The sequence below is a fragment of the Bubalus bubalis genome, chromosome 6, assembly GCF_019923935.1.
Source record: "Bubalus bubalis isolate 160015118507 breed Murrah chromosome 6, NDDB_SH_1, whole genome shotgun sequence".
Taxonomy (NCBI): Eukaryota; Metazoa; Chordata; class Mammalia; order Artiodactyla; family Bovidae; genus Bubalus; species Bubalus bubalis.
In genome coordinates this window covers 110,201,559-110,345,737 of record NC_059162.1, presented here as the reverse complement: position 1 = coordinate 110,345,737, position 144,179 = coordinate 110,201,559, and the positions used below count along the sequence as shown (strand labels likewise).

The following is a 144,179-nucleotide window of genomic DNA, read 5'->3' as shown; positions in this document are numbered from 1 at the left end:
CAGGGGCATTCTGTGCCAGCACCCTTAACTCCCCCAGCAAAGGAGCTACTATTCTAGGCCAGGGCCAGGGCTGACCTCAGCCAGCCTGGAAAGGAGAGGGCCCCGCTGAGGGGCTGAACTTTGGCATCAGAAAACACTTTATGCTCCAAAAAGGGCTGGATGGTGGTACACAGATGGACGAACTTTCTCACCAGATTACAACCCAGCCCCAGATTCCAGGAAGAGGAAGCTAGGCTTGGCCCCTCTTATCTAGTGCCAAGGCTTGGGAACTTCATGACTTCTCTTTCCTTCTGCCTGGCCTGGTTTCTCTTCAGGCTACTACGCAAGGGAGTATTTGGAGATGAGGAAGGGGATGGAAGGAGAGATTGTATTGTTCATTAAACAGATTCTACTGAATATCATATGCTGGGACCCAGATCTCACTGCAGCAGACAGGAGGTTGAGGGGTTCAGAGTGACTCAACTCTCTGACTCAAACTCTGTCCTGAGCCACATGACTTCACCTGGACCCTTAGGGTGGCTACTTTCTCCTGCTCCCCAACCTCAGTTCTACCTCCCCTACTCAGGGCTCTAAGGAAGAAACTCTAAGCCGTCAGGCTCTGAGGATGTTTCCCCAACCCACCCTAAGCCAGGCCAACCGGGGGCAGGGGCGGGGAGGTGGGGTGTACTTTGTCTAGAAAGTCTGGCTGGTTTAAGGGGCTCGGTGGATTGGTGGGCAGAAAGACATGTCAGCATTCCCGAGAGTGGAACTAGACAGGGAGCGGAAGGGCGACTTATATGCCTCCCTCTCGGCCCCGGGAAGGATTCCGGATTCTAAGTTCAGTTCAGCTGCTCAGTCGCCTCCGACTCTCTGCGACCCCACGGACGGCAGCACGCCAGGCTTCCCTAAGGTAGTTGAAGGTCTAAAGTTTGGGTCCTGCTTCCTGACTAGCTGTGTAGCCTTTAGCAGAAACACTCCACCTTCAGGGCAAGTTTCCTATTTTGTCAAGCGGGGATTAGTTAAACCTCTGCCTCGTGAACTTTCCGAGAACTCAAGCAAACGAAGCAAGGGAGCTCGGTCCTACTCCCTCCCGCAAAGGGTCCCCGAGCATTCCTCTTCCGGCTCTAGATTTGCCTGGAAGGGGATACCCGATGGGAAGGGAATGGCAGAGACTCGCAGGAACTCCCCAGGCCGGTGCCCACGTGTGCGCCGCGGGGCAGGCGCTCTCCCCCAGCGCTAGCGCCGTCTAGCCCTAAGGCAGGCGGGTCCGCGGGGCGCGGGCAGGCGGGGCGGGGGCCGGCCGGGCACCTGGGTAACGGCCGGGGTTGCAGCCCCCGCTGCCGAGCGGTCGATCCCCCCGCCCGAGCGCCCTCCGCCCACGCCGCGCCGCTCACCATCTGCTCCGACACCGGAGCCGAGATCTGCTCCGAGAGCTTGGCCGCCCCCGTGAGCGCGAAGAAGCTGCCCAGCAGCACGCGCAGAGCGGTGAGCGGGAGCGCCATGGCCGCGCAGGCATGCGGGCCGCGCCCGCCCCGGGGTGGGCGCCGCCGAAAACCCGCCCCCTGCCGCCCGGGCGTTGCCTCTCTCCCCGGGCGGCCGGAAGACCTCGCCTCCCAGCGGGGCTGCCTCCCTCCCTCGGCCCGGCAACGGCTGCGAGAAGAGACACCGCAGGGGCAGGGCATCCCCATCTCACAGCTGGGGACACTGACGCCCGCTTGCTCTTAACTGACACTAAACGGTCCCTTCTGAATTCAGGGAAAGTTTCCCAGCCAATATGGACAGAGCAGAAGATACACGGGTATCTGGACGTGGCTTGCAAAAGAGCTCCATTTGGGTGAAAAGACGGTGGGGCAGGGGGTCGCTCCTGCCCCTGCCACGCTAGCTTGGCGATCAGAGCTGTCACCTAACCTCAGCGGGCCCCAGTGGTGTCCTCATCTGAAATGCGGATAGCGCAGTATCGTCCTGAGATACAGCACAACGCCTGACACCAAGAATTATTTGTAAATTATTTGTGAAATTATTAGGAATATATCAATTGCTAGTGATTATAAAACAAGCTGTTTCTTATCTTTGCCTGAAATATATTTTCGCTCTAATATCTCTCAGTTGAAATTACAATGTGAAAGGTGTTTGAAAATTCAGCTATGTGCAGCGGTGGGTAGAGACGTTTGCACTGAACAAAACCTTGCAGTCCACTCCTGGCCCATTTTCTTTTACCGAAATCTATCTAAACCTGGATGAGAAAACGATGACAAATTCAGAAAGTGCTTTTTTTTTTTTTTTTCTAACTAACCCCCACCCCCAGCTAACAATGCTTGTTTACATTTTTTAATGATTTTTTTTAACTTAAGGTAGCTTTCATGACACTTGAAAATATATGAAATTCATATTACAGTGTTCATAAATAAGCAGTTTAACTGAACCACAGTTTGTGTATTGTCTACCACTCCATTTGTGATGCAACAAGAGAACTGAGTAGTTCCCACCATATTGCCTGCAAAACCTAAAATATTCACTACCTGGCCTCTTATGAGAGGCCTCTAGAGAGCCGAGAGGCCCCTAAACAGGGGTCTCAAATTCTCCTGCTGCTTCCATTTCCTGTTAGCCAAGCTGCTTGGATCTGGTTTTCTATCTACCCACAACCGGCTGGCTGAAGACTGAAATGTCTCGTGTTTCTAAAGGCCAAGCAGTTTCAACATCCAAGTGTGTTAGCTATTACATTATAAACTGGGCCTTTCGCTGAGTCCCTTTGCTGTCCACCTGAAACTATCACAACATTGACAACACTGTTAATTGCTATACCCCAACAAAAAATAAAAAGTTAAAACAAAACACCAACCAAAAAAAAAAACCAAACTGGGCCTTTCATTACCTACATCTTTGTCACTAATCCAAATGACTGATCCATCAATAAAATAGCTAAGTTCTCCACCTTGGACTATTAAAATTATATATAGTTATGTATAAACGTGTAATTATTAAATTCCTCAACAAAAAGAGAAGAATTATTAAAACATATTTAATCACCGAGAACATATATCCACATTATGAAATTATATTTTCAGATACTCATACAAAATTTAACACAAAATTATAGACTTTGATAATAAGGAATACGCAGATTACTATTCTTTCTCCTTTACCAATTTTTCTATCCTCGGAATTAAAGATGTGACAGCAAGTCGTAGTGCAGGGCCAGAAACCAACAGATTCCTTTGTTTTGACTCAGTCAAAGCTGAAAAGGTAGCATCACATAAATAAATAGTTGAAAAAGGTAATAAGAATCTCATCGCCTTTTCATGGAGTTCTGGGTAACTTGCCTTTGCGTTTATCCAAAACTGAGTTACAGACATTGATTTAAATACTGATTGTAACCTTAAATCTGATGATAATTGTGCTAATTTTTCTTCTTCAAAGTCCGTGAGATTACTATTTTGGTGATTTGTAAAAGGATTAATTATCCACAAATTTCCTGAACGCACGTCTTCTTCTGGTGGATAACAATCATTGAGCATTTGAGAAAGTCCTTCCAGGTGCTCTAATATAATGCTTGCCATACTGCTCATATTTAAGCCTGATGAGCTTGAGAATTCAGAAAATGAAGGGAACATGTCATAATCATTCTCTTGTGTGCGCTTCAACCACGTTTTTAACTTTTTCTTAAGCATATCGATTTTATTATACAAATTGAAGAGTGTAGTCATAGTTCCTTGGAGACTTAAATTTAATCCATTTATAAGTGAAAAAACATCTGATAAATAGGCCACCTTTGCAACCCATTCCTCATCAAAAAAATACTTGGCCAAATCTGAATGCTTCTGATTTAAAAATATTTCAATTTCATGTCGTAATTCAAATAATCTTGTTAAAATTCTTCCTCTTGATATCCAACGCACTTCAGCATGAAGTGGTAAATTCACATGCTCAGACCCCATCTCTTCACACAAAACTGTCAACATTCGTGAATTCAACGCATTGCTCTTTATAAAGCTTAAAATTTGTGCTGACTGCAAAAGAATTTCATGTAAGCATGGAGACAACTTTGCTGCTGCTAAATGTTCACGGTGAATAAAACAATGTGTAAATGCCACTGTATTCGTGGCAACTTCTTGAATTTTTGCCCTTAAACCAGAACACCTACCAGTCATGCTTGCCGCCCCATCTGTACAGAGACCAACACAATGCTTCCAATTCAGAGATTTACTGTCAATATATTTATTTATTAGTTCAAATATTTCAAAACCTGTCATTTGGGAAGGTATTTCAATGCAACATAATAATTCTTCTTTTATATCACTACAACCATAATCAATGAAACGAATATAGCACAAAAGAAGGGTGGTATTTGAGATTTCTGATGATTCATCTATCTGAAGGGCAAACCACTTTGACTCTCTGACTTTTTGTATCAACTGATCTTCAATGTCTGCAGATAGTTCATCAATCCTGTGTCCAATTGTATTATTAGAAAGAGGAATGGTTTTCATCTTGTCTCCAGCACTGGAACCCAAAACTTCTGAACACATTTCTACTAAATATGGTTTAATTAATTCTTCAGCAATGGAAAATGGCTTTTTGCTGGCAGCAATTTGGAAAGCAATTAAATAAGAAGCTTTAACAAGTGACTTTTCAACTAGTAAACACTTTTTTAAAGCACTGTTTTGACATTCCATTTCAAGAGATTTTTCTTCAAAAAAATCTACTGGTTTGTTTTCTAATTCTGAATGCTTTGTCTTCAAATGATGAGAAAGGTTTGCTGGCTTCATGTTTTCACTGGATAAAATTTCTCCACAGATGACACACTGTGGCCTCGGTGAACTTTCTTTTGATCCCGGACAGATAATAAAACCAACTTTTAAATATTCCGCATCGTAAGTCTGGAAAAAACCTATTCTTTTTTTCTTTGCAGGTGGAGAATCAAGTTCCACATCATTTTTCTCATTAGGCATAGATAAATCTGAATGAAATATTTGAATCAGTTATTTTCAAGAATAAGCAATTTATGTTTATCCCCCAAGCAGTTAAAATTTACATTTTGTTACTATTTATATTTGTCAAGAGCACATATTAATTAAGGTTTAAACACAAACCATAATACTTCCATGATGCCATTTTTAATTCAGCTTTTAGCTGAATCTCTGTTTGTTCAAAGCCTGGTCACTGACAGTAGTTAGTAATCAAGCTGAGGGCAGTCGTACATGTCCTAGCAACGCCATGCATTCAATACATGAGTGGGATTAGGGCTGATGTCTGCAGAACACACCAAGTTAAAAATAAACTATTTTCCTTTTTAAAAGATGTGGGGATGGGAGCAAGAGGAGAAAAAAAATGTTGAAAAAAATATTGAGTGAATCTAGATGAAGGGTATATTCATTGTGTATATTCATATATTCTTCCAAGGGTGTTCATTGTGCTGTATTTTCAATCTCCAAATTTTGAATTTTTCAAAATTAAAGTTGAGGGGAAAGGGGTTTCATACCCAGTGTCAAAGTGCAGAGAAATGGATGCTCTCAAACATTGCTGGCTGGAGCATAAATTGATATAACTTTTCAGGAGGGTAATTCTGCAGTAACACATCAAAATCTATGCCTTAACAATCTATGATAGCTTTTGAATCAGTAATCCCACTACTTAGGATTTATCCTAAGGATATAATTATACAAGTGGAGAAAGATGCTTATACACCCTTAACTCAATACTGTTTATAACACTAAAAAACCAGCAGCAATCTTAATGTTCAACCTTAGGAGGATGGATACACGCTATATATATATCCGTATGTTATATACATTGGGATCTATGCATCCATTAAGAATCTCAATATATATTTAAATTTATGTTGATATGAAATGTTTTCATGCAATGTCAAGTAAAAAAGTAGTTTACAACAGTATATGGGAAACATCCTAGTAGAATCTAGAAATTCAAAATATGTAATAAGCACACACATACCCACATATGTAGCCGTCCACAGATCCCTTACTACCTTCCATATGTGGATGTGTATTTAAAATAAAATACAGGTAAACAAAGAGTGTATCATTTTAACAGGAATATAAAACAAATTAGATTTACTGAGGAAGGAAAACAATTCTCCTTGACTCCTACCAAAAGAAAGACATCCTACATAAAAACTCATGGTTAGTTGTTGACAGAGTGAGCTTTTAAATATAGTATATTCTGTGAAGTAAAATTATCATTAAAAAAAAATAGCAAAAAAAGTTTTCAGCAGTATATTTATGACTGAGTACCTTTGCTGTCCACCTGAAATTATCACAGTATTGTTAATTGGTTATAAACTCCAATATAAAATAAAAAGTTAAAAAAATGTTTTAGGCAGAATAGGCTATAAAAATACCTGAAAATATAAAGGTAGTGGGATTAAAAGCAGTTAACATGGATTGGGGCAAGAGTATACAACATTTTCAAATAATTTTCCTGATCACCAATACCTCACACATATAGTTATACTTTTAGTAAATTAATTCAGTGTTTAAAAAAGAACCAAGGTTAATCCACTAAGGCTTTTAACTAAATTTGTATTTAGTAATTATAATAGCCTGTCAGTACATCTCAAGAGCAATGCACATGTACAGAAGATGCTTGTTCAGAAGATATTGTCCACATAACGCTTTGGTACATATGGATTCAATTTAGTAGTTATTAGTGTTAATGACAATAAATACAAAAGGAATAAATTAGACGTTCAAAGTAAGTGATCCAAGAACTAATGTTTTCACATTTAAGAAACTCTCCATGACTTTTCTTTCTTAAAAAATCAAAAACAAGCACACAAAACAGAGAACACACTTACTACGTGTGGAGAGCACAACACGTACCTGTCTGACACTCCTTGTGTTGTGTATGTGGTTTGCAAGAGGTAGCCTTGGTCTGTGTGACAGGTTTGCACAATAACGCTTTGTTCTTTAAAAGTTTTGAAGACTGGGAAGACAGAAGTTTCATGGCATCTGTCTGCACACTTCCCTAGTTAAAAACAAATTCAGAAACCAAAGAGAGATTTTGTTTTTTAGTATCTTCTCACTGACTATAATTGCTATCGATCGAAAGGTGATATATATAAAAAGAAATATAATTCTCTGAAAGAGTGGTACAATAAAATTGCTTTGGAAAATATATACTAATTACTAATTCTTCAATCAGTATCAGTACCATTTACTGATTTTTAAAAGTACTCTGCCTACAGTAAGTACAACGAAAACAATCTGCAGATTAGGACAACTGGATATTCAGAAAAACTGGATCAAACTTCAGACCACATGCAAAAAAATACTTCATATTGATTAAAGACCTCAACACACAAAAAAATAAAACTTTAAAATTAATGGAGAGCCTTTCCGGCGGTGACGACCTCCTCACGAGAACATGCCTCTCGCAAAGGATCTTCTTCATCGCTCTCCAGAAGAGGAGAAGAGGAAACACAAGAAGAAGCGCCTGGTGCAGAGCCCCAATTCCTATTTCATGGATGTAAAATGCTCAGGATGCTATAAAATCACCACCGTCTTTAGCCATGCACAAACAGTAGTCTTGTGTGTTGGCTGCTCTACTGTCCTCTGCCAGCCTACAGGAGGAAAAGCAAGGCTTACAGAAGGATGCTCTTTCAGACGGAAGCAGCACTAAAAGTACCCTGCGTCAAGATGAACAGGAAACCATCCCAATAAACACGTTTTGGATACAAAAAATAAATAAATAAATAAAATTAATGGAGAATTTTCAAATAACCAGAACTCAGAGAAAATACTATTCATCTAAGAAGGCCTTCTCATCTCTCCTTGCTATTCTCGGGAACTCTACATTCAGTATATCTTTCCCTTTCTCCCTTGCCTTCTTTCTCCTTTCCCTTTCTTCTGTGCCTGGTTCAAAATTGGGAAAGGAGTATGACAAGGCTGATTTAACTTAAAAGAACATAGGGCTTCCCAGGTGGCATTAGCAGTAAAGAACCCGCCTGCCAATGCAGGAGAAATAAGAGATCCAGGCTCAATCCCTGGGTCAGGAAGATCCCTGGAGGAGGGCATGGTAACCCACTCCATTATCCTTGCCTGGAGGGTCCCATGGACAGAGGAGCCTGGTGGGCTACAGTCCATAGGGTCCAAAAGAGTTGGACATGACTGAAGTGACGTAGCGTGCATGCACACAGAGTACATCATGCCAAATGCCAGGCTGGATCAATCACAAGCTGGAATCAAGACTGCCTGGAGAAATATCAACAACCTCAGAGATGCAGATGATACTAGATGGTAGAAAGTGAAGAGGAACCAAAGAGCCTCTTGATAAGGGTGAAAGAGCAAAGTGAAAAAGCTGGCATAAAATTCAATATTCAAAAAACTAAAGATCAGTGCATCTGTTTCCATCACTTCATGGGAAACAGAAGGGGAAAGAGTGGAAACAGTGGCAGATTTTATGTTCATGGGCTCCAAAGCCACTGCAGATGGTGACTGCAGCCACGAAATTAAAAGACACTTGCTCCTTGGAAGAAAAGCTAGGGCAAACCTAGACAGTACATTAAAAAGCAGAGATACCACTTTGCCAACAAAGGTCCGTATAGTCAAAGCTATGGTTTTTCCAGTAGTCATGTACAGACGTTAGAGTTGGACCATAAAGAATGCTGAGCGCCAAAGAATTGATGCTTTTGAATTATAATGCTGGAGAAGACTCTTGAGAGTCCCTTGGACAGCAAGGAGTTCAAACCAGTCAATCCTAAAGCACAGTCCTGAACATTCATTGGAAGGACTGATGCTAAAGCTGAAGCTCCAATACTTCGTCCATCTGATAAGAGAGGACTCACTGGAAAAGACCCTAATGCTGGGAAAGACTGAAGGCAAAAGGAGAAGAGAGCAGCAGAGGATGAGACGGTCAGCTAGCATCACCGACTCACTAAACGTGGATCTGAGCAAACTCCAGGAGATAGTGAAGGACAGGCGAGCCTGGTATGCTGCAGTCCAAGGGATCGCAGAGTCAGACACGACTTAGCGACTGAACAACAACAACAGAGAAAGTATTCTTAAATAAAACTTGAAAGACTACAAGCAGAAAAGGCTGATACAATTGACTACCTTGAAATTTTAAACTTTTGCAAACAATGGCCTTTCAAGTTAAAGGACAAACAACAGAATGGGCGAATGTATTTAAAACATGTTCTTTCATTCAGTAAACATTTACTGAATGTTTACTACAAGCCAGGCACTGTTCTTAGCCCTGGAAGGTCTTAATTTAAAAACAAAAGCCAGAAAATTAGGATTGTATTTTAAGAGTGATGGGAAACCACCAACGGTACACAGCAGTCCCTCCTCGTCTGCAGTTTTGCTTCCTTGGTTTCAGTTACCCATGGTCAACTGCAGTCTGAAAATACAGTATTAAATGGAAAACTCCAGAAATACACAATTCACAAGTTTACGTTATGGAACTGTGCACCATTCTGGGGAGCACGATAAAATCTCCTGCTGTCCCGTTCTGTCCTGAAGAGGAAGTGAACCATTCCTTTGTCCGGCATATCCTGCCCATTAGTCGTTTCGTAGCCCTGGTGGTTCAGACAGTAAAGAATCCACCTGCAATGCAGGAGACCTGGGTTTGAACCCTGGGCTGGGAAGAGTCCCTGGAGAAGGGAGTGGCTACGCACTCCAGTATTCTTGCCTGGACAATCCATGGACAGAGGAACCTGGCAGGCTACAGTCCATGGGATCTCATAGTCAGACATGACTGAAGCAATTAACACTTCCACTATTTTTTCCACTTTCAGCCATCAAGGATGTCAAATGATTGCCGTGGTATCACAGTGCTTGTGGTCAAGTGACTGTTACTGTATTTAGGTTCCCAGATAGCTCAGTGGGTAAAGAATCTGCCTACAATGCAGGAGACACAAGAGACTCAAGTTCAATCCCTGGGTCAGGAAGATCCTCTGGAGAAGGCCATGGCAACCCACTTCCAGTCTTGCCTGGAGAATCCTGTGGACAGAGGAGCCTGGTGGGCTACAGTCCATGGGGTCACAGAGTCAGACATGACTGAAGTGACTGAGCACAGCACAGCCTAACTCTTATTGTATTTGATAATGGCATCCCCAAACACAAGAGCAGCAATTCAGATACGCCAAAGAGAATTCAGATACGCCAAAGAGAAGTCCTAAAGTACATCCTTCAAGTGCAAAGGGAAAAGCGTAACACTTCATCACAATGCCTACGTACTTCACCTCAATCATCTCATATCACCACAACAATGGTGATACAGTACAATAAGGTATTTTGAGACAGAGACCACGTTCATATAACTTTCATGATAGTATACTGTTATAACTGTTCTGTTATTGCTATTATTGTTCATCTCTTACTCTGCCTAAGTTATAAATTAAACTTTATCATAGATGTGTATGTACAGGAAAAAAATTAGTGTATATATTGGGTTTGGTACTATCCATAGTTTCAGGCATCCACTGAGGGTTTTGCAACATATTCCCCACAGATAAGGGGAAGACTGTTATTTAAACTTACTTTTTAAATAGATATTGAAAGAAAATAAAGTGAAGTCGCTCAGTCATGTCCAACTCTTTGTGACCCCATGGACTGTAACCTACCAGGCTCCACTGTCCATGAGATTTTCCAGGCAAGAGTACTACAGTGGGTTGCCATTTCCTTCTCCAGGGGATCTTCCCAACCCAGGGATTGAACATGGGTCTCCGGCATTGCAGGCAGGAGCTTTACTGTCTGAGCCACCAGGGAAAGCCACAATAGATGTTAGATGCAATAATTTTGAAATGATGTAGTCATTCATAAAGTATATGCGTGAAAAGTAAGTTTTCTACAACTGTGTGCCATGTATCCAAACTCAGTCTTGAACACAGTGTTTTCAGTCTCTTATACATCCTTCTAGAGATGGGCTATATAATTAAGTTGCTTCTGATTACACATGATGTTGTTGTTCAGTTGCTCAGTCGTGTCCAACTCTTTGTGACGCCATGGACTGCAGCAAGCCAGGCTGGCCTATCCTTCACTATCTCCTGGAGTTTGCTCAAACTCATGACCATTGAGTTGATGATGCCATCCAACATCTCATCCTCTGCTGCCACCTTCTCCTGCCCTCAATTTTTCCCAGCATCAGGGTCTTTTCCAATAAGTAGGCTCTTCATATCAGGTGGCCAAAGTATTGAAGTTTCAGCTTCAACATCAGTCCTTCCAATGAATATTCAGGATTGATTTCCTTTAGGACTGACTTGCTGTCCAAGGGACTCTCAAGAGTCTTCTCCAGCACCACAGTTCAAAAGCATCAATTCTTCAGCACTCAGCCTTTACACATGGTAGCATATTATCAGCAAGGTCAGCACCTTGCTTTGCCACTTAGCTAACTATCTTGGAGGTATTTTCATATAACTTTAAACAAAGCTGCCTGTTAACACTTTTATACACTGAATGCACTATATGTAATTTGAAAAGTCCCTGCTGCTGAACATTAAATGTTACAAATCTTTTGCTACTATAAACAAATAAATATCCTTACATACAAATTGATTCTGCATGTGCTAGTATATCTATAGACTAAGGTCTTTTCTCTTTTCCTGCAAAACCTTTACTGTCTCCATTTGGTCCATGGCTTGGGAGAGGACTCCTGGGTCATTAAAAAGCTGCCTAGTGGCTTTAGGAAGATGTTCAGGCAGAAGTCCTGACACCTGGGGGATGCAAGTGGCAGCTGGGCCAGAGGCTCTGAGCCCTTCTGGAGTTGAGGTTGACCCCTCAAAGGGACACCTGCCGGCCCAACGGCAGCCAATCTGTCAGGTGGATGCCCAACTTCTTGCTGAGTTTCACCTCCTCATCTGTGAAGTGATTCTCCAGGACGTCACAGAGCCGGAGGTCTGCACAGGCAGAACCAGGGTATGAAGACCCAAAAGGGCTTGGTTTAGGTTCTTCTCCATGACCACAGCAGTGTCCACAGTGTCTAGGGTTCTACCTCACTCATCTTGGGACAGCTTCTGCACAGCCACTGCACCAGGTTTGTATCTTCAAGAGACCAACTCTCAGGAGAAGTGGCCCACATTCTCCAGAGCCACAGTGCTATGGTGGAAATGGATGTGCAGAGAGCAGTACGTGTGGGAGGCCTTCAGATGCAGGTTGACCATGTGTTTCATGCTGGCCTCCACCTTGGTGGAATAATTCTGATTAATCTGGGAGTTCTTGATTGACTGGTGGTAATAAAGACAATGCTGGCTGGTCCTGGAGACGGTGGATAGCTGAGAAGATGGTTCTGAAGGTTAGGACTGGAAAAGAGGTTGGAGGGTGGTCAGAGGCTGCAAGAAGAGGCTTCCCTGGGTCTATTCCAGCTAGACCCTATTGAAACAAGAGACAGATCCGCAGGACCGCCGGCGTGCTGACTAGAATAAGGTCGTGTAAGTGCTATTTGGTGGGTCAAAGTATATGAAAATCTGTATATTACAATGTAAAGGAGCCTGCCTGTTTCCCAATACTGTTAAACATCATCAAACTTTTTTGCTGTTTCTCAACAAGTGAGAAATTATGTAATAGTAGTATGGTTAGATATTTTTCATGTTTAAGCATTATTTATATTTCCTCTTCTGTGAACTGTCTATTCATATCCTTTTCCTGGTTTTCCTTTATCTTTTAATTCTATGCATGTTTTTTAATGGGCAGTATAATATGGGACAAATCCAAAAATTCAAATAGCAAATAATGAAAAAAATAATTCTCCCTGTTAAAATTCTCTCCCAGTCTTTCAGTTCTCCTCAGAGGTAATCACTGCTGTCTCGTTACTGGCTGCCTTTCAGAGGTATTCCATACAAACGTACAGGCACAAAACATATATAAGACTGCTTTGTGTCTGTACATAAAGACCACCACATTCTTTTTAACTGCATGATATTCCACTGCATGGGATATGGTATATTTAACTACAGTCTGAACAGAGCAGCTGTGTATGCGTGCAAGGGACTCCACTTGCCAGGCCATGTGACTAAGTGTGGGATTGGAGAGGATGCATTTCAGAGTCTCTATCTAGGGCTATTTTTTTTTTTTCTAATTTATACAATATCTCAGGATGAACTCACAACAGCCCTGATCACCGATGAAACAACCAGGATGTTTACAGGCTTTTCCTACTGCAAACAATACTGCAACTGTTATCCTTGTACATCATTTCATACATGTGCACAATATATCTGAAGGGTAAATTCTTAAAATTGGAGTTCCTGGGTAAAAGAGTACTTACATTTTAAATTTTAACAGGTTTTACTAAGCTGCCCTCTGTAGCAGTTTTACCAACTGCTATTGGCATTTTTATCTTTGCCATCTGATAAAACTATAGTTCTAAATAGCATTTCTCTAATCTTGAAGCTGAATTATGTTTGTGTATGTTTAAGAACTATTTTTATTTCCAAGTCTGTAAAATTATGGATCATACTCTTACCCATGTTCCTAATGGGTGCTGGGTCTTCTGACTGACTCACAGAAACTCTTTACATATGGGAAAAAATAGCCTTCTACAACATAAATTGCAACTTCTTCATTTTTCTCATGTGTCTTGACTTTGAAATGTAGTTGAATTTTCCTCACAAATCTTTTATGGCTTTTGGGTTCTGTGACATATTTAGAGAGACTTTCCCTACTTCTGCATTAAAATTCTTTCCTATACTTTTTCCTAATATTTTCATTATTTTTTAAACTTGAAACTTTTCTCCATCTGGGCATCATTTTGGTTTAACTTAGGAGGTAGAAATCCTATGGTATTTTCTTCCATATGTCCACTCAGTTGTCACAACACTGTTTATTGAATAATCTAGATTTCTCCTAATGATGTGAACGGCCACCTTTATTATTTCTAAAGTCGTGTGTATGTGTGTATATATATATACACATACATATATATTTACATATATATTATATATATAATTTTATATAATTATATATATAATATATATTTATGCATGCATGCATGCATGCTAAGTCGCTTCAGTCATGTCCGACTCTGCAACCCTAGGGACAGCAGCCCCCAGGCTCCTCTGTCCACAGGATTCTCTAGGCAAAAAAATTGGAGTGGGTTGCCATTTCCTTCTCCAGATTTATATATAATATATATAATATTTCTACAATATTTATAATTATATATAATTTTAAAATAAATTATTAAATAAAAAATTTATTAAATATATATATAGTATATATATTTATAAATATAAATATATATATTTATATATATTTAGGTCTATTTCTGGACTTCTTTTCTATTAACTGTCTATCCATGGCTTCCTGTTGTTTCAACTATGTAGCTCTATAAAATCTGTTGTATAAATGATTCACTTCACATCTAAAACTACCACAGCACTGTACATCAACAATATGCTAATAAAATTTTTTAAACTTTTTTTTTTTTTTTTTTTGGTAAACTTTTTTTTTTAATTTGTAGTTATAATTTGGGGAACTAGCTCTTCCCCTTCTTTATTCTTCTTTTTCAGAATTTCGTTGAAGGTTTTTAAAGCATCAGAGTGACAATCTGATTTGTGTTTTAAAATGATCATTCTGGTAACACTGTGGAGGAAAAAAACTGCAAATGGCAAGAATGGAAGGAGAAAGACAAGCAGGAGGTCAGCGCAGTAATACAGAAGAAAGATGGTGGTGGCTCAGACTAAGACGGCCCCAGGAGTGATAAGAAGTGAGGAACACTGCAGAGCAAGTGTGCAGGAAATAAAAGGACTCGGCTTTACCTGAGATGGCTATTCATCATCTAAGAGTAGATGTCACGCAGACAGTTGGATGGATACGTGAACCTCGAGCTCAGACGTCAAGGCAAGAGAAGTAAGTTTGGTAATCAGCTACCATCCAGGTGGTTTAAAATCAGAGGACTGTATGAGTCCCCTAAAAAGAAATGTGAAGATTGACAAAAAGGATAAGTATGATGACCTAGAAGTTGAAGGTATTTCAAGGAAGGAAAGAGAGATCAACTGTATCAAATGTTACTGAAAGCATGAGGAGAATGAGAACTGAAAATGGACTACTAGATTTGGCAAAATAAAGACTGATGGAGATCTTGACAAGAAATATTTCAGCAGAGTGGTACAGATAAAAGCCTGACTAGAGTGAGCTAAGGAAGGAAAACAAGATTAAAAAAATGATGCAACAAGCAGAGGCCACCCTTAAAGGATTTTTTTCCAAAATGGAAAGCAGAAAAATGGGATAGTAACTGAAAGGCCATGGTATTAAAGAAGGATTTTTTTCAGGTAGGAAATAATACCACATGTTTTTGTGTTGATAAAAATGATGAGTAGAAAGGAAGACAAATCCAGAATAAAGAAATCCATAAGAAAAAAGACAAATACAAAAACGGGGAATAATTAAAAACAGGAAATTCAAAGAAAAGTCAAATGTTCAGAAACAGAAATATAAGCAAACTCACTAGTAATCAGTGACATACAAAATAAAACAATAAGATATTATGGAAGACTGGCAAAAAAAAAGTTTAAATCTGAAAACATAAAATGATACTAAGGCTGTAGGAAATGAGTACAAACATAAACTGCCGGTGGAAATAAAAACTGGAACACCCACTCAACAGGGCAATTTGAAAACTAAAAATGCAAATACACTTTGTCCTCAAAATTCCACCCTTCCATGTCTACACTAGACAAACACACCTGTACACACGCACAAGAAGACATATACGAGAATGTTCATTCACTGCAGCAGAGATTTTTGATAGTGAAGCAACATATGTTTATCAACAGGGCAATAGATAAATAAAATGTGGTATCTACATGCAATGTAGGAGATCAAACCAGTCAATCCTAAAGGAAATCAACCCTGAATATTCACTGGAAGAAATTTTGCTGAAGCTGAAGCTCCAATACTTTCACCACCTGATGCGAAGAGCCGACTCACTGGAAAAGACACTGATGCTAAGAAAGATTGAAGGCAAAAGGAGAAGCGGGCAGCAGAGGTTAGACAGCATCACCGACTCAATGCACCTGCATTTGAGCAAACTCTGGGCAATAGCAGAGGAGAGAGGAGCCTGGCATGCTGCAGTTCATGGGGTGCAAAGAGTCAGACCACAACCCAGCAATTGAACAACAAAATATACAATATTATCAGCAGCAGCAGAAATGTACCGAATCTATTAACAATCAGATGGATATTTTAAAAAATAAATTATTTTCCATGGATGTGTATATATGAACGTGAAAGATTAAAAATGGTCTGAAAGGACACACACCGAATTCGCAACAGTAGCTGCCTCTAGGGATGTGAAAAAGGACTGGGGGCAGTGATTCATTTTTTAAACAGGGAGGGTAAGAAAAGAAAAAAGTGTGAGCAAATAAGCCAAATCTATCAATGGTTAATTATGGATGGAGGGAATACTGTAGAACACGGAGTTGGCAAAGCTTGGTTCATCGGCCCATCATTTGTGTTTTAAAGTTTTACTAGAACAGAGCCACTCACTCACTCAGGTATTGTCGATGGCTACTTCTGCACTACAGTGGCAGAAGTAAGGAGTTGCAACAGAGACTGCATGGCCTGCAAAGTCTAATTTACTCTCTAGACCTTTATAGAAGTTTGCTGACATTTGCAGGATGTTTTCTTCTTTGCACTTCCCAGTACCTCACCTTTCCCCCAAATTTAGGACCACTTAAATAACCTGAAGGAATCCAGGAAACAAAGAAAAAGATTCTAAAACAGTCTGGTTTTCTTTTTTTAAAATCATAAAAATACTACATTATTTATTATTATACTTTTTATAGACTAAACTGAAAATATTAATCAGAACTATTCTGTAAGACAGTTTAAATGACTGGTTGAATTACAGAAGTACTACATATAGGGAAAACATATGTAGGGCAGTCACATTTAATATGAGAGAGATGCTCCTGAATAATTCAAAACCAACATAATTTAAGACTAATTGTCCCATACATATAGAGGAAGGATGCATTATCACAGAATATAAACTTATAATATAGAATATTTTCATAATATATAACATAATACATAACAATACTTATTTCATAACAATACACATTAATTTAAGGCACAATACATTAATAATTCATTATATAATTAAGCAGTTCATAAAATTATTAATTCTATAACAGTGATTTATTAATCATGTAATTTTAAAATAATTTAAAGTACAATACATAATATACATATAAATATGAAATTAACTTAATGACAGTTCATTAACTAATGTGGTATACTGCCTAAAAATAATTAACTAGTGTTATCATTATCCTCTTCCAACAACCTTAATAAAAGGTTAGGGAGTTAAGAGATATCAAATTAAGTAGGATAAACTCTCTCTCCACATTATGGTGAAGGCTGGTCTGATTTCCTGGAAGACTTCTGCTAAAGAATGAAGCTAATGAATCTAACATGGTTTGGGTTGTCTCTCTTTTTTTCCCCACTGAGGATTTCTTCATATGCAAAGACACTTGTCCATCATTCACTTCACCACCATGGAAGTGCAATCCACATATGGATCATCTTCAAAACCAGCAACTGTTGCTGAAATATGGTCAAAAGTCTATGCCAGTCGCTTCATTGCTAGTTGATGCGCTGAAGACCCAGGCTAATTGCTGGGGCCCTCTTCCTATTACCTTTGTTTTTCTAATTCTAGCAAGTCCTCCTTTATTAATCCCTGGGAAAAAACCGAAGCAAAATCTCAACATCCCTTTCAACAACCTTGCACAAATTTACCTTCTTTGCCATTTTAAAAGCTTCTTTATTAGCAGATGTTATGTTGTCTTCCAAGTTAAAGACTCTTTAAATTCTGGTAAAGCTGAAATAAACAGTCCATCCTAAAGGAAATCAGTCCTGAATATTCATTGGAAGGACTGATGCTGAAGCTGAAACGCCAATAGTCTGGCCACCTGATGCAAAGAACTGACTCATTGGAAAAGACACTGATGCTGGGAAAGATTGAAGGCAAGAGGAGAAGGGGACGACAGAGGGTGAGATGGTTGGATGGCATCACCAACTCAATGGACATGAGTCTGAGTAAACTCTGGGAGTTGGTGATGGACAGGGAAGCCTGGCATGCTGCAGTCCATGGGGTCGCAGAGTCGGACACGACTGAGCGACTAAACTGACTGACTGACTGAAAGCTGAAATGTTTTGATAACTTCAGCGCTAGCAGATATAGCTTGCCTGCTCATTTTTATATTCTTAAAACCTTGGTGGGCTTTAAACTTGAGAAGCCAGCCGTGACTTGTAGTGAACCTTTTTGTCTCAGTGTCACCTCCTTTCAAACCATCAAACATACTTCATGTCTTAGCACAGATGAGGGCTCGGCCTTAGGGGCACATTATGGAAGCATTGATCTTACACCTGTGTTGCCAGGACTTTTTCAATTTATTCCATCATCCTTGCTTGGTTACAAGATAATTTCGTGAACTAAAGGGTGTATCTGCTCTAAAACCACTTTGGGGTTTTTTGAACATTATCTCTAAGACCCTGCAGGGTGCACTCTCCTAAATTAACAGCATGAGATATCATAGCAATGGTCTAGCCTTCTTCACAGAGTTTTATCACATCTAACTTCTCCAAATTTATTGAATTTGGGGCACACTTTTTAGTACAGCACTACCACTTAATGAACCTGAATCACACTGTTATCTGACATTTTTTAAGACTTTTAATTGTATCAAGAGCAAATATTAAGAAAGCAACACAGTAACGAAAACATTAACCCAAGATCTGACACATTAAGTTTTGTGTGATATTGATAAAGGATGATAGGAATTTTGTTTTCCTGCTAAAGTGATGCTGACGTAAGACAGTGACATAGTCCGCAACTCTCTCAGGTGCGCGATTTGAAATTACGCATTTCTTTAAATTTTTTTTTTAAATTTTGGGAAGTTTCACAATAAAGAATTTAAATATTATTTTACTTTGCACTATTTTCAGCTTCACATAATCCAAAGATGCATAAAACAATACAGTGAACTTTTCCAGAACCTTCTAGTCTTAAAGAAAAATACTTGAAAGTAGTAAGAGAAAAATAAGCAGCCAGATGGAATTAACAAGTATTTAAAGAAACTAAGGAACCAGAAGACAAACAGTAAAACAAGTCAGAAATGCATTCTTATTAACGATCTAACTTTAAAATTCAAAAACAAAAATTAGTACATAGTATATTACTCCACTTTTTAAAACAACTAAGTAGCAAATAGAAATATACTCAGACATACATTAGAAGCTATATATCAAAATGAAACTAAACCCAAGGAACATTAATCAGGAAGATAATTAATAAAACTTACATTTTCAATGATCTTTGTTGCCTCTTTAGTAACAACTGCACCTGTTATAAATTAAAACATACATTATTATCCCTAGAATATACACAAGTAAACACTGAAACCAAGAGGTTACTTTCCTCTCTCTAAGGTGGTCTAGAGTCTAGTCCAGAATTTCTCAAAAAATAGTACAGGGAAATTTGGCATCAATATCACCTGGGGTGCTTGGTAAAGGCAAGGGATTCCTGGGCCCCAATCCCAACATACTGTGTTAGAATCTCTGATGTTAAAGGCAGCTATATTAAATCATTGGGATTCCTTAAAAAATAAATTATACATACCACTTCCTTCTCTATGCACGCCACCCTGCTTGCTACCCACTTCCCTCACGGACAGAGGGGCATGTTTCTTCATATAAATGTACATGTGAGTATTACCAGTAAGTGCTATTTACACTAGGAAAAAACCTCTACAGTTTACCCAAATGCCTTTACTTCACGTCATACCTTTTAAAACACCACTCCCTGTGGACTGGGCAGGAGATATTTTTGCCAATGACACCACATTGGTTATAACTGGTGTTGTATTTGTCCTTGCAGCAGGGAGCGCCACTGAAGCAATGTGTGCCTTAGAAATATTTACTGATTAAAATAAACAAAAAGGTAAGACAAAAGGATCACATGCACACATTAAAAAAACTCTATTTAACAACTAAGTTTCAAGGCAATACAAATATATAACTGCATAACGTTGGGTTTCCCAAAGAAAGGCAATACCAAAGAATGCTCAAACTACCGCACAATTGCACTTATCTCACATGCTAGTAAAGTAATCCTCAAAATTCTCCAAGCCAGGCTTCAACAATACGTGAACCATGAACCTGCAGATGTTCAAGCTGGTTTTAGAAAAGGCAGAGGAGCCAGAGATCAAAATGCCAACATCCACTGGATCATCGAAAAAGCAAAAGAGTTCCAGAAAAATATGTATTTCTGCTTTATTGACTATGCCAAAGCCTTTGACTGTGTGGATCACCACAAACTGTGAAAAAACTCTTAAGAAATCTGTATGCAGGTCAGGAAGCAACAGTTAGAACTGGACATGGAACAACAGACTGGTTCCAAATAGGAAAAGGAGTACGTCAAGGCTGTATACTGTCACCCTGCTTATTTAACATATACGCAGAGTACATCATGTGAAAGGCTGGGCTGGATGAAGCACAAGCTGGAATCAAGACTGCCGGCAGAAACATTAATAACCTTAGATATGCAGATGACACCACCTTTATGGCAGAAAGCAAAGAAGAACTAAAGAGCCTGTTGATGAAAGTGAAAGAGGAAAGTAAAAAAGTTGGCTTAAAGCTCAACATTCAAAAAAGTAAGATCATGGCCTCAGGTCCCATCACTTCATGGCAAATAGATGGGGAGACAATGCAAACAGCAGCAGACTTTATTTTGGGGGGCTCCAAAATCACTGCGGATGGTGACCGCAGCCATGAAATTAAAAGACGCTTATTCCCTGGAGGAAAAGTTATGACCAACCTAGACAGCATATTAAAAAGCACAGACATTACTTTGTCAACAAAGGTCCGTCTAGTCAAGGCTATGGTTTTTCCAGTGGTCATATATGGATATGATAGTCGGACTATAAAGAAAGCTGAGCACCGAAGAATTGATGCTTTTGAACTGTGGTGTTGGAGAAGACTCTTGAGAGTCCCTTGGATGGGCAGGAGATCCAACCAGTCCATCCTAAAGGAAATCAGTCCTGAATATTCATTGAAAGAACTGATGTTGAAACTGAAACTCCAATACTGTGGCCACCTGATGCGAAGAACTGACTCATTTGAAAACACCTTGATGCTGGAAAAGATTGTAGGCGGGAGGAGAAGGGGAAGACAGGATGAGATGGTTGGATAGCATAACCGGCTCAATGGACATGAGTCTGAGTAAACTCTGGGTGTTGGTGATGGACAGGGAGGCCTGGTGTGCTGCAGTCCATGGGGTCGCAAAGAGTTGGACACGATTGAGCAACTGAACTGAACTGAACTGAACTGAATGTTGGGTTGGGTGATCCTGTTTAGTGTTCACTGGGACTTAAAGGGTGCCTAATTCTCTAAAATTAGAAACTTCAAATACTTAATGCATAAAAATACAGTTATCGGCTTCAGGATTGACTGGACTTTTCCATTAGTGAATGTTAAAATTTCTACACCGAAAGCTTGATTCAAATAAAAATTTAACCTGATAATTTTTATAAATAAGTTGGTGACGTAGCTCTTCATCCACATAAGAACACTGATTTTGTTAACCCACATTATAGAATGAAAATTCCACCATTACCCGGACTGGTCTTAGGGAATGGATGATAACACAAAAGATTAGCACAAGGCATATGTGGTCAAGGTGATGATTAATAAGATTGCAAAAGTAGACAAAGGCTAGACCATAAAGCCAGAGCATGTGAATCGTGTCAATTCAGGAGCACTCCAGGCTTTGATAAGAGAACATAACATCAAATGTTTTTAGCCTAACTCAGAGAAGTGCTACTTCAGAGAGCTACTTTCAGAACATGCCACATTTCTATTCATCTGGATATTTTGACCACATTAGCTGTCCTACTTGCAAAATTATTTTATTCTTAGCCAGGAAAAACTTTGCTACCCATGAAGAACTGGTCTACTTTATTTTTTCTGATATAATTAATGTGTTGTTCTTTTTCCCTTGGCTACAAGCGAGCTCTGAATCAAATCTCATACCAGTAACAGCCACTATATTAACATATCCTCTTCCTTTGTTTGCCCTGATTTCTATTTTTATTTCTGCTTTATTAACTGAATAGCAACATATCACTTAGTGTAAGTTATTTATATACAGATAAATTCAATCAAAAGCAAACAAATCTAATATTTCTAGAAAATTATTGCTTATGTATTTATTGATTCCTTGGTATGTTTGATTTTGAAAACAAAAAGCATCAAGATTAATTTGCCCACTAGGGCAATCTTTAAGGATTCTTAAAGGAAAATTTAAGTAAATTTAGGCTATCTGAATGCAGTGAAATTTTATTATATTATTTACAACTTTGAGTGCTGACAGTAACTTAGCACTGACAGAAAGATCCCATTAACCAAGTTTAATTTTACCTTTATTTTGTGAAAAAGGGTCATTCATAATTTGCTGACGATGACAAAACTCCAAGACACAAAATAGGTTACAGAAATGTTTGATGTTTCCTCGCCATTTTATGGACTCACTTAGCTTTCCCTGTCGTTTACAACCATCACACTTGGCCATCTGAGAAAGAAATGTGAAACAGGATAGGCTGAAAACTATAAAATAATGAAAACATAACACTAATCATAAAACTAGAAGGAACTATGAAAACAGAATGTATGAGTCAGTTGAGATCACAAAATGTAAGGTTCCTACCTCAAGATATTGTAGTCAAAAATATATACACTATTCATTTTATATAGATGCCCTCAACTGAGAGGATATAAAAATTGATCTCCTGTTTTCAAAATTACTGGTGAAGGAATCAAAAGATAGGCTTTTTTGGCTTTTTTTTTTTTAAGGTTAAGAGGCAGCCTGCTGCTGCTGCTAAGTCACGTCAGTCGTGTCTGACTCTGTGCGACCCCACAGACGGCAGCCCACCAGGCTCCCCTGTCCCTGGGATTCTCCAGGCAAGAACACTGGAGTGGGTTGCCATTGCCTTCTCCAATGGATGAAAGTGAAAAGTGAAAGTGAAGTCACTCAGTCATGCCGACGCTCAGCAACCCCATGGACTGCAGCCTACCAGGCTCCTCCGCCCATGGGATTTTGCAGGCAAGAGTACTGGAGTGGGGTGCCACTGCCTTCTCCAAGAGGCAGCCTACTGCAGTATAAAGAATATGGGCTATGGTCACTCTGCTGTGCACCTGGACTGATACATCATTGTTAATCAGCTATACTCCAATATAAAATAAGTTAAAAAAAAAAAGAAAGAATATGGGCTTTGTAGTCATAAAGACTTTGATTCATTCAAAAAATATCTAACTAGGTTTCCTTCGTCTTGAGCATTGAGATAGGTCCTAGTCATATAATTATGAAAACGACATACCTTCTCTCAAAGAAAACTATATTTTAGGTAGCTAGACAAGTAAACAGGTGATTTTACTGGAGTGTTACAGGTGCTGTTCCTCTCCTACCAGATTCTTGATGGGAACATTACATAACCTCCCTGGACCTAACTCTTTTTCCTTATTTATAAACAGGCAATACCAGAACAACCTAACAATAGCAATACTATACCTTATCTCTTAGGATTGTGAAAGTGTTAGTCACTTAGTCGTGTCCAACTCTTTGCAACCTGATGGGCTATAGCCCACCAGGCTCTTCTGTCCATGGGATTCTCCAGGCAAGAAAACTGGAGTGGGTAGCCATTTCCTTCTCCAGGGATCTTCCTGACCCAGGGATCAAACTTACATCTCCTACACTGTAGGCACATTCTTTTACCATCTGAGCCACCAAGGAATGTGGTGAAAATTAAATGAAATAATATTTATGAAGCACCAGACATGTATTAGTGGTTAAATTGCAGCTTTTGTTGTTAGGCTTTCAAAAAAGTAATTTTAAAAAAAGAAGGTAGATGAAGGGTAGGGAGGTCAGAGTCATTTAACTCATGAAGTGAGAGCAAAGGCTCACTTCAAGTTCCTCAGAACCACTTCTGAATGAGAGAGCCACTTAAGGCAACATAACTGTGTAAAATTTCAACTACAAAGAACTAAAAGTTATAAATAAGATCCGTGTGCCTTACAAGAAAGCAAAAAATAAAAGGAACAGTTCCCCAAACAACAATTAAATCTCCAAAAATCCTATCTTCTTGACCCCAAAGATTTCATGTTTGTAGTCAACTGAATTTTGTTTTAGGAGCCCACAGCCCATAATTTATTTATTTACCTAGTTCTGAACAACCAATTTCTCTTCACATAATCTGAATATATTTTAAATAGAAAATAACTGTAATCTGAATATATTTTAAATAGAAAATAACTGTACCAACTTCAGAAAGTCAAAGAGCTATATCATACTTACCTGATAAAACAGAACAGTAAATTTGGTCATGCAATCTTCACAACAGAACTCTTCCAACTTGCCCTCCAGTCGATTTTCTACCAAATTAGGGGATGTCTGTGAACAATAACTGCACATCTTACAGTAGCTTCCCCATCGTTCTCCAAAGTCACGGGCAGAGAGGAATTTGCAAACTGAGAACCAGAAGGATAAAAGGAAGATACATCAAGTTTACATTAACCAGAAGGCAGTGAAGTGAATTTCTACAGTCTTCAATAATACCAGCCTTAAGCTAACTTCTAAATCTGGACACAATTATTTGGCTCTAGGTTAAAAGATAGTCCTATCTGTATTCACAAAACAAACTCATATCACCTTTGAAACATACACTCTAAATATTAGGTTATCTATATTCAGAAGCATAAGAGGTATAAAAGTTCTTTAAGCCGAGAAGCAGTAATTGCCCAAGTACCCCATTTATGAAAGGGTACAAAAAAAGATCTCTGAAGTTAAACTTACAAAGAGATTTTCTATACTCCATACTAATACCATTGTTCTAATTATATTTGGAAAGGTTTTCTTTATTGAGATTATTATAACATTTAAAAGCATAGACTTAGAGGTGAGTTAAGTATGCTGCTGCTGCTGCTAAATCACTTCAGTCGTGTCCGACTCGATGCGACCCCATAGACGGCAGCGCACTAGGCTGCCCCGTCCCTGGGATTCTCCAGACAAGAACACTGGAGTGGGTTGCCATTTCCTTCTCCAATGCGTGAGAGTGAAAAGTGAAAGTGAAGTCGCTCAGTCGTGTCCAACTCTGGGCGCCCCCATGGACTGCAGCCTACCAGGCTCCTCTGTCCGTGGGATTTTCCAGGCAAGAGTATGGAGTGGGGTGCCATTGAGTTAAGTATAAACTCAATAAAAAAGCTTCAAATTATACCTCAAAAAAGAAATTTCTTGAAAATTAATTGTGGATTAATAAGGCACCCCACTCCAGGACTCTTGCCTGGAAAATCCCATGGACGGAGGAGCCTGGTAGGCTCCAGTCCATTGGGTCACTAAGAGTCGGGCATGACTGAGCAATTTCACTTTCACTTTTCACTTTCATGCACTGGAGAAGGAAATGGCAACCCACTCCAGTACTCTTGCCTGCAGAATCCCAGGGACAGAGGAGCCTAGTGGGCTGCCGTCTATGGGGTCGCACAGAGTCGGACACGAGTGAAGCGACTTAGCAGCAGCAGCAGCAGCAGCAGCCCAACTCATCACAAATTACTTCATAGCCACCACATGCTCTATGGCTACAACTGAGCTTTTTTCTTACCTTCACTACAGAATGGCTTATCTACTCCTGAGAATCGTACAGTCTCCTTTATAATTTTCTGTAGTTTACAGTAGTCACACATTGCCATAACTCTATTTTTCTTTTTGTATTCATCAGAGCAAAGCTTGCCACAAAACAGAAACATTCTCCCCTGCAGAAGAAGAACAGTCATTAATATCTAATTAAAGTGTTGCTTTATTTTTAAGAAATCTTTTTCTTTCTCACTTCCAAGAAAACTGAGTGAGTGATGTCAAACATGAAAAGACAAAAATGCTTCTATTGGATAAACTCATATATTCAATCCCTTTTATGATCTCCCTTTACCTTGTAAAAAAGAAGTTCTGGTTTTGTCGCAAACAGATGGTTACAGTGCTGACACCTGAGTCTGACAATCCTATGGGTTAAAGCAACTTGCTGGAACTGAGCAGGAGGCTGCAGACCGGCTGCAACAGAGCTGCTGACGGAGCGGGGGGAAAAGGCAGAGGTGTGACCTCTTCCGGCTGACACTGCCGATCCAGAGGGTGGGCTTACAATCATTTGGGTCTGAGATACAGGCACTGCCGAAGAGTTTGCTCCTTTTGGCTTGTTAAATACATTCTGAATAAATACAGATAAGGCAAAGATTGTATCAAGGAAGAAATAAGATAACTTGGTCATTTTCATTTTCTCATTTTAATAAATTAATTTCCCCCAATGTTTCTGCAAAATTTTCTTAAGGAGTTCACAGAAGAGTTGAAATGGCATATTCCCAGAATAGGACTGAGGAATGTAGCACTAAAAGGTTGCAAAACAAAACAAAACAAAACAAAAAACGCTGCAGACTAAAATTCAGGCTTTCCAGACAAAGATCTCTAGTACATAACTCTAATAAATAAGACCAGGCTTCTCCTTTCCCTCCACCTGCACACCTATTACCAACCAGAATCTCCTAGCTATTAAGAGCACAGTGGCCACTTTGCTTTCTCCCTGGGGCCAAGGATACCACATCAGGGATCTTCCCACCCAGGAGGATCACTAAATTCTACCCTTTCTCTGTGTATTAGAGAGTAAGGAGAGAGTGTGACAAGTGGAGGCTTCCAATTCTGTGCCAGGAGTCATGATGTATCTGGCCCAGGATGAGAGGAACGGACACAGGTGCCCATCACCATGCCACCTATCCAAACCACAGCCTACTTCCATTCTTTTGAAAGGGAGACAGCCAAGAGCGAAAGTGGAAGAGAAAGGCAGTTTAGGTGAGAACGCTGAATAAAGAAGGACTAAAGCTCAAATCTTGGGCTCAGACATTTTGCAGAAATGACCTCTTGGACTACAATTGAACAGAATCCCTTTTCTTCCTAACTGAAGCTTAATCTTTGATAAGGATGGTCCCTTCAGCAGTTAACATTTTGCCATAGACCACTGCCTAAGAGAACTGCAAGGGTACAGTACTACCTAAGGTCATACCTGGAAAGCCACCACACAACTGGAGTTGCAGAAGCTGTGTATCGTTCCATTGGACATGGCCAGGTGATACTGAGGGATTGCTGAAGTTTTACAACTATGGCACAAAACCTGGACACCTTGGTAACAAAAAACAAAAATCAATGACTAAGGTACACAGATGAACAAATAAACCAAAAATGTATTAGGGGAGTAAAAATATCAAATATTCAATAATATGCGAAACAAAAATGAAAGAACTTTATAGTAACATGTACAGCTAACTACAATTAAGTCCCACTTATACAAAAATTAACTTGGAATGTATATGTGTTTTTTGCTCTTTTCACATACGAAATTACAAAATAAATACTCTGATCAAGAAAATCACTGAAAAACTTTGCTGCTTAAAAATCAGCTCTTTGAGGGACTTCCCTGGTATCCAGTGGTTAAAATTTCACCTTCCAATGCACGGGGTGCGGGTTCGATCCCTGGTTGGGGAACTAAGATTCCACATGCCTTGCGGCCAAAAAAAAAAACATAATACAGAAACAATATTGTAATAAATTCAATGAAATTTTTTTTAAATGGTCACATCAAAAAAATCTTAAAAAAAAATCAGCTCTTTGAAACTAAAGCAACCTTGGGTCTTTATTTAAACCACACAGATTGCTTTAGTTTTGTAATAAAGTAGAAAAAAAAGCAGTTACATTCCTCTTCAATAGTTACAAAATCTATAAATGTATGGAATTAAACACTACCTGAAGAAGTAACTGTCTTAACTCTGTAAGCAGATAAGCAATTAATAGAGCAGAAAAGCTCTGTTTTTCCTGAGTCATTCGTAGTCTCAATCATCTCAGCTGAGGGCCTCAATGATTTCCCCAAGGCATACGGAGGAGTTTGGGCTGAATTCTATTAAAATAAAATAACATGTAAATACCAAGTACAAGCACACATATATACATATGCTGTAAGGAAAGAAAAAAGGAAAAGCTACCTACAACCAAAGCCTCTGGCTAAAGAATCTGAGCATGATATTTGACAATGATAGAAGCTACACCAAGTATAGATTTTCCTAAAACTGGGATGTGGGAAAAATAAGTTCTTTCATCTACTAATACAGGCGCACTTCATTTCATTGTGCTTCACTTTATTATGCTTTGCGGATACTGCATTTTTCACAAACTGAAGATTCTGTGGCAATCCTGCGTCAAGCAAGTCTATCAGTGCCATTTTCCCAACAGCCTTTGCTCACTGTGACACATTTTTGGTAAATCTCGCAATATTGCAAACTTTTTCATTATTTTGTTATGGTTGTCTGTAATCAGTGATCTTTAATGTTACCATTGTACCTACTTTGGGGCTGCCATGAGCCACAGCCATTTAAGACAAGCTTAACTGGTAAATGTTGTGTGTGCTCTGACTGCTCGTTTCCCGTCACTCTCCCTCTCCTCAAGCCTCCCTATTCCCTGAGACACAATAATACTGCAACTAGGCTAATTAATACCCTACAATGGTCTTCAGATAGTCAAGTGAAAGGAAGAGTCACGTATCTTTCACTTCAAATCAAAAGCAAGAAATGATTAAACTTAGAGAGGAAGACATAAAAAGCTGAGGCAGGCCTAAAGCAAGGCCTCTTGTGCCAGTTAGCCAAGTTCTGAATGCAAAGGAGAAGTTCTTGAAGGAAATTAAACATGCTGCTCCAGTGAACACACAGATGTTAAGAAAGCAAAAATGTCTCACTGCTGATATGGAGGAAGTTTTAGTGTCTAAAAAGATCAAAGCAACCACAATGTTCCCTTAAATCAAAGCCTAACCCAAAGCAAGGCCCTACCACTCTTCAATTCGATGAAGTCCGAGACAGGTGAGGAAACTTCAAAAGAAAAGTTTGATGTGGGCAGAGATTGGTTCATGAGTTTTAAGGAAAGACATCATCTTTATAACATCAAAGTACAATGGAAAGCACCACGTGCTGATGCAGAAACTACAAGCTATTCAGAAGATCCAGTTAAGACCATTAACAAAGATGGCTACATTAAACCACAGATTTTCAACAGAGATGAAACAGCCTTCCATTGGAAGAAGATTCCATCTAGGACTTTCATCCTACAAAGAAGCCAATGTGTGGTTTCAAAGCTTCAAGGAAAGGCTGACTCTCTTGTTAGGGGCTAATGCAGCTGGTAACTTGAAATGGAAGCCAATGTTCACTTATTATTCTAAAAATCCTAAGGCCCTTAAAAATAAGGCTAATTCTACTCTGCCTGTGCTCTGTAAATGGAACAACAAAGCCTAAATGACAGTGTATCTGTTGACAATGCGGTTTACTGAATATTCGAAGCCCACTGTTGAGACCAACTCCTCAGAAAAAAAGATTCCTTTCAAAATACTACTGTTCAATGACGATGCAACCAGTCACACAAGAGCTCAGACAGAGATGTACAATGAGATTGATGTTGTCTGAAAACATGCCTGCTAACAAATCATCCATTCTGCAGCCCATGGATCAAAGAGTAATTCTGACTTTCAAGTTTCATTATTTAAGAAATACATTTTATAAGGCTATTGCTGCCATAGATAGTGATTCTTCTCATAGATCTGGACAAAGTAAATGAAAAGCCTTCTGGAAAGGATTCACCATTCTAGATAGCGATTCATGGGAAAAGGTCAAAATATCTACATTAACAGGAGTCTAGAAGAAGTTGACTCCAACTTTCAAGGATGACTTTGAGAGATTTAAGACTTCCGTGAATAAAGTAACTGTGCATGTGAAGTCACTTCAGTCATGTCCGACTCTTTGCAACCCCATGGGCTGTAGCCCACCAGGCTCCACTGTGCATGGGATTCTCCAGGCAAGAATACTGGAGTGGGTTGCCATGCCCTCCTCCAGGGGATCTTCCCGACCCAGGGATCGAACCCGTGTCTCCTGAGGCTCCTGTACTGCAGGCAATTCTTTACTGCTGAGCCACCGCAGAAGCCCCTGCAGACTGGTAGAAATAGCAAGAGAACCAGAATTAGAAGTGGAGCCCAACGATGGGACTCAATTTCTGCTATCTCATCATAAAACTTTAATGCACACAAAAAAGTGATTCCTTGAGATGAAATCTACTCCTGTAAAGATGCTGCAAAGATCGTTGAAAAAAAAAAAAGATCGTTGAAATGTCAACAAAGGATTTAGAATATTAAGTAAGTTTAGTTAATAAAGCAGTGACAGAGTTTGACAGGATTGACCCCCATTTTGAAAGAAGTTCTACTGTGGGTCAAACGCTATCAAACAGCATTGTATGGCTAGAGAGAAACTGTTTATGAAAGGAGAGTCAATCCATGCAGCCGACTTCATTGCTGTCTTATTTTAAGAAACTGCCATAGCCACCCCAACCTTTAGTAATCACCATGCTGAGCAGTAAGTAGCCATTAACATCGAGGCAAGACCTTCTTCTAGCAAAGAGATTATGACTCTCTGAAGGCTCAAATGAATGGTTAGCATTTTTAAGCAGTAACGTATGTTTAAATTAAGGTATGCACATTATTTTTTAAGACATAATTCCACTGCACACGGCATAGTATTTACACAGTATAGTGTAAAACTTTTATATGCACTGGGAAATCAAAAATTCATGCGTCACTTTATTGCAATATTTGCTTTACTGTGGTGGTCTGGAACTGAACACGTATTATCTCTGAGGTATGCCTATAAACGCTCTCTTTCTAAAGGGGAGGAAAAGGCACATTCTGAATAAGTTAGTTATCTAGTAAGCTGCTTTCCTAGCTATAGAAACTGGATTAACTCAATTATACCTCTAAAACTCTTAACTGATGAAAACTCTATAAATACCATTTTGGAATTATTTAAGGATAAGTTGTTCACTTTTTGAAAGGACCCACTGAGACCTGAAACATACCTCTTTAAACCAAATATATATAAATGATATATATGTGTGTGTATATATATATACATTATATTTGTGTATATATGTATATAAGAATTGCTAATATAATCTTCCTTTATTGCAATGGTCTAGAACCAAACTCACAATATTCCTGAAGTATCTCTGTAAAATAAAAACTGAAAAAAATTAGTAACTATTCAAATATATTCGCAACAACAAAATACATTAAAAATAATGAATTAATTAGTCATAACATACTTTTCTCATCACAAATAATCAGAAACCAAGTAATCCACAAACCTAAGGACCACCCCCAGGAGAGACTTGGACATCAGTCTAAGAGAGAGTCAACCACCTTGAAGGTCACTTAACTAGTAAAACTCTTTAGCAGGAGACAAAAAAGATGTTTAATGTATATTAGGAGATTCTGCAGAACTACCTGTTTTTCAAGCTGAGTTTCACAATAAAATTTGCCTGTAAGTTTATTCACGTTTTAAGAAACACAATAATACTGGCCACCATTTATATAAATTAAAAATATTATTACTTACTGAGTGCTCATCATGAGCCAGGCCCCATACTAAGCAATTTTATGTACACTGTACCGTAAAACCCTTCCAATAACATAGTGAGATACTTTAAAAAATTATATTAACAAACTGTAACTTTAATTAACTTAACCAAAAAAACCCAAAAAACAGAAAAGTAGGAGATTGAACTTACTTCATCTGGATCCAAAGTCCAGGCGCCTAGCCACTACCCTATACAGTCACTGGCACACTGTAAAATCTTTCACCAATAAATTACACAGGGAAGTAAAAGGTAGGAAAACATAAATTGCAAGGTTTCTTTACATAATCTTCTGGGTAAAAGAGGAACACCACTTATACAGTGGACAGAATACAATACCAGTAACAAAATCAGGAATGGAACTGATCTGGGGACTATACACACACACACACACACACACATACACATATAACACGGATTCTATTCTCGCAAAAATAGTAAGCAGACTGCCGAAAGTGGCTAAGTTCCTAGAAAAAGGATACTTTATAAAGATGAATGTCCATTACCAACTGCTCAGAGGAATTAAACCAAACTCCCTAACTGAAAAAAAAATTTAATTATCATTTACATGTTTTTTGAAAATAATAACTTCTTTTTTTCAGGACTTCCCTGGCAGTCTAGTGAGTAAGACTGTGTGCTTCCAATGCAGGGGGCACAGGTTCAATCCTTGGTCAGGGAACTAAGATCCCACATGTCACATGGTACAGCCAAAAAATAAATAAATAAAAACAAATTTTCAGTTTATTTCTTAAATAAATAACTTTTAAAGACCCCATATTATTCAGCAATGATTAAATTGACACAAATTAATACATTTAGTAGCAAAACTAATAAATAAAAATTAGCTAAAGTTAAAAAAAAGGCACTTGGAAAACAGAAAAATGCAAAAAAAAAAAAACCTAAAGCATCCTAATAAAGCAATGTTGCCAAAATAATGACAATTAATTCCAAAACACACTTAAAATACATACTTTCTAAAATGAAAAAGATATGTTTTATATTTGCTGATTATATCATTTTTTAACTCTTGGTCATAGTTTATCCACAATAATATGGGGTTTTCTTCACTATCAATAGAGCACAAAATATTTCAGACTCATGAAATTATGTTGGTGAATTCGTGGCCATGAAGGAACCCTAAAGAATGATCTAGTTCATCTATCTTATCTTACTATCAAAATCAACCCTTAAAGTTTCACAATCTATCCCATTCTTCTGGAGGGGAAATCACACACAAGATCAACTGGCGGGAAGAGCTCCCTCTATTCTGCACTTTGTTCCTGTGCCGCCACCTGGAAAGGGGCGCGCCTGACAGGGCACCGGAGCCTGCCGTTCGTACCTGCTTATATGCCGTGATGCTTGTGGAACTAAAGACCTTCTGGGACCGGCAGGGACCAGAGCTACTGTAGCAGTAGCTCCCACAGTTCTCACAACAGTTCATGGTGAGGTTGTTGGCAGAATGAAATTTTGAAAAACAGGCATCGCTACAAAGACCATGTACCACATTTTGATATTTAACTTCAAATCGAATCTAGGAAAGAAAAACACACACAGATACAAAGTAAGCAGAGCCAGTAGAAAACCTCTGACTTGTGAACAGAATCTGAATAAAGACGAAATAGGACTTACATCAGCATTCTTCTGACACATACTGCACTTAGTTGAAATGCTATTGGTATATATGGTAACAACAGGTTTTCTCTTCAGCTCATAAGAAGAAAGGCATGATTGGCTGCAGAAATCTTTGCTAGGAGAGGAATTTTCAAATTGGGTTGTGATCACATCCTTTGGATTTAAAATGTCTCTAAAAATAAATAACAAAGGCAAAATGAAATGTGTTCTCCCTAATTGTAATCTCTTCCTCTTTGTGAGCTAAAATAACTACATTTACTAAGGGCAGCTATTGTATAAGCAGAAAATGGCTGGCCCTGGGACAGGCTTCTGGAAAACTGGGTTTGATGATTAGTTCTATTACTTCTCAGCTGAGGGACAATGAGTGAGGCAACAGGCAATTACTGGCTCAATTTCCTCATGTATAAAATGGAGTTCATAAAACTTAATTTATAGACGTGTTGAGGGAGAATTACATTTAAAAGATATCCAGCCAGATGCTCATGAAAAAAACATTGAGGCTTCCAGTTCCAACCAAGTTTCATCTACTGGAGCCAAAAAGAACAAGTGTCCATCCCACAACCAGACCACAAAACACTTGTCCTCCTATGAGCCAGCAGCTGCCAAGAGTAGAAACATAAATGAAACAACGAATGAAAACATTTTTTATTCAAATGTAAGATTTGAGAAACATAAATTATCAAAGATTTGCATTAAAAATTAGCATGATATAGAAAACTTCACTGTAACTGAAGAGATCCAAGAAACAAATGACAAACAAAAGGGTTATTAAGGCTTGGTATCAGAGGACAGATGGAAACAAGAATGAGACGAAAAGAAGAGAAATAACTGAGTTGCTCTATGAGACTCCTAGAGTTATTTTGTGAGAGCTCTCTGTTACGATAAGCACTGCCAGTAAAAACAGAGGCTAAGTTACTGCCATTCTTCTGACAAGTATAAAAACTGAAGGAAAGAGTCATTAATTAGAAACACTAGCGCAGGCCCCATAGTAAAGAATCATACTGGCAATAATATTATGTACTATAGTAACGTGCTGCGTAATTACTGTGTGCCAGATATTGTTCTCTTGACTCAAATTATCCAATCTAATGATCACAGAAAACTCTATAAGGCAAGTCTTATCGGGAGATCACATCAGAAAGGTTAAATAGCTTGTCAAAGTCCTTCAGCTGGATAAGCAGTGAAGCCAGAATGTAAATCAAGGCAGTCTGAGTCTACCATCTACGCAGTTCATCATTTCACTATTCTGCCTTCCATCCTGTACCTTCATCACACTTAACTATTCTATGGTCAACTACAAAAGAATTTCAAAGGTGACAGAACACTACTTTAATTTTCTATAACTCAGCCTTAATAAAAAAATAGTGAATCTTGAGGACCAAGTGGATATGCTTACATGCACATGAAATATTAATACTGAAAAGTAATTCTTCTACTAAAATCAAAGCAATTAAGAATTTCATTTAACACTGAAAGTCTACAAGTGCCATGTATACATACATATACCAATGAGAATGACTTTTTAATGAAAATCTATGCACATGAATATAAATGCATTCTAAACCTTACACATCCAAATGTATATGCTACACCGAAACATTCACCTTAGAAAAGCTATACCTCTTCCAACAACAACATGGCTCAAACACTTTTTCTAATTTCTCATTTAGTTTATAAGAACTCTAAGCACAACTTCTTAATTTTATAGTCAGATATCATGTTTAACAGCATAACTCAGTTTAATCATCTACAAGAGTCAGTTGGAGACATCAAGTAACTTCTGGCAACTTGCAAAAATCAAACCCTAGCTGAAAAGATAGATTTATCACCTAACTTAGCCTAAAGGAATGTTTCACAGTCTCTGAAAGCAATGCCAGATCAGGAGACAAAAAATTTTTCTCAACAACAGTACTGTGGTAAAAAGCCAATGACAAGGGTGACTATTTTTAAGAGAATAATATGTATTTGGATGTATAAGTCATCTTCTATTCTTTCAAATTTAATTAATTTGGGCTTCCTCGGTCCAGTGGTTACGACTCCACATTTCTACTGCAGGGGGCATGGGTTCAATCTTCGGGTGGAACTAAGACCCCATATACCATGTGACTTGGTCAAAAAATAAAATAAAGTAAAATTTAATTAATTTCCTCTTGATATTTGATATATTGAAGCTGAACACCTAAAATCAGAAAACTAAATTTGGTTTACCCCGTAGTTATGTATGGATGTGAGAGTTGGACCATAAAGAAGGCTGAGCACCAAAGAATTCTTGCTTTCAAACTATGGTGCAGGAGAAGACTCTTGAGAGTCCCTTGGACTGCAAGATCAAACCAGTCAATCCTAAAGGAAATCAACCCTGAATATTCATTGGAAGGATCACTGCTGAAGCTAAAGCTCCAATACTTTGGCCACCTGATACAAAGAACCAACTCACTGGAAAAGACCCTGATACTGGGAAAGACTGAGGCAGAAAGAAAAGGGGGTGGCAGAGAATGAAATGGTATGGGATGGTTAGATAGCATCACCAACTCAATGGACACAACCTTGAACAAACTGGGAGACAGAGGAGAATTTATTCTTCCAGATCAGTTTCATGAGAATGACATAAAAAATTTAAAGTAAGGTATTGGGCATTTTGTAACAAAAGTAAATCTGAATATTTAAGTAAAATATTTTAAAATTTCTCTTTCCTTTTAGTTGGGGATTTCCATTTTAATAGGATCTACTTTTAGATACCTAAGGTCAACACAACCAAGCAGATAAAGAAACTATCATTATGTCTCCAAAGACAAAATAGAGGTCACAAATTATATGTTAACTATACATAATATCAAATTTATTATTTAAAACAATAGGATCCCACTTATTAAGCATTTGCTATGTGCTAGGTCCTGTGCTAACACTTTCTCACTAAAACCTGAGGAAGTAGATACTATTTACTCATGAAGAAACTGAGGCTGAGAAAAGTTAAATATCTAGCCCAAGGTCATACAGCTAGTAAGTGACAGAGCTATTAATACAATCTAAAACCACGCTTGTTTCTTGCTCCACATTAGTGACTACTCCACAACTCACTATATTCCTAGAATTACAGTACCACACAAATAGGCAAAACATGCCAGATTCTTCAAACTTACTGAGATAAGTTTATGATTAATTATTATTAGCTTTATTATTTTTTATTTTTCTGCCCACACCATGCCCAGCACGCAGAATCTTACCTAGTTCCCCAACCAGGGACCAAACCCATGCCCCCCGCACTGGAAGTGCAGAGTCCTAACCACTGGACCACCAAGTAATTCCCAAGAAAGTTTATAGGACTCTGTTGCTACTTCTTCCTCTCTGCATCTATGCGTTATTACAAGGCAACAGTGACCTCCAACAAAAGCTCACAAGGACTTCTCAGGAATAAATGCATTACTTTTGTGGCCAATTACCTTCTAAAGAACTAAATAACTTTCAAATACCATTATAAGGGTGATATTATTTCATTCTATACTTCAGTAACTTTCAAGATAACAAATAATTTTGAATGGTTGTCTACAATTACAACAGACATACAATATATGAGTGATCCTGCAATCTCTCAAAGAATTTCTTTCTTTCTAGTAAAATTTCAATTGAAAGACATAGGAAAACTGGGTTAGGCAATCTTTTTTTACATCAAGTCACTTATTTAGCTTTATAAACTTTAGAATTGGCAAATTTCTCAATTAGCTAAAAAATATTTCCAAAGAAATGTGCTAAAGAAATTTAAAGTAGTGATAGTATGTTTGAACTAAATACACTAAAAAAATAAAAAGATATAATTAAGAAACTCATACTTTGAGCAGTTTGCACAGGTTTTCTTGGGAGGAGGTAGTAGGCAGACAGATGAAGAATGTCCGATGATGCACCTTGTGGAGCAAAAGAGCTGAGTAGATCCTGTCTTATGAAATGCAGTTTGACCTTTATAAAGCATTTTTTTACAACCAGAGCAAAAAACCTGAAGAGCTACAGCTGGAACTGAAGGAAGTGATACATTTGGGCCAGATGATGCAAGAGAAAGCTGAAAGCCTGGAGTCAACTGTTGGGCTATAAAAACAAAATAAGAAAAAGAAACAGAAAAAAAAAGTTTTCATATCAACATGAACATATATACATTCTCTATTTTTTAGGACAAATTCCCTCAGTCTGGAAATCCAATATTGAGACAATGAACCACTCCAGAACATGTGATTTCCAATTTATTTAACCGTGACACACAGAAAGAACCACATTTCACATTACAACCCAGGAGACACATACGGAGATTTGTATGTATGTGAATAGGCATACAAAATTAAATAGCTGAAACAACAGTTTTATGAAATAATATGTTTCCTTACTATATGCATCACACTCTGATATACAGTTGACCCATGAGCAATTCAGGGGCGGGGGTGCCAACCCCATGCAGTCAAAAATCCATGTCCTGCTATCTCTGCCTCAAAAACAAAAGAACAGACAAATGACTCATCCAAGGGCAGGCAGCTGAAACTTTGGATAGAATCAGGACTCAAACTCTAATTCTTTTGATTTCACATATTGCGATTTCCAACTGAACATAAAAATTTCCCCATACTTAATTTACAGATCTATAAAATGAAAATACTGGTACTGTATTTATTGAAAAAAATCACCCAAATAAGTTGACCTGCACCCATTCAAATCCATGTGTTCAAGGATCAACTGTAATCATATTCCACTTTTTAAAATTGTGGTCTTGACCAGCCAGCCAGTCTGAAAAGCACTGCTTTGTCTAAAGGAAGAAAACAGACTTACAGAAGGAGGTACTTTCCATCCATTCTCCCAGTCAGAACATAACAGATACGGATCGTAACTAACTTACAGTTCTGCTTCTTACCAAGAGGACTGTCACCAACTGAAAACACAGCACTGATTTTCAGTTCACTTTCCTGAGCTTTGGGCTTTGAAGCATGTATATAGTCCTTAAAGAAAAAGAAGAGACAGAGAAACAGTATAGTGTTAGTACCTGAGTAAACCAGAAATTCAAACAAAAAAAATAATGGTCGTATTTATCTCTTCTACCTTATAATCCTAGTCACCTTCACAAACACTTCAAAAATCAAAATTTACAAGTTATTAGGCTGATTTAATCTTTACAAAAAGGATCCTGTAACTGGAGAATCTTTTATGATACTTATATTTACTTACCACATGTAATCTTGAGAGGGAGGGGACATACGTATACCTGTGTTGCTATATGGCAGAAACCAACAGAATATTGTAAGGCAATTATCCTCCAATTTAAAAAAATTTTTTTAATTTAATCTTGCTATACACAGCTATTTCAATGCTGAGCACTACTTTTTTTTAGGCTGTGTTTATAAGGGAGCAATAAATGAAATTAAATCTGAGTGATTTCGAGTTTGGATCAAATTAGTAATTTTATCCAACAGATTTGCAAGCTGTCATATCTGTTAATGGCAGAAAAGGTATGTGTTTCAATGCAATCTGCTCATTATATACAAAATCATCACAGCCTAAATCAGATTTATCTTTAATATATTCTTCAAAATGCTTTAAAATAACATATAATCATGGAAAAAAATTTAAATACACAAATCTCCCTTAGAAAAGACTGCCCTTTATTCGGAGATATGAACTATCCTACATTTGGGGGGAGGGAACAGATGTTAAAATAGCCTTACATATTTCAAAATATAAAGCTTTTTTAAAAATAGTCTTACTTTTTTTGAAACAATGGTGATAATAAGCAGTAACTGTTTTAATCTCCCTGTACTTAGCAAAATAACTGATATATCAGTTCCCAAAGTTACTCGGGCATTTCTCTGGAATAGTAAATGCCAAAGATTAAAATCCACTGCATTAATTTACCACTTTCCATGGCACCAAACAAGCTACTGCCTGTAACGTAAGACCTACTGAACCTTCTCTATGGATGAGAAAAGTGAGCTTTAGAGACGTTCATCAACTTGCACAAGGTCACAAAAATAGCAAGTGCACAAATCGGAATCAAACCTAGGTCTGTTTCAAAACCCACGCTCTCTCCCTCATAAATGTACAAATACAATATAACATAATTACAATAATGAATTCAAACCCTGGCCCCCAAGTGAAGTTTCCCTGGTATAGGCTCTCCCATCTCCTTTCACTCACAGCACTTGTCATAATTCATCACTTCATATTTATTTGGGTGATAATCTGCTTAATGTCTAACATCCCTCTTCCTCCCACACTAGACTGAAAGGACCATGTTCACTACAGGCAGGGATCCTATCTGTTTTTCCACTTCTGTACATTCAACACCCAGCACAGTCAACATAACACAACGGAGAAGACTAAGGGCTCTGACAGACAGAAACAAGTGCAATCCTGGTTCTTTTTTTGCAGTGGGGTGGCCAGGCACCGACACAACTTGAAACTTTTTATCGTATAGGACAATGGTTACAGAACACAAAGATTCAGGAAAACCCTCTGCTTGGGCCCAACAAAAGACACTATTTGCCTTCTCAGTTCACAGTTCTCTGGGTTGCAAGGGGACAGGCTTTTTCCTACGTGGCTCTAGTAGAAGGTCCATGACAGTAATCAATACAAGAAGAGCCACATCTGAGTCTAGCTGTAGGCGGCTGGATGGTTAAGGTGGGCCAGCCTCATTTCAATTTCTTCCGGGTGACCCTGAAGACACAGATATGGATGGCTGAGTTGTTGCAGATCTGGAGCAGCGGCTCTCCTGTATCCGTCCTGGTTCCCGCTCATCCACAAGCTCCATGGTGGAGGTTCTGACAGCCGTGTGCAAAGACCTGAAGCTGCTAGCCTGCAGCTGTAGGGCAATGTGAATGACACGGGTGACAGGCAGGCCCAAGTGGTGGATGAAAATCTCAGTGCAGGCATTCTGAATCCCTGCCCTTCGGCCTAGCAGTTTCTGGCAGCAGGCCAGCTGGACCATAAGGCCAGTCTTCTTGTGGACATAAATGTCACTGGGCCTCCAGGGCAGGCGGTGGGGAAGCCGCTCCCACAGGGTATACTCCACTGGGTCAGGCTCAGCCTTGACAACCCCAACAGGCTCTCGATTTTCAGCCACGCTGTGTGTCTCTCTTCAGTCCACAGTGCCCTCCACATGCTCGTGGCCCACTCCCCTGCCAGGCCACTCAAGCAATTGGCTGGGATACAAGACGCTGTCCACAACCCCCAGCTCTAAGAAAGGAAGAGAAGGAAAGGGTGCGCTGTAGGAATGACAACGCTAGCAATCCCAGTATTTAGGAACAAGTTATTTAATCTTTTCCAGTTCCAATTTCCTTATCTAAAAAGACAGTATTACCTAACCCACTGGAGTGAATTTATGGAACATATGATTTAAAACAAATAAAGTACATAGCACGATGCCTTACAATTAGCCAAAAGTTAAATATGACTCATCAACAAAATGCTAGCTCTTATTATTATTTTCATAATTATAACACCGAATAAATATCTGTTGAATGAGTGAATCCAAATTCATTCAATTCAAAGTGTGTGTGTGTGCTCAGTCACTCAGTCGTGTCCAGCTCTTTGCAACCCCATAGGCTGTAGCCCACCAGGCTCCTCTGTCCACGGAATTTTCCAGGCAAGAATACTGGAGACTTTTACCACTGAACCACCTGGCAATTCAAAGTGGACATTCTTAAACAGTATACTTAGATAACAATATTCATTTACTGGCACTTGTAAAAAAGGAGAAGTTAAAAGTACATATATAGACTGCCTTCAACTTAACCAAAAAGAACACTTAAGACTCAATAAAAGATCGTCTATCATCAACTCAATCTCTTAATATTTTTCTAATATGCCTGCTACATTTCCCTAGTCAGTTTCTCTTACTTCACAAAGTAACTGTTCCACACCTCCATCACTCCTAAGTCCAAACCCCATGTATTTCTGACTCAGTAATGTTTCTATTTCACCAAGAAAACAGAAGCAGTTAAGTAAGAATTCCCTCAGCATCCTGACTGCCTCCTCCACCATGCCTACACACAGGTCGGCAAACTGTCCTTGAGCCTTACAGGAAAAGGCAACCTTCTCAGCCATGGCTGAAACAATGCCTGTTTTCGGAGTCCCTTTCCCTCCCCCTTCTTACAGCACTTCCTACTTTCTTTGTGTATCCTAAGCCTCTCTCCACCTTGTCAATGAAAGCAGCATGAACTGTAAAGAGGCAAAAAGGTAGTCTATATGGGTTCTTAGAACTGCAATTCAGGGATCACAGATTCTGGAGGAAGCCAGAATAGTGTCCCAGTGGAGGAGAATGCATAGGAGATTTTATGGGGCAAAGGAGGAAGTTCAAGCAGGCTTACACAAGCTGTTGACTAAGAATTTGGATTGGAGGATAAATCTGTTCTGTACATTTCATTGGGTTATCGAGCACACCTCATCTGTTACTAGAGAAAGGTATGGTTTCCTTAGTCTAGAAATAGTCCAGTTCTTAGCACTGTTCTTTCCTTTCGGCAACTCAGCAATTATTCAGCAATTTTACGTTACAGAGTTCAGCAAGAGTTAGGCATGGGTACCAAATATCATGACCCTCAAGGAGTCTCAGTCATTCCTGCCTTTGTTCCTTTTACAACTTCCATGTTGGCTTCTTCCCTTCAACTTGTAAGGAACCTATTCCATAGGGAACTACTGCCCTCTCTTCTCTCTCCCTTTACAACCAAACTTAACAGAAAAAGTATTCCATTCTTTCTCTACTTCTTCACTTTGATTCCCTCCTGAACACAATGCAATCAAGCTGTTGCTTCAACTGAAAGATAACCAATTATCTCAAATTGCATAATTCAATAAACAATTTTAGGTTTTATCTTTCTTGGTCTCTCAAAAACATCTGACATCACCAATAATTCTATTGGTTGCCTTCTGATTATGTTATTTCAATTCATCATTACTATTTCTTAGTATCCTTCATTAATCTTATACTCACCCCAAGTAAAAGGTGGGCTCCCCAGGTGGTTCAGTGGTAAAGAATCTGCCTGCCAATGCAGGAGACACAGGTTCAATCCCTAGGTCGGGAAGATCCTCTGGAGAAGGAAATGGCAACCCACTCCAGTATTCTTGCTTGGGAAATCCCATGGACAGAGAAGTTTGGTGGGCTACAGTCCATGGGGTCACAAAAGAGTTGGACACAACTTAGCAACTAAGCAACAACAAAGTCAATGGTCTCAAATTCAGTGGCATTGGAAACCCTTAAAATCTTGTTAAGACATAGATTTTTGGGTTTCAGCCTCAAAATTTCTTATTCAGCAGGTCTGGAGCATGAACCAAGAACATACATTTCTAATAGGTTCCCAGGTAATAACAAGGCTGCTGCTTGGGAGATTACTTGAAGCCATTCTGAAGCATTAAATTAATCCAGTTCCCAGCGCTCTATCCTGAGCTCTACTCTTTTTTCTGTTTTTGTTCCCTGAACAATCTCATCCACTTTCATGACTTCAACTATCACCTATATAGGGTGACCAAATAGAGTAAATAAAAATATAAAACAACCAGTTAATTTTAAATCTCAAATAAACAACAAATAATTTTTTAGTATAAGTCCCAAATACTGCATGCAACATGCATGCTAAGTCACTTCAGTCGTGTCCGACTCTTTGCAACCCTATGGACTATGGCCCACCAGGCTCCTTTGGCCATGGGGTCTTCCAGGCAAGAATACTGGAGTGGGCTGCCATGCCCTTCTCCAGGGGATCTTCCCAACCCAGGGACCAAACCTACATCTCTTACATCTACCTATATTGGCAAGCAGGTTCTTTACCACTAGCTCCACCAATACTTACATGAAAAAAATATTCATTGTTCATTTGATAGGCAAATGTAACTGAACACTGTTTTTAACTGGCAACACAATACCTACATACAGATAACTTTCTAATCTCTAAATACATGCAGGTGCGTCTGAGGGCAAAATTATCACTTGAATGCCCCCATGAGCCCCTTGAACACAACAGATCTCCAACTACACTTATTCTTTCCTCTTAAATCCTGTTCCTAGCCCCTCAGTAAATAGTATCATCACAAACTGAACTTACTGAAGCCAGAAACCTCTGAGTTTTCCTGGATCCTCCTTGACCCTCATACCTCATATACTATCTCTAAGTCAGATCACTTCTATCTAAATATCTAAAATTTATTCTCTTCTCCCACTTTACTGTTGAAATACCCAACCACTGAATATATCACATTCTCTCACCCCTCAATGATTTGGCACATGCTGTCTTCTCTGTCTGAAGGTTTTAATCAACTGCTGTAACTTAAGCACTACCCGCCCTGTGAAACCTTCCTCTTCTCCCTAGACAGACATAAGGTATCCTTTCCCTATGCTCCCCATGCACCTTACACAATATTTAAAATTATGGTAATTATATCATATTCTGATTCTGTAGCTGTACAGATTATCTGCACAGATTCTGTATCTGTACAGAGGGAGCACAAAGCAACAGAAAGAACACGTTTGAAGTCAGTCCAAGCTAAGTTCCTACTCTGATGCTTCCTTTGAGTTTGGTAAGTTACCTAACCTGTCCTTCCTTCAGTTTCCTCCTTTTTAAAACGGGGTAATGATACTCCCCTCCTGCGTTTGTCGAGTTTAAATGAGAATGGGCAAGACGCAGTCAGCATACCTTTGGCAGGGCAGTCACCACAAATAATACCTCTCCCATTTCCATACCTTTACTCCCCTCATGCCATCAATTCACTTGAGAGCAGCGGCCCTATCTTTTCATCTCTGTAGCGCCTCTGGAAACAAAATAACTCACACAGCTTAGCATCCTGGTTAAGGGTTTGGGCTCTTGAACCAGACCACTTGGGTTCAAATGCTAGCTCATCGATGTACTAGGTTGTGTTACGTTTTATCTGTGTGTCTGTTTCCTTGTGTGTGAAACGGGAATAATAACATACTTAACTCACAGGATTTGGGAGTGTCATGTATAAACTGCTTACAACAGTGTTCAACAAGTGCTCTAGGTCATATAAGCAGGAATAAAAGCTCACTGAATAACTGAGTGACAATTCATATAGCTTTAGTATCCAGAGCAGACCCCTGGTACATGAGGAAATAGCCAACTTTTTCAACTTCTTCTCTACTATTTTCCAGTATTCAAATATTTACAATATGCAAACACGAAAAAGAGCACACACTATTTGTTCAATTGGCTTTTCCATCATAGCTGACACTCAATCATGAAAAATCATAGCCCATTCACCTTCAAGCATTAATATAAACCAAAGAGAACTGAAGAAGCCCCCATCCACATAAATTTACATTGCAAGCTGTCAGTGGGATTTTCTTTACCACAATTTTTATATTCAGAAAGAATACTCAATTAATTCATAGTTCAATATTTCTTAAATTTTTTGACTACAGGCAAAGTACAATGAAAGAAATATTGGATCTAGAATCTTTAAAAACTGGTTTTGTATGCCAGCTTTGCCATGAGACCTTGATGAAGTCACTTACTCCTTCATGCTCAGTTTCCTCATCTGTGAAACACAGGCTCTTTTATTTTAATTATTGAGCATATGCAGTCATTGTGCAAGCAACTGAGGTCAAATAAGACCTGACTCTGAAAACAAAATTCACTGACCTGTAGATGCCATAATAAAAGTGAAAGCACTACACACAATTTAAAGAAAAAAGAGAGAGAGAGTGGCTAATTCTAAGTGACAAGACAGTTAAACCATTATCTTAAAAGAGGAGAAACTTTCTGCCAAGCTACCTAGTTTAGGATACAAAGGCAGAAGAAATGGCATGTGCAAACGCAAGGAAACAAAAATTAGCAGAATATACCTTTTTGTGAAATGCAAATAGTTTGCAGGATCATAGATTAGAAAAGGTGGGAAGGATGAGTGATGATAGTGAAGAGGGAAACAAAGGTCTAAATATGGATAGTTTGGATATAACACGAAAAAGTTTATGTTTTATCCCACATGAGGAGACAAGGTCTTTAAAGAGAACAATGTCATCAAATTTGTAAAGAGTATCTTAGAGCTCTTTCCCTGTCGCTGTGGAGTCACATGGGAGGCAGAGGTTTAGGTGCATTCAAGCTTTGGCTCCACCCACTGCCATGGCACCATGGCTATAACCCACCGCACCTTGGTGGAGGAAGGCATTTCTGCTGGAGGTGTAATGGACATTAATGCTGCTTTACAAGAGGTGCTAAAGACCACCCTTACCCAGGATGGCCTAGCATGGGGGATTTCAAAGCTACCAAAGCCTTAGACACGTGCCAAACCCATCTTTTTGTGTTTGCATCTAACTCTGATGAGCTTATCTCAAGTTGGTGAAGGCCCTTGTGATGAATGACAAATCAACCTAATTAAGGACAATGATAACAAAAAAACCAGAAGAAAGGGCAGGCCTCTGTAAAACTGACAAGAGAGGGGAAAAAACCCTGTAAAACAGATAGTTGCAGTTGTGTGGTGGTTATAGACTATAGCAGAGAGTCTCAAGCAAAGGATGTCATTGAGGGGTACTTCTAATACTAATAGAAGAAATGAATTAATTAAAAACTTGGCTCTTGTTACTCAAAAAAAAAAGAGAGAGAGAGTACCATGGTATCACTATACAAGATTTTCATGAATGTGACTGAAGAGATGATGTTTAATAGGAAACTCAATGTTATAAAAGTCCAGATGAGAAATCATGAAACAAGAGAGGAAAAGGAAGAGTGAAAAACTCTTAAAAGGTAGAATCCACAAAACTTGGCAAACAAATGGTTACTCTGGCAAAGGAAGAATTACTATCTAGAGGGAAAATAAGTGTCATAGATACCACCATCCCCCACCCCACATCCTGCCGACACTCCCTCAGAACCCTTCACAGCACAGCCCTTTAGGAAGGCATGGAGTTGATGAACAAATTATTTGACAACCCTGTCCTGGAATGATACTGCCTTTGAGATAATATGAGAAATAAAATATTATCATTATTATTTACATTTTTCAGTATTACTGGTTTGCTTCTGCAATAAAGCCGGTAACTGGAGTATACGGCAAAGGAATTGTCCAAGACGAAAAAAAAAATCATTTTTTGCCAAAACAACTAGCTGGTCTCTCCACGCTGATGTCCACAGATTTCTAATCTGGGTCCCTAAAGGGCAGCCATACGATCTTCCCAAACACGTTTATCTTATTCTACCAAGTAATACCCTACAATGGCTTCACAAAGCTCTCATGATAAGACCAACATAAGACCAAAATTTGTAACAAAGTCCTGCATAATCTGGCCTCAAATTACTTACAGTGCCTTATCCTAGAAGCAGGATAGCACAGGCTCTTAAGTCTGAAACCTGGATTTGAATTCAGTTTTTGCCATTTAGGAGCTATGATCTGTGGAACTGCTTGATCTCTGTGTACTTTGGTTTCCTCATCTCAAAAATGGGGCTAATGATAAGGTTGTAAGAGTGGTGCTCATCACAGTCTAAGCACATGTAAGTTTTAACAAGTTACGATTTATAATGTCAGGTTACTGTGACATACTCTACATACTGATGTATCAATACCGCTATTAGTACTGGCATGATGGTCACCATTCTCACAGTCATCACCATTTTCAGTTTTTATGTCCCAGGCCCACTGGTCTTGCAGTTCTTCAAAAGAACCATGCATCTTCCCAGATCAGAGCTTTCCTATATACAGATCACTCTGTCTGGAACACGATCCTCCATGCCTCTGCCTAATCAATTCATTCTGCAAAATTCAGCTTACAAATCCTCCTCCAGCCTGCACCTGCCAATCCTAACTAGGCCAGATCTCCCATTTTAGCCTTTTTTCCACAGCATTTGTCATAGTTTGTAATTATATATGTTTATACAATGTGATCAATTACTTGTGTAATGTCCATTTCCTCTACTAACCAGCAAGTTCTATGAGGGAAGAGATTAAACTGACCTTGCTCACTGCTGGATTTCCAAAGCCTGGCATAGAGTAGGCCACAAATACTTACAGAATAAAAGAAAACTACTATCAGATACACGAGAATTCTTTATAAAGGTACCAAATAATGGGAAAAGGGTAATACGCATTACTTTCCTCTCACAAAAAGAAAGAGTTATCAAGATCTTTTTTCATTCAAGGAACATAAGAGGTAATTTACCCGTCTAATGGGGGAAAAAAATCAATTTGGGTTACAAGTCAGAAACTTAACTAAAAATTTGAATTCAACAGATACAAGAAAAGAAATTTAAAAAAAAAATTTTTTTTAATTAAAGCTGAAATGCTTACTTGAGCATTGTCAGGTTCTTCTTTAATTTTGTCCAGAAGGGCTTGCTGTGGTGCCAGTGCTTTGCCACATTCACCATCCAAAGGTTCTTTCATCCTAATTTTTTACGTAAAGGGATTTCTCAGTCTAAATAGATTTCTTCTTGGTGGTAGATAGCTGGATTCCTAAAACACAACATAAAGGATTGGTACTCAAGCTTATTCTTGTTTTTTTCCTCCTCCATGTGTATCTGTATCAAAAGCTCTGTGTTGAGCACAAGGTTTTAGGGCTAAGCATTTGAAAAAACAACTCTTCTGAGGCCATGACTATACTCCTTCCTGCCTTCTCCTTCAGTAGCTGCCTTCACATTTAAAAAAAAAAAGTGTCTTAGAACAATAGTTCCCACTTCCCTGATGTCTTTAAAGACAAACATTCTCGATTTTTTGTACGATGCAAGTTACCATGGGATTGAGACTAGAAGACCAAGACGGGAGAGGAAGTTACCAAGCTCTTGGAAGAAAGGACCTAGAAATACAGTTTCTGAGACCATGAGAATTAGTACTTGAAGCACATCTCCAGCTTATATGTCTCAAAGTGGGGCACACCAAGCTCCCCACCCCCACCTCTAACTCAGCCTTCACTGGAGGTCTCCCTAGGAACCCCGTCTCTGGCCTTATGACAAGCTCTAAGCTCAAGATGCCACCAAATTAACTGGTATACCCTTAAAGTGGTCCACCTGCACTTTTCAGGGTCTCATCGGGTCCATGCCCAGGAAGGAGCCCCTCTGAGCTCCATTGCCCAATCTTCTCGTAAACAAGATTAGTCATTCAGCAGACTTCCCTTCTTCTAGGAGTCAACATACTAAATTGGACGTAGTACACCTGAAGCAAACGAAAACTCTGCAAAGTTGTCTTGATCCAGTCAAGCCAGGCATGGAAATGGTCAAAGCCAGGCTTAAAAGCCAGTGCGAGAGATGAGAACTTATGTGCCCACTTGCCACAGTTATAACAATCTATGAGCGCTCATATCTTATTCGCTCCCCAAATCTCGTCCCCCACCATTAACTCCCACGCCTGTCAGTGGGTACAAACACAGCAACGCTGCATCTGATGGAGGGAACGCGACCCGCATATGCCTGTCAGCCCATCTCTGCTGCGAAACCCCAACGTTTCAGCCACCCAGCCAGACTGCGCTTCTTCCGCCCTGCGCCCGCCTCATCACGTGGCGCGGCCGCCGCCCCGCCCCATACAGCCCCTCCCGCTGCAGTCGACCGCTCTCACCGTCTGCTGCCCTCGTCGCTCCTGGGCAGCCCTCGTCGCTCCGGGAAGCGGGGAAACAACCTGAGGGCCCCACGCCGGGACAATGATTACTTTCTCTTACTGGAATTCTTCTACACGATCCATCGCAACGCAACAACCATACAACTGCGCGTGCGCAGCCTCGGTTGCCGCCCCGCCCCCTTCGCCCTTTCCCATCATGCTTCAGATCTGAACTGAGCTGATTTCCCAGCATTCTCTCTCCTCATATATGGTTGACTTCTTAAAGAGACAGAGATCCAATAGTGAGAAGCTAGAGAAAGGGATTTAGGGGGAGAACCTAAGGGGCCTAAGATGATACTGTAAGTGCTCTGCACCATTCTTATTTCCGGAAAGGTGACCTACTAAGAGAAGTTGAATAAGTAATAGCTAATATTTATTAAGCCAAGTGTTTGGTAAAAACTTGGTATAAATCTTTCCACTTATTCCTGACCACAACTCCAATGGTACAAATGTTTCTCTGGGAGCTGTAAATGAAGAGATTAATGAACTTGTTCAAAGTCAAGATTTGGTACATTTGCATTCAACATTGTTTTGGAGATACAGCTATGATTTGTGAGGCTGTCATTTATTCATTTTGACTGCTGTATAATATTCCATTTTATGAATGTGATACAATTTATCTACTAGTGATGGACATTTGAGTTATTTCCAATTTTTGGCTATTAGAAATAATACTGCTGTGAACACTCTTTCCTCTTGTGACACATATGCTAGGTTTATACATAGTAGTGAAATTGCTTGTTTTGTTTATATGAAAGTTAAGCAAATAGTTTCAAATTTATTTTTTAAGATTTAACTAATTTATTTATTTGGTTGCCCTACGTCTTGGTGGACTACAGTATGTGGGGTCACAAAGAGTTGGACACACATATTAGTTGTACTACATGGGATCTTCCTTAAGATGTGCAAGATCTTCTAAATGGGGCATGAAGCATCTTAAGCTGTGACATTCAAGATCTACTTTCCATTGACCCTGGACACCCTGCATTGGGAGTCCTCAAACAACTTTAGAAAATGGTTGTTTCGATTTGTACTCCCACCAGCCATTTATAGGAATTCCAGTCGCCCCACATCCCTGCAGATAATTACTACTGTTGATCTTCAGTCACCAAGTCATCTCTGACTCTTTGCAACCCCACGGACTGCAGCATGCCAGACTTCCCTGTCCCTACTGTACACCTTTTAAATTTTAAACATTCTGGTGGGGTATAGTCGTATCTTACTGTGATTTTAATTTGGATTTCCCAGGTTTCTAATGAGACTGAACCCATTTTCCTGTTTTTTGATATCTGGATAGCCTCTTTTATGAGTTGCCTGTTCAAGTGTCTTACTCGTTTTTGTATTGGATTGTCTGCTATTTTCTTATGGATATGAGTTCCTTGTTGAATACATGTGTTGCACCTATCTTCTCTCACTCTGTTGCCAGCCTTTGCACTTTATTATTGGTGTCCTTTGATGAATATGGGCTTCCCTTGTGCCTCAGCTGATAAAGAATCCGCCTGCAATGTGGGAGACTTGGGTTCGATCCCTGGATTGGGAAGATCCCCTGGAGAAGGGAAAGGCTACCCACTCCAGTATTCTGGCCTGGAGAATTCCATGGACTGTATAGTCCATGGGGTCACAAAGAGTCAGACACAACTGAGCGACTTTCACTTCACTTTGATATATATAAAGGACATTTAAGTGTTTCTTGTGTCCTGTCAAAAAAAATTTTTCCTACCAAAGGTTCTGATTAATTTATAGAATTATCATTAATTTGCCTTCCTCATTAGATCTACAGTCCATCTTCAGTTGAGTTTTGTGTATGGGTATAAGGTAAGTCAGGTTTCATTTTTTGATGTGAATATTAAACTGATTAAGTGCTATTTTTTAAAGGTCTGTCCTTTCCCCCACTGTTCTTTATCATCACCTTTACATATATAAGTTATCCAATAATGTGTTAGCTTATTTGAAGACTATGTAATCTATTCTTTTTGTCTTTTTTGTAGAAATACAACTCTGTCTTAATTTCTATAATAACTATATAACAAATCTTGATGTATGTGCTCCGTTATGGCCAACTCTTTGCAGCCCCATGGACTATAGCTCACCAGGCTCCTCTGTCTGTGGAATTTTCTAGGCAAGAATACTGGACTAGGTGGCTATTTCCTACTCCAGGGCATCGTCCCAACCCAGGGATCGAACCCGACTCTCTTGCATCTCCTGCATTGGCAGGCGGATTCTTTACCACATGAGCCACCTGGGGAGATCCACTGAATGTTGATATCTAGCGGAAAAAGTCCTTCATCCCATTATGTTTTCAAGAATGTTTTGGCTCTTCTTGGTCCTTTGCATCCCATTATATTCTTCAAGACTGTCTTGACTCTTCTCGATCCTTTGCATATCTATATGCATTTTAAAATCAGTTAGGATTTTGTTTCAGTTCAGTTCAGTTCAGTTCAGTCGCTCAGTCGTGTCCGACTCTTTGCGACCCCATGAATCGCAGCACGCCAGGCCTCCCTGTCCATCACCAACTCCCGGAGTTCACGCAGACTCACGTCCATCAAGTCAGTGATGCCATCCAGCCATCTCATCCTCTGTCGTCCCCTTCCCCTCCTGCCCCCAATCCCTCCCAGCATCAGAGTCTTTTCCAATGAGTCAACTCTTTGCATGAGGTGGCCAAAGTACTGGAGTTTCAGCTTTAGCATCATTCCTTCCAAAGAAATCCCAGGGCTGATCTCCTTCAGAATGGACTGGTTGGATCTCCTTGCAGTCCAAGGGACTCTCAAGAGTCTTCTCCAACACCACAGTTTAGGATTACACTAAAGCTGTAGGCCTGTTTTGGAGAATTGGCATTTGTTATTCACTGTGTTGGATGTGTCCCCTAAAAAGATATGTTGAAGTCCTAACCCTCAGATTTGAGCTTATTTGGAAATAGGGTTATTGCAGATATAATTATTTAAGAAGGGGTCATATTGGAATAGAGTTGGCCCTTAATCCAATATAACTATTGTCCTTATATGAAAAGGAGATGTAGAGACAGACACATGGGGGAAGAACACCAGGTGACAACTGCGGCAGAGATTAAAGCGCTGTAGCTTCAAGCAGGAGGAAAATCAAGGATTGGTGATAAACACCGGAAGCTGTTAGAGGCAAGGTAAGATTCCCCCATACAGATTCCAGAGAGAGAATGGCTCCACTGATAACTTGATTTTGGATATTAATCTTCCAGAACTGTGAGACAATACATTTCTATTCTAGCACTTTATAACAGGAGGACCAGGAGACTAAGATAGCACTATATAGGGTTGACTCTTCCAGTCCATGAAAATGGTATATCTCTCCATTTATTTAAATGTGTATGATTTCAATTAATAATGTTTTATACTTTTTAAGTCTAGCGAACTCATATCTTTTTAAGATTTTTTTCAGGACTTCCCTGGTGGTCCCATGGTTAAGACTTCACCTTCCAATGCAAGGGGTGCAGGTTCAATCCCTGGTTGGGGAGCTAGGATCCCACATGCCTCATGGCCAAAAAAACAAAGCATAAAACAAAAGCAATATTGTAACAAATTCAATAAAGACTTTAAAAATGGTCCACATTAAAAAGTACTATATTTCTAAAATAAAAAAACATTTTTTTCTAGGTCTTTGGTATTTTATTTTAAATGGTAAAATTTCGTTTTCTAATAGTTTATTTCCTGTGTGTGTGTATATATATATATATATATATATATATATATATATATGTATATTTATAAAGAGAGGGAGAGAGATCTCTACAATTGACTTTTGTATGTTGGTCTTAAAGCCAGCACCATGCTAAATTTATTTATTTATTCTAATCGTTTATCTATATATTTAAACTTTTTTAATTCCAACTATGTAGAGAATAGTGAAAAGTTATCTCTTCCTTTTCAAGTATATGATATTTATTTATTTAATTTATTGCCTTATTCCACTGGCTAAAACTTCTACTAATGTGTTAAATAGAAATAGTGACATTGGGCATGTGTATCTTCTTCCTGCTGTGTTGCTTTCAACATAAAATCATTATGTACTATATTTGCTTTAGAGTTTTTGCAGTCACTTGTGGGAGATTAAATATGCTAAATTCTTTGCAACTCTTCCCATCAGGAAAAGGATCTGTCTCCCTACCCCTTGTTTTTGAGTTGGGCCTTGTGAATTATACTGAATTGATAGAATATTACAGAACTGATATTATGTGAATTTCCAAGTGTATACCTTATAGTCCTTTCAGCTTCTGTTTCACTTTCTTGAAACGTTTCCACAATATATCAAAGTTAGATAAGTTAAACTACTGAATGATAAAAAAAAAAAATTCATGCAGAGTGGCCCAAGAGTCAGCACCAATGCCCCAAACTTGTGTGTGGAACTATTTTAGATCCTCCACCTTGCTAGATGACTGCTCGGCCTCATAGGTGAGCCCAGACAGAAGAACTGCCCAACTAAACCAAAAATTGTAGAATCACAAATCAGTAAATGATCCTTTTTTTTTTAAGTGGGAGGTTGTTTTATTTTTTTATTCATTTATTTTAATTAGAGGCTAATTACTTTACAATATTGTATTGGTTTTGCCATACATCAACATGAATCCACCATGGGTGTACACGTGTTCCCAGTCCTGAACCCCTCTCCCACCTCCCTCCCCATACCATCCCTCTGGGTCATCCCAGTGCACCAGCCCCAAGCTTCCTGTATCCTGCATCGAACCTGGACTGGCGATTCGTTTCACATATGATATTATACATGTTTCAATGCCATTCTCCCAAATCATCCCCCCCTCCCTCTCCCACAGAGTCCAAAAGACTGTTCTATATATCTGTGTCTCTTTTGCTGTTTCCCATACAAGGTTATCTTATCATCTTTCTAAATTCCATATATATGTGTTAGTATACTGTATTGGTGTTTTGCTTTCTGGCTTACTTCACTCTGTATAATAGGCTCCAGTTTCATCCACCTCATTCAAATGTATTCTTTTTAATGGCTGAGTAATATTCCATTGTGTATATGTACCACAGCTTTCTTATCCATTCATCTGTTGATGGACATCTGGGTTGCTTCCATGTCCTGGCTATTATAAACAGTGCTGCTATGAACACTGGGGTACACGTGTCTCTTTCAATTCTGGTTTCCTCAGTGTATATGCCCAGCAGTGGGATTGCTGGGTCATATGGCAGTTCTATTTCCAGTTTTTTAAGGAATCTCCACACTGTTCTCCATAGTGGCTGTACTAGTTTGCATTCCCACCAACAGTGTAAGAGGGTTCCCTTTTCTCCACATCCTCTCCAGCATTTATTGCTTGTAGACTTTTGGATCGCAGCCATTCTGACTGGCGTGAAATGGTACCTCATTGTGGTTTTGATTTGCATTTCTCTGATAATGAGTGATGTTGAGCATCTTTTCATGTGTTTATTAGCCATCTGTATGTCTTCTTTGGAGAAATGTCTATTTAGTTCTTTGGCCCATTTTTTGATTGGTTCGTTTATTTTTCTGGAATTGAGCTGCAGGAGTTGCTTGTATATTTTTGAGATTAGTTGTTTATCAGTTGCTTCATTTGCTATTATTTTCTCCCGTTCTGAAGGCTGTCTTTTCACCTTGCTTATAGTTTCTTTTGTTGTGCAGAAGCTTTTAATTTTAATTAGATCCCATTTGTTTATTTTTGCTTTTATTTCCAATATTCTGGGAGGTGGGTCATAGAGGATCCTGCTGTGATTTATGTCGGAGAGTGTTTTGCCTATGTTCTCCTCTAAGAGTTTTATAGTTTCTGGTCTTATGTTTAGATCTTTAATCCAAGTAAATAATTCTTGTTTTAAATAAATAAGTTTTGGGGAGCTCTATTATCTAGCAATAGACAGCTGTTTCAAAATTAATATCTAAAAATGGAGTACTGCCAAAACTAAAACCTAGAGGCTAGAAAAAGATTAACCCATATCATGTAGTGGCAAAATTTTTGGCAGCACTTCCAGTTGTACTAACATAGAAGATAGAAAATGTGCTTAATGAATTTATGGATCTATCAGATTAGGAGATTTCCAGAAAGAATATTAAAGGTGCCTATTGATTTATTTCAACCATCTTTGATAAGGTATTGTAAAAGAGAAATAAGCTAAAAAAAGAGCAATTTTGTTTTCAAGCAGAAATTGCACAATATATAAAGGATCCAGGACAGTCTCTCCAGCTAGTAAAATATCATCAAAATAAGAAATTGTGGGGCTTCCCTGGTGGCTCAGTGGTACCGAATCCACCTGCCAGTGCAGGGGACATGGGTTCCATCCCTGATCTGGGAAGATCCCACATGACTTGGAGCAACTAAGCCCATGTGCCACAACTATTGAGCTTGTGCTCTAGAGCCCAGGAGCCACAACGACTGAAGTCCACATGTCTTAGAGCCCACACTCCACAAGAAGAGAAGCCACTGCCCTGAGAAGCCCACTCACTGCAACTAGAGTAGCCCCTGCTCTCTATAACTAGAGAAAAGCCTGCATAGCAGTGAAGACCCAGCACAGCCAAAAACAAATAATAAATAAATAGTTTTTTTAAAAAAGAAACAGCCTCAGAAGAAAGATTGCATAAGGACATCACAGGTAGAATGTGGCCTCAAGGTCAAGATCAATTCAAGAATGCAGCTGTAAGAACTCATAAAGGGTTAAATGTTATCTCATTGACCCTCTCATTCATTTGACAAAAGAGCTTCTAAGAAGTGTAAGGACGTTGTCTCACGGCAATCTGACACACTGTGGTCAAAGCGACTGTCACAGGCCAGCTTTATGAATATTCTGCCTCAGAAAGAAGTATGGGTGTAGGGTGGGGATGAGAGGCTCAGTGAACTCAAGCCTGGGGCCACATGGACACCCTGGCTCTGGGCCGATGGCAACAGCAGAGGCCAGAGGAGCTGTAGGTTCCAGGTGATACAGTCATGCCTTCAGTCCAGGGATGGGCAAGCCTGAGCTCCAAGAGAGGGCAGGTTCCTAAGGATGGTGGAAGAAACTGGGCCCAGCCTGGCCGGAGATGCATGGTGGGGGAGTCTGTAGGTGTGTTCACCTTTTTGCTGTGACATAAAAGATAGACCTGTCCTTAAATATTAGATCCATAAAACAAAGTTCATAAAAGCGGCAATTACGTTTCTAAGGAATGAGGGATGTAAATTAAAAGGTGCAAATTGATTTAAACTTTTCTTAGCATTCTACCCTGCTGAAAATTAATTTGTTTCCAGTTTCATATTGGAAATAGAAGTTGAATATACATTTTAAATTCTTTCCAAAAATAAGGTTCAGGAAGGGAACAGGTCCTGGATGTGGTTAAAATAGAGATTATTTGAGAACATCTTAGAGAAAAGTCCTAACCTCATTCACTGATCCAGATAAGAATCAACGTTTTTTTCTTTTCCCTCTTCAAGCTTTTCTTTCATGTTTGTATAAACCACGGATTTCAGAAGGAGAAACACAGTATTCACACCATTAATTCAAAGTAAAGGGAGGTTTTTAACGTTGCCAGAGTCAGAATCTCAGCCTCCTGTGTTGGGCAGAAAATTGTAAAATGTGCCTTAGCATCATGATACCATCATTACTAATTTGAACTTGTTCTAAAAAAACAAGTTAATAGGTTTGAAACCTCTGTAATTCTTGGGGTTTTTTTATATTAAATTTGAACCATTCATATTGCAATAAAATAGAATTGTGTTTAATATCCTCATAGAAGCCAGGAGTGTCTGTGTCTGTATATGTGTATCTGTGTGAGTATTTTCCGGATCGCCCCCTAAAGATCTTTAGAGAAACACAGCGCTGCTTTTGATAAGCAAAGTCATTAAATTACAGAATCTTCACTTGACACATTGCAGGTGACTGTTTTATAGTGAGAAGGGCTCATTTTGTTTTAAATCAAGTCCTAGAACTGTGTTACCACACATCGGAACCTCTCATTACCTGAAGTCATTAGACAAATATGAAGACAAAGACTGGTGGCAGATCCATCCATGAAGATGCGCATTTCTACTTTTGACCTCTATCTTCAGAAAAATTTCTGCACGTTATGTTACATTTTGTGGTGAACAATGGTGAAATCAAAGATCCAGCAACTTGAACATACTATATTTTGATTGATTCATGTAATTGCCAAACATGCCCTGGATTTCTAATAAATAATATGACCCCCCAAAAAAAAAGTATGGAAATGCTTTGGGGGGTGCATGGAATGAATCCAGCAAAACCTCATAAAACACCCATAGAGACTTCCCTGGTGGTCCAGTGGCTAAGACTCCATGTCCCAATGAGCCTGGGTTCAATCTCTGGTCAGGGAACTAGATCCCACATACTACAGTTAAAAGATTCGATGTGCACAGTGGAGATGGAAGATCCCTCGTGCCTTAGCTCCCTGTGCTAAGACCTAGCACAGCCAAATAAATAAACAAATATTAGACTATAAGGGGTAATGACAATGTGAAATGAAAAAGATCTCTGGGCTCCAACTTTCAATGGACAGAGAAGTTGAAAAGTCTACTAACCTGCCAAAATGGACCATTTCTTATGGAAAATGAAATTTTCTCAGGAGGCAAAGCCACAAACCCAGAGAGGAGGAGCAAACACATCTGAAAAATGGATTATGAAGCTATTCCCAGAAAACAGAATAATCAAAGAACATTTCCTTCCTCTAGAGTAGGAGAACCTAACAACAGATGCCCAGGTTGTGAATTATTATGAATCAATGACTGTTATGTGCTTTCTGTTCTTCTTTCTTTTGCACAGGAGTGTTGCTGGAGTCATTATGTCTCTGTAGCATCTGATGTATTGAGTGTGTAGGGCGAGAAATAGGGGAAACAGACAGCTGGTCATTTTAGTTCATAGGTCTCTAGGCTGAAAAAGTTGCATATGAGCAGCTGCACTGAATGAACCACACCAGAGGAGTTTGATCTTCATAGGCTTGATTTATGCAGAAGGTTGTTGGAGGGTGGAGGGAATGAAAAGTACCCCTCGAAGTGAGAAGGTATCGAGTTGTTTTCCTCAAAATAAAGATGATAAATTTTTTATTTTAAACATTTTTTATATTTTATTTATTTTTGGCTGTGCTGGGTCTTCATTGCTGCGCAGACTTTTCTCTAGTTGCGGCCAGCAGGGGTACTCTCTAGTTGTAGCGTGCAGACTTCCCCTTGCAGTGGCTTCTTTGTTGCAGGGCATGGCTTGCGGGTTTCAGTAGTTGCAGGGTTCAGTAGTTGGGGCTCCCAGGCTCTGGAGCACAGGCTCCGTCATTGCGGCACACAGGCTTGGTTGCTCCATGGCATGTGGGATCTTTCTAGATCAGGAATGGAGCCCATGTCTCCTGCACTGACAAGTGGGAGTCTTTACCTCTGAGCCACCAGGGAACCCCAATGATAAGTTTGTTGACTCTGTGTGTTAAAGACTAAATTTCTATAACAAAGAAACTCTAAAATGTAATTGGTCAAGTAAAACTGAAGTTTATCCTTCTCTCATGGCGCAGTTCAGTGCCATGTGTTCCGGGTCATTAGCAGTAGTGATTCCACACAATCATTTCTAGAAAGAGCATCCTCCCAAATTGTTTCTCCATCATTGAATCTGGGTATAGGCACATCTTCCTAAGAGTATGGAGTAGGCACATATGGGTCTTAAGTTGCTGGGCTCAGAAATGGCACATAACATCTGAGTACATTCTGTTAGAGACAGCTTTGTCCACATGGCTGTGTAAAGCTGAGGGTGGAGGGAGGGACTAGTGTCATGTTCCACACTACAGTTATAATCCCAAAGAAAAGAGGACTGAATTTCATTAGAAGGCTTGCTATCTCCACCATACCTTGTACAGTATTTCCGAAATGTCATCAGTTGGCCCTGATGAATCATGCCTTGACTGTGTCTAACACTCTTGGATTTTAGTTTCTGTCTTAGTAATGCTGATGAGAAGTTCAGTGCTGTGCTATGCTATGCTAAGTCGCTTCAGTCGTGTCCGACTCTGTGCAACCCCATAGACGGCAGCCCACCAGGCTCCGTCGTCCCTGGGATTCTCCAGGCAAGAATACTGGAGTGGGTTGCCATTTCCTTCTCCAGTGCATGAAAAGAGAAAAGTGAAAGTGAAGTCGCTCAGTCATGTCCGACTCTTAGCGACCCCATGGACTGCAGCCTACCAGTCTCCTCCGTCCATGGGATTTTCCAGGCAAGAGTACTGGAGTGGGGTGCCATTGCCTTCTCCAGTTCAATGCTAGTCTAATCTTTTTCTTTTGTAAGTAAATATTTTTTTCATGCCTGCAATTATTTTATTTAGATTTTTTCCCACTTACACCTCCTGCACTATGCTTATGAACTGGAGAGTTGCCTATCAGTTACAACTTTTTTTTAAACATACTTCTACTTCATTAACGCTGAAATGTAGTCAATAGTGTTGAAATTTACATATTTACTATTTATTATAAATTACTCATTTTTTTATTTTTATACCAGGAAGTCCATTTGAGATCTGGGTGACTTTTTTTGAGGTACAGTCTTATATAAGTTTCAGGTGTACAACATAGTGACTCAAAATTTTAATTTTTTTGGCTGCAGCCAGCGTCATGTGGAATCTTAGTTCCCCCAACCAGAGATCAGAACCTGCACTCCCTGCAGTGGAAGCTAAGAGTCTTAACCACCCAACTGCCAGGGAAATCCCCTCAATCTTTAAAGTCTATATTCCTTTCATAGTTATAATAAAATATTGACTATATTCCCCGTATTGTACAATATATCTTGTAGCATATTTATTTCGCCATTTTTTAAAATTTGGCAGCACCTCATAACCAAATACACTATTATTTTTTCAGTAAAAACTTCATGACTTCATACTAAATAGGATAAATAAAAACTAAAAGGAACTGGTGGCTCAGACAGTAAAGAATCTGCCTGCAATGCAGGAGATCCAGTTGCAATCCCTGGGTCAGGAAGATGCCCTGGAGAAGGGAATGGCAACCCACTCAAGTATTCTTGCCTGAAGAATTACGTGGACAGAAGAACCTGGTGGGGTCAGACATGACTGAGCCACTTTTACTTTCGTAACCAAGTACATTATTACTTTTTCAGTAAAAATTAAATGACTTCATACTAAATGGGATAAATAAAAACTAAAAAGAGCTTCACATTAGTTCTAGGCAGATTTTGTTGCTGAAAGAGTTCAGGTTAAGTAATTATGCCACTAACTGAATTGTGAAAAAAGTTTCAATTTTTGAAGCCTTTTGTATTTCAGAATTTTAAGTGAAGGATTGTGGACCTTTAGATTTAAACTTTTCCTACTTTCTTGTGAAGTTTTTGTTTATAATAGTAAGAATCAGGGGCAAGGGTTTTGTTAATACGCAGTCTATATCACCCCTTTTCTGGAAATTTGGGAACACTGACTTGAGTCTGAAAGTGAAAGTGTTAGTCACTCAGTTGTATCTGATTCTGTGTGACCCCATGGACTGTAGGCCACGAAGCTCCTCTGCCACGGGTTCTCCAGGCAAGAATACTGGAGTGGGTTACCATTTCCTTCTCCAGGGGTCTTCCCAACCCAAGGATCGAACACAGGTCTCCCACATTGTGGGCAGATTCTTTACCATCTGAGCCACCAGGGAAGGCTACAAGTGACTTAAACGAAATGTGAGTTTATTTCTCTCATGTAGACATTCATAGGATGTTGGCATGGCAGATTGACAGTAATCAGAAAAGTCCATGAATCATGAGTTCATTGTAATACATAGGTTATACAGATAATCATAAATTACTATAGAGAGAACATAGCTTGCAAACATCAACCAGATCTAGTTATAGGACTTTACTAGTCCCTCAGTACCACTACTTCTAGGGAAATAAACTTCAGAATCCCCTGTTCTGTGAGCGCTGCATTTTAAATTGGGAAGATAAATTGTCTTTTGGCAGCCAGATGAGGAAGTGGACTTGAGGGGAAAATTGAGGGGACAGTGGTGCCAACACAGAAGTCACATGGTTCATAGCAAGAGACCAGACTGACAGGAGCCCAACTTTGCATCATGACAAAACCATCTCTAGCTCCAACACCAAACTCTGGGTTTAAGACAGAAAAACAGGTCTTTACAAGGGCTGTATTCAGAGACATCTCAAGAAGAGTAATACAGTAAATGTGTCACACCCCAAAATACTTGCTACACCTGCTGGGTAGCCTCCCTCTGACCTGTGTTGGGCTCCTCTGACCTCCTGCAGGGTCAGCAATGTTCAATCACTGTCCTCACCTATGAACACTCCGGTCATGCACTAAGGCTTTGGAGCCAGAGCTGGTTCAGGGTTTAATCCAGAAACTTCAGGATCCTAGCAACAATAGAGATAGTCTCCCTCTCTCACTCTCTCAGGCTCAACCTTAGGTCTTCCACCGATGACCAGGTCTGTCTGGCCCAGGTCCCCAGCTGTGCACACACCAGCCTTGCAGCCTTTCTGTCTCTGCCTGCTCTTGCCAGGATCTTCACCCTCACCTCCGGCTGTGCCCCGACTTGGCTCCACAGGCATCAGAGTGAAGTCTCTTTCATTTCTCCCCCTTGACTTTAAGCCTCAAAGCACTTTCCTTGCAGGTACTTCTCTGCCCTTGGCATCTTCTTTTCTGGTCCCAGGAAGAAGAGGCAATTTTCCCTATGGGTCCTAGAGACCCTTTGTGGCATTAAGTTGAGCTTATCTGACGCAGAAGCCATTAGACTGCTTGTTATCTGACCTCTAGGAACACAACTTCTTTTCTGTAACTGGTGGCCAGAAGGGATGGCATAAGATTCCTTCTGGGATTTCCTTTTCTTCTGGGATTCTCTAGACCTTTTTCTCTCCTCTAGAGTGAGCATATCCTGTAAGTAGCTCTCACAGAAAACCTTTCTTTTTAAAATTCTTGGTAATTTTATTGAGATATAATTCACATACCATACAATATACCAATTTAAAGTGTACAATTCGATGGATTTTGTGTATACACAGAATTGTGCAACCGTTACAACATTATCAGAAGATTTTCACCACCCCAAAAAGAAACCCTCTATCTATTAGCCATCACTCCATACTTCCTCCCAACTCCTAAGCAACTACTTTATTTCTCTATAGATATGCACATTCTAAACATTTTTTTATAACTAGAATCATACAATAAGTGGTCCTCTGTGACTGGCTTCTTTCATTTAGCATGTTTTCAAGGTTCATCTGTATTATAACATGTAAGAGTATTTTATTACTGTCTTTTATTACAAATAATATGGTGGACAGATTACCACATTTTATTTATCCATTCATCACTTAAGGTATTTTTTATTATAACAAATAATGCTGCTATGGACAGTCAGATACAAGTTCTTTTGTGAATATAGGTTTTTATTTCTCTTAGGTATATCCCTAAGAGTTACATTGCTAAATTATATGAAAGGCCTATGGTTAACAACTTGAGAGTGTCTTCCAAAGTGGTGGTATCATTTTTATATTCCCTCCAGCAGTGTATGAAAGTTTTGTATTCTTCTCATCCTTTATACATTTATTATTATCTCTCTTTTTGATGATAGCTGTCTTAGTGAGTGTGGAGTTGTATCTCATTGTGGTTTTAATGTGCATTTTCCTGATGACTAATGATGTTGAGCATATTTTCATGTGCTTATTGGTTAATTGTTTATTTTCTTTGGCGAACTGTCCATTCCGATCAATTGTCCATTAACTGGCTTGTCTTTTTGTTATTGTGATGTAAAAATTATTTATATATTCTAGTTACAAGTACCCCATCAGATATATGATTTGTAATGGTTTTAATCCATTCTATGAATTGCATTTTTACATTCTTGATGGAATTTTTAACTTTGCTGATATCAGATTTCTTTTGTTGCTTATGCGTTTTATCTAAGAAACCATTCCCTAGTCCAATGTAATAAAGATTTATGGCTATGTCATCTTCAAGGATTTTATAGTTTTAGTTCTTACCTGTAGGTGCTTGATCTATTTTGAGTTAATTTTGTATGTAGAGTGAAGGCAGGGGGGTGCGGCGTCCAACTTCATTCTTTTATATGTGGATACCAGTTGTCACATCGCCATTTACTGAAAAGACTATTCTTTCTCCCCATTGAATTGTCTTGTCATCTTTGTCAAAATGAATGTACTGTAAACGTGAAGGTTTATTTCTGAACTTACAATTTGTTTTCGGTTGATCAATATGTCAATACTTATGCCAGTTCCATGTTCTATTGATTGCTACAGATTTGTGGTAAATTTTGCAATCAGATAGTATGAGTCCTCCAATTTCATTTTTACTTTTAATATGGTTTCAGCTGTTCTGAGTCACTTGCATTTCCATATGAATTTTAGGGTCAACTTTCCCATCTCTGCAAAGAGGCTTGCTAAAGTTTTGATTAGGATCTATTTCTTCTTAATATAGCCTTCCTCATTCCTCAGGGAGAAGGTTCAGCTGCTGTGATATAACTTTTTATTCTACTTTCATAGTTGTTTCCTCAACTTTCTTTTCTGTTGAATTTCTAATATTAGCTATTATGGGTTTTTTTTTTAATTTCTGAGTTCCTTCTTGTTCTCTTATTGTTCAATTTCTTCAAAGCATTGTGCTCTTGTTTTGTAAATGTAATAAATTTTCTTAACTCTCAGTTCAGTTCAGTTCAGTCATTCTGTCGTGTCTGCCTCTTTGTGACCCCATGGACGGCAGCACACCAGGTTTCCCTGTCCATCATCAACTCCCAGACCTTGCTCAAATGCATGTCCATCAAGTCGGTGATGCCATCCAGCCATCTCATCCTCTGTCGTCCCCTTCTCTTCCTACCCTCAATCTCACCCAGCATCAGGGTCTTTTTCCAATGAGTCAGTTCTTCGCATCAGGTGGCCAGAGTATTGGAGTTTCAGGTTCAGCATCAGTCCTTCCAATGAATATTCAGGACTGATTTCCTTTAGGATGAACTGGTTTGATCTCCTAGCAGCCCAAGGGACTCGCAAGAGTCTTCTCCAACACCACAGTTCAAAAGCATCAGTTCTTCTGTGCTCAGCTTTCTTTATAGTCCAACTCTCACATCCATACATGACTACTGGAAAAACCGTAGCTCTGACTAGATGGACCTTTGTCGGCAGAGTAATGTCTCTGCTTTTTAATATGCTAAGTTGGTCATAAATTTTCTTTCAAGGAGCAAGCATCTTTTAATTTCATGGCTGCAGTCACTATCTGCAGTGATTTTGGAGCCCAGAAAAATAAAGTCTCTCACTGTTTCCATTGTTACCCCTTCTATTTGTCATGAAGTGATGGGACCAGATGCCATGATCTTAGTTTTCTGAATGCTAAGTTTTAAGCCAACTTTTTCACTCTCCCTCTCTTTCATCAAGAGGCTCTTTAATTCTTCTTCACTTTCTGCCATAAGGGTGGTGTCATCTGCATTCTGAGGTTATTGATATTCTCCCAGCAATCTTGAATCCAGCCTGTGCTTCATCCAGTCCAGCATTTCTTATGATGTACTCTGCATATAAGTTAAATAAGCAGGGTGACAATATACAGCCTTGATGTACTCCTTTCCCAATTTGGAACCAGTCCATTGTTCCATATCCGGTTCTAACTGTTGCTTCTTGCCCTGCATACAGATTTCTCAGGAGTCAGGTAAAGAGGTCTGGTATTCCCATCTCTTGAAGAATTTTCCGGTTTGTTGTGATCCACACAGTCAAAGGCTTTGGCATAGTCAATAAAGCAGAAATAGATGTTTCTCTGGAACTCTCTTGATTTTTGATGATTCAACAGATGTTGGCAATTTGATCTCTGGTTCCTCTGCCTTTCCTAAATCCACCTTGAATATCTGGAAGTTCACAGTTCATGTATTGCTGAAGCCTGGCTTGGAGAATTTTAAGCATTACTTTACTAGCGTGTGAGATGAGTATAATTGTGCGGTAATTTGTGCATTCTTTGGCATTGCCTTTCTTTGGGATTGGAATGAAAACTGACCTTTTCCAGTCCTGTGGCCACTGCTGAGTTTTCCAGATTTTCTGGCATATTGAGTGCAGCACTTTCACAGCATCATCTTTCAGGATTTGAAATAGCTCAACTGGAATTCCATCACCTCCACTAGCTTTGTTCATAGTGATGCTTCCTAAGGCCCACTTCACTTCACGTTCCAGGATGTCTGGCTCTAAGTCAGTGATCACACCATTGTGGTTATCTGGGTCATGAAGATCTTTTTTGTATAGTTCTTCTGTGTATTCTTGCCACCTCTTCTTAATATCTTCTGCTTCTGTTAGGTCCATACCATTTCTGTCCTTTATTGTGGCCATCTTTGCATGAAATGTTCCCTTGGTATCTCTGATTTCCTTGAAGAGATCTCTAGTCTTTCTCATTCTATTGTTTTCTTCTATTTCTTTGCATTGATCACTGAGGAAGGCTTTCTTATCTCTCCTTGCTATTCTTTGGAACTCTGCATTTAAATGGGTATATCTTTCCTTTTCTCCTTTGCCTTTCATGTCTTTTTTTCCTCAGCTATTTGTAAGGCCTCCTTGGACAACCATTTTGCCTTTTTGCACTTCTTTTTCTTAGGGATGGTCTTGATCACTGCCTCCTGTACAATGTCATGAACCTCTGTCCATAGTTCTTCAAGCAGTCTGTTTACCAGATCTAATCCCTTGACTCTATTTGTCACTTCCACTGTCTAATCCTAAGGGATTTTATTTAGGTCATACCTGAATGGTATCATGGTTTTCTCTACTTTCTTCAATTTAAATTTGAATTTGGCAATAAGGAGTTCATGATCTGAGCCACAGTCAGCCCCAGGACATAACTCTTTGGGGATATTAATTAAAGTTGATGAATTTTTAAGTCATTTTCTTCTGTTTCCTATATTGTGTCTATTTATTCCAGGTTTCTTTTTCCTGCTTCTTAGTTTTTGGTTTCTCCTTTTTACATTAAAACTTTCCTCATGTGTCTGCTGACCCTTGGTGCTATATTAATTTTTTAGTGCAGCTCATGGAAAAGTAGATTTCACTGGATTTTTCACTGGGAGATCTCCAAATGGCTTATCTAAAGATTTCTCAAGGGTTCTGTTTCTCTGGGGAAGAATTCTTCAGTTCTTCAAGTTCTCACCTGATGATCAATGTGACCTGGGCACAACATGGGGGGAAAAGACTTCAAGTCTCATCCTTCTGTTTGCAGACTTTCATTATTTTCATACCCTATGTTAATCTCCACTCACCATCCCACCCTCCATTGTACCTGATGTCTCCAACCCTAAAGGCTCTCTGGTTCAATTTTTACAAAAAGGAGTTGGGAGTGGGTCATTGCCTGGCTGTAATAGATGCTGGCGAGAGTGCTGGGGGATCTAAATGTTTTAAGTTTAGAGTGTCTATCGATAAATTCCTACTTTTCCTCCTTATGCCAACTCTCACCATATGCAATGCCTGGTACTTCTGTGTGTACATGCTAAGTTGTTTCAGTCATGTCCAACCCTGTGCCACCCTAGGGAATGCAGCCCACCAGGCTCCTCTGTCCAAGGGATTCTCCAGGCAAGAATACTGCAGTGGATTGCCATGCCCTCCTCCAAGGGATCTTCCCAACCTAGAGATCAAACCCACTTCTCTTAAGTCTCCTGCCCTAGCAGGTGGGTTCTTTCCCACTAGCGCCACCTGGGAAGCCCCGGTGCTTCTGTATCCACAGAGCCTTTGTGGGCTTCTGTGGAGTGGATTGACTTCCTTCTAGAGATACCTCACCTCTGCAGCTATACAGGTTTGCTTGTGTAAGTTTTACCACTCTACCACAAGCTTTCAGTCTTCCAAATTGTGGTGAACTCTTCTGTTCTTTAGTATCTCCTTTCCCATATTTTTTGCCCTTTTAAAGTATGGATCTTTTCTGTATTCCTTTTAATGTCAGTTTAGTTGAATTGCAGGAAGAAGCATTTTTAACTAGAATTTAGTCCAGTCAATTCTACTCCCAAATATTTTTCACTGTTTTACTTTCTGAGGGAAGCAAAGAAACCTATGTAAAGGCTTGTCTCCTGCCATTCTATCCCATGCCAGGAAATGGGCCTGCCATGAGTGGGAAGTCATGGCAATGGCTTGAATAACTCAATGAAGTAATGAGCCATGCCATGCAAGGCCACCTACGATGGATGGATCATAGTGAAGAGTTCTGACAAAACACGGTCTGCGGGAGGAAGAAATGGCAAATACCTCCAGTATTCTTGCTGAGAGAACCCCATCAACAGTATGAAAAGGCAAAAAGATATGATACTGGAATATGAGCTCCCCAGGTTGGAAAGTGTCCAGTATGCTAGTGGGAAAAAGCAGACGGCAATTAATAATAGCTCCAGAAAGAGGGAAGCAAATGGGCCAAAGCAGAAATGACGCTCAGTTGTACATATGTCTCGTGGTGAAAGTAAAGTCTGATGCTGTGAGGAACAAAACTGCACAAGAACCTGGAATGTTAGTTCCAGGAATCAAGGTAAATTAGACATCGTCAAGCAGAAAATGGCAAGAATGAATATCAGCATCTTAGGAATCAGTCAACTAAAATGGACGGGAATGGGTGCATGTAATTCAGGTAACCATTATATCTACAGTTGTGAGCAAGAATCCCTCAGAAGAAAGGGAGTGGCCCTCATGGTCAACAAAGAGTCCAAATATAGTCCTGGCGTGTGTAAGGAATATGCTATGCACAGGCCTGTACTATAATTAACAGGGCTTCTTTCAAAAATAAGAATGACTTTCTCATCACCCCCCAGGTGAAGGGCTGGGAGCAGTAGAAAGTACATCGTGGAAAAACATGTTGAAAACAAGATGTTGAAGTACTGATGTGACTGATGGAAAACCATTAGAGACTGTTCTCATAACCAGAGCCTTGAGGGAGTTGCTGAGAAAGGTCATCACTAGCTGAAGGGCTAAACAGAGTCATGAAAGGCCTGAAGGCTTGACATTGAGGACTGTGCATTGTACATCTTTATCCCCGATCTGAGATTGTAAAAAACAGATATCTCTAGAGCGCGTACAAGGAAGTAGATGTTAGCAATAAAAAGCATGCAAGGATTAGGATCTGGGCTTTTGCCTGTGAGCGGCATCAGCCCCCTGATCCCCACCTTATTTCTGAGTCTTATTTTTCCTTGTTCTTCTGTGGCACCACTCCCTCAGGTCAGTTCATTGTTGGGCTGGTCCCAACAGGGTGCAATCTCAAAACAGCAGAATGACCTCAATTTGTTTCCAAGATAAACCATTCACTATCACAGTAACCCAAGTCTATGCCCCAGCCACTAATGCCAAAGAAGCCGAAGTTGACCAGTTCAATGAAGACCTACAAACAATCTAGAACTAACACACACACACACAAAGATGTCATTTTCATCATAGGGGACTGGAATGCAAAAGTAGGGCGTCAAAAGATACATGGAGTAACAGGCAAGTTTGGCTTCGGAATACAAAAGGAAGCAGGGCAAAGGTTAACAAAGTTTTGTGAAGAAAACACACTGGTCATAGTAAACACCTTCTTCCAACTACACAAGATGACTCTACACATGAATATCACCAGATGGTCAATACTGAAATCAGATTGATTATATTCTTTGCAGCTACAGATGGAGAAGCTCTATACAGTCAACAAAAATAAGACCTGGAGCTGACTGTGGCTCAGATCATGAGCTCCTTATTGAAAAATTCAGGCTTAAATTGAAGAAAGTAGGGAAAACCACTAGGCCATTCAGATATGAACTAAATCAAATCCTTTATGATTATTCAGTGGGGGTGATGAATAGATTTAAGGAATTAAATCTGGTAGGTAGAGTGCCTGAAGAACTATGGATGGAAGTTTGTAACATTGTACAGGAGGCAATGACCAAAACCATCCCAAAGAAGAAGAAATGGAAGAAGGCAAAGTGGTTGTCTGAGGAAGCTTTACAAATAGCTGAAAAAAGAAGAGAAGTGAAAAGCAAAGGAGAAAGGGTAAGATATACCCAACAGAATGCAGAATTCAAGAGAATAGCAAGGAAAGATAAAAAGACCTTCTTAAGTGAACAGTGCAAAGAAATAGAGGAAAACAACAGAATGAAAGAGACTAGCAATATCTTCAAGAAAATTGGAGATATCAAGGGAACATTTCGTGTAAGGATGGGCATGATAAAGAACAGAATGGTAAGGACCTAACAGAAGCAGAAGATATTAAGAAGAGGTGGCAAGAATGCAAGAACTATCCAAATAAGGTCATAATGACCTGGATAACCACAATGGTGTGGTCACTCAATTAGAGCCAGACATCCTGGAGCATGAAGTCAAGTGGGCCTTAGGAAGCATTACTATGAACAAAGCTAGTGGAGGTGATGAAATTCCAGTTGAGCTAGTTCAAATCCTAAAATATGATACTGTGAAAGTGCTGGACTCAATATGCCAGGAAATCTGGAAAACTCATCAGTGGCCACAGGACTGAAAAAGGTCAGCTTTCATTCCAGTCTCAAAGAAGGGCAATGCCAAAGAATGTTCAAACTACCATACAATTACACTCATTTCACATGCTAGCAAGGCAATGCTCAAAATCCTTCAAGCTAGGCTTCAGCAGTACATGAAACAAAAACTTCCAGATGTACAGTCTGGATTTAGAAAAGGCAGAGGAACCAGAGATCAAATTGCCAACATTTGTTGGATCATAGAGAAAGCAAGGGAATTCCAGAAAAACATCTACTTCTGCTTCATTGACTATGTTAAAGCCTTTGACAGTGTGGATTGCAACAAACTGTAGAAAATTCTTATAGAGATGAGAGTATCAGACCACCTTACCTGTCTCCTGAGAAAGCTGCATGTGGGTCAAGAAGCAACAGTTAGAACTGAACTTGGAACAAAGGACTGGTTCAAAATTGGGGAAGGAGTATGACAAAGATGTATATTGTTACCTTGCTGAACAGGGTAACTGTTTATGCAGAGTACATCAAATGCCAGGCTGGATGAATCCCAAACTGGACTCAAGCTTCCTGGGAGAAATATCAACAACCTCAGATATGCAGATGATACCAAATTAATGGCAGAAAGCAAAGAGGAACTAAAGAGCCTTTTGATAAGGGTGAAATAGAAGAGTGAAAAAGTTGGCTTAAAACTCAACATTCAGAAGACTAAGATCATGGCATCCAGTCCCATCACTTCATGACAAATCGAAGGGGAACAAGTGGAAGCAGTGACAGATTTTATTTTGCTGGGCTCCAAAATCACTGCAGATGGTGACTGCAGCCATGAAAGTAAAAGACACTTGCTCCTTGAAAGGAAAGCTATGACAAACCTAGATAGCATGTTAAAAAGCAGAGATCACTTTGCCGACAAAGGTCCATCTAGTCAAAGCTATGGTTTTTCTGGAAGTCATGTATGGATGTGAGAGTTGGACCATAAAAAAGGCTGAGTGCTGAGGAACTGATGCTTTCAATTTGTGGTGCTAGAGAAGACTCTTGAGAGTCCCCTGTCCAGCAAGGAGATCAAACCAGACAATCCTAAAGGAAATCAACCCCGACTGAAACTGAAGCTCCAATACATTGGCCACCTGATGTGAAGAGCTGACTCATTAGAAAAGACCCTGATGCTGGAAAAGATTGAAGGCAGGAAGAGAAGATGGTGACAGAGGATGAAATGATTAGATAGCAAACTCTGGAAAATAGTGAAGGACAGGGGAGCCTGGTGTACTGTAGTCCATGGGGTTGCTACTAGTTGGACGTGCTCTGTCCATGCTTCCCTTCACAAGCACGCCACCCCTGCTGCTGCTGCTGCTAAGTCACTTCAGTCGTGTCCAACTTTGTGTGACCCCATAGACGGCAGCCCACCAGGCTCCCCCGTCCCTGGGATTCTCCAGGCAAGAACACTGGAGTGGGGTGCCATTTCCTTCTCCAATGCATGAAAGTGAAAAGTGAAAGTGAAGTTGCTCAGTCGTGTCCGACTCCTAGAGACCCCAGGGACTGCAGCCTACCAGGCTCCTCCATCCATGGGATTTGCCAGGCAAGAGTACTGGAGTGGGTTGCCACTGCCTTCTCCAGTAAGTAAGAGAACCAGAATTTACACATAGGCCGTCTGACCCCAAAGATAGTATTGCTATAGAGTGACTCCTTGCCTACTATTATGTTAAGTACTAGGACATGAGCTGTAAGAGCAAAGATACCCAGTTTCAGAAACAGAGAAAGTACCTGTCAGGCAGAGATGCAGAGCAAGAGTAGTTACATAGTGAGTTTCATTTGAGTTTGTGTGATAACCAGCAAAGAAAATCCAATATATCTTTCGAACAGTTCTCTTTAGACACATAGTTAGGGTGCTTTTATTTTAATTATTTATTTATTTTTTGTTGTGCTGGGCTTCCGTTGTATGCACTGGCTTTATCTAGTTGCAGGGAGCAGGGGTGACTCTTGGTTGCAGCGCGCAGGCTTCTTATTGCACTCGCTTCTCCTGTCGTGGAGCACAAGCTCTAGACACACAGTCTTCAGTAGTTGTGACTCACAAACTTAATTGTTCTATGGCATGTGGGATCTTCCCAAAGCAGGGCTTGAACCCATGTCCCCTGCATTTGCAAGTGGACCCCTATCCACTGTACCACCAGTGAAGTACTAGGGGGCTTTAAAAATGCTCTTTTTTAGTATAAAGAACACTGAGGAGGGAGAAGGGCTCTTTAAGGAGACAAACAGAATTATGACTCATTCTTACTCTCCCTGGGACACATCGTTCCACTTATTGCCTGTTAGCTGGGTACCAACAAGCTGTTGAAATCTCACACTATTTGCATCCTTCTTTGACTCTTGATTTTTTTTTCCCCAACAAATTTATGAGACTTTCCCCCCATTATAAAAGTGATACAAGGTTATATTTGGAGTGGTAGGGAGGTAAGTCGGAGAAGGCAATGGTACCCCACTCCAGTACTCTTGCCTGGAAAATCCCATGGACGGAGGAGCCTGGGAGGCTGCAGTCCGTGGGGTCACTAAGAGTCGGACATGACTGAGCGACTTCACTCTCAGTTTTCACTTTCCTACATTGGAGAAGGAAATGGCAACCCACTCCAGTGTTCTTGCCTGGAGAATCCCAGGGACAGGGAGCCTGGTGGGCTGCCGTCTATGGGGTCACGCAGAGTCGGACACAACTGAAGTGACTTAGCAGCAGCAGCAGCAGGGAGGTAAATAAGTAAACAAATATTTTAAGCTGTAAGGCAAAAAGAAATCAACCCTCAGTCTCATTGTCTCAAAGGCAACTATTCTTTACATTTAGCATATTTTTCCATATCTTCTGTGAATCATTTTTTAAAATTTATTTGAAATCGTACTACTTATGCAGTCCTCCTCACTGTGTGGTAGCCAAGTGCTTTGAATGGGACTGATACTGCCTCCCTAGTCCAAGAGTGGTCCCTGATTGGTATAATTCAATAATAGTATCCCAGACTCCTCACCACACTAATTGGTTCAGAAACATCACAAGATCCCAGATAGGCCTGCTGATGTGAATGAGGAAGTAGATTCTGTGGTAATGACCTTGCTACCATGAAGGAGGCCACCTTGAAAATAAAGTCAATCAAAGAGGGCAGAGCTTCATTATGTCATACACCTGAAACTAGCATACTATTGTAAGTCAACTATATTTCAACTTTAAAAAAAAAAAAGAGGGTAGAACTGAGAGAATTATACCACCTAGTCCAGACAAGTATCAACTTATCCCCTTTCTATCAGAAGCAGAAGTGTGCATTCACTGCTCCAGTTCTCTTAAAGTTGTTACACAAAAGTTAAAGCTTGTCTCACGGATTCTGATATTTTTCACTTCTAAGAGTCATTCATTAGAAACAGGAGCCTACACATCTTATAGGCTCAACTGCTTTATTTTATCAAGTAAGACAAACTTTATTAACCTAGAAACTAAAACACATTTATTGTTAGGAATTGCTCATGAGTACATTTATGAAAAGATAAAGACTTTGGGCTGCAAGTGACAGAAAACCAGGGCAGTGTAAGTTAAGTACAAAAGAAAACCTAATGGCTCACATAATTTGAAAGTTCAAGAGCTGGATATCACAAATGGAGGTGACTGTGGAGGGAAGGTGTCAAACTTGTCATTTTATGACCTAGACTGGAATCTGAGTACTCCGTCTCCTGGGCATTGCGATTAGGTCAGTGATGGTCATTTGATGGAATCAGCACTTTGCCGGAATTTTTTTCCTAACTTATCAAGAAATACACTTCCATATCCAGTGAAAATATCCTTCAGGCATATGGGTATAAAATAAAGACATTATTAGAAAAGGAAAACCAAAAGAATTTGTTACCAACACACACACTAAAGGAAGTTCATCAGAAGGAAGCTGGAACATCCAAGAATGAAGAACAGAAATGGTAAATATTTGGGTAAACATAATAGACTATTCTTCTCCTTTTGAGTTCTTTAAAAATATTTGATATTTGACAAAGAAATTATAACACTATCTGATGGTTTATAATTCTAATACATGAAACAACTATAACATAAATAGTGGGAAGAGGACAAAGGGATTTATATGGTAATAATATTTCTACATTCCACTTGAAGTGGTAAAACATTGATTCTAAGTAGGCTATGAAAAGTTACTTATGTTTACTGTAAACACAAAGTGATCATTAAAGAGATACATAAAAAGAGATACATCATAAACGCAATTGATCAATTAAAATGCAATACTAAAAAATGTTCGAATTAGTCAAATAAGGCAGGAAAGGGGAACAAAGGCAACAGAGTAATAAAATGGTATACCTGATTACTGTGTAACTGGATTAGGAGGGCAAGAATAACTGTTGGAGAAACTTTAGTTACCAGTTTAGTATACTAGTGAGTTTAACTGTAGAGTATATATTTATGGACCAAAGCAGCAGAGGAGTCCCTTTTGACCTGGACATCACATTTGCAAAGGGCCTCATATTTAGCCGTTTGCTATCATCTCAGGAAGTATGTTCAAAGACAGGATTGCAGTAAATTCACCATGGAACTTTATAAATCTTTTATAATCCTATTATGACTTGAGGAATAGCACAAGTGTTTGATTCTGTACTATTTTAGTGTTGAAATTTAATTTTTTAAGTAGCATTTATTTTTTTTAATTTTATTTTATTTTTAAACTTTACATAATTGTATTAGTTTTGCCAAATATCAAAATGAATCTGCCACAGGTATACATGTGTTCCCCATATAAAATAGCCATGATTTTTGCCACACCGTTTTGAGATTATTTTAATGCTAACATAGTATTGGCTCCTCAAAACGGAAGAAACCTGAACACCTTCTCTTACTTCTGGGGCTAATTCCTTTTATCGGGAATTTACTCTGTACCTGGTATTTTTACTAAGTACCATTGCCTTGCTAATCTTCACAAGTTTACGATGCAAATACTAAAATTATCCCCGCTTCTAGTAAGAAAGTGAAAGTCGCGTCCGACTCCATGCAACCATGGAATTCTCCAGGCCAGAATACTGGAGTTGGTAGCCTTTCCCTTCTCCAGGGGATCTTCCCGACCCAAGAATCGAACCGGAGTCTCCTGCATTGCAAGCGGATGTCTAGGACGAAGACACTGGGATTTACACAAATTGCCTATAGAGCCATCACTCAAATTCACGAAACCTAAACGCCCCGCCTGCCGCTCCACGCCCACCGGCTTTCCAGTCCCAAGGTTGCCTTTTCAAGGGGGTGAGCCTGGCCGGATGCACTGCGCAAGCTCGGCCGCAGCGCACGACGGGAAAGGGGCGGGGCCTACGAGACCGTTTTGCGTCGAAAGTGCTTTTAGAAACCTCGCGTGGCGGGTGTTCCTGAAAGAAGTTGGGAAGCCTCCTTAAGAGGTTGTGGCGTCGATCTTTATTCATGTGCTTTACCAGAGGCGAGCGGAGAGTTTCACCAGTCAGAGGGAGGATGAAGTGTCCGGGAGAGCCGGGGTTCTAGGAACCCAGCCTTGCCTGTGGATGCCGCCCTGTTGGGGGTCGAGAATTCAGGGTCAGTCCCTCTGGCTAGTATTTGTCGTCTCATTTAACTTTGTCCTCAGAGTCGGGGCGTCTTTGCCAAGACTTTCCGCGTTTCTTGCCGCCTACTACCCCTGCGCCGTAACTGCTTTTCAGCCTTGGGTGTCTCTCGGCGGCCTCCGTTTCTGAAACCTTTCATTAGATCACACCTGTGGCTCTATCTACCTCGTTAAGGCAATTATTTTTTCAAACTTTAAAAATCTTGACACTCCTTTTGCAAATAGAATTGTACACGGGATGTTTGCTAAGAGAGAGTTTCAAATTATAAGAATTTCGTAATTAATTCGGATTTGAAATTGGAATTAGATGAAGGTGCAGTCTTCATCATCTTATTTCAGTATTTTGCTTTAGTGTACAAGATTGAAAGTAACTTGGTTTCATGGATGGTTACATTTTGAACTTTCTCAGGTTGCAGTCTGATACTTTTCAATTAAACTGAACCGAAAGCTCAAAAGTAGGTAAGTGGAGAGTTCTCTAAGGGTTGAATCATTAATAACATCTGACGATTGCTTGTATTTCTCATCACAAATATATGACAAGACGCCCCCAAAATATATAACACGAATTATATTAGTCCTGATGGAATCAGGACTCAGCACTTTGCCCAACTAAAATCTTAATCTTAAATCAAGAGTATTACTCAGAGGAGTAGACTGCTTTGCTAAATGTGAATTTACTTCTAGGATTTTCTGTGAGTGGATATATACAGTTCAGAACACAAAAAGGATAGGTCCAAAGCTGTAATCTTCCTTACTAGTGATACATCAACTGTATTCACCTGGATGGAAAAATTATTTTCTATAGGTCTCTGTAATTTAGCACAAATTAAAGCTTTGGAGGTCTCCAAAATACCTAACATTTGATGTGTGACACAGCTGAGTGTATCTTAGGATTTTATTAGGTTTATTTTATTAGGTTTTTTTTTTAAGTAAATTTTTACTTAAGAAAAGAACTATGAATGAAATGGTTGCTGAACCCCAAAAGCTTAAGTGCAAGGTTTTTATATTCAAGTACTTTGCTGATATGACTCACAGCTGCTCTTCTAACCTTATTTCCTTCCTCTAGCACTCTTGCATTTTATTTCCAACCGTATCTTCTTATAGCATAGTTGAGTTAAGGAGACCAGAATTTTCGGTTGCCTAAGTAGTTGAATGGGAAATAGATGGGGAAACAGTGGAAACAGTGTCAGACTTTATTTTTCTGGGCTCCAAAATCACTACAGATGGTGACTGCAGCCATGAAATTAAAAGACGCTTACTCCTTGGAAGGAAAGTTATGACCAACCTAGATAGCATATTCAAAAGCAGAGACATTACTTTGCCAACAAAGGTCCGGCTAGTCAACGTTACGGTTTTTCCTGTGGTCATGTATGGATGTGAGAGTTGGACTGTGAAGAAGGCTGGGCCCCGAAGAATTGATGCTTTTGAACTGTGGTGTTGGAGAAGACTCTTGAGAGTCCCTTGGACTGCAAGGAGATCCAACCAGTCCATTATGAAGGAGATCAGCCCTGGGATTTCTTTGGAAGGAATGATGCTAAGGCTGAAACTCCAGTATTTTGGCCACCTCATGCAGAGTTGACTCATTGTAAAAGACTCTGATGCTGGGAGGGATTGGGGGCAGGAGGAGAAGGGGACGACAGAGGATGAGGTGGCTGGATGGCATCACTGACTCGATGGACATGGAGTCTCAGTGAACTCCGGGAGTTGGTGATGGACAGGGAGGCCTGGCGTGCTGCGATTCATGGGGTCGCCAAGAGTCAGACACGACTGAGCGACTGATCTGATCTGATCTGATCTGAAGTAGTTGAAACCCAAGTGGTACAGTCTTGGAGGAAAGAACCTCTGAGGCATAAGCCCTCCAAATTTGCAGACAAATATTCCCCTCCTCCACTCTTTGGGCTTCCCTGGTAGCTCAGATGGTAAAGAATCTGCCTGCAATGCAGGAGATGTGGGTTCAGTCCCTGGGTCAGGAAGATCCCCTGGAGAAAGGAATGGCTACCCACTCCAGTACTCTTGCCTGGAGAATTCCATGGACAGAACATGGGGTCGCAAAGAGTTAGAAAGGACTGAGCGATTAACATTTTCACTTGCCACTTTTTAGCTAACTCGTGAACTACACATCTACAAAGCAAGACTCAAAAAAACCTAGCAGAAAACAGCAGTTGGGAGGATAAACACCTAAAAGTAGATTATAGTAGCTTTGCAAAGTTAGGAGCAGTTGAAATTTAAGTAGAGCGGACTTGGTAAACATGTGGACTTTCAGTTGACATTCCTGCAGGTGGGGTGGGGGGTGGGGAGGGGGGGGTGCCAAACCCTAGAAGTAAAGGTCACAGTTCCTAAGAGATAAGACTGCTTTATCCTGGAAAGTGTCCTCAGGGGTAGTCTTAATTTTATAATTATTGCCAGTGGCAGGGTTTTAGCATGCTAGAAGCTATTCTGATAGGCCTCAATTTATCTTGTCTAGGCATATCTTATTTTTAGTTCTCTCCAGTAATGGCAACCCACCCCAGTACTCTTGCCTGGCAAATCCCATCGACAGAGGAGCCTGCAGTCCATGGGGTTGCTAAGAATCGGACACGACAGAGCGACTTCACTTAAACTTTTCACTTTTATTCATTGGAGAAGGAAATGGCAACCCACTCCAGTGTTCTTGCCTGGAGAATCCCAGGGACGGGGGAGCCTGGTGGGTTGCCACCTATGGGGTCGCACAGAGTTGGACACAACTGAAGCGACTTAGCAGCAGCAGCAGAGCTGAGTTGGTTTAGAAGCTGAGTAGAATTTGAATAGGCAAAAATGACTTTGCAAGTAGGAGAAGAGTAAGAGCAGTATAGTGGGGAAGAATGAAAAGATTAAAGTGACTCAGTTTGAAGCATCAGGTTTGATGAAGTTTATATCGTAAGGAAAGAAAAAAATTTAAGCATAGAATTATCTTCTGTGTCCCTTTGGACCTCCTCTCTCCACCTTTAGTGTGTAGTGTTCATCTGCATTACACATTAACCAGACCTCCCCCAAAATGGGAATGCCTTCAGGCATTTATTATTATAATGCCAATATATATAATGGCCAATAATATTATAATGCCGATTATTTTTCCTTCCTCTAGCAATGGAATTTCCTATAGGATTAGTGTTCTTTCCAAGCTCAGTGAGGAGTCATGGTGACTTACTTCTCACTTTCTACATGCTTATCTAAACTTTGTATCTTTTGATGACCTTTATGTAAAGTGTCAGTGTGTTATTTTGACATATGATCCTTTGTCTTGAAAATGAATGTGATGGTGCCTTCATCTCCTAACAGATGAAACCCTCCTCAGCGCTTTCTGAAAGACTTTCCAGTTTATAATCCAGTTGGCTCAACTAAAATCCTCTCTCTTAGATTGACAGTTGTTTAATTTTTCATCAACAGGTTTTATATATGCAGTATTGTTATTTCCAGGAGGGAAGTGTATACATTTCCTCTGGAGGTCTGTTTATGTATCTGGAAGTAACTTCTAATAGCTTGCAAATTCTTTGCAGTCTCATGGGTTTTTCTTTGTTTCATTGAAGTTGACACAGTATTGTGTTAATTTCAGGTGTATACCAGAGTGATTCAGTTATATATTTATAATATATATATACACACACACACATATATATTTCCATAACATTATTTTCCATTATAGATTATTATAAGATATTGGCTGTATGAATGTTTACTGTGCTATATATAAAGTAAATCCTTGTTTTATGTATGAAAGAAAGTGTTAGTCACTCAGTTGTGTCCAACTCTTTGTGACCCCATGGACTGTAACCTTCCAGGCTCCTCTGTTCATGGGAATCTCCAGGCAAGAATACTGGAGTGGGTTGCCATTTCCTTCTCCAGGGGATCTTCCCAACCCATGGATCAAACCCAGGTCTCCTGCATTGCAGGCAGATTCTTTACTATTCTAGCCACCAGGGAAGCCTGTTTTATGTATAGAGGTTTGTATTTGTTAATCTCATCCTCCTAATTTATCCCTCCTTCCCCTCTTTCCCTTTTAGTAACCTGTTAAGCTTATTTTCTGTGCCTGTGAGTTTGTTTCGGTTTTGTGTATAGACTATTTGTATTATTTTTTAGATTCCACTTATAAGTGATATATTTGTCTTGTCTAACTAGATCACACCATCGTGATTATCTTGGTCATGAAGATCTTTTTTGTACAGTTCTTTTGTGTATTCTTGCCACCTCTTCTTAATATCTTCTGCTTCTGTTAGGTTCATACCATTTCTGTCCTTTATGGAGCCCATCTTTGCATGAAATGTTCCCTTGGTATCTCTTATTTTTGAAGAGATCTCTAGTCTTTCCCATTCTGTTGTTTCCTCTATTTCTTTGCATTGATCACAGAGGAAGGTTTTCTTATCTTTCCTTGCTATTCTTTGGAATTCTGCATTCAGATGCTTATATCTTTCCTTTTCTCCTTTGCTTTTCGCTTTTCATCTTTTCACAGCTATTCACAAGGCCTCCCCAGACAGCCATTTTCCATGGGGATGGTCTTGATCCCTGTCTGCTGTACAGTGTCATGAACCTCCGTCCATAGTTCATTAGGCACTCTTAACTATCAGATCTAGTCCCTTAAATCTATTTCTCACTTCTACTGTATAGTCATAAGGGATTTGATTTAGGTCATACCTGAATGGCCTAGTGGTTTTCCCCACTTTCTTCAATTTAAATCTGAATTTGGCAATAAGGAGTTCATGATCTTAGCCACAGTCAGCTCCCTGTCTTGTTTTTGCTGACTGTATAGAGCTTCTTCATCTTTGGCTGCAAAGAATATAATCAATCTAATTTCGGTGTTGACCATCTGGTGATGTCCATGTGTAGAGTCTTCTCTTGTGTTGTTGGAAGAGGGTATTTACTATGACCAGTGTGTTCTCTTGGCAAAACTCTATTAGCCTTTGCCCTGCTTCATTCTGTATTCCAAGGCCAAATTTGCCTGTTACCCCAGGTGTTTCTTGACTTCCTACTTTTGCATTCCAGTCCCCTATAATGAAAAGGACATCTTTTTTGGATGTTAATTCTAAAAGGTCTTGTAGGTCTTCATAGAGCTATTTTAAATCCTGAAAAGTGATGCTGCGAAAGTGCTGCATTCAATATGCCAGAAAATTTGGAAAACTCAGCAGTGGCCACAGGACTGGAAAAGGTCAGTTTTCATTCCAGTCCCAAAGAAAGGCAATGCCAAAGAATGCTCAAACTACCGTACAATTGCACTCATCTCACCCACTAGTAAATTAATGCTCAAAATTCTCCAAGCCAGACTTCAGCAGTATGTGAACCGTGAACTTCCAGATGTTCAAGCTGGTTTTAGAAAAGGCAGAGGAACCAGAGATCAAATTGCCAACATCTGCTGGATCATGGAAAAAGCAAGAGAGTTCCAGAAAAACATCTATTTCTGCTTTATTGACTAGGCCAAAGCCTTTGACTGTGTGGATCACAATAAACTGTGGAAAATTCTGAAAGAGATGGGAATACCAGACTACCTGACCTGCCTCTTGAGAAACCTGTATGCAGGTCAGGAAGCAACAGTTAGAACTGGACATGGAACAACAGACTGGTTCCAAATTGGAAAAGGAGTACATCAAGGCTGTGTATTGTCACCCTGCTTATTTAACTTATATGCAGAGTACATCATGAGAAATGCTGGACTGAAAGAAGCACAAGCTGGAATCAAGATTGCCGGGAGAAATATCAATAACCTCAGATATGCAGATGACACCACCCTTATGAAAGAAAGTGAAGAGGAACTAAAAAAAAAAAAAAAGCCTCTTGATGAAAGTGAATGAGGAGAGTGAAAAAGTTGGCTTAAAGCTCAGCATTCAGAAAATGAAGATCATGGCATCTGGTCCCATCACTTCATGGCAAATAGATGGGGATACGGTGGAAACAGTGTCAGACTTTATTTTTCTGGGCTCCAAACTCACTGTAGATGGTGACTGCAGCCATGAAATTAAAAGACGCTTACTCCTTGGAAGGAAGGTTATGACCAACCTAGATAGCATATTGAAAAGCAGAGACATTACTTTGCCAACAAAGGTCCGTCTAGTCAAGGCTGTGGTTTTTCAAGTGGTCATGTATGGATGTGAGAGTTGGACTGTGAAGAAAGCTGAGCGCCAAAGAATGGATGCTTTTGAACTGTGGTGTTGGAGAAGACTCTTGCGAGTCCCTTGGGCTGCTAGGAGATCCAACCAGTCCATTCTAAAGAGATGAGTCCTTTAGAAGGAATGATGCTAAAGCTGAAACTCCAGTACTTTGGCCACCTCATGCGAAGAGTTGACTCATTGGAAAAGACTCTGATGCTGGGAAAGATTGGGGGCAGGAGGAGAAGGGGACGACAGAGGATGAGATGGCTGGATGGCATCACCAACTTGATGGAAATGAGTTTGAGTGAACTCCGGGAGTTGGTGATGGACAGGGAGGCCTGGCATGCTGCAATTCACGGGGTCGCAAAGAGTCGGACTCAGCTGAGCGACTGACCTGACTTGATTGACCATCTGTGTGACTTCTTCAGAGAAATGGCTGTCTTCTGCCCATTTTTTAATTGGGTTATTTGGTGTTTTTTGATATTGAATTGTATGAGCTGTTTGTATATTTTGGAAATTAAGCCATCTGCAAATATTTGCTGTCATTCTGTATGTTGTCTTTTTGTTTTATTGATTATTCTCTTTGTTCAAAAGTTTTTTAGTTTGATTAGGTCCCATTTGTTTATTTTTGCTTTTTTCCGCCTTGGGAGACTGAGCTAAGAAAATACTGCTATGATTTATGTCCAAAATGTTTTGCTTGTGTTCCCTTCTAGGAGTTTTATGGCGTCTTATAATTAGGTCTTTAAACCATTTTGAGTTTACTTTTTTACATGGAGTGAGGGAGTGTTCTAATTTCACTTATTAACATATAGCCATCCAGCTTTCCTAACACCACTCGCTGAAAAGACTGTCTTTTCTCCACTGTGTTTTCTCACCTCATTTGTCATAGATTAATTGACCATGTGTGTGTGGGGTTATTCTCTTCCACTGAGCTGTGTGTATGTTTTTGTGCCAGTACCATGCTGTTTTGATCACTGTAGCTTTGTAATGTAGTCCAAAGTCTGGAAGTATTATGTTTCCAATGTTGTTCTTTTGTGTTTATGGTTCTGTATAAATTTTAAGATTATTTGTTCTAGTTCTGTGAAAAGTGTCATGGATATTTTCATAGGGATTACATGAAATTTATAGTTTGCTTTAGGTAGTATGGACCTTTTAACAGTATTCTTCAAATCTAAGGTCATGAGATATCCTTCCATTTCTTTGAATCATATTTAGTTTCTTTTATCAATGTTATGTAGTTTTCAGTGTATAGGTCTTTCACTTCCTTGATTAAATTTATTCCTTAGAATTTTGTGAAGGGGTTGACATCATATCAAATGGGATTTTTTTTACTCTTTTTTTTTTTTTTTTTTGTAATTTTATTTATTTATTTATTTTTAACTTTTGGCAGCCCTGGGTTTCGGCTGCTGCACCCAGAGCTTCTCTAGCTGAGGTAGGCAGGGTCTGCCCTTTTGCTGTGGTGCACAGCTTCTCTTGGCAGCAGCTTCTCTTTTTGTGGCACACAGGCACAGTAGTTGCAGCTCATGGGCCCCATTGCTCCTTGGCATGTGGAATCTTCTGGACCAGGGATTGAACCCATGTCCCCTGCATTGGCAGGCGGATTCTTACCTGTTACACCACCACGGAAGTCCTTTTTACTCTCTTTCTGATCCTCATGTTTTCTTTTAAAAATAATGTGAGTTTTCTGCTTCATAATCTGTCCCTCTTTGGTTTAAATTAAAATTTGTTTAATTAACTAGCAGGAAGATGTTCCACATTTATTCTGTGACTATTAATAGTCTCCAGTGTGTATGTGGTTTAGCTCCAGTTTGGGAAGATGGATGGGATTATGTTAAAAAGAGGTCTCTAGGACTTGTTACTCCTTTGTTCATCTTATTGAGAAAGGAAGTAATGAATTTGTTGTTCATATATGTCTTTTGCTCTTTTTGTTTTTTTAGTAGCTAAAGAAGTGTTATGTACCATTTTCTTCTGTCTCAAATATATTTTAGATTAGTTACATTTTCAAGGTACTTTCTATTCTTTGCCTGTGTGATGACTGACATGTTTGAAGGAATTCCTCGATATTCTATTTTTAATTGATCTTTAAAGTTAATATAGCGCATTTACTTTCAAGTGAAGGGGGATCTACAATCTAGTAGTTAATTTCCAGCGAGTTTTACTCTACTGATTGTATATAATGCTCAAATGGACTGAGCAGAGGCTGTATGAGTTTTTATTGCACCGTGAGGCCTTATTTAATTTTCTGCCTAGAGATAGGAGATTACAGTAAAAGCTTGAGTTTAAAGATCAGGGTGAGGTTGGTGGTTGAGTTCCAACCTCAAAAATAAAAGACAGTGACAGAACTTGGGGATTTTCAACATACTAACTCAGTATAAAACCATAGACCTGGAATTATTCCAGTAAGAGCTTTAACTTAACCTTATCTGTTTTACTTATCTCCTGCCCTCGTAATCATTACTTGTAAAGAAAAGAGTTTGCTTTTCTCATGGAGGTGGTATAAGAAAAAGAATCCAGGAGACTTGTCCTCTGCAGTGAAGATTAGGAAGGGAAAGAGTTCCACAGGATTTAGAATTGGAGGTGGCAGCTGCAAGAAAAATGGAAAATAGGCCAAGAACCGTCTGCCAACGCAGGAGATGCAGGTTCAAAAAGAGAGAGACACACAGGTTCGATGCCTGGGTCAGGAAGATCCCTTGGCAGAGGGCATGGCTACCCACTCCAGTATTCTTGCCTGGAGAATCCCATGGACAGGGGAGCCTGGCAGGCTACAGTCTATAGAGTGGTGAAGAGTTGGACATGACTGAAGCTGCTTAGCATGCAAGGAAAAAAGGAGAATGCAAGGAACCAGTCTGTCCTTGAAAATAGAGGCCTTGGGACTGAACAGTTGTTACCTGAAAACTGGGTTTACCTCTTGGTGGTTGTCAAGCCAATAGACACAACCATGCCAAATACTGGGACAAGGAAATATTTGTCATTATTTACTTCCCTGGTGGCTCAGTGGTAAAGAATCCACCTGCTAGTGCAGGAGATGGAAGTTTGATCCCTGGGTTGGGAAGATCCCCTTGAGAAGGAAATGGCAACCCACTCCAGCATTCTTGCCTGGGAAATCCCATGGACAGAAAAGCCCGGCGGGCTACAGTCCATGGGATAGCAAAGAATCAGACGAGACTGAGCACATATACACACAGCAAGTAAGGAGAACACTGGGGAGCTTACCCAAAGCATTGTCTCCCCAACAGCAAAACTGGGAAAGTTTTAAACTAAAGTGGAAGAAAGAAAGTGAAGTCACTCAGTCGTGACAGACTCTTTGTGACCCCACGGACTGTAGCCTACCAGCCTCCTCGGTCCATGGAATTTTCCAGGCAAGACTACTGGAGTGGGTTGCCATTTCCTCCTCCTTCTTCTAAACTAAGGGTACTTGCATATTCACAAAGGGGCTTGAACAGAGAAGAATTCAGCATAGAATTGGAACAAAGGTCAACAGAGCCCAGGGTTTAGTTGATTGAAGTCTGGAAGGTCAACATCATCTTCCCACCCTCCAGCTGGAAAGGAGCCTTAGTTCCTGTAGACCTCAAAGGTATTATTCCCTTGAGGAACCAGGGCCCTGCCTCCCATGGCAGCAGTGTTGTTTCTTGACTGCTCCTCCCTTGTTTCAGCATTCCCTCACGTGGCACTTGTGGTAAAGAACCCGCCTGCCAGTGCAGGAGACATGAGATGTGGGTTTGATCCTTGGGTTGGGAAGATCCCCTGGAGAAGGGCATGGCAACCCACTCCAGTATCCTTTCCTGGGAAATCCCATGGACAGAGAAGCCTGGCGGGATACAGTCAATAGGGTCACAGAGTAATACACAACTGAAGTGACTTAGCACGCGCGCACTAGTGTTAGATTATCTAGTTCAACTCATTAATTTTGGACTTCCCTGGTGGCTCAAACGGTAAAGAATCTGGGGACCTGGGTTCGATCCCTGGGTCGGGAAGCTACCCTGAAGGAGGCCAATGGGTACCACTCCAGTGTTCTTCCCTAGAGAATTCCAGAGACAGAGGAGCCTGGCAAGCTACAGTCCATGGAGTTGCAAAGAGTCAGACATGACTGAGCAGCTACCACCACCACGAGCAAGATCATTAATTACTAAGACCTGCTGAAGGGCAAGCATTGAAGCCAGGCTTAGATCACAAAATGGTTTAGGCCAAAATGGTTCTCTTACGTCAAGAAAGCCATATGTGATTCTATTTCTCCAGGGACTCTAATCTACTTTGCACAATCAAAAGGCTCCTGTAGTTAGTTCCTCAAAAGTTATAAAATGGGAGTTCTTTTTTAAGCTAAATGCACACAGTCTTTTATATTTTGATTTTGGATATTAGCTACTGTTAAAAAAAAATTCAACCCAGTAAATATGAAGATCTAATCAGTTTCATTCAGAAATCTGACAGTATGCCATCTAGTGAATAGCAGGATATTCAAGGAGCTGTACAAGATGGAAGGTTTTACAGGCAGAAAGAAGGTAGGATAAGGAAGCTAAAAGAGTAGTCTATTTCAGACAATGTTTTGGGCAGATTACCTCATTAGTGCTGACCAAGAAATTAACTGACTGGCTTAAAATTTCACTATTGGGAGAGTCTGAAACTACAGTTCAGTTAGGTATTAGTCTTGATGGGACTTAGTACAAATAAGTCCATCTTGGGCTTGTTGTTTCTTCTTAATACTATTTACCAAAAAGGAATTGATGGGAGGTGGAGGAGGCATTAAGTATAATGAGAAAATAGATTCAAGACAATCATTTGATCCAATTTGGTGATTAGATGTGAGACTTTGGGAGAAGAGGAATTTATGGCTATCCCTAGATTTTTGGCCTGGAAAATTGGGTATATACCATAAAGCCATTTCCCAAGAAAGACGACATGTATAAAGCAGGCTTATGGGAATAATGCGAGAATTAAGGTTTTTGTTTTCTTTGGCTGCGGTGGGTCTTCATTGCTTCATGCAGGCTTTCTCCAGTAGTGAAGAAGGGGCGCTGCTCTCTGTCGTGCGTGAAGGGCTTCTCATTCCATCCGGGGGCTGCTCCTGCCGCAGCATGCAGGCTTCCTAATTGCAGCTCGCGGGCTTAGCAGTTGTGGCGCACAGACTTAGTTGCTGCTCGGCGTGTGGAATCCTCCTGGACCAGGGGCCAGACTGGTGTCCCTGCATTACAAGGCGGATTTCTTAACCACTGATCCACCAGGGAAGCCCAGGAATATAGTTTTAAGTCTCTTGAACTTGAGGAATGCCTGGAACATTGAAGTGGAGATATTTAATAGGTAGGTAGTTACCTGGGCTAGAGCTCAGGCATATAGGTGGAAAAGAGCATATAGATGATACTTGAATCCCAGATTGTGCCCATGAGCAAGTGAAAAGAGTCCTGAGGAATTGTGCTTAGAGGAACACAGATATTTAGAAGCAGGTGAAGTAAATGAGAAAAAGACTGGCAAAGAGGTTGGAGGAGAAATAGGTCTTGGAGTTACAAGAGTCAAGCAAGGAGAGAATTTCAAAGACAAGAATTGGTCAGAGGGAAGGCAGTAGCTTTAGAAACTGGATTTTTTTTTTTTTTAATGTATTTAAATGCTTCTGTGAAAGGAACCGGGAGACACAGGTTTGATCCCTAGGTTGGGAAGATCCCCTGGAGGAGGAAATGGTAACCCACTCCAGTATTCTTGCCTGGGAAATCCTATGGACAGAGGAGCCTAGCGGGCTGCAGTCCATGGGGTCACAAAGAGTCGGACATGACTGAAATGACTGAGCATGAAAGGAACCAGTAATCGGGAAGGGGCCCCTGAGGGAATAGAAGTAGAGAAGACTAGTCTTTATGCCAGAAGAAGGCATAGAGTTTATTTACTGGAGAAGTGGAAAAAGCAAAGCTATATTGCAGAGTAATGGATGAAGGAAAGGTACTGTGAAAGAACATTTTGTGCGTCCAGAAAATTACTATATTTGAAGGAGCTTTTAAAAATCAGACTCTTCATCAGTTCCTAATTTATTTTAGGAAACTGTTTCCCAAGGAAAAAACCCATTAGTTTGGAACTAGAGGATTTCTTTGCATCAGATACGAAGATGAAAGAATCACCAACAAATGGTGACTGTGGCAAGGCAGCGGCGACACAAGTGCAGAGGCCAGATGCAATTAAGGCGGAGCCCGGCGGCGCCCAGGCAAGCATTCCACCTTAGTCGCTGTTTTCCAGGGTAGCATTCAATTATAAATTTTAGTTATGTGGATGCTAGTTTATTGGTTGAAAATCTTAATTCCTTCCCCAAAGCAGTTGACCAAGTAATGTAGAATGTGTGGTTAAGTGCCATAATAAGCATGTGCAAGAATGTGAGAGAAAGGTGGACTGTTTGGATGTGGGTATTGGGTTTAATAAAAAAAAAGATTGCTTAGGGTATTAATGCTCTGTCTGAGGTTAGCACATACTTGTTTTCATTTTTCTTAACTTGAAACAATACAAATAACTAGTTATACGCTTTTGTGCTACTATCTCTATTAAGTAATAGAATTATTTAGTACATTTTAAGTACTTTGAGTTTTTCTTTGTTTATCCAAATTAGATTCATTTTTATCCTTAAACTTTTTTAGACTTATCAAATGCTAAAGAACCTATAAAGGATAAATTAGATCAAGCTGTAAGCAGGGCTAAATTTCCTTAGATTGTCTGTATATGAACCTGTTGAAATTTACAATGAAAAGCAATTTCATTTTAAATTTACTTCTAGTATTCTGTTTAGAAATAACATAAAGTAAATTAGTACCAAGTAAAGGGTATGACTCCCATTGGATGACAATGGGCAATATTAATATTGTCCATCTAGGAAATACCTGTTACTTCTTCAGTTCTTGAACATTCAAAGACATAGAGCAAGTTTGGGTTGATTGCCTGATGCTCTGAAAAAAAATCCTACTTTGTAAGACTCATTCAGCCCAGTCTAAGAATTTTTGTTTTTAAGGTCCTTATGAAGACAATTAGCTGTTAGTGATCAGAACAAAAAGGGGAAATAAGGACCATTATTGAGTGTGTCTACCCTCTTTTTGTAGTAGCTGCTGAGGGACTATGTTAACAAAAACTTATAAAGTCATATCTAGGTACAGTAGAAAATACTGTAATAATTAGTGGGTGTTACCAGCCAGAAGTCACCAGAAGGGGAGTATTTACTTATATACCATGGTTCAATGCAATAATACAATTCACTGAACAGACTTGAGCATAATATATCATTTTCTATTGATTGATTGATGGTTTTCATTATTTTCAACTTTTTTTTTTTTTTTTAGGAGTACTGTCAAGCCCAACAGCCCAAAACTCAGGAGAATGACCTAAAAATAAACTCTGCATTTTCAGACAGTGGTAATAGAATTACTTAAGTTAATCATATTTATTCTGACGAATATGATGGCCAGTTTATTCTACTTTTTTAGAATCCCCTTGAATAGTGCATTGATTGTTTTGGGTTTCAAGTCCAGAAGAAGTAACCTCTAAAAGACAATGAAAGAATGCATACTTAATTTTATATAAATACTAATTTTTTTTCCTTCCTGTTTTGTATTTATAGCTCCTCAGATCACTACAGGCATTCAGCTTTCTCTGGCATCATCTGGCATGAATAAGATGCTTCCTTCAATTTCAACCACAGCTGTTCAGGTTTCCTGTTCTGGTTGTAAAAAAGTTTTTCAAAAGGGACAAACTGCTTATCAGAGGAAAGGTTCTACTGAGCTTTTCTGCTCCACACCATGCATCGCTGAATACATTTCATCTGGCAGTTCACCAGCTCTTCCGAAGAGAACTTGTTCAAACTGCTCTAAGTATATAATTCTAAATTATGCCCTCTTTTACTTCCCTACATAGATCTTGATCAGAATGGTTGGTTGTAATTTTCTTTGTTTTTTTCTGAAGTAATCACCTTGGTTTAGGGTAAAGAAGTTGCTTCTGCTTTTGGTTCCTGTACTAGATTGTTCAGAAGTAGTTTTTGTGTGTGTGTTTATTAAGAGAATTGCAGAAATTAAAATGATAGGAGTTGTGTTTCTCTTTACTTTTAAATAATGTGACTTCCAAAACTTATTTTCCTCTTCTTTACATTGGAAATTCTTTACAATTGGGGTAACTGTGTGCCCATTCTGTTTTATCATTTAACTGTATAGAAAGTAACTTACTAAAAACTTAATCATAATAAGTTATTTTTTGACCTTCCAAGGAGTAAAGTTTTATAATGCTTCTCTTGTAGTGGCAAGTGAAGTTGTTTCATAATTTTCCTTTGAAAAATTTAATGGCCTTCAGTAAACATAGATGTATGTATGTAGTCTTAAGGTTTCTGTGAACTATTATTGGGGTCTCTTTTGCTAACTTTTTTACTTATGTGAGACAGTTTAGGTAAGGAGAAAAGTAATAGTGATTTCATAACATTCAAAATTTTGAACTCTACACTGAGATATATAAAGGTTCAGTGCTTTGAGAGTCATATGGTATTACAAATCTAGTTTGTTATTTCTCATTAAATGCTAGTGTTAAACGTTTTAAATGTTCTCTGTTTCAGAACAAGAGAATACATGAGCCACAAGTTTTGCCACTAAATATGATTAAATGCCTTTCAAATAGTACCTTGTTTTGGAATCAAATTGCCATGATCTGAATCTTGCTTCCTTAGTTCACATTTTGATACTATATGTGATCCCTGAGTGGCTTTATCAACGTCATCTGGGAGCCTGTTACAAATGTAGAATCTCAGGTTTCCCCAGGCCTATTAATCAGAACTCCGTTTATCCCCAAGTGATTCATATACATGCCAAAGTTCAAACAACATTGAGAACTCCTTAGTATTCCCATCTGTCTTGTTAAATGTACATAAGAATTATGATCATTCAATAATATATTTAAGTGGTCAGAACAATACTGGCGTGTAATAAGAACCCAGGAAATGTTGACTATCGGTGGTATTCTCTGAACAAACTCACAAGCTCTTTACATTGGTTGCTTTAGCTCCTCATTTGGCTGCTGCTTCAGGAGTTAGCCCTGGCTTCATCTTCCTCCCCGGAATTCTACTTACCTTTTCTCTTGTGCTTTGTAAACCTTTTAACACTGTACTTTGTTCTTTTTCTTTTTTGCTGTGGGCTGTATGGCATTCTCTTTAGCATGCTTTCTTTCTCTGCAGAATCATAAAACTGGAAGGGACTTTAGAGATCATCCTGTTCAAACATTTTCTTTTGGTTTTGAGGAAACTGAGGCCCTGAGAAGTTAAGGTATCATGTTCCTGTGTTTGGAGTTTATCTGTTATGCATCTTCAGCAGAGCTCCCAGGCAGATTGAAAAGGCTGAAGCAGGAAAGATTTAGTGTGTAAGTTGTTCTTTAAGGCAAAGAAATCCAATATGAACAAAAAATCAAGTTTTAACTTTCTTTGGAATAAAAATGTTTTGATACAAAATACTTAATTGATGGAAAGGTGGTGATGCTTAGGCTAGGAGAGGCCATCCATTGTTCAGAATAATGTGTACTTTTTTCAGAACTTTTTATTCTGCATTCATCTGTGTTCATTGGCATCTTGTACTGATACATACTTCTCAGAATTTTTAGCTGATTACCAGTTACCAGTGAGGTTTTTTTAAATAACAGTGATTTAAAATCTGTTTTGAGTCAATATAGGGTTGTTGTTGTTGTTGTTGTTTTTTTTGAAGATCAGTTGATTTACAATGTTGTGTTAGAGTCAGTGTAGTTTTTATTCTGTTTCATGAGCCAATTGAAAGATAGCTTTGAAAATGACATTTTAAATCATGTTAGAAAGATAAGACCCTTTATTTATTTGGCCATACCTAAAGGAGATCAGTCCTGGGTGTTCATTGGAAGGATTGATGTTCAAGCTGAAACTCCAGTACTTTGGCCACCTGATGTGAAGAGCTGACTCATTTGAAAAGACCCTGATGCTGGGAAAGATTGAGGGCAGGAGGAGAAGGGGAGGGCAGGATGAAGTGGTTGGATGGCATCACCAACTCAATGGACAAAAGTTTGGGTAAACTCCGGGAGTTGGTGATGGGCAGGGAGGCCTGGCGTGCTGCAGTTCATGGGGTCGCAAAGAGTTGGACACGACTGAGCGACTGAACTAAACTGAACCACGTGTCTTGTAGGATGTTAAGTTTCCTGACCAAGGATTGAACTGTGTCACCCTTGGCAGTGAAATCACAGAGTCCTAACCACGACTGCCAGGAAATTCCCTGTGGTTTTTTTTTGTTTTTTTTTTTTTTTTAATAAGGCCTTAGTATATTAGAAGCCAGCAATCTAGTATGCTAGTAGCAGTAAAAGCCAGTAAGCATTTTAGACTTCCATGCTTCTGCCAGTGTAGTTTCTTCTGCCTTCCTTCCCCTCTGGCTAATTTCTTACTATCTGAAAGATCTGCCTCAGATATCTGTACCCTTTATCTGTTCCCATACCATTCCTTCCTCTCCTTTCCCCCACCTACCACCCAGATAATTGTTCCATGGTCTGGGTTTTCATAGTGTCCATAACTCCCAAAACATTTTTCATAAAATAAAGTTCTTAAAGAATTGATATTGTTCCAGTTAGACTATGAACCTCTGGACATTAGGGACTAGATTATATTCATCTTTGTATGCCCAAATCCTAAACACTGTTAGGAACACAGTGAATCCTAGAAAAAAATTTTGTCACAACTCAGATACTGCATTTAGAGCTACAGCTTAAACGAGTAAAATGACTGGTGTTAGGATAATGAAAACTGACGTATTATTTTGGTGCTGTTTAAGGAGGCAGAAAGCTTATAGTACAGATAGTCCCCAACTTCCAATGGTTCTCCATGATGACTTTTTGACTTTACAGTGGTGCTAAAGTAGTACACATTCAGCAGAAACTTACTTCACATTTTGAATTTTGATCTTTCCCTGGGCCAGTACAATAATATGCAGTATGATATTCTCACGATGGGAGGCAGCGGCCTTGAGCCCCAGCTCCCAGTCAGTCACGTGATCACAAGGATAAACAACTCATAAACTTAAAATTATTATGTACCCCTACAACCATTCTTTCACGTTTGGTACCATATTCATTAAGTTATATGATATATTCATCACTTTATAATAAGACTTTTTGTAGGATGATTTTACCCATCTGTAGGTTGTTAAGGTAAGTGTTCTAAACACATTTAAAGTAGACTAGACTAAGCTATGATGTTCTATAGGTTAGATGTACATTTTCACCTTATGATATTTTCAGTTTAAAATGGGTTTATCTGGACATAACCCTGTCATAAGTCAAGGAAGATTTGTACCTAAAAATTTGTTCATATTGGGGTATTAAAGTAGTGTTGATTTCAGGAGTATTTCATTTGGGAAACTATTATCTTGAAAGATTGATACTCTGAAGGATCTAGGTAGCCAGAGATTTTGTTTTTTCCTATAGTAGCAGTTCTCAGATTTTCTGGTTTCTGGATCCCTTTACATACAACAATTTTTGAAGACCATCTTTATTTTATGTAGATTACATCTAGCTATACATATATTGTGTTAGAAATTTAAACTGAAGAATTTTTAACTATTATTAACTCAATAAATAGTGCATATTGACATAAGTTTTTTTTTTTATGAAAACAGCTTTTTAAAAAAATTAGTGAGCATTGTTTTATTAGTATGGCAAACTGCTTTACTGTCTGGCTGGATTTTCATATCTGCTTCTGCATTCAGTTTGTTACAAAATGTTGTTTTGGTTGAAGTCTAAAGAAAATCTGACCTTACAAATAAATAATTGAAAAAGGGAGGAGTGTTTAGCTTTTGAGATAGTTGTAAATTTTTTTTGATACTACTTGAATGGTAGTTTCTTAAATGTTAGTTGTAGTGTGGAATCTGAAACCACATCAGTGAATTTTTTGTACTGTCACCTGAAAATTTAGTGGTCTGTTTGTACTTAGAATGGTTCTTTTACCCACAAATGATTTTTGCTGCATATTATCATCATTTGGAAAATACTGATTCCCTGAGGTATGCAGACTTCCAAATGTTGTCATTTCATTATGCAGTATTTTAAAATCACATTTGCTTTTGTTTTTTTGTAATTTCTTTAGTTCTTACTCCTTTTTTATTCTATTTTGACTTTTTTGGGGGGGGGGGGCGGCCTTGCCCTGTGGCATGTGGGATCTTACTAGTTCCCCAACCAGAGATCAAACCAAATTCAGATTTTCTTATTTCAAGGCTTATGTTTCTACTATTTCACAGTTCTTCAGGTATATGAAACAAGGAGAGAGAGTTATTTAAGGGTGTGGTTTAGGTTATGAAGAGAAAAAATAATTGCGGTAAATTTAATGGTGCCCTTGTTGTTTATTTTTTAGAGACATTTTAAATCTAAAGGATGTGATCAGTATTCAGCTGGAAGATACTACCACTAGCAAAACTTTTTGCAGTCAGTCTTGTCTTTCATCATATGAAGAAAAAAGAAAGCCAGTTGTTACCATCTGTACTCATAGTGTTTCAGCCAAGTGCAGCATGTGTCAGACGACCACTGCTGTAAGTTGCAATATTTCTTAACCTTTAGGGATTCTGAATATTCTGCTTAAATATCAGAGTTTTTACTGGATCTTTTTTTTTTAATCCTAGATTCAGTACGAAGTAAAATACCAGAGTGTGAAACATAGTCTTTGCTGTAATGCCTGTTTTTCAAAATTTCACTCCGCTAACAACCTCATCATGAACTGTTGTGAGAATTGTGGAGCTTACTGTTCCACTAGCTCTAGCATGTTTCATGTACTTCAGATGGAAGGACGGTCCCATTACTTTAATCGTTCAAAGAGTATTACAGCACACAAGCAGGTATGACTAAAGATCACTTCATTTTGCATTTGATTGCATAAGACTCAAGTGAGAAATGGGACAGTTGACTCCCATTAGTTGGCTTGTGAATGTTTTCACCTTAGGAAAATGTGGGGGTATAGATTTTAGTACCATTGTAATTATTTTTAGTTGGTAAGATAATGAAAGAGGTGAAAGAATAGTTCTTTTTTACACAACAATTCATTATAAAAGATGCATGGAGATTTTCCTGAAGAATCTCAGGATGATCACCTTACCTTGAAGAAAAGGCCAGCAGAAGGAAGCTTATTTATAAACTAGACAGCAACAATAACAATAGCCTGTTGGTCAGTAAGACTCAACCACAGAAATGTTTTTTATTATTAATTCCATATATTTAATTCTTACACCTCATAAGCAAGGCTGAAAGATGAATCAAGAATGTCGCCTGCTTTTCTGAATCAGGAATCCTAGTAGGCAGTAAACCAATGAGAAATAATCCTCTATTTCTGATAGGAGAGCCTTGGGTGTGTGGCTCTGAGAACAGAGAAGCTGACCCTGCTCTACTGGACTGAGATGACACAGTTAGTGTTCTGAGTCCCTTTCATGAGGTGGACTGTCACATGTCTTGCACATTCAGATACTGTTTTGAAATACAACTCTATCCCTGTAAATTCTTCCTTAAAAACAAGCAGTTGAAGATGGGAGTCTCAATAAGCCACAATTCACATAGGTCATTTAGGAGCCACAGCTTTTCTGTGGCAGAATTCCCACACCATGAGAGTATCCTACCTTGGGACCAGAAATGGGAGAACAAAGGGCATAGAACTCTTTGTCTGAAAGCAGTTAATGCCATTCCTTCTTTTCTTTCTTTACCCCTCACAGTCAGTAAATAGACCTCCCATTTTAAGAACCTGTATTTGAGTACTCAGTTATTCAGCATGTGTGATAGGGTACGACTGATTTGGCTAGATGAGTTAAAAGGCACATCTGACACAATGCCGTGCTACATTTAAGGTATTGTATGATTTTGATAATGGAGAAAACCCATACAGTTAGTGAACTATAGTCAGGAATTAGATTAAGTCTTGGCTTTCCCACATGAGTAATATGTTAATTATATCACTGTTGGTTAATATTAAATATTGGTGAGTTAGGGTTACATTTCTCAAAATATGAAAATTCATACTGATAAGGGACAAAAATAGTAATTTTCAAAATTATACTGTTTTTTGTTACATTGTTCCTTTACCAACATTCTTTCACAGAAAATCTATTATCTGTATTTGTCTTGGCATTTTGTACACCTAAAAGTGGTTTGATTTCATCACTGTTAAGTGTTAACTAACCGTTTCACCAGAAAGAGCAGGTGGTGAACCTCTCAGTTTCTATCCTTTTCCTTTGCACACTTAGCTGCTTACAGAATGCACTGTGTTCTGTACCTCTCACTGCTTGTATGTAGCTTTCTTAGAATATGCTTGCAATTTTTACCATGAAGTTAGGCTAGAAAACAGTGATCCCCACAGCATTTTGTAATGCGTGTTAGGCACTTTTTTCTGACTCCTCCTTAGCACCAGTTGGAAGGCTTTCCTTTAAAGGCTGATGCCCAAGTTGGCATTGGGGAAGGATCTGTAATTATAAGACCTGTGTTCGTTTATGAAGTTGGTTTTGATTTGTTGGAATGAAGAGCATCTTATGACCACTTCATTGCTTGCATATGTGTTGTTATTGCTATTAATATACCTAACAAATAATACAAATAATTATCTAATAGATTAATCAGTTTCCTTTCATTTTAGTCATTACAACCTATAAGGGCCTTTTTTTCTGGTTTTTAAGAAAGCGCAAAAATGTGACTTTGTTGTTTTTATAATATTTCAATTAAGCAGTGGTAGTGGGTATATGTCATAGAGCAAGAATCTGAACGTTATTTTACTCTCTTAACAGAAGCCAGCCAAATCACTACCACCTGTTCTTTGCAAATCATTGAAGCCCACAGATGAAATGATTGAGACTACTAGTGACTTGGGGAAGACAGAGCTTTTCTGCTCTATTAATTGTTTCTGTGCTTACAGTAAAGCTAAGATGGAGTCTTCTACAGGTATTATTTGCTTAGCAGTTATCAGAGATTTAGTAACTGTTGAACAATATTACTGCTTTGCCTTAATTTATAACTTTGATTCATTGCCAAATTAAGCTGACTTAAAACAGGTAGTGCCAGGAGTTGAGGCCTGGGAAGGTGGGGAGGAAGCAGGGGGGAAAAAAAAAATCTAAAACTTGTTTCAAAGAAAGATTTTCCATTGTTTTTGCATGAAAGGAATGCCACTTCATCACAAGATTTATTTATTTTTTTTTTTTCATCACAAGATTTAATATTTACTTGTAAAGATTGTTGTATTAGAATACAGAATCTTCTACTTAGCCCTGCTTTATAAAAACAAGGCTCTGAGTTACATTTTTCACATGAAGCAGAGCTAGTTGAAAATACTTTGATGTTCACTAATAGAAAGGGATAGATAATCCAGAGCCAATTATGTATTCCACCAAAGAGTCTCATATAGGACCAATAGTGTTAATTTCATAGACAGTGGAATGAATAATTCCCTTGGGGCTTATGCATCATGCAGATGGACTTATTATAGAAATCTCTGCAATACCTAAGACACCAACCTAGCTCCTTCATATTGAAGTTGATGAATCCTGGAATGGTTAGAAATGATACCTGTTAGGAGATCCTATAGGAATCTTTTTTGTGTTCTTCATGGGTAATTTCACAGTAAAGATTTGCTTGAAACTTCAAGCAAATAATACGAAAGGACTAAGAAACTGTGCAAACGTAAAAGATATGAAAAATGTAAATTATCAGTTTAATGTTGGTGTTAATGTTATCCTAAAGAACCTGGCTATCCGTAAGCCCTAATAAAAAGTACTCCAATACTCATCAGTACTTAAAGCTATTAGATACTTACGTTATTCATTGAGATACTTGTTATTAAACAGTGCTTTCTGATTGGTTGATTCTGCCTGGTTTATAAGAAATCTTTTCATTTTTATCAATAAATGTTTCAGTGGTACGTGATGCTTCAACGAATCTCCCTTCTCCAAAGAAAGATGCAACTCCAGTTATAAGCAATATAGTGTCATTGGCAGATACTCGTGATGCCCTGCCCATTGTGAACTCTGATGTATTACAAGGTAAAAATTGATGTGAAGATATTTGACATATACACTGTTTTGCTACACTTGATTATAGAATCTGTCTTTATTCTAAGTTTCCTTTCAGTTGTCTAATATGAAATAAATATAATTAATGATACTATTTTATAGATTATGGTATAAGATCTTGAATTTATGCTTTAACAGGTACAGTTTCTTCAGTAACAGCAAGTGTCATTGAGGATGTAAGTTTTATTTTTAATTGTTTTTGCTACTGCCTTTTTAAAAAAAATTATTTATTTTTGGCTCTTCTGGGTCTTTGTTGTTGCATGGGCTTTTCTCTAGTTGCTGTGAGTGGGGGCTACTCTCTAGTTCCAGTGTATGGGCTTCTCACTGTGGTGACTTCTCTCGCTGACCACGGGCTCTAGGCACGTGTGGTTCAGTAGTTGTGGCTCCCAGGCTTAATTGCTCTGTGGCATGTGGGATCTTCCTGGACCAGAGATTGAACCTGTGTCTCCTACACTGGCAAGCAGATTTTTCACCACTGAGCTACCTGGGAAGCCTACTAACTGCCTTCTTTTTTAAGCTTTCCTTTTTTAAACATATTATATGTGTATTTGAACATATCTATTCCTATTTTGATCCTGGAGCTCAAAAACATAGAGCAATAAACACATTTTGGTATTCACATTCAGGTTCCTAGATCTCAAGTCTGACTTGAAATTATTAATAAGAATACTGAGTTATAATAATTGTTAATGTTTCCCTCTTTAATTGAATGTTTGAAAACTGTTCAAACAAATGTTGTCTTTTTCTCCCAAGATTTCACCCAGTGAATCAAGTAATAGTGTGCAACAGCCAAGCCTTTCACCACCGTCATCTGTAGTCAGTCAGCATACGGTTGCCTTAAATACAGAAGAACAAAAAGATCATATGTTAAACCAAAATGCTACAAACAATATGAAATCCATGAAAAAAAGTGACAGACTACGTCACCCAAAATTTACATCCAAAATACAAACAGTTAAAGGTAAATCACGAAGTATTAAAAAATCTTATTTTCAACGATTAGAAAACAGTATTAAAAAGGATGTAATATTCTGTTATTCATGCCAGTTGTTCTGCCAGAAAAAATTTAACTATGGAAGAGAGTCACTTAGAGCGCAAGGAATTTCCCATTGGAAAAAAACTATGGAAAAATTCAGAAAGCATGAGAAAAGTGAAATGCATTTGAAGTCATTGCAGTTTTGGAGAGAATACCAATTTTGTGATGAAGCTGTTAATGACACTTTATCTAATCAGTCAAAACAGATTGAAGGAAATAAAAAGTACCTAAAGCTTATAATTGAAAATACTTTATTTCTTGGAAAGCAATGTTTATTCTTAAAAGGAAGTGACGAGTCTATTTCATCTGTGAATAAAGGCAATTTTTTAGAATTGTTAGAAATCCGAGCAAAAGATAAAGGAGAAGAAATATTTCGACTTATGAATTCACAAGTTGACTTCTATAATAGTACACAGATTCAAAATGATATTATTGAAATAATAAAGACTGAAATATTGCAAGATATTGTAAATGAGATCAATGTCTCCTCAGCTTTTTCAGTAATATGTGATGAGACCACTGATGGTGCCACTCAAGGACAGTTCTCAGTTTGTGTGAGATACCCACAGAAGACATCAAAGGCTGTGTTAATTAAAGAAAGATTTTTGGGTTTCATAGATGTTGAAGAGATGACTGGGACCAGCTTACACAGGAGTATCAAAGCTTACCTGCAGCAAATTGGAGTTGATTTGAATAAAATACGAGGCCAGGCCTATGATAGCACCAGTAATTGGAAGGGAAAATTTAAAAAAATTGCAGCAGAATTTAAGAAGGAAGAGCCAAGAGCTTTATACCTGCATTGTTACACACATTGTTTGGATTTAGCAGTGATTAGGTTTTGTAAGGAAGTAAAAGAGCTCCGAAGTGCTCTAAATACTCTCAGTTCTTTGTTCAACACTATTCATGGGGAAATGTCGGTAAATTTTCAAAACATTTATAAGCTGAGTCAAAGCAAAACGTGCAAGAAACACATATCACAACCATGTTGGACAGTCCATGATAATACATTACTGTCTGTGATTGAGGGACTTCCAGAAATCATTGAAACGCTGGAAGTTCTATCAAACCATTCTTCAAACACAAGTTTAGCTGATGAATTGAGTGATTTGTTGGCATTGGTTTCTAAATTTGAATTTATCTTTTGTTTGAAATTTCTTTATCGAATACTAAGTGTTACAGGAATTCTTTCCAAAGAGTTTCAAAGTGAAACAATAGACATTTTTTCTTTGTCTTCAAAAATAGAAGCAATTTTGGAGTGTTTATCATTTGAAAGAAATGATACTTATTTCAAAACTATCTGGGATGGAGCAGAGGAAATATGTCAAAAAATAACCTGTAAAGGTTTTGAAGTTGAAAGACCTTCATTTCAAAAAAGAAGAAAAATTCAGAAAACTATAGATCCTGGCAATTCAGACAGTATGTTTTTTCCTACCTCAACAGAAGAACAATACAAAGTTAATATTTATTACCAAGGCTTGGATACTGTATTGCAAAATTTAAAATTGTGTTTTTTAGAGTTTGATTATTGTAAAATGAAGCAAATTTCAGAATTGTTACTTAAATGGAATGAACCCTTAAATGAAGCAACAGCCAAAGATATCCAAGAATTTTATAAATTTGATGCAGACATCATCCCAGAACTTAGATTTTATCGGCACTATGCAAAGCTCAACTTTGTCCTGGAATATGATTTTATCAACTTCAGCAATCTTGGCCATTTATTTATTCAGCATGGTCTTCACAATAATATTCCTTGCATATCAAAGCTATTATATATTGCTTTGTCTTGGCCAGTTACTTCAGCAAGTGTTGAAAACTCATTTTCTACACTGTCTCGTCTTAAAACATATTTATGTCGTACCAGGGGACAAGAAAAGCTTAGTGGCTTAGCCCTAATGGCAGTTGAGCAGGAATTGGTAGATAAACTGATGGAACCTGAAAGGCTCAATGGAATTGTGGAAAAGTTTATCCTTCAGGTGAAAGAAATATAGTACTTGCTAGCTTGAATTCACCTGAAAGAATTTTTATTTCTGTTGTATATTATAGTTTTTATTTCAAATGTGTGTATTTTTAAGAAAAAAGGTTTTTCATCAGAACATGTAGCATTTACTCGGTTCAAAATTCATGACATAGAATGATACATAGTGAAAAGGCTCCATCCCTTTTTAAATACTCATTTCCCCCTCCCACAAGTATTCTCTCTTTCTCTTAAATATCCCTCTGGAGATACCTAGTCATAAATGTACTGTACATACTGTTCTTCAGCTTGCCTTTTTCCTTTAACATGACATTTTTGTCATGTTCTATATATCAGTACATAGAGTTTTAGAGTCTTTTTTTAATAACCACATAAGATTTAATTGTACGGATATACCATAATATATTGGAGCAGTCCCTACTGATAAACATTTTCTTTCCAGTCTATTTCAATTGCAGATATTGCTGCATTTAATAACCTTGTACATAGGTCATGTTGCACATTAGTGAGTTGCTATAAAATAAAATTTTAAACTGGAACTATTAGGTCAGAAGATTTACACATTTTTATTTTTCATAGATATTGGCAAATTACTTTCTATAAGCATTGTATCATCTTATAGTCCCACCAACAATGTGAGAGTGCCTATTTCCTCGAATCTTTATTAATTATTAATAAACATTTTGATCATTGCAAAGTGTTATTTGAATAATGATATGTTGACCACCTGTTGCAAAGAACTGACTTTGGAAAAGACCGTGATGCTGGCAAAGACTGAAGGCAGGAGGAGAAGGGGACGACAGAGAATGAGGTGGTTGGATGGCATCACCGACTCAATGGACATGAGTTTGAGTAAACTGTGCAAGTTGGTGATGAACAGGGAAGCCTGGTGTGCTGTAGTCCATGGGGTCACAAAGAATCAGACACGACTGAACTAAACTGACTGATATTAATCTCCGTGGAGGTGAAATCTCAGTGGAGTTTTTTGTTTTCACTTAAAAGAAAACAAAAAAACACACATAGTTTCTGGTCTTACATGTATGTCTTTAATCCATTTTGAGTTTATCATTGTGTGTGGTGTTAGGAAGTATTCTGATTTCATTCTTTTACACATAGCTGTTCAGTTTTCCCAGACCATTTATTGAAGAGGCTGTCTTTGCCCCATTGTATATTCTTGCCGCCTTTGTCAAAAATAAGGTACCTGTAGGCGCTTGGGTTTATTTCTGGGCTTTCTGTCTTGTTCCATTGGTCTGTCTTTCTGTTTTTGTGCCAGTACCATAATGTTTTGGTGACTGTAGCTTTGTAATCTGAAGTCAGGAAGGTTGATTCCTCCGGCTCCACTCTTCTTTCTCAAGACTGTTTTGGCTATTCAAGGTCTTGTGTTTCCATATGAATTGTGAAATCTTTTGTTCTAGTTCTGTGAAAAATGCTATTGGTAATTTGATAGGGATCATATTAAATCACCTTTGAATTTCCTTTTCTGTGAAATCTCACATTTAAACATTAAAACTGAATTTTGCTGTGGTTTTGGTTGACACATAGCTGGATGACAGTAGGAATTCCTCATCTACTTTATGAGAACATGACTGTTTTTTGCAATACTTCTGATGGAGCTCTTTTTCTGTCTTTACACTTGGTGTGCATCATTCCATGCATATGTAATTTTATACTTTAATGCATAGCCTTGCTCCACCTGATTGTAAACTTTATGTAAAACTTTAAGTTATATTCTACTTATCTTTCTGCAGTTTGCCTTTTTCACTTTGAGATTTATACATGGATTTCTAGTTGATACATTCTAACTGCTGAATTTGTTTTTGTTCAGTGGCTCAGTCCTGTCTGACTGTGCAGTCCATGGACTGCAGCAGGCCGGGCTTCCGTGTCCTTCACCATCTCCTGGAGTTTGCTCAAACTCATGTCCATGGAATCAGTGATGCCATCAAACCAATGGATGATGCCAATCTCATCCTCTGTTGTCCCCTTCCCCATTCCATTATATGAATATACATGTTCATCCTTTATTTAAATAGGCATTTTATATCATCTGATTCTGTATTTTTATAATACTGCAGTGATCCTTTGTGTATGTGGTATACACTTGTATATCCAGCAAATATTTTTTCAGCATGTATGATACTCCAGACACTATTCTAGCTGGCAGAGATCCAGCAGAGAATAAAATAAGGCCTTGACTCTGATGAAACTCACCTTTCTCATGTGGAAATCAAAGATGTTAGAAGAGGTTGCTTAGCAACTCATATAGATAGATGATAATACAGAAAAGAATATTTTTATGCTGCATAAGATAAAAGATGAGGCTTTGAAAGAGCTGAGGCCACTTAGGTTGTTCGGTTGCCAAGTCGTGTCTGAATCTTCAATGAGTCAGCTGTTCACATCAGGTGGCCAAAGTGTTGGAGCTTCAGCATCAGTCCTTCCAATGAATATTCAGGGCTGATTTCCTTTAAGATGGACTAGGTTTGATCTCCTTGCTGTCCAAGAGATTCCCAAGAGTCTTCTCCAGCACCACAGTTCTAAAGCATCAATTCTTGGGCACTCTGCCTTCTTTGTGGTCCAACTCTCTCTTAAAGTGGCCCACAAGCTGGGAAGGTCTGTTTCTAAGGTACTTACTTTGAAGTGGACTTGATGGGTCAAGACTGTGCATTAGACACCTAGTTGAACCATTTTTCTGCTCCCATCCGTAATATCTGTATCTGTTGTTCCACATCCTTGCCGACATTTAATATTGTCAGTTTACTCTTTAAAAAAAATCCATTGATTTCTACTTTAATAGAAGGGAGTTAATCTTTCGTATTCCATGCTTATTGCATATGTTTTCATTTCTTTCTGTTTTGTATGAACGTGCTTAACGCTGTGACCTTTCCTCTGAAGTCACCTTTGCCTACCATGTGTTTGTCTCATTTTCGTTATTTGCTAGCAGTTTGCATTTGTGATTTCAAGAGCTTGGGTGTTGTTTTCCAGATGTTATATTACTTTTTAGTAGTCTAAAGTCAGTAATACAAAATTTAGAACTGAAAAAGAGGAAAATGAGAACTACAATAGTTAAAATGGGATTCTTGGTAATTCCCTGGTGGTTCAGTAGTTAGCACTCGGCACTTTTGCTGCTGCGGATCCAGGTTCAATCCCTGGTTGGGGAACTAAAATCCCATAGTCTCTGCAGTGCAGCCAAGGAAAAAAAAAACAAGCACTTTCTTTGTTGAATATTTACTATATAACCTTAGTACTTTTCTCAGTGCTTGTTATTTCACTTCTCACAACCAGTCGTTTTATGGAAGAAACTGAAGTCATAGAAGTTAATGATCACATAATTAGTAAATGTTGGGTGAATCTAGGATTTGTACCGAGACAATGTGACTCCAAAACTCATGCTTCTAATCACTATGTTCTACTACCTTTTATATAAATTATTATCACAGATGTTCTAAATAAAAAATTCACTACCAGGAGTACATTGAAGACTAGAAGATGACAGAAATAGCTGCCATACTCTTACTCTCCCAGCTTCCTTCATAAAAGCAAAAATCTATGCATGGCATCTGTAGCAAGTCTTGGTGACACGGTATCCCCACAATCCCAAAATAAGACCAGATAGTGACAAACTCAGAAGCAGCTGTAAAACCTGAGTAGTGCCAGCTATCTGTGTGGAAGGTCATGGACAAAAAACAATGGGACATCTGATGGCCTTGAGAAAAGGGTGTCTCCCAAAACATTGCCACAGGAAAGTGCGGCAGGCCAGTTTCAAAGCAGCCACAAAAAGTGAAGGTTCCTGCAGCTGCTAACATGCAGGTGTTTAAGAGGATTGCTAAACTCCAAACTTGTCTTGAAACTAACAAATGTAAGCTTTCTTCCAAAACAACCTTTTCGAGGAGAAACTGCTGGCTGTAGACACCAGTTTCAGCAGGAATGGACAATAGGGGCAAAGGAAAGAACAGTGAAGTGGGGGAGAAACGAAGCAGCGGAAAGAACTAGGTCGTTTATTTTAGTCACTTTGTAAAACTAATATATCTCATGAACCTCAAGGATAGAAAAGTTATTTTGTCCCTTTTAAAAATATTTAAAACTGATCAGTGGAATTGTGGAATATGATAGAAAATTATAAGAATATAAAACTAAATCCTTACAAAACAACCTACTGTTTCAAACCAAGGTTAAATGGTAAAATTGTAAAAGAACAGTGTAAACTAGAATTAGAAATGCTCAGATGAGTGGATAAAAGGTGTAAAAATAAATGCAAAGAATTCAGGAAAATATTAGAAGTTAAAAGGAGTAAAAGTCAAAGTGAAAACTAAAGGGAATCAAAAGTGAATAAACAATTGATAATTCCTAAGAGAAATAGATGGAAATGAAAAGAAGGAAAATGTTTTAAATCGAGAAGAGTGATACCTCATTGAAAACCTGATATCCGTTAAAAAAGAAGTCTGTGAAGAAATCCAAAGCAAGGGATAAGAGCAAATACTAAAAACTTGGTGCAGGTTATTATGCTGTTGTCTGTACAGCCACCCTTCTATCCTCAGTCTTGTGGTGACGAAGCTGGAACACTGCACGTTTCTGCTCTGAGTAAGTGCCTGCTCAGTCATTTCAGTCGCATCCGAAATACGGGACTCTCTGACCCCATTTCTGTTCTAGCTGTATTTATATTAGCCTCTGCCAGGAGGGGGTCACTAGAGGGAGAATGCAGGTCTGAAGGAAACAGGATTATGTTGCATCCTGTCTACCTTCTGTGGGCTTTATATCTGCTTGTGGTTCTTGTGAGCATTATTCCAGCCAGTGCTGTTACTTCCAGCGCTTCCTTCCCTAGCCTCAGCTGAGTCAGGTTGCAGTTTTTTATAACACCTGAAGCGCTTTCATCATGCCTACTGTCAGATACAAGCGGCCCCTTTTCAGGGATCTTGGTCTTAGGTCAAAGCTCAGAGACCAGCACAAGCATGATCCCTCCTCATTGTCTTAACTTTCAGCTCCACGAGGCTGTTCTGATTCCTCTCCTTTCTTTGTTCTCTCATTTCAGGATATTAGCTGCTCTCTCCTTGGGTTTCCCTGGTGGCTCAGTGGTAAAGAATTTACCTGCCAAGCAGGGGACACAGATTTGGTCCCTGCGTAGGGAAAATCCCCTGGAGAAGGAAATGGCAACCCACTCCAGTATTCTTACCTGGAGAATTCCATAGACAGAGGAGCCTGGTGGGCTACAGTCCACGGGGTTGCAAAAGAATCAGACACAACTTAGCTACTAAAAAACCACCACCATGATATCTTGATGTTCTCTTTTTATCCCTTCAGTAACCTATTTATACTTAGTATGTTTTTATATTCTGTTCAGATAAGTAGTATGGCTTCTGTTCTGACTGAACTCTGGCTGATACACTGAATCAAGAGAACTTGCTTGAAATTAGAAATACTTTATATGTTAGAAAGACACACTGTACACCTAGGAACATTGACCCAGAATAGTCAGTACTGAGTCATGGCCTAAAAAAAAGAATGAAAATTTTGAAAGGGTTTTTTAAAAGAAAAAGTCCCTGGGAGTCCGGGCCCTCAAACAAAAAGCAAGGAGGAGGTTACTTATAGGGAAGATAAATCTGATCATGTTCATACTTTCTGATAGTGACACCATGTTAAAAGATAATGAAGTCCTTTGTGCGTGTGCGTCCCCAGCGTGTGCCGCTTATGGAGGGAGTGTGTGCGCAGAGTGTTGCGGACTCATCGGAATGTGACCTGGATCTCCGCGCTCTCGGCGGATCCCTGCCATCTGGCGCAGCATTGCCTGGTCCGCATGGTAGCCAAAGAGCTTGAGAATGTCCATATATTACCACAGACAGTTCTTTACATGGCTGATTCAGAAAATTTCATTAATCTGGAGGAGTGTCGTGACCATAAGAGAGCCAGGAAAAGAACTACTATGGAAGCGGCGTTTGCCCTTGAGAAGCTCTTCCCAAAACAATGCCAAGTCCTTGGGATTGCGACCCCAGGAATTCTAGTGACACCGATAGGATCACGTAGCAATCGACCTCAGGAAATAGAAATTGGAGAATTTGTTTTGCTCTATTATTTCCTCAAATTGAAGGAATAAATATAAAGCCCTTTCATTTTATTAAGGATCCAAAGAAATTAACACTAGAAAGGCATCAACTCACTGAAGTAGGTCTTTTAGATAACCCTGAGCTTCGCGTGGTCCTTGTTTTTGGCTATAACTGCTGTAAGGTGGGAGCCAGTAATTATCTGCAGCGAGTCGTCAGCACTTTCAGTGATATGAATGTCCTCTTGGCTGGAGGCCAGGTGGACAGCCTGGCATCGCTGACTTCTGAAAAGAGCCCCCTGGACATTGATGCCACTGGTGTGGTCGGACTGTCATTTAGTGGACACCAAAAGTCCAGGGTGCCACAGTGCTCCTCAGCGAGGATGTCAGTGATGAGAGGACTGCCGACGCCGCAATGCAGCGCCTCAAGGCAGCGGACATTCCAGAGCAGAACACCGTTGGCTTCATGTTTGCATGCGTCGGCAGGGGCTCTCAGTATTACAGAGCCAAGAAGAATGTGGAGGCTGATGCATTTAGAAAGTTTTTTCCTAGTGTTCCTTTATTTGGCTTCTTTGGAAATGGAGAAATTGGATGTGATCGCATAGTCACTGGGAACTTCATATTGAAGAAATGTAATGAGTTTATAACGATCTGTTTCACAGCTATACAACAATAACGGCACTGATTCACCTTGGGTCATCTAAATAAAGCCACCTGTAAAGTGGCTTTCACAATATGTGGCTTGTAGGCTCTGCCTTTTCTGGAAAATGGAAACTTGGGAGGTGTATATTTCAGACAAAAGAAACTTTATATGTATCTGTTTTATAGCTTTGACACTCTAAAGATTTTTTTGGTAGTTTTTAATGTATTAGAGGAAGGATAACTTTGTATATAACATAATGGAGACCCAGAGTTGAGAATTTTTGCATCAGGCACAAGTGAACCGATTATGACTAGCGCACCAGGCTGTGTGACTGCTGTATGACAGGACTTTACACAGTCTTCTGCATGGAAAGACTGAGAAAGGGTCCATCAAAGGAAGGAGAGCTGAGACATTCCATGACTACCTCTGCAGTGGGAGATGATCTTTCAGCAGAATCATGAACATTTTTTTCCTTCCTCAATAAAAGAGAAAACTAAAAAAAAAAAAAGATAATGAAGTAACATGAACTTAGGATTTTTCTTTTTTTAGGGGGGGTCACACCATGCGAGATCTTCGTTTCCTGACCAGGTATCAGTCACACACCACTGCATTAGAAGCACAGGATCTGAACCACGGGACAACCAGGGAAGTCCCCAAACAGGATTTTATATCCAACCAAATGGACTTTCAAGCATAGAAAGCCACAGGCTGTCATCAATAGTTAGAACAATAGTGTTCTAACTCATTATTTCCATGAACCCTACATGAGGAATCTATTAGAATAAGGTTCAGATAACCAGATTAATAGGAGAGGCATTAACGTAAGAGGTGATAAAGCTTTGCAAGTATTGAATGAGTAAAATGAGAATATTACCTTAATGATTACCTATGCTAATAGCAGTAATTCAGTCAGACATTGTGTGCGTCCTAACTGATACTAGCACTAGCTAGGAAAGGCGTCCTCAGGTATCTGGCTTTCTGTTCCGTCGGACTCGGTCAGGCTGCTAAGGATTAATTTCAACTCTTTTTTTTTTTTCCTCTCCCAGTCCTAGCAGCTTTGCAGTTGCTGCTGCTGTAATACCTTCTTGGTGCTCTTTAGCCTTTCTAGTCATATAATTCAAATAACTCATGTGGTTCCAGTCTCCTGACTGGATGTTCCCTGATATAACACTAGCTATGAATCTTGCCAAATAATTCAATCTGGAGTCTTGTCAAAACCCTAGATCTAGCTGCTTGTTTACTGGAAATGTAGGGGGTCAGAGGAGCATATTAAATATCAATGGGATTAACCAGCAAAGTCCAAATCCTGGGAAACTGCACAGGATAAACACTTCTAACAAAAACTAACAAGGAAAAAATGGCAGAGGATCCTCTAAAAGAGCAGTAGGATTTGAAAAAGGATACATGTATAACTGAAAAAAAAATTTTGTATTACAGTCCTGGGGGTAATGTCACCGAATTGTACACTTTAAAATGAGGGGATTTAGGGACTTCCCTGGTGGTCCAGTGATTAAAAAGGGGACACAGTTAAATTCCTGGCCTAGGAAGATCCCACATGCTGCGGGGCAACTAAGCCCACGCACCACAACTACTGAGCCCTCGCTCTAGAGCCCATGAGCCGCAGCTGCTAAAACCCGTGCGCCTAGGGCCCGGCTCCGCAACAAGAGAAGCCGCGGCAGCTGAGAAGCCCACACACCACAACCAGAGTAGCCCCCAACCACCGCAACTGGAGAAAGCCCAAGTGCAGCAACGAAGGCCTAGTGTAGCCAAAGAGAAATATTTTTTCAAAAGAGAATTTTATGATACATGAATTATATTTCGATAAAGCTGTTATTTTAAAGGAGGAGTCATGTATCAACAAATTGTGTAGACCATGTTTAGATCTTAAAGCAACTGTCAAAAAAACGGGTATTTATAATGACATTGTGGTTGTGTGTTTTTTTAAAAGTCACTTTTAGAGAAAACTACTTAAGCTGTTAGTCATGAAATTACCAACATGTAATCTGGAGCTTCAAAATAATCATAGAAGTAGAGGGAATATGTGAGGATCAAGATGAAAAATTGGCCATGATTTCATAGTTGTTGAGTCTAAGTGATGGGTACGTAGGGATTCATTGTATTGTTAACTCAGTTTTTACACGTGACATTTTCTATTGTAAGAATGTTACTAAATGATGAACTGTTTCCCACTGGAATTCATGCCAGGAATGTAAAGGTGTTTTAATACTAGGAAATTAATTTATGAAATGAAATTTCATATTTCATATTTATTTGTTTATGAAATGCAACAGAATAATATATCAAATTAAGAAAATGATATCAAATACCATAGCATTGCTAAAGCTTTAACTTTTGTGCCTGATTTTAAAAACTTTGGTAAAATTAGAACAAAAGATATTTTCTGTTAACAATAAATTGTTGGTAATATATTTATTAGTAGGTAGGTGAAGACCTAGACAATAGTATGTATAACATTATCAGTTCATTTGCTCAGTCATATCTGACTCTGTGACCCCATGAACTGCAGCACGCCAGGCTTCCCTGTCCATCACCAACTCCCAGAGCTTGCCCAAACTCATGTCCACCGAGTTGGTGATGCCATCCTACCATCTCATCTTCTGTCATCTCTTTCTCCTCTTGCCTTCAGTCTTTCCCAGCATCAGGGTTTTTTCAAATGAGTCAGCTCTTCACATCAGGTGGCCAGAGTATTGGAGTTTGAGCTTCAGCATCAGTCCTTCCAATGAATATTCAGGTCTGATTTCCTTTAGGATGGACTGGTTGGATCTCTTTGCAGTCCAAGGGAGTCTCAAGAGCCTTCTACACCACCACAGTTCAAAAGCATCAGTTCTTCAGTGCTCAGCTTTCTTTATGGCCCAACTCTCACATCCATACATGACTACTGGAAAAGCAATAGCGTTGACTAGACAGACCTTTGTCAGCAAAGTAATGTCTCTGCTTTTGAATATGCTGTCTAGGTTGGTCATAGCTTTTCTCCCAAGCAACAAGCATCTTTTAATTTCATGGCTGCAGTCACTATCTGCAGTGATTTGGGAGCCCAGAAAAATAAAGTCTCTCACTGTTTCCATTGTTTCCCTATCTATGTGCCATGAAGCGATGGGACCAGATGCCATGATTTTAGTTTTCTGAATGTTGAGTTTTAAACCAACTTTTTCATTCTCCTCTTTAACTTTCATCAAGAGGCTCTTTAGTTCTTTGTTTTCTGCCATAAGGGTGGTGTCATCTGCATATCTGAGGTTATTGATATTTCTCCTGGCAATCTTGATTCCCGCTTGTGCTTCATCCAGTCCAGCATTTCTCATGATGTACTCTGCATATAAGTTAAATATGCAATACCAAATTAAAATTATCAATATGAATTTTACTGAGTGCTTACCATCTACTAGAAACATTAAAAAGTAGGAAAGTAAAAAGCATCTTATCTTATCCATTTTTATATCTAGGAAATGATGTTAATGTTATTCTACTTCCTTTCTAGGCAGGCTAAATCTTCTAGGGAGATGGCAAGGGCAATAAGCAAGTTGAAAAATGTTTCTACATTACTACAGTCCCAGGCCAGCTCACAGGGAACACTGTTCAAGTGAGTCTCCCTACGAGCCTCCTTGCCTTTTTTTAGTTCATGGTTTTTCTTCATGCAAACTTACAAAATAGCCATTAAACCAAGATGGATAAAAAGTTATCTGATTTATTAATTACAGTGACATTACAAGAATCTTCAGGAGAAGCAGCACCCTGAAAGGTCTCCAACATGCATGTTTAAATTTATATACGCATATAAAACCAAAAAGCCCTCTCATTCTCTTATTTGACTCCACCTGGGTTTCTACCAATATGTCCCTTGAAGAAGTCTATATCAACTCCATGGACTACCCACTTTCCTGCCTCAAGCAGACTTATGCTTTTACATCCATCTTGTTTAATTACCTTGTACTGGTGCCTGCTCAGTTCTTCCTTAATAGCAGTTATAACCATATTTTGTTTTCTTCCAAATATGTGGAGACTTTTCCTTTTTAATCAAAAGTATGCCCCTCTGCCCCCCAAAATGTGCATGTGTATTAGTTCTGTTTCTCTGAAGAACACTAAGATGTATATAACCATCCCATTAAAATGAGTGCAGGACTTCCCTGGCAGTCCAGTGGTTAAGAATCTGCCTGTCAGTCTGACAGAGGTTTGATCCCTGCTCTGGGAAAATTTCACATGCCATGGAGCAGCTAAGCCCATGTTCCACAGCTGCTGCGCCTGTGCCCCAGAACCCATGACCCACAACCCCTGAAGCCAGTGCACCACACAACTCGAGAGCAGCCCCGCTCACAACTGGAGGAGGCCCGTGCACAGTGATGCAGACCCAGGGCAGCCAAACAAGAAATTAAGGAGGGTAAAGACGAGTGCGTGGGAAACCAAAGACAGTCTTTTCTTGGAAAAAAAAAAAAAGACTGCTAGAACTCGTATCTAAAGCAATTTAAAATATGATATTTGTGTAGGAATAGATAGCTCACTGGACCAGATATATAATGAAATTTAGTATATGATAAAGGCAGCTGAACTAGTGAAGGCTATTTTGATTATCAACAGACAGAAGCAACTCAAACTAGCTTAAGGAAACAGATTACTTTGGTGAATTGTGAAGCTGAATTCAGGTAGAACTGGAAACCATGAAAATAATGTTACCACAGCTCCTCATTTTTATCATTAAGCTTTACTCTTTGTTCTATATTGGTTTCATTTTCAAGGAGTTCTCTCTAAGGTAAATAGAAGATGACCAACACCAAGCCTGGCTTTTTGCCTTTCTCCATGGAGATCAGCCCTGGGATTTCTTTGGAAGGAATGATGCTAAAGCTGAAACTCCAGTACTTTGGCCACCTCATGCGAAGAGTTGACTCATTGGAAAAGACTCTGCTGCTGGGAGGGATTGGGGGCAGGAGGAGAAGGGGACGACAGAGGATGAGATGGCTGGATGGCATCACTGACTCGATGGACATGAGTCTGGGTGAACTCCGGGAGTTGGTGATGGACAGGGAGGCCCTGCGTGCTGCGATTCATGGGGTCGCAAAGAGTCAGACACGACTGAGCGACTGATCTGATCTGATCTGATGGTGCCCATTACCTAGCCAACAGAGCTGATAGTTCCAGACAAATAGGAACTCAGGAAAAGATTACATAGTTGAGGAGCATAAGAAGAAATACAACAAACTGACTAAATTACAAGAAGAAGATAAAAAATATATACAGCACAAAAAATTTAAACATACATAAGCAGGAGCCTCACGGAGAGAAGGGATAATATTGAAAACATCTGTGCATTCACACACAGTTGCTCAGTCGTGTCCAACTCTGCAATTCCGTGGACTGGAGCCCAGCAGGTTCCACTAGCCATGGGATTATTCAGGCAAGAATACTGGAGTAGGTTGCCATGCCCTCCTCCAAGGGATCTTTCCAATGCAGGGATCGAACACACCCCTCCAGCTTCTGCATTAGCAGGTAGACTTTTTACCACTAAGCCGCCTGGGAAGTCAATTGAAAGCGTGAAGCAACACTTTCTAACACCATACACAAAAATAAAATGGATTTAAGATCTAAACATAAGACCAGAAACTATAAAATTCCTAGAGGAGAACATAGGCAAAATACTCTCTGACATAAATCACAGCAGGATCCTCTATGACCCACCTCCCAGAATATTGGAAATAAAAGCAAAAATAAGCAAATGGGACCTAGTTAAAAGCTTCTGCACAGCAAAGGAAACTATAAGCAAGGTGAAAAGACAGCCTTCAGAATGCAAGAAAATAATAGCAAATGAAGCAACTGACAATCTCAAAAATACACAAGCAACTCCTGCAGCTCAATTTCAGAAAAATAAACGAACCAATCAAAAAACGGGCCAAAGAACTAAATGGACATTTCTCCAAAGAAGACATACAGATGGCTAACAAACGTGAAAAGATGCTCAACATCACTCATTATCAAATCAAAACCACAATGAGGTACCATTTCATGCCAGTTAGAATGGCTGCTGTCCAAAAGTCTATAAACAATAAATGCTGGAGAGGTTGTGGAGAAAAGGGAACCCTCTTACAGTGTTGGTGGAAATGCAAACTAGTACAGCCAATATGGAGAACAGTGTGGAGATTCCTTAAAAAACGAAATAGAACTGCCATACGACCCAGCAGTCCCACTGCTGGGCATACACACCAAGGAAACCAGAATTGAAAGAGACACGTTGTACCCCAGTGTTCATCGCAGCACTGTTTATAATAGCCAGGACATGGAAGCAACCTAGATGTCCATCAGCAGACGAATGGATAAGAAAGCTGTGGTACATATACACAATGGAGTATTAGTCAGCTATATAAAAAGAATACATTTGAATCAGTTCTAATGAGGTGGATGAAACTGGAGCCTATTATACAGAGTGAAGTAAGCCAGAAAGAAAAACACCAATACAGTATACTAACGCATATGTATGGAATTTAGAAAGATGGTAACGATAACCCTGTATGCGAGACAGCGAAAGAGACACAGATGTATAGAACAGTCTTTTGGACTCTGTGGGAGAGGGAGAGGATGGGATGATTTGGGAGAATGGCATTGAAACATGTATAGTATCATATGTGAAGCAAATCGCCAGTCCAGGTTCGATGCAGGATACAGGAAGCTTGGGGTTGGTGCACTGGGATGACCCAGAGGGATGGTATGGGGAGGGAGGTGGGAGCAGGGTTCAGGATGGGGAACACCCGTGGCGGATTCATGTTGATGTATGGCAAAACCAATACAATATTGTAAAAATAATAAACTGAACTGAAGGTCAAAAAAAAAGCATGAAGCAAGAATAAAGAGTTACAAAGAGAAACTTAATACTGGGTACAAAAATGTATAATAATTGAAATAAAGAACAGAAAATGTAGATTGGAGAAAATAATTAGAGAATATACCCCCCAAAAAAGGAAAAGGAATCTAAATGTTTAACTACAAAAATAAGAATACAAAAGAAGCCAGTAATGGAGGAAATGAGGGATGAAAACCTATAAGGTATACAGAAAATAGCAAAACGACAGAAGTAAGTCCTTCTTTACCAGTAATTACTTTAAATGGTTTAAACTCTCCAGTCAAAAGACAGGGTAGCCGAAAACAAAAAAACCACAGTGAAGCTCCATTTCATCCCCACTGCTGCTGCTAAGTCGCATCAGTCGTGTCTGACACTGTGCGACCCCATAGACGGCAGCCCAGCAGGCTCCCCCATCCCTGGGATTCTGCAAGCACAAGTATCTGAGGGGTGCCATTGCCTTCTCCATCATACCCACTAGAAGGGCCATAATCAAAACACTGAAAACAGCCAAGTGTTGGTGAGAAGTTAAAACTGTCATACACCTGCTAGTGGGAGGTGGGTACTGTGGAAAAGTTTGGTGGTTCTTCAAAATGTTAAAGTTATCTTAAAACCCAGGAATCTCACTCCTAGGTAGATATTCAACTGAAAATACATGTTAACACAGAAACTTGTGCGTGAATGTTCATAGCATCACCATTCACAAAAGCAGAAACAACCCAAGCATCCATCAACCGATAAATGGATAAACAAATTCTGTTTTATCCATACAATGGAATATAAGCCCGTGCACCACAACTATTGAACCTGCGCTCTAGAGCCCAGGAGCCTCAACTACGGGGCCCATGTGTCTAGAGCCCGTGCTCTGCAACAAGAGAAGCCACAACAATGAGAAGCCTAGATGCCACAACTAGAGAGTAGCCCACCACTCACCACAACTACAGAAAAGCCCAAGCAGCAAAGACAATAAAGAAGTCAACATAAATTTATTTAAAAAAAAAAAAAAGACGTCTACCCTGAGACTGTCATGCTGAAGCTAGGAGTAGGCATTCCAGTCAACAGCCTCAGCTGAGCCCTTGGCCAATAACCAGCATCTGGCAATCATGTCAATGTCACCTTGAATGTCACGCCCAGGGAATTTTCTGATGACTGCAGACCAGTCAACAACTGACTGCAATTGCATGAGATCCCAAGCAAAAACGGCCAAGTCAAGCCCTTCCTAAATTCCTGACACATGAAGCTGTGATGAAGTAAAATGATTGGGGTAATTTATTACACAGCAACAGGAACCAGAACAATTCCTGTCTGAGATGTATGGGACCATTTAACACATTTGACTTTTATAAGTCTACTTGCCAAAACTGGACTGAGAGATTTACTGTGAAATCTGATAAAGTTCTTCATTTGGTTACCTCATATGCATACTCAGTCTTGAAAGATAACGTTGTGTACACATGATAAGGAATCTTTTCATTAGTATAATTTTCTATGTACAGAAACACTGGCCTAGAGATTAGAGCATAAATTTTAATCTCAGTTCTGCCATTTACTGATTTTTGTGACTCTTGGTTAATTCACTTTCTGAGTCCCAGTGCCTTTGTTTATTAAGGCTACTTCCCAGAATTATAGTGTAAAGATTAAATGAAATACTATAAGTGAAATAACTCAGTAAACTATATAAGTTTATAGTTTATGAAGTTATTTCACCTATATGATTTCTCTTTTTTTTTTACTTTTTTTTTGGTAATATTTATTTATTTTGGCTTCGCTGGGTCTTCGTTGCTGCTCGAGGACTTTAGTTTCAGTGAGCGGGTGCTGTTCTCTAGTAGCGATGCTCAGGATGCTCGCTGCAGGGGCCTGTCTTGTGGAGCAAGGCCTAGGCGTTCAGGCTCAGTAGCTGTGGCACATGTGCTTAGTCTCTGTGCCTGTAGGATCTTCCCGGACCAGAAATTGAACCCATGTCCCCTGCATTGTCAGACAGATTCTTAACCACTGGACCTCCACGGAAGTCCTCACCAATTTGATTTCACTAAAATAATTCCTACGCTATTTCCCTGGGTGGTAGCCATGATTATTAATAACTGTTATAGGACTGGTTGGGGCTTCCCAGGTGGCGCTAGTAGTAAAGAATCTGTCTTCCAATGCAGGAGACACATGAGATGTTGATTCTATCCTTGGGTCAGGAAGATCCCCTGGAGTAGGGAATGGCACTCCACTCCAGTATTCTTGCCTGAAAAATCCTATGGGCAGAGGAGCCTGGTGAGCTACAACCTGCTGCTGCTGCTGCTGCTAAGTTGCTTCAGTCGTGTCCAACTCTGTGTGACCCCAGAGAGGGCAGCCCACCAGGCTCCCCCATCCCTGGGATTCTCCAGGCAAGAGCACTGGAATGGGTTGCCATTTCCTTTTCCAATGCAGGAAAGTGAAAAGTGAAAGTGAAGTCGCTCAGTCGTGTCCGACTCCTAGCAACCCCATGGACTGCACCCTACCAGGCTCCTCTGTCCATGGGATTCTCCAGGCAAGAGTACTGGAGTGGGGTGCCATCGCCTTCTCCGAGCTACAACCTATGGGGCTGCAAAGAGTTAGACACGACTTAGTGACTGAGCACACACGTAGGACTAGTTGGCATAGAGCAGAGCGGGAGAAAAGAACAGGGATCTATCAGCGACTAACAGAAGAAGTGAGTACCAGGCCCAGATCATGAAGGAAATAACCAAGGTAATTAGAAGATGATAAAGTCATGTATCTCAACATTTCGGAATTTCAATTGAAAATGTGAAGCAGAAGTTGAATTTATACAAAAATATCAAAGTCAGAATGACCCTTGTGGCAAATGAGAATTAGTAAAGTGACATGTGAAGCTTCCAGGAAAACACATGCAGAAATGTCCTAATTACCAGATGGGATAAAAGCAAAAGAAAGCTGTGGAGTCTAATAAGAAAAAAGCCTATTTCCTGAAGGTAACATATATTATTTACTAATGGTTTGTTAGTATGAACCATTGAAAGCATATTTTTTTTTCTTCTTCCACAACGGTAAAGATAATTCCATATTAAACTATATCTCAAAGGCAAGGTCTGTATCTTTTTTAGAGGGGTAGAGAGGGGGCTGGGGGTCAGCGACACTGTGCAGCATGCAGGATCTTAGTTCCCTAATCAGGGATTGAATCCATGCTCCCTGCAGTGGAAGCCCAGAGTTTTAACCACAGGCCAGCCAGTGAATTCTGAAGATCTGTATCTTATTTTGCGTTCAGTTCAGTTCAGCCGCTCAGTCGTGTCTGACTCTGCGACCCCATGGACTGCAGCACGCCAGGCCTCCCTGTCCATCACCAACTCCTGGAGCCTACCCAAACTCATGTCCGTTGAGTCGGTGATGCCATCCAACCATCTCATCCTGTTGTCCCTTCTCCTCTTACCCTCAATCTTTCCCAGCATCAGGGTCTTTTCCAATGAGTCAGCTCTTTGCATGAGGTGGCCAAAGTATTGGAGTTTCAGCTTCAAAATCAGTCCTTTCAATGAACACCCAGGACTGATCTTTAGGATGGACTGGTTGGATCTCCTTGCTGTCCAAGGGACTCTGAAGAGTCTTCTCCAACACCACAGTTCAAAAGCATCAGTTCTTTAGCACTCAGCTTTCTTTATAGTCCAACTTTCACATCCATACATGACCACTCGGAAAACCATAGCCTTGACTAAGCAGACCTTTGTTGACAAAGTAATGTCTCTGCTTTTTAATATGCTGTCTAGGTTGGTCATAATTTTCCTTCCAAGGAGTAAGCGTCTTTTAATTGCATGGCTGCAATCACCATCTGCAGTGATTTTGGAGCCCCAAAAAATAAAGTCAGCCACTGTTTCCACTGTTTCCCCATCTATTTGCCATGAAGTGATGGGGCCAGATGCCATGATCTTAGTTTTCTGAATGTTGAGCTTTAAACCAACTTTCTCACTCCTCTCTTTCACTTTCATCAAGAGGCTCTTTAGTTCTTCACTTTAGTAGACCATAAAAAAATGTTCCCTGAGTAAAATGTAAGATATCATTAATATCTTAGATACAGTGGCATGTGTGCATGCCTGCTAAGTTGCTGCAGTTATGTCCACTTCTTTGAAACCCTGTGGACTGTAGCCCACCAGCCTCTTCTGCCAATGAGATTCTCCAGGCAAGAATACTCAAGTGGATTGCCATGCCCTCTTCCAGGGGATCCGTCTCACCCAGGGATTGAACCCATGTCTCCTGCAGCTCCTGTATTGCAGGTGGATTCCTCACTGCTGACCCACTAGGGAAGCCCTAGATATACTGGATAAAACACCAAATGTGGTATAAGTTTCGTATCTGAGTGTCAGCTCTGCCATTTCCCAGTTCAGAGACTTTGGATAAGCCATGTTCTCTCAGGCTCAGTCTCCTTGGTAAAACAGGAATTCTTTCTAATATAATGTATAAAATAATTATACTGTTATTTTAAATTTATTTTACACCAGGATTCTCACAGAGGATTCAAAGTCCAGTAAGACATGCTCCCTGCCACTCAGAGGTCTAATGGGTGAAACAACTGTAGACAAATAAATCCAATGGTTAACAATAAAGGAACACCAAAGGGATCATCATTTTTCTTTGTGTGTCTGCATGTGTGTGTGTACCTCTGAGTTGTGGAAATTAAAAAAAAAAAAAAGTAAGAGTATCCTGAAAGTTGGTATTTGCTAGTCTTGAAACGGAGCAGGACCGTATGGTCCTTGCCACCACCCGCCCGCCCCCTCATGTCCTCTGCGTGCCTTTTGTCTGTGGATAACTTTAGTCAAAGAACAAGTTTAATCAGAGAAGTGAGAAATGCTGAAACAAAGGAAAACAGTCATAGGAGACTAAATAATTATAGTCATTAAACATAGTCAAGGACCTTTAGTTTTTTCCCAAGGGCTATAGATAATATTCTGAGCCACATCCTGCGAGCTGTCTTATAGATACTAAAACACCAGGTGGAGAAGTTAATTACATGATGACCAGAGTCTACCCAGGACATGAGCTGCTACAATTTTGAGAATTGGAACAAATGGACCCTGAAAATAAAAATTAACTGTACCTGAAACAACCTAAATGATGCTAGTCAGACCACCGATGACCGATTTGAAGATGACTGTTAGAGATGACCAGAGAAGGCAATGGCATCCCACTCCAGTACTCTTGCCTGGAAAATCCCATGGACGGAGGAGCCTGGTGGGCTGCAGTCCATGGGGTCGTGAAGAGTTGGACACGACTGAGTGACTTCACTTTCACTTTTCACTTTCATGCATTGGAAAAGGAAATGGCAGCCCACTCCAGTGTTCTTGCCTGGAGAATCCCAGGGATGGTGGAGCCCGTTGGGCTGCCGTCTATGGGGTCACACAGAGTCGGACACGACTGAAGTGACTTAGCAGCAGCAGCAGTTAGAGATGACTGCTGATTCTGCATGTAGCTGCCCCCTCTTCTGTCTAGAAAAGCTCTCCCTACTTGTCAGAGGGAGAGTGAGTTGGCCTTTGGATAGACATCTGCCACCCTTCCCGCCTTCTCAGTTGCTGGCATCTGAAATAAAGCAAACTTTCTTTTCCACCAACCCGGCCTGCTTTTTGGGTTTTGACTGGTGAGCAGCTGGATCCACTACACACCATTTGGTAACAGTCTGACAAACTGAAGGTCTTTCTAGGAAGCTGGAACAGTGTGTACAGAGGTAAAGAGGTAGAAAACGCAAGATAAACTTGGGGAAGTACAAATAGTTTAGTTTGCATGAACAGTTGTTTCAAAGGCATAACAAAAGGTATAACTAAATAAGGAGCTATTAATAGATTTATGTGGCCTGGTAAAGGAGTTTCAGGGAGAAGGCAATTGCACCCCACTCCAGTACTCTTGCCTGGAAAATCCCATGGACGGAGGAGCCTGGTGTGCTGCAGTCCATGGGGTCGCGAAGAGTCGGACATGACTAAGCGACTTCACTTTCACTTCTCACTTTCATGCACTGGAGAAGGAAATGGCAACTCACTCCAGTGTTCTTGCCTGGAGAATCCCAGGGATGGCGGAGCCTGGTGGGCCACCGTCTATGGGGTCACACAGAGTCGGACACGACTGAAGCGACTTAGCAGCAGCAGCAAGGAGTTTCAACTTCATCTTGAGTTGACCAAAAAGTTCGTTCAGATTTTTGCTTTCTTTCTGGCCAACACATACAAGAGAAAGGGATTCTGAACACCGCATAAATAAAATTAGAGTTCTGGGGAAAAGCCTGACAGCAGCGCAAGTGCCAGTGAAGGCAGGGAGGCTGGCAGAGGGCAGCAGAGTCCCAGGGGGTCACTGACGCTGGGTTAGGATGGTTTGGGCAGATTCAAAAAGGGCTTGAATTAGATATTTAGGAAATACAATCTACAGTACTTAAAGAACGATTGCCTGAGAAAAGGGGAGGGAGATGTAAAATAATACTATTTTAAATTCTACCATAAAGGAAAGTTGTGAGAAAAAAATAACATTTGCTTTGGTTTAGTTTTTCTTTTTAATGTCTCATGTAAAATATTAAATAAAATTCCACCAAAAAAATTAAAAACAAGGAGGGGCAAGAGTACACAAGTGTAATACAACCATATATCAGAGAACCTAAAAAGTATACGATGAAGGAAAGAAAAATGAGTAACATCTGTTTGTTGCTGTTGTTTAGTTGCGAAGCAGTGTTTGACTCTTGCAACCCCATGGACCGTAGCCTGCCAGGTTCCTCTGTTCAAGGGATTTCCTAGGCAAGAATACTGGAGTGGGTTGCCATTTTCTGCCCCAGGGGATCTTCCCGACCCAGGATTGAACCCTTGTCTCCTTGCCTTACAGGTGGATTCTTTACCACTGAGCCACCAGAAAAGTCTATAATATTTATTACTTGGTTCCATACAAAAGGAAACCATATTGTTACTTTTATCTGGTTTTGCCCTGAATAGAAAAATTTGGTTTGACTCTCTAATGGAAAAATTACATTATTAGTTATTTCAGTGTGGCATGTGGGATCTTACTTCCCCGACCAGGGATCAAACCCATACACCTTGCATTGGAAGCTTGGAGGCTTAACCACTGGACCACCAGGGAAGTCCCTATAGTTTAAAGTCTGAAACCAGAAAGAGAACAGGATAAGCTGTCTAGCTGAACCCTGTTGGGTTCACTCATAATTTTATCCAGCAGTCCTTGTGGTGCTAGCACATCTTTGTTAAATTCACCATCTTATTTGATAAAAATAAATCCCTGGTTCCAAATCAATATATAAATGAAGAGCTGGTTTCCCTAAGACACAAAGTAAAATATCAATGAATCCTCACATGCAACACTTTTCCTTTTTGTCTATTACAGCTAAGGGCAGTGTTTTTGTACTGCCCGATCCAAAACCCTTTTCTCAGACACAGACTGGCTTTCTAGTCTGTTGGAATTGCTACCACAGAATGTCATTGAAATGTCTCTCCACACCACAGGCTTAGAGTTGAACATTCTCTAAAGTCCCTCTTTCTCACTGGCCTCAAAAAATAACCAGTCCCTTTTGCTTTTAGGATCTGAGACATATTTATTTTGTGGAAACAAAGAATATAAGTTCCAACCATCTCAGCTGAGGCATCAGATACGTGAGAGAAATAGCCATCTTGGTCCAGCAGTCTTCAGACAACAAAAGCTCCAGTGTCTGTCCACCTTGCGGAGGCCAGTCAACTCTCAACACCATAATAATTTGTTGTCCCAAGTCACTAAATTTAGGGGTGGTTTGTTATGAAGCATTAGATAATAGAAACTACTGAAATGGATAACAGTGGGCAAGGGGTCAGACAATTTAGGAGGCAATTTTAATAATCTGGGTCTGAGATCTCAGTGCCTCTTGCTCAAGCTGTTTGCAAAGAACAAAAGAAAAGTGTTGTGATCAAAATCCTTAATAATGGCCTACAAATGATCTTACCTCAGCCTACTGCTCAGGCCTCTTATACAACAGTCTTTTTTTAAAAACCATTTTATTGGGATGTAATTCACATACCATCCAATTCCCTCCAAAGTATATGATTTAATAGTTTTTAGTATATTCACAGATACATGCATCCATTACTACTTTAGAATGTTTTTATTACCACAAGAAGGAATCCTGTATCCTTTAGCAATTACACCTTTATTCCTACTTTCCCATTTCTCAACACCTTTCCCCCAGTCCTAAGCAACCACTTACCTACTTTGTAGATTTCCCTGTTCTGGCCATTTTATACAAATAGAATCATATAATACGCGGTCTTTTGTGACAGGCTTCACTTCTGTTGTAGCATGTATCACTACTTCATATTCCACAGTATGGATATATCACTACATGTTTATCCATTCATCCGTGACTTTTATTTCCACATTTTGGCTGTTATGAATGATTCTGTAAATATTCATGTACAAATTTTTGTGAGCATGTTTTCATTTCTCTCAGGTTATTAGACTTGCTGGGTCACATGGTAACTGAGGAACTGCTACTGTTTTCCAAGATAGCTACACAATTTTACACTCCCAATAGTGTATGCTGCTGCTGCTAAGTTGCTTCAGTCGTGTCCGACTCTGTGCGACCCCATAGACAGCAGCCCACCAGGCTTCCCGGTCCCTGGGATTCTCCAGGCAAGAACACTAGAGTGGGTTGCCATCTCCTTCTCCAATGCATCAAAGTGAAAGTGAAGTTGCTCAGTCGTGTCCGACTCTTCGCGACCCCATGGACTGCAGCCCTCCAGGCTCCTCCATTCATGGGATTTTCCAGGCAAGAGTACTGGAGTGGGGTGCCATCGCCTTCTCTGCCCAATAGTGTATGAGGGCTCTGATTTCTTCACATTTCTGCCGACAATCTAGTAGTTGTGAAGTGGTATTTTTTTTCCAACTTTTATTGAGGTATTATTGACAAACATAATTGTATAATAAAGTGTACATTGTGACTGGATACATTATGAAAGCACCTAGCAACTGCTGCTCTTTGAAAACATTTTAAGTTCTACTCTCTTAGCAAATTTCAATTCTATAATGCAGTGTTTATGAACTAGTCACCATATTACAAAGAATTGATGTTTTTGAACTGTGATGTTGAAGACTCTTGAGTCCCTTGGACTGCAAGGAGATCCAGTCTATCCTAAAGGAGATCAGTCCTGGGTGTTCATTGGAAAGACTCATGCTAAAGCTGAAACTCCAATACTCTGGCCACCTGATGCGAAGAACTGACTCGTTTGAAAAGACCCTGATGCTGGGGAAGATTGAAGGTGGGAGAAGGGGATGACAGAGGATGAGATGGCTGGATGGCATCACTGACTCAATGGACATGGGTTTGGGTGGACTCCGGGAGTTGGTGATGGACAGGAAGGCCTGGCGTGCTGCGGTTCATGGGGTCGCAGTCAGACAAGACTGAGCAACTGAATTGAACTGAACACACCATATTATCTTCAGACATCCTATAGTTGAAAGTGTGAACTGGTATCTCAGGGTATATACATGTATTTTTCATGACCAAGCTGCACAACCAGGGATGGAAGCTGGGCCCCTGCGTTGGAAGTGTGGAGTCCTAACCACTGGACTGCCATGTTCCTTTGAAGAAAAGTGATAAACCCAATATGCCCTTTTTTTGTTGAACACCTTTTCGGTGTCATATCTAATAATCTCTCGCCCAACTCAAAGTCATTTACTCATTTTCTAAGTTAATTTTATTCGTACATTTAGATTTTCAACACTTTGGTTAAGTAAATTAGTTTGGGGAATACCATGCTGTGTTAAATCTTTAAATTCTTAAAAATGGGATGTTTTCCTATTTGGCACTTTAATTTCTTCTGAGTCTTTCCCCAGACCGCACGATTGCACTCATCTCACACACTAGCAAAGTAATGCTCAAAATTCTCCAAGCCAGGCTTCAACAGTATGTGAACCGTGAACTTCCAGACGTTCAAGCCAGATTTAGAAAAGGCAGAGGAACCCGAGATCAAATTGCTAACATTCATTAGATCATCAATGAAGCAAGAGTTCCAGGAAAACATCTATTTCTGCTCTATTGACAAAGTGACTGTGTGGATCACAACAAACTGGAAAATTCTTCAAGAGATGGGAATACCAGACCACACGACCTGCCTCGTGAGAAACCTATGCAGGTCAAGAAGCAAGTTAGAACTGGACATAGAACAGACTGTTTCCAAATCGGGAGAAGGAATACATCAATGCTGCATATTGTCACCCCTAGTTAACTTATATGCAGAGTACATCATGAGAAATGGATGAAGCACAAGCTGGAACCAAGATTGCAGGGAGAAGTATCAGTAGCCTCAAACATGCAGATGACACCGCCCTTATAAAGAAAGCGAAGAACTAAAGAGCCTCTTGGTGAAAGAGGCGAGTGAAAAAGCTGGCTTAAAACTCACCATTCAGAAATCTAAGATCATGGCATTCAGTCCCATCACTTTATGGCAAATAGAGGGGGAAACAACGGAAACAGTGAGACTATTTTTCTGGGCTCCAAAATCACTGCGGATGTTGACTGCAGCCATGAAATTAAGACGCTTGCTCCTTGGAAGAAAAGCTATGACCGACCTAGGCAGCATATTAAAAAGTATAGACATTAGACATTACTTTGCCAGCAAAGGTCCATCTAGTCAAAGCTATTTCCCAGCAGTCCTGTATGGATGTGAGTTGGACTATAAAGCTGAGTGCCAAACAATTGATGCTTTTGAGCTGTAGTGTTGGAGAAGACTCTTGGACTGCAAGGGGATCCAACCAGTCCATCCTAGAGGTCCATCCTGAGTATTCATCAGGACTGACGCTGAAGCTTAAACTCTCAATACTTTGGCCTCCTGATGCAAAGAACAGACTCATTTGAAAAGATCCTGATGCTGGGAAAGATTGAGGGCAGGAGAAAGGGAAGACAGAGGATGAGATGGTTGGATGGCATCACTGATTCTATGGACATGAGTTTAAGCAGGCTCTGGGAGTTGGTGATGGACAGGGAAGCCTGGCATGCTGAACGAAGTCCATGGGTTTCCAAAGAGCCAGACACAACTAAGTGACTGAACTGAACTGAGTATTTTCCTCATCCTCCTTGACTTCAAGTATGTCTGGAACTTTTTCAAATTTGGTTGTGTTGGGTCTCCACTGTGGCACAGGCTTGAGCTTCTCTTGTTACTGCACATGGGCGCTACAGGTCACAGGCTCATGTGGAATCAAGTTCCACAACCAAGGGGCTGAAACTACATTCCCTGCATTGGAAGATGGATTAAGACCCTGGATCAATGGGGAAGTCTCCCAACCCATTTTAACATCAAAGATGGAAGGCGTGCAAAACATTACATGCCTCATACACAATTTGTTAAAAACCTAGTGGACTCGTTCTCAACTTAAGCTCCCCTCACTTCCCTACACACACTTAAAAATAGCAACTAATCAATACACCTTGCAAGGCAGGGATTTTTATTTAACCCTACTATAGCATGAGGTTAAACAACTTGTCAAATACAAGAGCATATTAAAAAGCAGACACATTTCACAAAAGTCCATACAGTCAAAGCTGTTTCTCCAGTAGTCATATATTTGAGTTGAACCGTGCCAATGAATTGATTCTTTCAAACTGTGGTGCTGTAGACTCGGTCTCTTGGACAGCAGGATCAAACCAGTCAATCCTAAAGGAAATAAGCCCTGAATATTCATTGAAAAGATTGACGCTGAAGCTCTAATATTGTGGCCACCTGATACGAAAGTTGACTCACTGGGAAAGACCCTGATGCTAGGAAGATAAGAGGGCAGAAGGGGGCAAGAAAATGAGACGGTTGGATGGCATTAACATTAGTTTTTTGAGCAAACTTCAGGAAACTGAAGGACAGAGAAGCCTGGTGTGCTGCAGCCCATGGGGTTGCAGAGTTGGGGCATGACTTAGCAACTGAACATGTAACTTGTCAAAAAAAGTTTAAAAAATTATTTTGAATATATACCTCAATTTGGTTTGTAGAACAGCTTGTCAAATTGTAATGAGTTTTCAAGAATGAAGGGGATAAGCAGATTTTATAGTAAATTACAACAGTATTTCCCTTACACTTATAGGTAACCTGAGAATTTGCCCATTACACTGTACATAAAATTCAACTCCAGTTTACAGAAATTGCTACTCAGGACAACCAAAATGTTGTATTTGGCAATATGCAATTCAGTCTTTGAGTGAAATAACACCCAATTATTCATAACCATAATTTGATAATCCTTTTCTAATACACAATAGTAGTACATAAAATGGAGAAGGCAATGGCACCCCACTCCAGTACTCTTGCCTGGAAAATCCCATGGATGGAGGAGCCTGGAAGGCTGCAGTCCATGGGGTCACACACAGTCGGACACAACTCAAGTGACTTAGCAGTAGCAGTACGTAAAAACCTACTTAGCAATTGCTTTGATGTTCAGTCACTGTCACATTAGAACCTGTTATGACTTTGCTATCTCACAGACTACAGCACACCAAGCTCGACTTTGCACCATCTCCTGTAGTTTGCTCAAATTCATGTCCATCTAAGTCAGTGATGCTAACTATCTCATCCTATGCCACCTCTGTGGCAATTAACAATTGCCGATCACATGCTAACTCCAAGACTAAAACTTATGAAGCCTGAAGGCAATTTTTTAAGGCCACACTGGGCAGTGTATAAGATCTTAACTCCCCAATCAGGGCTCAAACCTGTACCCCTTGCACTGGTCCACTGGACAGCCAGAAGTCCCTGAAGGTGATTTTTAAGATACTGACAGCTAAACCCATGAATAAATAAGGGCATTGGTTTGATTAGCTATTAAGAAGCTGGGGGTGGGGAGGTGGAAAAAAAGGCTGAAGCAGCTCTGCCAAAAAGGACTCAAGAAATATAAATCCTGAATTATGCAATTTGTTTTAAACTTATAATATGGAATGACTTCAATGCCACCGAGAAATAAGTTGCTGACACTTATGGATAAATTCTAAAAAATAGAAGAATCCTACTTAAAAACAAACCAAAACAAAATCCCATCTCGAAACATTTTTATTCAACAACAGGTTGATTCCTCTCTTTACTCTTTTCCTCACTGGGTTTCAGGACACAGTTCACGTAATCCTGCCAATTAAAAGGAAACAATTATTCCAAAAGTCATAATAATTAGGTATCAAGGTCTCAAATATTTATTAGCAACAATCAAACTTTAATCAAAGAATGTGGTAGCATAAGTATTTGATTATCTCTAGATAAATAACGGTTAAGCAGCACAAATAATTTTAATACCAGACTCACCTAGCGAGTTTATTAAATTTTATTTCCATCTTCTACAAGAACTTTTAGTTACAACCAAACTCTTAAAAGCCAGATCTCTTCAAGATACTCCATTAATTGGCACCCTCTGGTGGCTTGGGCAGTAAAGAATCCACCCCCAATGCAGGAGACCCAAGTTTGATCCCTGGGTCAGGAAGATCTCCTGGAGAAGGCAATAGCAACCCACTCCACTATTCTTGGCCTGAGAAATCCCACTGACAAAGGAGCCTGGCGGGCTACAGTCCACGGGGTTGCAAGAATTAGACACAACTGAGCAACTAATAACTTTCTAAGGTATAAGACATAGATCTCAATTCTCCCATTTCTGCTTAAAATTCAACTGATTAATAGCCCTTTATATCTAAGTGATACCATGAGCAAATGCAATTTTTTTTACATGAGACAGGTAAGCTACTATCTACAGCCCATTTTGTTAAAAAAAAAAAAAAAAAAAAAAAGGCAGCTTTACTGGAACACAGTCATTGTCCATTTGTCTACCTAATGTCTATGACTGCTTTTTAGCCAGAAAGGCAGAGTTGAATTGCCCTTTAAAATTGCCAACCCTGTAGGATTTTGTTTTCCATCTATTCTACCAGTGACTCCACCATTTAACTATCTGGATGAAAAACAGGAACTTCAAATCTTCTGAATCTTCCTCTGCATTGTTGAATGGATGCAAAGGTAAATAAAGCTATATATATTTTTATTAAAAACTTAAGTCCCTGTTTTTCCCAAGGCTTTAGCCAAACAAGACTAAAGCCAAGGCCTACCACACCTCAGAAGACTTAAAAAAAAAAAAAAAAAAAAAGAGATTAAATATTTAAGTAAATGTTATAAAAACATACTTGCTACAAAAAAGTTTTAACACAAAAGAAATTAAAATGAGATATCCACATAAGTAGTTATCTTACACCACCCAAGATTCCTTCTGAAGACAATTTTTTTAAAGATATTTTTGATGTGGACCATTTTAAAAGTCTTTATTGAATCTGTTACAAGACTGCTTCTGTTTTATGCTTTAGTTTTTTGGCCCCGAGGCATGTGGGATTTTAACTCCCTGCCAGGGATTGAACCCTCACCCCCTGCATTAGAAGGCGAAATCTTAACCACTGGACTGCAGGGAAGTCCCTGAGGACAGTTTCGAGTTAAGAATCTCAACTTACCTTGATACTTCATCAGTCTAACAAGTTGTGGCTTTCTTTCTTGACCAGTTCATGGTGTGTGACGTCTTGAGAACTTATATCCACCTATCATTAAAATATAACTTTGTTATGATAACATATTTGGCATATCTTGAACAAAACTGATTTTTAACATGTACATTTTATCGGACATCAACAGGTATGTATTTTGGCATAGATTTGGATTTCAGTAGTGGTTTGTTTTTTTTTTTTTTGGCTATGGGCTTCCCTTGTGGCTCAGACAGTAAAAAGAATCCAACTGCAAGGGAGAAGACCTGGGCTCGATCCCTGGGTTGGGAAGATGTCCTAGAGAAGGAACGGCTACCCACTTCAGTACTCTTGCCTGGATAATTCCATGGACAAAGGAGCCTGGCAAGCTGCTGTCCATGGGGTTGCAAAGAGTTAGACGTTTACAACTGAGCAACTTTCACTCTCACAGTTAGTGTTTAGGTAAGACCTGGCATTGTAGTATGCATCTACTGGAAAAAATCTGTATCATTAAGTGAACCCCTGAAGCGCAAACCCATGTTGTTCAAAGGTCAAATGTACTTAAGGAATTCTCCCTACCAATGACTAAACAATTGTTCTTCACAATTTACACTGTAAAAGGAATCTCAAGATTTCTGAATTGGACCCAAGCTGATTTTAGAGTACCAAAAAATACATCATTTCTCCACAAATTCAAGCCTTTTCTGATCTAACGCCATCTTTTTCTTCTATTGTTTAACATTTTTGTAGTAAGTATTCCCAGCCTTTTCTCTTTCCAACTCATATACACCCACACACATCTATTTTAAAAAAACAAAAATACAGGGGTATCAAGAGGTGAACATCTTAAAAAATCAAATAGCTTTCACCCCACACAGTTAAATCAAAATCATAACCATTAAATAGAAACCAAACCCCAAATCCTTAATAGGTAGACTTTCAAGGAAGCTTACTTCAAGTGAATGAGCACTCCAGTTATCAGCCAACATCAATCATTCTTACCTAAAGAATAATAAGAAAAAGTTAATATAAAAGACAAGGGCATGAAGACTAGAAATGCTAATTTCAAAATTTAAAGAGTAAAATTCCAGAAACAAAGATTGGGGGCAAGTTACAGCATAAAAAATAGGAAGAAACTTCATGGGGGAAGTGGGTGGAATCTAAAATCATTCTGAAGTAGCAGTAGACACCTGAATTAGAGTGAGAACTGTATCTTCTTTGTATTTACAAAAGCCTAACTGCATTTTCACCAGTCTGAGCACAATGAAGTTTGACTGCAACCCAAAATATACTATCCCTTATGTGAAGGTATGTGACAACGTTTACCTAACCAAATGAGTTTTAACATCGGCTCTTTTCATATAAAAGCACATACCCTGCTCCCCACCAAGTATGTCTTCCATTCTCAGGTGGACTGACCACCTTCAGCAGTCCTCCTCCAAGAGTGCCCTCCCCGTTCCACAGTACACAACAATGCAGTTGTTATCCTGCACTCCTATATATTTGCCTCATTCTTTCCCTCTTAAGTCCTCACTGAGTTTTAAGTTACGGCAGGGAAGCTATGCCTTATCAGGACAGCAAGGAGCCTGAGTTTTTCTGAGGGAGAAGACATTCACCTTCACTATATATGCCTGGCAGAGCCACAGTGCACAAAAACCAGAAAGATCAGCCTTAATCCAAATTCCAGGTTTTTCTTCCTCCCTGATAATCAGAGACTGCCAAGGGTATATGAAATAGTTCCCTGTTGCACATGTACCATCCATAAGGGATACTATATCGTTTTGCATTCTTCCTCCATTCTCCAGATTATCCTGTTCTGCATCCAGCCCCTTTTTCACCCTCTGAATAAATCTTTTCAGCACTGGTGTTCAAAAGCAACATTTATGTTTGATGGTTTACCAGCAACTGTGTGATTTCCACAGTTGAGTCTTAAAAATTGCCAATCATTATCTAGCAGCAATGACAGATGATTAGGAGCAGCCAAATCCTCTGAATTCTTTCCCTAACAGGCAGCCATTTGAGAACTGCACTAGCTGACAGAGCACTGAAACGTTATCAGCTAAAGCCCAAACCAAATAAAGGCCCAGAACAAACATCCCAGCTCTCTAAAACCTATCCAAAATCATTAATGTTAAGGCAGTAAATGCAGGACTGTGGATCATGTCACTGCAGCTGACAATGATTAACAATAAGAAACATGCAACCCCCATTAAAGTTAAAAGTCCAAAACTAGTCACACGCATCTCTTTATCGGGAAAAATGAGACTATTATGCACTCTTTGTAGGTTTTGCAACCTTATATGAAGAGCACCCATTGCATTTCTTTCATCTTTCATAAAGCACCGGTATCTATTCCCAGGGGCCTAACAGTACGAAAATGCATTCTGGCATCACACCTCTGAACTTGCGACCATTGTCATTAAAAATAATTTTTGTTTGCAATAAGAAAAGACTATGAAATACAATGCAAGCACCTGGGATATAGTTACTATTGAAACCCGTTTATCCCGTTTTTTGACTGATTTTTAAAAAGACCCTCTGCACTAAAATTCACAAATTACAGCTGCATACAAATCGAAACTATTAAGAATCAACTTAAGTCACAGGTTTCTCATTGAAAGTGCAAAAGCCTATTCATCTTGAAATAAGCAGAATGAAGCAAAATTACCCCCCAACCCGATGATGTCCATGTATTAAGTACATTCTCTCAAAAGTGCTATTGACTGTTAAGAAATAAACCTGATCTTTTATTTCTAAACAATCACTGAGCCACGGTAGCCAAGTGCTGGCTACCAACTTCATGGATTATGCCATAGGAAAGCCCCATCAGAACTGCATGCCAATTTCGTGACACTATTGTCACTAACACTGAGCGTTACGTTTGAGGTACATTGTATTACTAATACAGAGCTGAACTAGTCACCATTTGTTCTTTCATCTAGCAGGAGTCAAGTCATTTGGCTGAATGGACTGCATATTAAAGTTACAAGTCTGTCCCCACCATGTGAACTGCTTGCCAAAGAGCAAGGCATTTTTCTTGATACAAAAGAAATTCTCATAATCATGAAGAGTTTTGCCAACATTTATGCGAAGTAAACCAAACTTTCCAGTTACAGAGCAGAAAACATTATACATGAAAGCTATTTCTCATGCATGCTAGCTAAAAATCAGTTCATAGACCAATGTTCAGTTGAATTGAGGTCTGGAACAACTGTTGATGCAAAGCTTAAATCCTGAACAACAGAGAGGGTACTTTTGAAGACTTACTATTTTGGTAATTGAACAATTTGGATTGCAACATCTCATCCCTAAAAAGCTAAGGGAACCAAATTCAAAAAGCTACCCTGAACATTTGCAGTTATCCTACAGAATACGACGAAGTCTTACAGTTGGGAAATGATTCCCAACATGTATTCAATAGGCAAGTCAACATGCCACACCATCTTCCCCCAGGTTTAGAGTATAGACATATTTAGACAAATCACAGAACTTGAACTATTCATGTTAGATTCCCATCTATGCCCCCAGTTAGTAACAAAGCTGTTCCCATGGAGCCCATTTAAAAAATGTTCAAATCACATTGCAAAAAAAAAAAAAAAAAAAAAACAACTGTACTTTTAGTTTTAATTCACTCAACCCTGTGGAGTAATAACCAAGATTGCACTCTGAAATTGATATTGCTGACCTCTGGGAAGGTCAGTTTGCTATAAGAGAAACTAATTGTCACGTGCTGTATACAGTCTGTGTCAAGATGCTAAAAGCACTCTACTTTCCAAATATGGTATGGTCCCCTCTCCCCCACACCACTCATGTGTTTCATGTTATCTTCAGTTACGATGCAACCAAAAACCACACAACTGAATCAGATACATACCAAATACTCAAGTTTGCACTTTTTATCTGAGAACTGCAACAGCACTGAATTCTGCCTGACAAATTACAGCTCTAACCCAAACCCACACAGTTTTGATATAAGCTAGCTTTATCATACACGTGTTAGGTGCTGCACTGTAATTTCATTGTCAGAAGTATGATGTCAGAATGCCCACGGAATAAAAGTACATAGCAAGTCACCAAGTTAGATTATATTGCTTGTTACCTACCTGTATGCAGTCGGCAATGAGAATCTCGGAGCAAGCAGGAATACTACATCCGGGTCCTAATGTCCATTGCCATTTGCGGTACTACGTTCCTCACAGTTACGCACTGCAGAAATGCTGGCTAAATGCAGTTATGTAGCAGGCCACTACTTTAATAGTGCACAATTGCAGTCCAAGAACACCAGAAAATATTCCGCCACAAACTCAGTGGCTTGCCCAAGAAAAGCCAAGTATCTGAATTTTGATCTGCCATGATATGCCACTTACAAAAATTGCACAGGCGTAACATTACAATTTCCCAAATTATTGTCTATTTATATTAGTGATATAATACATCTAATAAAGAGTGGTGGGGTTTACAGTACTTCTTAGAAGTTTAATTGGTGTTTTAAGCCAAGAAGATTATGGTTTCACTGAACATGAACCAATGGGTTAAGTTTCTAAAGTCCCTATTAAATACACTGGGATCTCGTAGAGAATGCATTTTTTAAAGATAAGGAGTAATAAGAGGAGCAGTTAGTTTAAAAACAATCAAGTGTTCCTCTTAAAATTATGAGAGAAAGTGGAGAAGAGGAAATGGGGGCAGGTGGTTTCTTTAAATGAGAAGACTGGCCAAAATACCTCTAAACTACTACCTTCCCTTTCCCACCCCAAGTTTCATAAATCAGCTTTTAGGAATCTACTTTTTGAGATGATTTAAATTCACATTAGGCTATCATATACATTGCAGGACTTGTTCAAAGTCTGAGTAGCTTACAACCCTTGATACACTGCTATTTCAGTGATAAGTCAAAACTTAGTTAAAACTAAGCAACATTATTTGCTAAACAATGTTTAGCAATTCTACACAGTAAGGCTATCAAAACCACAACTTTTAGGAGATAATCCATTAGCATCCTTCACCACTCTTCAAAGGTACAGTACTACGAAAAGCTTATTTTAGGGGTCTGTGCCAGCATCCCTTTACAAAGAAAGGCATGTAATCTGAAAAATAAACTGAAACATTAATTTTATAGGCAGATTTTCCCATTTCCCCACCAGCCCCCACCCACACATTCAAGTTCACCCTCTGTGGGTGTCCCATGAACACCCCTTATTTTCTTATCATTAACGGAGTCCCTACCATACAATTCAAATTGTAATGGACTCCTTTCAAATCAAGACCCTTGTTTCCAATACAGAAAATCCCATACATTATCACCAATTAATAACTTGGGACACAACTTCCTCCTATAATTATGGTAGAACTACTCATTTCCAAGTGTCTTGGTGAACAGAAATAATGAACATTTTCTAATGAGATTCTCTCCCTTAATTAGCACACCAGGTACCTGTCAGTCACACAACCAGAATTTGGTGGCATGCCTTTATACTCCACTAGTGTTTTAGTATTAACAGGTTTCCTATGCACAGTGCTCAATTGTTTCAACTATAGGTTTCCCTTTGTACTCAGGCACAATACTAAACTTACTTCAGCATTTAAAGATTTGATTTAGAATTTTACTTTTGCCAATTAACACTAAAAGAGGTGAAAAGGAGGAAGACACATTCCACAGTAAGAGTTCTATAATGTACAAATTAGAATGGAAACAGCTAAAATCAAAGCCAAACCATTCAATTACTTTACCTACTACTTTTAGGAAATTGTTCCTCTGCTTAAAAATACACTGGGAAAGCAGGTGTTCCCATTGTACTAACAGACACCAGTAACAATCTATTTTATTAATAAGTCAAAATGTCTCTGATGGAAGGAGAGTCAATGAAGTTGACGTTAAACTGACACCACCATTGAAACACTCCAAAAGCTTTATGGTGGGAGGAAGGAACATCTGTACTGTGTAGCACGAGCAACTGTCTCCAGATTTTGTGCCACATCAAAAGGAAACTATGAAAAACAAAAATGTTTCTTAAGAATGGTTCTCTGCAACCCTATGTTATTAACAGTCACTACAAGCTCTTAGAAAACAGACTAGGTTTTTTTCATAGTCCTACAGATTTTGCCCAATAGAAGTAGCACAAGGAGATGTAAAAGTTAGATTACAAGTATATACATTTCTAACCTACTTTATGATTAACTATACCTCTTATTTTTGAATTATTCACACTAAACTCCACCTTTATAAATCACTTAAAAGTAATACATGAAAAGGCTTCATGTTTAACAATCTTTAATTTAAATGTGAAAGTTCAATACAAGCCATTTGTAGGGCTTGGGACTCGTTTTTTAAAAAACAAGAATGGAGGAATGCAACAAAATGATCTTTCCACTTTTTCTTCAGAAACTTTCAAGGAAAGAATAGATCATAGGGCCATAAAAGATCCATTTAAGTCATACCCACTTTCTCCCCCTACCAAGTCTTACACCCATTCCATAATCTTGATACACATTCCTGGATGAAGATTTACAGTTCAGCTTTGCTTACATAGCCATTTAAAAATACTTAGCACCAGCTTGCTTCCTTGCCAAACAAATCAAATCATGAAACTACTTCAATAAGTATTTCTTCTTTTTAAAACAAGGGGGTACTTATAAGTAGAAAGCAATACTTAGCCTACAAATAACATTTCCCAGAAATGGCATATGCCATTCAAAGGCCTAGACACGCTTATGCTTTCCAAGTGGAATACCTAGCCTAATGTGCATAGAAGCATGAATGGCAAAGTTGAAGATCAATATCATAACTATTTTTTCTATTTATTTGAAGCACAGTAAAAAAAAAAATTGGTACACTTTGGAAATTCAGTGGCACAGGTACACTGCCGTAACTTGAGGGACATTATACAGTTTAAAAAAAAAAAGGAAAAAAAAAGGAAGAAAAAAAAATTCCCCTGTTGCAAACACTGCATTACATAATTTTACCTGCCCCAACAGACCATTTACAAATATTAGGTCAATAAACTGCTAACATCCATAAAAAGGTTGCTTTCTTACTAAAATGCAAGAATTTAAAAGACTGGTTATCTAAACAAGAAAAGACAAAAACAAACTGGAATGAAAGCCTAGATATCACATCTAAAATCGGGGTTTTTTGTTTGGGCCTTCATACTCTTCTCTCCCTCTACCATATCCTGCTGGAGTTCCAGGCCCCATTCCTCTAGGACCCTGTCCACCCACAGGTCCCGCACCTCCCTGCCCAAAGCGCTCAGTACGCTATTGGAACAGTAATTAACAGTTCATTATATGTAGTTGATGTCCATGTGTGTTAAGTAAATATTTTAGAAGGTTCCGTAGTCAACGTTCGTCGATACAATCACCAATGAGTCGATCCACAGGTACCGGGAACATAGAAAGGAAAAAAGGGTAATTTGAAAATTAGTTTACGATAATACATGCCTTGTGGTATGTTCCCACTTGAGCCATTCTCATACACCTGTTTCAAAGAATAGATCTTCCCTGTAGTGCTAAAAAATTTAAGAATTAGTGCAGATGTGAAAACCCATTCCAAAATGAGTTTTAAGAAATTTCACATCAGATTAACCCACTGAAAAGCTTACAAACTTCTCACTTTCAAGGTCTGAACAGGAAATTTAATTTCCACGTAAGCCTAACAAGCCCAACCAGACAGATTCAATTCACTCAATGAAGTGACAAAGACCTACTCACCAGTTAGTGGTATGTGCTGCATAAGAAACCTTGTGCTTTTCAAGATCTTAAGACACATCTGCTAAGTTGCAGAAATCTTAAAAGGTTCAAAGTTTTTAATAAAATGCTACCAGACTACAAAAAGAAAAAGAATAGAAGACTAATAGGTTTAGTCACTTAACCGGCACAGTAATTTGATTTAAAAGTGTTGCCATCTTCTCTCCAAGTATATCACCTTCACAGCCATCACTACATAAAACCAGAGAAATTATGTTCACAGTACTGTTCTTTATAGTTGCAAATTAACTGAATATACAGCCCACCCTCATAACAGCCCAACTTTTCATTTTCCCTTATGTCTGTGAAAAGTCCCGACAGTTATGATTCCGTGTTTTGGGTGTCTCCCAAACAGCATTAATACCAAGCTTAAGTGACTGCAATAAAGCAGGACTTTATTCCATCTTGTTTTAGGTTAATTCTAGTCCTAGAAACCTATGATCCCAAACAGAGTAACCCTACAGATATGCAAGCACAGCAGCCTGAACTCTCTCTCAAATTCATATAAAGCAGACCAATTATTAAGAGTATTGCTCAAAACACAAAACAAAGCCCCAAAACAGAACAAAAATCCAACAAAACCCCCCAGAAATTAAAAAAGGCATCAGGGTTTAAAAATGTTATTATAAATAATTTCAACATGCTTCCTATAAAATACTACAGGGCTACTTAAGACTAAATCCTAATCCTTCAAACTATTTCAAAATCCTAACAATTTTAGGTTTTCAGCGCATTGTATTATCTCAAAAAGGTGAAAAGGAAATTTGGGGGTTTGTTACCACATCATCTTAGAATCCAGAAGCTACACATCACAAGGACTATAGAACCTGAATTGTGGGAACATCATGTCAAATTAAGTTACAAATTTGATATATAACCTATGTCTGACTATTAGGAAGCATATAAACCAAAATATAACTCACATTATTTTTAAAATTCATTTTGAAGCTAACAGCGCTACATTTAACCCTCCAACTATTTATGATTCTAATCTTCAAAGCCTTAAGCAGATGAGGCCCCATTCTAAATCCTTATTATTTGTAAAATGAATCTAGTGAGCTATATACTGCAGCTTCTCTCCTTTGCCAAAAGACTGTAGATGAACTAATTAGATTCAATTCGGTTGTGACAAAGCACTTTTCTCCAAACCCACCTCTACAGCCAATATTCAGTTCTTCTAAGGACTGTAAAATCCCGTATCACCACTCAGACCAATTCTCTTGGTTGTTCTAAAGGATCCTGACACGCTATCTGTACAGCTAAAATATGACACCATCAAGAAGGTTCAGATCAAATGCACACAACTAGTATGCTAAAAAATAAGTGACTTTTGCTATTCTGAAGCAAAGAGATGTCCATTTATTTTAGAAAGTACACCTAAAGACAGGCCCAACAGGAGGGAAACGACGAGTCCGAAGACTAAACAATTCCCTTTTCATGGATAAAGTCACACCAAATGTAGGTCAAAGTCCTAAACATTGCTAAAACATGCCTAAAGCTACAAGCTACAAACAAGTCTGATTCACACTTATGGCAAATACCAGCTTTATGAATGACAACTTGCCATTTGATTACTCTCACTTGGATGTAGAATAATCAGTAGTATCTAACATTTAGAATTTGGATTTGCCATGAACTACTGTGCAAAAGTACACAAGCAATATAATGGAAAGCACCTAAATCTACTTATTGCCAAAGATAACTCCCAACATACTAACAGTATTGACTTTTTGTTGGCAACCTTATCAGGTGGTTACCACATTGAGTTCTTCTATGTTGCCAAGGTATTCACCAATATTACGGATTTACACGATAGGGAAACTAAAAGAAGTCCAGTCACCTACTTAAAAAAAACAAAAACAAAAAAAACACACACACGTAAGTTGTGAGAATGAGAATTTCCTTTTGAACTATGTCCCACAAGATACATTACCATGTCGCTTCCCATCATGGAACCACTCATTGTTGCCGGTGGAACGCCAGGATTAGCTTCATAACCTATGCCACCACCACCACCTAGAGGTGGAAATTTCTGGCCTCCTGAGCCATAGGGATCTAGGAAACAAAAATGCTGGTTACCCCTCAACCAAAATACTGCTCTTCATTAATATTACTAATTTAATTTTCATTCTTACCTCCCATGTTCATTGCTCCTCCACCACCCATTCTCATGTCTCTTTCTCTCTGAAATTAAAAAAAAAAAAAATCCTTTCATACACTTCTACTAAACCCATACCAAGCATTCTTAACTTGGTAATTCTTAACTTGGAAATTCCCTAACAAGGAATTTGCAAAGCTTAACAAAAATTGTTTTCAACTTAAAGGAAAAAACCAATTAGGCAATTTTTTAAAAGATGCCATTATCAAAAAAACCTATAAAGCAAGCTTCTTCCTAACCAATGCAATCTTTTGGCCCACCCAAGAAGGTAAAACTCAAGGCCCATCAATCATAAACACTTGGGTTAAAAAGAAAGCAAGAAAAAGGCAGAATAGCTACCATGTGAAAAGTGATATTTAACTGAATAAACTGCACCCTAGGTATCCACAAATTCTGTAGAAAACTCCGATTACATTGCAAAAGTTTACTTACTGGATCCATATAGCCCATCCGACTATAACTTTCCTCTCTTTGGCGTCTCATCTGTTCTTCCATCTCACGTTGACGAATCATCATCTCTTCTTCCCTCCTACGTCGTTCTTCCTCTTGCCTGGAAATATTCATCAAGTATGTAAACAAAAACTTTATGCACATTAAAAAAATTCAGCTTGAAGGAAACTAGTAGTTTACTTAAGAGCATTACAGCAAATGGAAGGTTGGGACTAAGGAGAAAATCCCTAAATGTATTCCAGCAAAGTAAATGAGCCATATAACAGAAATCTCTATTTCACAATTTAAGCATTAAACCAACACTGACATAGTATTTAATATCTCTGTACCTCAACTGACTCACCTGCAAAATTTAGGTACACTTAACACTGAAACAAAGGTTTGACAAAATTGTACCTCAATTGCATCTCTTTACGTTTCTGCATTTCTTGATTGTGCAGTTCTTCCATGCGTCTTAATTCTTCCTGGCGTCTCATTAGATCTGAACATTGGAAAATTCTGTTATAGATTCACATTAACAAATTCTAATATGCTCAAAAGGCAAATGATGCTACCGGCAAAATTCAGAAGGTATTCTACCTTGACGCAAAAGATTTGCCTGATGCTCATGATAGGCATCTTCCATTTCACTTTCCAATTTGTCTTTTGCATCTTTCATGTTTTTTTCAACTTGTTCCCGCTGCTGTTTTTCCATTTCATCAAGGGACTTCCACCGCTGAGAATACTCATACTCAAATGTCCCATGCTGGGCAAAACGAGGAGGGGTTTCTCTCTCCCTGACAATATTTAAATATGAAATAATTTATGGATGCACACAAGAAATATATGTATCTGATGTCCCCTAAAATACACTGGTCCTTCCACTGGCTTCTCACTTCTAAGAAATACTGGAAGGCAAAAATCACCTTGATTCTTAGTTATCTTATCTCTTTACACATTCCAGGATGATACTAGACAGTAACACAGGCAATGAAGATCAATCCTACCTTCCTCACTGTCCTAATTCCACTTCCCAAGCCAAGTTTCAATTCAAAGAATATTTTTCCAACCCTGAAAAACCAGGATATCTACAACACATCTTAACAACTGTTAAGAACAAAACAAGATTGCATATAAAATATACCTACCACAGAAACAAACACTAGGTATTTGAATGACTGCTTCAAATCCTCTAGCTTTCTAAACCTGAGGTTTTCATTAAGCATATCTAAGATTTTTGTACATATTAAGCAAAACTGAAAAATTATAAAGTTCTCCGAACTTACGGCTGCTGAAGGGGAAAGGATAGTTCGAGTTTGGGTAAGACATGCACACATTCCTTTTAAAATAGATAACCAACAAGAACCTACTGTACAGCACAGAGAACTTGGCTCAACTCTACAGGGCAGACAGGATGGGAGGGGCGTTTGGGGGAGAATGAATACATCTACATGTATGGCTGAGTCCATTTGCAGTTCACCTGGAACTATCGAACACCGTCAATCTGCTATACCCCGAAACAAAATTAAAAATTTAAAACAAAAAAATATGAACGAGTTCTCTTTTGTACTTTAAGAAATTGTTCTTACTTTTGATACATTGGATTCTTCTGGGCAAGTTTTTCAGGAAGACCATCTTCATCATCTAACTGTTCAAGTGGTTCCACAATGACTGGACGAGGAGTTCTAACAACAAAAATGGTTCCATCTTAATTTTGTTCCATCTATATCGCAATTTCTTCATAAATTAATAAATAAGAGTTACTAAGATAAACATAAAAACTTACGTTGTCAGTAAGAAAACACCTTCACTGCATCTTTCAAATGCTTTTCTTGCTGCTGGTTTAGAAGCAAATTCAACAATGCCTTTCCCTGTAGATCTTCCACGATCATCCACAATTACAACAGCCCTTTCAATAGGACCAAACTGGCTAAAGGCTTCTTCCAACAGTTCATTGGAAACATAAGGTGAAAGATTTCGAACAGAAAGGGCAGCAGCATGTGTGGCAAATCGAACCCGAAGCTGTCTACCTCTCATGGGTGTATCATCAAGTTCAGCTTTAGCTATTTCCGCCAACGCTCTCGATTCCTGCAAGCATCAAACATACACTCAAAGTTAATGACCTCAAAACTGGCTAATGCCCACCCTAAAATTGTTACAAGTCTAACCCCCAATCCTATTCTTCTGCCAGCTCAATTCAACTTATCTCCAAGCAGTCTTCCCTGACACTTACCACCCAATCCCCCGTTTTAAATACTATTATGCACTATAGAGCAGCTACATCTTTTCTGTTAGTGATGAAAACTTTATAAAAGTTGCTGGTTCAGAAAACACTATGTAGTAGTAAAAAAAAAAAAGAGAGAGAGAGAGAGAATTCCACCAGAAAAACACAAAAACCAAACTCACAAGCTTAATAAATCCAAATCCTTTGCCTTTGTTTATAAAAACTTCTCCTGGTTCTCCATATTTAGCAAAAAGTCTTTTGAATTCATCCTCCGTGATGTCTGCAGGTAGATTACCAACAAACAACCGACAACGCTGGGTGTAAGTTTTCTCTCCAGGCCTCCTCAGGAGTGACAAGTTGGCTTTAAACCCCTGATATAAAAGGAAGGAAACTTTCAGATACAAGGTACCTCTGCAAGTAGGAAGAACCAATAGTCTTTTCCCAGAACTGAGTATGTTACCAATCCAATCGGGTTGCTCTTCTGTTGCCTTTAAAGATCGTATTACATGCCTAACCGGACTTCCAAAGTAAATCACTCCTAACATTAAAAAGCCTAAACCATCCTATACTCTTGAGAAGTCTCTTTAGAGAGTAGGCTCTGTCTGTATCAGGAACCTCGTCAACCGTTTATGCCTAACGTCCCCGACAGCATCAAAACTATAGTGGACAAAAATTAAAAGGGTGGAAGGGTATGAATAAAACGATTAAAACTCTGTTGTCAACGACGAAACCTGTGGCTAAGCGCTAAGAGAAAAACTCGACCGATGTCGTCAATCCTAAATTTCAAGCTATACTCTTTACTCTGGACCCCAGGATCCGTTAGCTTTAACAGGGCCCATCAAACTTTCCTCAAACCACCCGCTGCCAACCCGGAGGCCTCCCCAGGGATGCCGCTCGCGGACCCGCGCCGTCCGCCCCTCAGTCCCGCAGCCCCGCCCACCCACCGCGGCCTCCCGCGCGCACGCGCCCTTTCCGGTCTCCGACAAAATGGAGGGCGGGGAGAGGGGCCGCCGCCATCTTAGGAAAGGCGACGCGTAGCTCAGGTTAACACTCACCTCAGAGTCCGAAATCTTTTCCTCGCTGCGGCCGCCGGGCCCTCCGGGCGGCGGCCCTTGGTGGTGCTGCTGGTGGTAGGGCGGATGGTGCTGCCGGCCCCCGCGGGGCTCCCCGCCACCTCGGTGCGGCGGCTTAGGGTGGCCGCCAGGAGTGCTTAGGCCCGGGCCGCCGCCAGGCTTCGGCCCGCCTGGCATTTTGCCGCCCTTGGGGCCGCCGGGTCCCGGGCCCTGCTTAGGCCCGGGCACCGGGCCCCCTGCAGGTGGTGGAGGCGGCGGGCCCCCAGCCTGAGGGGGGGTGGTGGGCACCCCACTGCTCGGCGGAGCCGGTGGAGGCGCACCTGGGGGCGCCGAGGTGACAGCGGGCGGCGGGGTCGGGGTGGGGCCTGGCCCCGTGGGGGCCCCCGAGGTCGGGGGTGTGGCGGGCGGCGCCGAGCCGGTGGCCGGAGGGGCGCTGCCTACTCCGGGAGCCGAACCGGGTCCTTGAGGAACAACAGACTTGGATGAGTCCTGTGGCGGCGGCGGCGGCTGCTGGTGCGGCGGCTGCTGATGGGGCGGCTGGTGCGGCGGGGGCTGAAGCGGCGGCGGCTGCTGTGGTGGCGGCTGCTGCGGCGGTGGCTGCTGCTGTTGCTGGTGCGGAGGCGGTGGCGGGATCTGAGGCTTGGGGCCACCTTGGCCCGGCACGGGCCCCATGGGTCCGCGATTCTGATTGAGGCCCATGCCGGGCGGCGGGGAGCGGAAGTCGTGGAGGCCGCCGCGGCCGCCTCCTCCTCCGCGTCGGTGGAAGCCGCCACCGCCACCTCCCCGGCTTCGGAACCGGTCCCGAGACATGTCTGTGATCAAGGGGCGGTCGAGGCAAAAGCGGAGAAGACGTTCAGGGAACGTGGAGGCCACCTTGCTTCGCACAAGATGGCGGATGACACAGGCGGCGCGCCGCCTTTGTCCTCTTCTTATATAGGCCTGCTGGCATGGCCCCGCCTACTTCTCGATCGGTAGCTCCAATAGCCAATTGCAAGTACTGTGCTTGGTGACGCTAGGTTACGAAGATCTCATCTCTCCTATTGGCTCTCGATGAGAGGCGGGAGGAATGGAGTGGTTGAAGATTTCAGTCGGCCAATGAGCGGGAAAGGAGTTTGTAGGCCACCGTGATTTGCTGGAAGATATTTGAATGGGTTTTCCAGAGCAATTTTCCCGTGAAAGCAAATAGCCAGGGCCCTATCAGCTCCTGGGGAGAGATGTTAGAAGACCCTTTTCTTTCTTGATTGCCCTTATGAGCAGACTGCTGGTATCTTTCCACAGAAAGAAGAGAAGTCTCCAGTTCAAAAGCATAAATTAGCTTTGTGCTGGGCCAATGGAATTAGAGAAAAATTTACAGATTTCGTACACAGCCTTTACTGATTTGATTTTGGAACCTCATTGGAGTATTGGTTCTAGCAGTATAAATGTCTCAATAGGCTTAAGTGAGTGTTCTTTTGCTCAAAAAGGCCTTGATTTTGTGGTATATATGTAGACTATTTCGGAGAAAGCAATGGCAACCCAATCCAGTACTCTTGCCTGGAAAATCCCATGGACGGAGGAGCCTGGTAGGCTGCAGTCCATGGGGTCACGAAGAGTCGGACACGACTGAACGACTTCACTTTCACTTTTCACTTTCATGCATTGGAGAAGGAAATGGCAACCCACTCCAGTGTTCTTGCCTGGAGAATCCCAGGGATGGCGGAGCCTGGTGGGCTGCCGTCTATGGGGTCGCACAGAGTCGGACACGATTGAAGTGACTTAGCAGCAGCAGCAGCATATAGACTATTTACAAACACAGATCACAGAAGGAATTAAACATTTTTCTTAATTCTACCACAGAACACTTGATGAGCAGATTAAGATACTTTAAAATTACCATATTAAAAAATATATATGGAATCAACCAATGGACAACATCCTTCTTATTTCGAAGTGCATGAGCCATTTCCCTTAATACCTCTCCTAATTAGTGTCATCTAGAGACCTTTGGGTGGATCACTCCTCTGGTTAATATTAGCCCATGGCTCATGTCTTCTTTTCTAATTCTGTATATCAGTCACCATCTGAATGGATGACCACCCAATAATACTCTTGTCAATCCTTTACCTCCTCGCCTCCAGCCATCTTTCCTTCTATCCTATGTTAGCCACCCACCCACATCGTAGTTAATCCTATTTGTTATTGCCAGGAATAACATCCCTTAAAAAAATCTCTATTTTGGAATCCCAGCCAACATAGTAACTTCTGAGTCTGACTTCATCAAAACCACCAAACCAGGACTTAACCTGGCAGTCCAGTGGTTAGGCTTTCATGCTCCCACTGCGGGGTTCACAGGGTTGATCCCAGGTTGGGGAACTAAGATCTCACATGCCATACAGCCAGAAAAAGAAAAACAACTCCCAAATTTTCACTTTCACTTTCATAACTTGTGTCACCTAGTTTAGAGGTTACGATTGCCATAACTCTTTCTCCATTATACTCACCTGGTAAAATTCTGTTTGTGGTTGGACCAAAGAATTCACCTTCTTTAACAAGGGCTGAGGCTTTCACTTTAAATTTTGACCACAGTTCTCGAAAGGGCATTAGGCTTTTCCTGTCAGTCTTACCCAATTTCCCTAGTAAGTTCACTTTCTCTCTTCCAGAGATAGTGTATTTCATGCTTTTTCTGTTCAAACTCCAACACTCTGTTCTGTCACACCCCCATAACTAATGACTTCTCATATTTCTTTGAGAAAATAAGAATCACTGCATAGGAACATTCTCATCCAGCTAGAAGCCACCAAACTACTTGCATCTGTACCCATCATCTCTGACTTCCTTCCTGATATCATGAAAAGTGTATCTCTGCCCCTACCAAAGGGCAAGCCCTAGGCCTCCACCCACCACTCCTGCCCCAGTGATTTGGATTCCACGCTG

The 144,179-nt window shown here is 39.7% G+C and overlaps 5 protein-coding genes and 3 pseudogenes across 22 annotated transcripts in view; 4 read left to right on the top strand and 4 right to left on the bottom strand.

The window, feature by feature from the left end:
- TMEM35B (transmembrane protein 35B) overlaps window positions 1-3,077 on the bottom strand; it is a 4,968-nt gene extending 1,891 nt beyond the window's left edge. Inside the window, exon 1 of one of the 2 annotated variants that reach the window (XM_044945277.1) lies at window positions 1,374-3,077. In XM_044945277.1, coding sequence (XP_044801212.1) covers window positions 1,374-1,667 — 294 coding nt within the window. In that variant the 5' untranslated portion in view covers window positions 1,668-3,077. The remainder of the gene's footprint in view (window positions 1-1,373) is intronic. The other variant, XM_006051578.3, reaches the window with a different exon arrangement.
- A 4,259-nt stretch (window positions 3,078-7,336) lies between these two features.
- LOC112585726 (40S ribosomal protein S27) lies at window positions 7,337-7,679 on the top strand. Its single transcript, XM_025289137.2, has one exon. It carries the CDS (start codon window positions 7,363-7,365, stop codon window positions 7,615-7,617), a length of 255 nt encoding a protein of 84 aa, XP_025144922.1. The 5' UTR covers window positions 7,337-7,362; the 3' UTR covers window positions 7,618-7,679.
- A 3,487-nt stretch (window positions 7,680-11,166) lies between these two features.
- Window positions 11,167-48,532, bottom strand: ZMYM6 (zinc finger MYM-type containing 6). Of its 5 annotated transcripts, none has more exons than XM_025289135.2 (15): window positions 48,038-48,531; window positions 47,341-47,502; window positions 37,964-38,063; window positions 36,918-37,167; window positions 33,091-33,265; window positions 32,801-32,992; window positions 27,766-27,916; window positions 27,029-27,144; window positions 25,910-26,182; window positions 25,586-25,736; window positions 24,286-24,458; window positions 22,356-22,506; window positions 19,723-19,857; window positions 19,241-19,281; window positions 11,169-12,235 (listed from the first exon to the last, which is right to left on the bottom strand). In XM_025289135.2, the coding sequence occupies exons 2-15, from the start codon at window positions 47,431-47,433 to the stop codon at window positions 12,230-12,232; spliced, it is 2,007 nt and encodes a 668-aa protein (XP_025144920.2). In that variant the 5' UTR covers window positions 47,434-47,502; window positions 48,038-48,531; the 3' UTR covers window positions 11,169-12,229. The 5 variants fall into 5 exon arrangements, with proteins under 5 accessions (XP_044801209.1, XP_025144920.2, XP_044801208.1 ...); XM_044945272.1 differs by lacking the exon at window positions 11,169-12,235 and adding an exon at window positions 17,151-17,616; XM_044945274.1 differs by lacking the exon at window positions 19,723-19,857 and having other exon boundaries at window positions 11,167-12,235; window positions 48,038-48,532.
- Window positions 38,081-41,163, bottom strand: LOC102397805 (annotated as a pseudogene).
- LOC112585500 lies at window positions 45,191-45,597 on the top strand (annotated as a pseudogene).
- Window positions 48,533-74,261: 25,729 nt separating the features above from the next.
- On the top strand, window positions 74,262-100,390 carry ZMYM1 (zinc finger MYM-type containing 1). 11 transcript variants are annotated; one of them, XM_025289123.2, is made up of 11 exons: window positions 74,266-74,534; window positions 74,969-75,018; window positions 86,669-86,832; window positions 87,950-88,022; window positions 88,228-88,477; window positions 92,998-93,172; window positions 93,263-93,475; window positions 95,402-95,555; window positions 96,512-96,649; window positions 96,818-96,855; window positions 97,433-100,390. In XM_025289123.2, exons 3-11 carry the CDS (start codon window positions 86,737-86,739, stop codon window positions 99,704-99,706), a joined length of 3,411 nt encoding a protein of 1,136 aa, XP_025144908.1. In that variant the 5' UTR covers window positions 74,266-74,534; window positions 74,969-75,018; window positions 86,669-86,736; the 3' UTR covers window positions 99,707-100,390. The 11 variants fall into 11 exon arrangements, with proteins under 11 accessions (XP_044801205.1, XP_044801203.1, XP_044801204.1 ...); XM_025289122.2 differs by lacking the exon at window positions 74,969-75,018; XM_006051570.3 differs by lacking the exon at window positions 74,969-75,018 and having other exon boundaries at window positions 74,267-74,534; window positions 96,524-96,649.
- Window positions 100,391-104,560: 4,170 nt separating this feature from the next.
- Window positions 104,561-108,965, top strand: LOC102398444 (annotated as a pseudogene).
- Window positions 108,966-126,191: 17,226 nt separating this feature from the next.
- On the bottom strand, window positions 126,192-142,186 carry SFPQ (splicing factor proline and glutamine rich). 3 transcript variants are annotated; one of them, XM_025289120.2, is made up of 13 exons: window positions 141,249-142,186; window positions 140,376-140,564; window positions 139,756-140,057; window positions 139,559-139,654; window positions 138,570-138,766; window positions 138,387-138,471; window positions 137,973-138,090; window positions 137,518-137,566; window positions 137,316-137,437; window positions 131,746-134,893; window positions 128,596-128,644; window positions 127,637-127,720; window positions 126,192-126,281 (listed from the first exon to the last, which is right to left on the bottom strand). In XM_025289120.2, exons 1-10 carry the CDS (start codon window positions 142,074-142,076, stop codon window positions 134,756-134,758), a joined length of 2,124 nt encoding a protein of 707 aa, XP_025144905.1. In that variant the 5' UTR covers window positions 142,077-142,186; the 3' UTR covers window positions 126,192-126,281; window positions 127,637-127,720; window positions 128,596-128,644; window positions 131,746-134,755. The 3 variants fall into 3 exon arrangements, with proteins under 3 accessions (XP_025144905.1, XP_025144904.1, XP_025144906.1); XM_025289119.2 differs by having other exon boundaries at window positions 128,596-134,893; XM_025289121.2 differs by lacking the exon at window positions 131,746-134,893.
- Between the last annotated feature and the right edge of the window lie 1,993 nt (window positions 142,187-144,179).

Excerpts from the sequence above, each read along its gene's own strand:
- ZMYM1 (XM_025289122.2), top strand. The coding sequence starts at position 74,504 with ATGCCGCCCTGTTGGGGGTCGAGAATTCAGG. Across the intron at positions 74,535-86,668 it reads TTGGGGGTCGAGAATTCAGG|GAAACTGTTTCCCAAGGAAA; the intron begins GTCAGTCCCTCT and ends AATTTATTTTAG. Across the intron at positions 93,476-95,401 it reads GTATTACAGCACACAAGCAG|AAGCCAGCCAAATCACTACC; the intron begins GTATGACTAAAG and ends CTCTCTTAACAG.
- ZMYM6 (XM_044945272.1), bottom strand. The coding sequence starts at position 47,433 with ATGAAAGAACCTTTGGATGGTGAATGTGGCAAAGCACTGGCACCACAG. Across the intron at positions 38,064-47,340 it reads AAGAACCTGACAATGCTCAA|GACTATATACATGCTTCAAA; the intron begins GTAAGCATTTCA and ends TTTTTCTTTAAG. Across the intron at positions 25,737-25,909 it reads CAGAACTTCTTTTTTACAAG|GGGAGAATGTTTCTGTTTTG; the intron begins GTAAAGGGAGAT and ends CTTCTTCTGCAG.
- LOC112585726 (XM_025289137.2), top strand. The coding sequence starts at position 7,363 with ATGCCTCTCGCAAAGGATCTTCTTCATCGCTCTCCAGAAGAGGAGAAG.
- SFPQ (XM_025289119.2), bottom strand. The coding sequence starts at position 142,076 with ATGTCTCGGGACCGGTTCCGAAGCCGGGGAGGTGGCGGTGGCGGCTTC. Across the intron at positions 138,472-138,569 it reads GGCAAATCTTTTGCGTCAAG|ATCTAATGAGACGCCAGGAA; the intron begins GTAGAATACCTT and ends TCCAATGTTCAG. Across the intron at positions 137,567-137,972 it reads GGATGGGCTATATGGATCCA|AGAGAAAGAGACATGAGAAT; the intron begins GTAAGTAAACTT and ends TTTTAATTTCAG.